Here is a 144,179-nt window from a genome sequence, read left to right as displayed (position 1 = left end):
AAAATTTTATTTATTTACATTTTATTTGCTTTCTTTCATAAAAATGTATATTTTTATAATTAAGAACAAAAACACAACGTATGTGTGATGTCACAGCCTTTATGCCAGCGACAGGGGTGGAGGAACTCAGAAAAAAATATACATACATCACAAGTAATAAATTTCCCATAAAGAAATATAAATCAAGTTTACACGAACAGAACCAATATGCTGCTTCTGTATAAGAATGAGAAAGCTGTATAAAATATCTTCTGTTTCTTTCATATTTTGTTTAGTTCCCCCTTAAGTTCCTTCATTCTAAGAATAAAATTAATGATGATTCGAACAATGAGTTTGCGGTTTAATGACCTTGCACAAAAAGTTGCACATTTTTTTTTAATTTTTCGTGTTTTTTTTCGATTGTGTGTATACAAAAAATATATATACATGTGTTTGGATTCGCTGCCAATGCGTGTCGAAATGATGTTAGGCAGGGTTGGGAAATATTTTTCAATATTTTGTCTTTCGAGCAACCTCCAGAACTAAACTAGAACTGAACTAGAACTGAACTTGACTGAACTAGAACTGAACTAGAACTGAACTAGAACTGAACTAGAACTGAACTAGAACTGAACTAGAACTGAACTAGAACTGAACTAGAACTGAACTAGAACTGAACTAGAACTAGAACTGAACTAGAACTGAACTAGAACTGAACTAGAACTGAACTAGAACTGAACTAGAACTGAACTAGAACTGAACTAGAACTGAACTAGAACTGAACTAGAACTGAACTAGAACTGAACTAGAACTGAACTAGAACTGAACTAGAACTGAACTAGAACTGAACTAGAACTGAACTAGAATTGAACAAGAACTGAACTAGAACTGAACTAGAATTGAACCAGAATTGAACTAGAACTGAACTAGAACTGAACTAGAACTGAACTAGAACTGAACTAGAACTGAACTAGAACTGAACTAGAACTGAACTAGAACTGAACTAGAACTGAACTAGAACTGAACTAGAACTGAACTAGAACTGAACTAGAACTGAACTAGAACTGAACTAGAACTGAACTAGAACTGAACTAGAACTGAACTAGAACTGAACTAGAACTGAACTAGAACTGAACTAGAACTGAACTAGAACTGAACTAGAACTGAACTAGAACTGAACTAGAACTGAACTAGAATTGAACAAGAACTGAACTAGAACTGAACTAGAATTGAACTAGTACTGAACTAAAACTGTACGAAAGTACATTTTACGTTTTCAATTATTTTTATTTTCTTAATTAAAATTCCCCAAATAAATTCCAAGAAAAATCTGTAAAATATTGCAATTTAATTGCAAGAAATTGTACAATTTGACAGGGCAATACAATTTGACAACTCTGACATTTTGTGTGTTGAAACTGAACATGCATTAAAAGTAAACACAGACACACACACACCCAAATCTAAACGCTACTCGGGTGGTGGTGCCCTGCAGATTTGGTTTTAATGACGAACTAGAGATTTATCTTAACAATTGAACTAAGCCCCGACTTCGGTATAAAGATAAAGTCTATTGACTCATACCGATTCCGCAAATACTACCTATACATATTTAAAGGGTCACTTCTTTAGATTACTTAGGGTTACTAAAGTGGTAATAGATTCTCTGCGTAACTTGAGGATACTTAAGTAATGATTAGCTTTTCTCTGAATTACATGGACCCGATATATTTATAAATTTAATTCTAGTGATTACAGACATTTGCAAAAAAAATTACTTTCTAAATATGGATCCCTCAAACCGATGGGAAAACTTCAGGGTGCTGAACGGAAAATAACAACAAAAATAACACATGTGCAAATTTTAAATAATGATCAACTAAAATATATTTGAAATACACACAAATTCATAGAAACTTTTATTAGTACGGTACGAGAGTTAATGTTAAAAAATTTGTGAATTTGTTTACGAGTAAATTGTGTGTTTTAACATTAATTAATAAAACAACAACAAAACACAAATTATTTATTAAGAAAAAAAAATTAAATAAAAATATATTTTTAGAAAAAAACCAACCATGTGGTCTAGCATGTTAAATTATTTCAAGTTTTTTCCCCCCTCCACAACAAAACACCCTACAGGGGTAGACTTCATATATAATTCACTAGACTGTCGGGAATATCTAAAAGTTAGAAATATGTATTTTCCTATATATCAGTTTAAAACAACTTTATTGACTGGGTTCTGTACCTAAACATATAGCAAATGAAAGCTCTTATACAAAGCTTTTCAAAAAGTTTCACGATTTCTTATGTGGTTCAGTCTAATAAATTTGTTCACTATGAAATGAACTGTAGGTTATTTTTAATTCGTTTAGTAATCCCATTAATTATCTGCAGGTACTATCTTGTGTATAAAATACGGCGCCTACTTTTTAGTATCTTTTAGTTAGATGCGTTTTTATTTATTTTTAAAAATTTTTATTTAAACAAAAAACATTTAAAATATAAACGAAATTTGTGTCAAGTGTAGAACTTTTCTTTCGCTAATTTTTTTGTGCGAAATGTGTCATCGCCACAATGTCTATAAAACAACAATGTCTTTGATGTATTTTTTTAATTTAAATTAAAAAAATGGGCGTGATTTTTAAATTGCAAAGAACATTTTCTTTAAATCAATTTTATTGTTTGGACTTTGTATATTAATTTAAAAGAAATTAATAAAAGTTTTTAAACTGAAATTAACAAAACAAAAGAAAAATTATTTATTAAAAAATTACTCACTTGAAACTTTTATTTGGATAGTAGATATTAATCATTTGACTCATAATATTTAAGAAAATAATATGTAATTATTTATAGTTTGTTGCTTACCTAAAATGAGAAAATTAAAAAAAATATATAAATTAGTAAGAAATTAAAATTATTAGAATTAAAATTGTTTATAAAATATTGAATTTAAAAACTTTACCTCTCTTCAGAGATCATGGGTTTGATAACGATTTGAAGAGCAACTAAAGTAAAACTGAACTATAACTAAACTGGAACTGAAGTAGATCAGAACTGGAACCAGAACTGAACTAGAACTGAACTAGAACTGAACTAGAACTGAACTAGAACTGAACTAGAACTGAACTAGAACTGAACTAGAACTGACTAAACGAAATAGAACTGAACTAGAACTGAACTAGAACTGAACTAGAAACTGAACTAGGAACTGAACTGAACTAGAACTGAACTAGAACTGAAACTAGAACTGAACTTACGAGAACTGAACTAGAACTGAACTAGAACTGAACTAGAACTGAAGCTAGAACTGAACTAGAACTGAAACTAAGAACTGAACCTAGAACTGAACTAAGAACTGAACTAGAACTGAACTAGAACTGAACGAGAAACTGAACTAAGAACTGAACTAAAGCTGAACTATGCTGAACTAGAAGCTGAACTAACTGAACTATAACTGAACGAAACTGAACTAGAGCTGACCTAGAACTGAACTAGAACTGAACTAGATCTGAACTAGAACTGAACTAGAACTGAACTAGAACGGTACGAACTAGAATTGAAACTAGAACTGAACTAGAACTGAACTAGAACTGAACTACAAACTGAACTAAGAACTGAACTAAAAACTGAAACTAGAACTGAACTAGAACTAACTATGAACTGAACTAGAGCTGAAACTAGAACTGAACTAGAACTGAACTAGACTGAACTAGAACTGAACTAACTGAGACTAGAACTAGAACTGAACTAGAACAAACTGAACAACTAGAACTAGACTGAACTAGAACTGAACTAGAACTGACTAGAACTGAACTAGAACTGAACTAGAAACTGAACTAGAACTGAACTAGAACTGAACTAGACTGAACTAAAGAACCTGAACTAGAACTGAAGCTAGAACTGAACTAGAAAACCTGAACTAGAACTGAACTAGATGAACTAAGAATGAACTAGAACTGACTAGAACTGAACTAGAACTGACTAAACTGAACTAGAACTGAAACTAGAACTGAACTAGAACTGAACTAGAAACTGAACTAGAACTGAACTAGAACTGAACTAGAACTGAACTAGACTGAACTAGAACTGAACTAGAACGGAACTAGAACTGAACTAGAACTGAACAGAACTGAACTAGAACTGAACTAGAACTGACTAGACTGAACTAGAACTGAACTTAGAACTGAACTAGAACTGAACTAGAACTGAACTAGAACTGACTAGAACTGAACTAGAACTGACTAAACTGAACTAGAACTGAAACTAGAACTGAACTAGAACTGAACTAGAACTGACTAGAACTGACGAAACTGACAGAACTGAACTAGAACTGAACTAGAACTGAACTAGAACTGAACTAGAACTGAACTAGACTGAACTAGAACTGACTAGAACTGAACTAGAACTGAACTAGAACTGAACTAGAACTGAACTAGAACTGAACTAGAACTGAACTAGAACTGAACTAGAACTGAACTAGAACTGAACTAGAACTGAACTAGAACTGAACTAGAACTGAACTAGAACTGAACTAGAACTGAACTAGAACTGAACTAGAACTGAACTAGAACTGAACTAGAACTGAACTAAACTGAACTAGAACTGAACTAGAACTGAACTAACTGAACTGAACTGAACTAGAACTGAACTAGAACTGAACTAGAACTGAACTAGAACTGAACTAGAACTGAACTAGAACTGAACTAGAACTGAACTAGAACTGAACTAGAACTGAACTAGAACTGAACTAGAACGGAACTAGAACTGAACTAGAACTGAACTAGAACTGAACTAGAACTGAACTAGAACTGAACTAGAACTTAACTAGAACTGAACTAGAACTGAACTAGAACTGAACTAGAACTGAACTAGAACTGAACTAGAACTGAACTAGAACTGAACTAGAACTGAACTAGAACTGAACTAGAACCGAACTAGAACTGAACTAGAACCGAACTAGAACTGAACTAGAACTGAACAGAACTGAACTAGAACTGAACTAGAACTGAACTAGAACTGAACTAAACTGAACTAGAACTGAACTAGAACTGAACTAGAACTGAACTAGAACTGAACTAGAACTGAACTAGAACTGAACTAGAACTGAACTAGAACTGAACTAGAACTGAACTAGAACTGAACTAGAACTGAACTAGAACTGAACTAGAACTGAACTAGAACTGAACTAGAACTGAACTAGAACTGATGAACTAGAACTGAACTAGAACTGAACTAGAACTGAACTAGAACTGAACTAGAACTGAACTAGAACTGAACTAGAACTGAACTAGAACTGAACTAGAACTGAACTAGAACTGAACTAGAACTGAACTAGAACTGAACTAGAACTGAACTAGAACTGAACTAGAACTGAACTAGAACTGAACTAGAACTGAACTGAACTGAACTGAACTGAACTAGAACTGAACTAGAACTGAACTAGAACTGAACTAGAACTGAACTAGACTGAACTAGAACTGAACTAGAACTGAACTAGAACTGAACTAGAACTGAACTAGAACTGACTAGACTGAACTAGAACTGAACTAGAACTGAACTGAACTGAACTGAACTAGAACTGAACTAGAACTGAACTAGAACTGACTAGAACTGAACTAGAACTGAACTAGAACCGAACTAGAACTGAACTAGAAACTGAACTAGAACTGAACTAGAACTGAACTAGAACTGAACTAGAACTGAACTAGAACTGAACTAGAACTGAACTAGAACTGAACTAGAACTGAACTAGAACTGAACTAGAACTGAACTAGAACTGAACTGAACTGAACTAGAACTGAACTAGAACTGAACTAGAACTGAACTAGAACTGAACTAGAACTGAACTAGAACCGAACTAGAACTGAACTAAAACTAAACTAGAACTGATTTAGAACTGAACTAGAACTGAACTGAAACTGAACTAAAACTAAACTAGAACTGAGTACACAATTTCATTAAATTTTATAATAAAGATTTAATTATAGGACTACTACTAAAGTTCAAAATATCATATTTCTTAACTTTAATAATCAAAATGTAAAATTCAAATTTCAATTTAAATTTTATGTTTATTTCTTTGTAAATTCCCCATCCAACACATCATTAATTTTAATTTTTTAGCAATTTATTTAATTGAGTGTTTTCTCATTCATAAATATCTCTTAGTTGGTTCTTTTTTATATAATCCACATATTTTTATTGTTTTATTGTATTTCGTTTAACTTTATGCAATTTAATGCACAAAATCAAATGCTTGTTTTTGTCAGTCCAGGTAACAAATTTACAGTAACTTAACAAAAATAATAATAATAAATTCACACAAAAAAAACACATGTATAATGTCACAGTACATACATACATATACAAATATTATGAATAAAAAATATAGTTGCCACAAAATTTATCTGACATTTTATACAATTTTATGACGTTTAATATGTAGATATATTGGGGGAATAACATGAAAAACTACAAGCAATTATTGCGATTATTCAAACTAATAGTCAATGTATTGGTTGGGTTAATTGTGAGGAAAGGGAAATTGGAATCAAAACAAGGGTTTGGGAAGGTATATTATAAAATAGACCCCTTAAAAATCTATATAATTTATTGATAATATACATATGTATGTATGTATACCTGAAATTCCCTAGTCTCCAAACTATTACTCATTCAAATTTCCTAATAATTTTTATTTCATTCCAACTACAAATTGTAATAATTGTTCGATAAATATGCATGACATTCCTAAACTTATTAATTGTGTGCGTATAATGAAATTGATTGAACATTTTGTTATTTGAAGGCAAATATTTATGTTGTATAAATGAACTACATATTATGTAGATCGATCAGTTGAGGGGGGTCTGACAAAACAGCATTTCATGCATATACATATGTATCAATATAAATAAATATACATATGTACGTATAAATATTTCCACTTGATAAATTCACTAAACAAATATTTGTGGTTAAAATGTAATCGCAAGGAAAACATCTTTAATTAAAAAATGTATTTCTAATCAATTAAAAACTAGGAAAACAAACATGTCAATTGAGGGTAAAAATTAAAAAAAAAAAATGTAAATTCGTTTAATTGCTACCACAGAAAATAGGTGCGTTAGTGGTGACTGTGTCACCGGTTAATGTTTTTAAAATTTAATTATAAAATGCAAAGAATTATGTTGGAAATAGTTGGGGGCAGCATTTCGCCAGTAAAACTTAAATGGTTTCTTGTTCGAACTGGGCCTAGTAATGTACGAGAACTGAACTAGAACTGAACTGGAAATGAAGTAGAACTGAAACTAGAACTGAACTAGAACTGAACTAGAACTGAACTAGAACTGAAACTAGAAACTGAACTAGAACTGAACTAGAACTGAACTAGAACTGAACTAGAACTGAACTAGAACTGAACTAGAACTGAACTAGAACTGAACTAAATGAAATAGAACTGAACTAGAACTGAACTAGACTGAACTAGAACTGAACTAGAACTGAACTAGAACTGAACTAGAACTGACTGAACTGAACTGAACTGAACTAGGAACTGAACTAGAACTGAACTAGAACTGACTAGAACTGAACTAGAACTGAACTAGAACTGAACTAGAACTGAACTAGAACTGAACTAGAACTGAACTAGAACTGAACTAGAACTGAACTAGAACTGAACTAGACTGAACTAGAACCGAACTAGAAACTGAACTAGAACTGAACTAGAGAACCGAACTAGAACTGAACTAGAACTGAACTAGAACTGAACTAGAACTGAACTAGAACTGAACTAGAACTGAACTAGAACTGAACTAGAACTGAACTAGAACTGAACTAGAACTGAACTAGAACTGAACAAGACTGAACTAGAACTGAACTAGAACCGAACTAGAACTGAACTAGAACTGAACTAGAACTAACTAGAACTAGAACTGAACTAGAACTGAACTAGAACTGAACTAGAACTGAACTAGAACTGTGAACTAGAACTGAACTAGATCTGAACTAGAACTGAACTAGAACTGAACTAGAACTGAACTAGAACTGAACTAGAATGTACTAGAGCTGAACTAGAACTGAACTAGAGCTGAACTAGAACTGAACTAGAACTGAACTAGAACCGAACTAGAACTGAACTAGAACTGAACTAGAACTGAACTAGAACTGAACTAGAACTGAACTAGAACTGAACTAGAACTGAACTAGAATTGAACTAGAACTGAACTAGAACTGTACTAGAGCTGAACTAGAACTGAACTAGAACCGAACTAGAACTGAACTAGAACTGAACTAAAACTTACTAGAACTGAACTGAACTAGAACTGAACTGGAACTGAACTAAAACTAAACTAGAACTGAACTAGGAAACTAGAACTGACAGAACTACTAGAACTGAACTAGAACTGAACTAGAACTGAACTAGAACTGAACTAGAACTGAACTAGAACTGAACTAGAACTGAACTAGAACTGAACTGAACTAGATCTGAACTAGAACTGAACTAGAACTGAACTAGAACTGAACTAGAACTGAACTAGAACTAGAACTGAACTAGAACTGAACTAAACTGAACTAGAACTGAACTAGAACTAGAACTGAACTAGAACTGAACTAGAACTGAACTAGAACTGAAGTAGAACTGAACTAGAACTGAACTAGAACTGAACTAGAACTGAACTAGAACTGAACTAGAACTGAACTAGAACTGAACTAGAACTGAACTAGAACTGAACTAGAACTGAACTAGAACTGAACTAGAACTGAACTAGAACTGAACTAGAACTGAACTAGAACTGAACTAGAACTGAACTAGAACTGAACTAGAACTGAACTAGAACTGAACTAGAACTGAACTAGAACTGAACTAGAACTGAACTAGAACTGAACTAGAACTGAACTAGAACTGAACTAGAACTGAACTAGAACTGAACTAGAACTGAACTAGAACTGAACTAGAACTGAACTAGAACTGAACTAGAACTGAACTAGAACTGAACTAGAACTGAACTAGAACTGAACTAGAACTGAACTAGAACTGAACTAGAACTGAACTAGAACTGAACTAGAACTGAACTAGAACTGAACTAGAACTGAACTAGAACTGAACTAGAACTGAACTAGAACTGAACTAGAACTGAACTAGAACTGAACTAGAACTGAACTAGAACTGAACTAGAACTGAACTAGAACTGAACTAGAACTGAACTAGAACTGAACTAGAACTGAACTAGAACTGAACTAGAACTGAACTAGAACTGAACTAGAACTGAACTAGAACTGAACTAGAACTGAACTAAAACTGAACTAGAACTGAACTAGAACTGAACAAGAACTGAACTAGAACTGAACTAGAACTGAACTAGAACTGAACTAGAACTGAACTAGAACTGAACTAGAACTGAACTAGAACTGAACTAGAACTGAACTAGAACTGAACTAGAACTGAACTAGAACTGAACTAGAACTGAACTAGAACTGAACTAGAACTGAACTAGAACTGAACTAGAACTGAACTAGAACTGAACTAGAACTGAACTAGAACTGAACTAGAACTGAACTAGAACTGAACTGGAACTGAACTAGAACTGAACTAGAACTGAACTAGAACTGAACTAGAACTGAACTAGAACTGAACTAGAACTGAACTAGAACTGAACTAGAACTGAACTAGAACTGAACTAGAACTGAACTAGAACTGAACTAGAACTGAACTAGAACTGAACTAGAACTGAACTAGAACTGAACTAGAACTGAACTAGAACTGAACTAGAACTGAACTAGAACTGAACTAGAACTGAACTAGAACTGAACTAGAACTGAACTAGAACTGAACTAGAACTGAACTAGAACTGAACTAGAAACTGAACTAGAACTGAACTAGAACTGAACTAGAACTGAACTAGAACTAGCACTGAACTAGAACTGAACTAGAACTAGCACTGAACTAGAACTGAACTAGAACTGAACTAGAACTAGAACTGAACTAGAACTGAGCTAGAACTGAACTAGAACTGAACTAGAACTGAACTAGAACTGAACTAGAACTGAACTAGAACTGAACTAGAACTGAACTAGAACTGAACTAGAACTGAACTAGAACTGAACTAGACCTGAACTAGAACTGAACTAGAACTGAACTAGAACTGAACTAGAACTGAACTAGAACTGAACTAGAACTGAACTAGAACTGAACTAGAACTAGAACTGAACTAGAACTGAACTAGAACTAGAACTGAACTAGAACTGAACTAGAACTGAACTAGAACTGAACTAGAACTGAACTAGAACTAGAACTGAACTAGAACTGAACTAGAACTGAACTAGAACTGAACTAGAACTGAACTAGAACTGAACTAGAACTGAACTAGAACTAGAACTGAACTAGAACTGAACTAGAACTGAATTAGAACTGAACTAGAACTAGAACTGAACTAGAATTGAACTATCGGCAGGAAAACAGCCAAAGTTTTTTGTAGAATCGTTTAAAGTACATATTTTTAAAAAATATGTATTATTTATACATGAATTATTCTCTTAATAATTTTTCCCATTTCATTGTTCTCACTCTCACATAGTATGACAATTGACACTAGTATTTAATTAATTAATTAATTTAATGTGCTTTCAACATCAATGAAAAGTGCAAATTGCAATACAACACCACAAATTGTTTGATTTTATGAAGTGTGTGTTGCCAGTAAAAATTGTCAATTGAAAACGCTGTATGCTATTAAATTTCTTTGTTTTATATTAATTTTTTCACACAGTCATTTTAAAGTGACTGAACAAAATAAAAAAACAACTTCTACTCACTTGAAAATAAATTAATCCCAACCATAGATTTCACACCATAATTGAAAAATCCTCAACACACATTTTAAATAAAAGCCCCCGCTATAAAACGGTAAAACAGTAGAAAAAAAATTACTGGATTATATCAACAAACAAAATATTTTCTCACTCTACCCACTTATATTTTTCTAAACTCTAATAATCGTCTATGAAATCAATAGAATTGAAATGAACCGAATGTTAACTGTTTGTTGACTTAGGTCATACATTAATTACCCTACAAATACAGACCAGAAAATAAAGGAAAAATTCACAAAAATTTTAATTTTTTTCAAATATAAACTACAAACGTGTAAATCTGTTAAAGGAAAGAAAGCTCTTTAAAACTCTTTTCCAAAGCCCATCCATATACGGCTCCCAACTTAAATTATTCTTTTTTCATTCAATTCTCGTTTGTATTTTGGAAAATCACTCAATTTACCTTCCATAGATACGAAGATAGATGAGCCTGTTATATAGAAAATGTGTGTGGTTCAGGCATTAGATGAAAGTGCATCTTTAGTGTGATAGAAATTGCAGATGCAGATACTGACACACACACACATTTACATGATACACACTCGTCTGCATACTTTACAGGCTTAGACAATCCAAGCGAACCAAATCACAAAAAACGTCAACAACAATATTATCTCGTTCATCATTGTCATTATCATAAACATCATAATCATCTTTACTGAGCAATAGCCCAGTTAAAAATTTTAAGGAGATTATTTATTGATTCGGTACTTTTTAGTTAAATGAGGTCAAATTTGAAATTCAGTTTAAGTTCAGTTATTGTGCCATTCTAGTTCAGTTCTAGTTCAGTTCTAGTTCAGTTCTAGTTCAGCTCTAGTTCAGTTCTAGTTCTAGTTCAGTTCTAGTTCAGTTCTAGTTCAGTTTTAGTTCAGTTCTAGTTTTAGTTCAGTTCTAGTTCAGTTCTAGTTCAGTCCTACTTCAGTTCTAGTTCAGTTTTAGTTTTAGTTCTAGTTCAGTTCTAGTTCAGTTCTAGTTCAGTTCTAGTTCAGTTCTAGTTCAGTTCTAGTTCAGTTCTAGTTCAGTTCTAGTTCAGTTCTAGTTCAGTTCAGTTCTAGTTCAGTTCTAGTTCAGTTCTAGTTCAGTTCTAGTTCAGTTCTAGTTCAGTTCTAGTTCAGTTCAGTTCTAGTTCAGTTCTAGTTCAGTTCTAGTTCAGTTCTAGTTCAGTTCTAGTTCAGTTCTAGTTCAGTTCTAGTTCAGTTCTAGTTCAGTTCTAGTTCAGTTCTAGTTCAGTTCTAGTTCAGTTCTAGTTCAGTTCTAGTTCAGTTCTAGTTCAGTTCTAGTTCAGTTCTAGTTCAGTTCTAGTTCAGTTCTAGTTCAGTTCTAGTTCAGTTCTAGTTCAGTTCTAGTTCAGTTCTAGTTCAGTTTTAGTTCAGTTCTAGTTCCATTCTAGTATACTTCGACATCAAAGATGTGGTCAACCTTAGGCTTTTTTGACAGTGATTTAACTTATTTCAAACTTTGTTTGTTGGGATATACTCTTATATTTTGTATGCTTAATATTTTCTATCATTAAAACGGCTCCCTAAAAATTTATATTTTCTTAACAAACAATTTATAAATATGTATGCGAATTTTTGCTCAATTTGTTATATTTTCCATAGCGAAATGTAGCATTCTGTTTTAGTTTCTTGAAAGCTTTCAAGCCTCCCTAATATTTATTCATATCCGTAGCTGTATACATCTTCTATTCATAAAACTATAATCATAAATACTTAAAAGCACATAAGTTTAAACGTATAAAATGTTCATGTAATATTTTTCAATCTCTCATTATTCAATAGATTGAAAATTGATTATTCAGGGCCATAGTGGGAGATAGAGAAACAAAGTAAAGGCAGAGAAAATGAAAAAGGTATGGATAACAATAATATCAATGGCAGCATTACAGTAATGAATTAAAAAGTCTTCAAACACATATTCTCATAAAAGCACTAGAGATTTTTCCAAAATATATACAATGCATATAGACATTAGGTTTAAAGGAATAGGGTTTTTAAAATTGAAGGTATTATCGATCATTGATAATAGTCGGTCATAGAATGGAACTCGAACAGAACTAGAAAAGAACTATAACAGAACTAGAACAGAAATAGAAAAGAACTAGAACAGAACTGGAACAGAACTAGAACAAAACTAGAAAAGAACTAAAACGGAACTAGAACTGAACTAGAACAGAACAAGAAAAGAACTAGAACAGAACTAGAACAAAACTAGAAAAGAACTAAAACGGAACTAGAACTAAACTAGAACAGAACTAGAACTAAACTAGAACAGAACTAGAACAGAACTAAAACAGAACTAGAACAGAACTAGAACAGAACTAGAACAGAACTAGAACAGAACTAGAACAGAACTAGAACAGAACTAGAACAGAACTAGAACAGAACTAGAACAGAACTAGAACAGAACTAGAACAGAACTAGAACAGAGCTAGAACAGAACTAGAACAGAACTAGAACAGAACTAGAACAGAACTAGAACAGAACTAGAACAGAACTAGAACAGAACTAGAACAGAACTAGAACAGAACTAGAACAGAACTAGAACAGAACTAGAACAGAACTAGAACAGAACTAGCACAGAACTAGCACAGAACTAGAACAGAACTAGAACAGAACTAGAACAGAACTAGAACAGAACTAGAACAGAACTAGAACAGAACTAGACAGAACTAGAACAGAACTAGAACAGAACTAGAACAGACCTAGAACAGAACTAGAACAGAACTAGAACAGAACTAGAACAGAACTAGAACAGAACTAGACAAGAACTAGAACAGAACTAGAACAGAACTAGAACAGAATAGAACAGAACTAGAAACAGAACTAGAACAACTAGAACAGAACTAGAACTATAAACTAGAAGACCTAGAACAGAACCTAGAACAGAACTAGAACAGAACTAGACAGAACTAGAACAGAACTAGAACAGAACTAGAACAGAACTAGAACGAACTAGAACAGAACTAGAACAGAACTAGAACAGAAACTAGAACAGAACTAGAAACAGAACAAGAACAGAACTAGAAAGAACTAGAACAGACTAACAGAACTAGAACAGAAAGAACAGAACTAGAACAGAACTAGAACAGAACTAGAACAAGAACTAGAACAGAACTAGAACAGAACTAGAACAGAACTAGAACAGAACTAGAACAGAACTAGAACAGACTAGAAAGAACTAGAACAGAACTAGAACAGAACTAGAACAGAACTAAACAGAACTAAACTAGAACAGAACTAGAACAGAACTAGAACAGAACTAGAACAGAACTAGAACAGAACTAGAACAGAACTAGAACAGAACTAGAACAGAACTAGAACAGAACTAGAACAGAACTAGAACAGAACTAGAACAGAACTAGAACAGAACTAGAACAGAACTAGAACAGAACTAGAACAGAACTAGAACAGAACTAGAACAGAACTAGAACAGAACTAGAACAGAACTAGAACAGAACTAGAACAGAACTAGAACAGAACTAGAACAGAACTAGAACAGAACTAGAACAGAACTAGAACAGAACTAGAACAGAACTAGAACAGAACTAGAACAGAACTAGAACAGAACTAGAACAGAACTAGAACAGAACTAGAACAGAACTAGAACAGAACTAGAACAGAACTAGAACTAGAACAGAACTAGAACAGAACTAGAACAGAACCAGAACAGAACTAGAATTGAACAAGAACTGAACTAGAACTAAAACTATTTAATTAAAAATTTTAATTTCCTTTAACTAACTGTAATAAAATAAATATTTGTGTATCTTTTATAACCAAAGTTTTCGAGAAACAATTTGTGTTATTAAGTTTTGTTAATGGGCTCTGAAAAATGTTCGAGAAGAAAATCCATATAAAATGAATGAAATGAACAAATTTTAGTGGTATGTAAGAATGTCTGATACAAAGAATTAAGCCTTAAATATTGGCGAAGGAAAAAAGTAAATTTCTTGCTGTAGGATTAATTGTAATTTCAGAACTAGTAATAACTCTGTGATATTTCCTTTGTAATTATAATTAGATATAATTGGTTGCTGTAGTTCATTTTCTACCACAACTATTAAGAAAAGACTACACTGAAGGAATCAAGCAGATAATAGCTTGATTTAAAAGAGAAAAGGACCTTTTCCCTCTGCTGCTGATTACAATATTTGTTTGAATGTTTTTGTGGAAGTGCATTGCCTTGCGTTCATTATACATTCTATATCATCATTTACTTTGTAGACATTTTAAGTATTTTCTATGTGTTTGGATTTAAAAGTTCATGAACCTTTTATTAAATCAATTTTTAATATTCTTGTGAAATTGAATATATAATAAAATTCCAAAAAAAAGGGGGAAATGTAATAGGAAAATTACTTTGTGTTTTGGGGTGTAATGAAATTATTATAGTGTTTACACAGAAACATACATACATATGTATGCACAATGTAGAAATTAGTAATAAAGGCTTATGAGGCATGTAAATAAACATTAGGGTGGCTAAGTTTTGAAGAAGATAAAACATTTTCACATTAGCAACTAGTTAAAACTTTATTTATTGCTTTATCTGTTCATTTTTTAAAAATTTTCCAACTAATTTTCGTTTAAAATTTCAATAATAGACATAAAAAACTATTAGACAGTTAATAAATACAAATTTCACTACATGTCAACAACATTTTCCCCTCTTTTACCAAAAAAGTACCTAATCAAACAACAAACAGTACATTTTCAAAATAACAACAACAACGACGGCGGTAATCCCCCTCTTAACAGTTACTTAAATATTTACCTTTTTAAGAAACAGAGAAAATGAACAACAAAAACATACAAGATACTTGAAACTACAACAAAAAGAAAAAAAAGAGGCACAAAGTAACTTATTAGCCAGTCAAAGGTACCAAACGACAACAAGTACAATGACCACTTAAATGAATGAAAAAGAAATATTATAAAGCACAGAAAACAACAACAAAATGAGAAAAATAAATATTTGAAAAAAAATGAAAGAAAACATATGATGATCACGACAATGATATTTGTTTAGCTTGTTGTTGTTGTTGTTCTCTTACAATTTCATAATGTAATGAATGATGATGACACATATACTAACTTAGGTACTATTTCAGTACACCTGAACATTAGGATGGGACGCAAAAAAAAGGAATCTCAAGTTTTCCAAAAATATGTAAATTTTTGCATAAAATAATAAAAACTAAGTTTTACAAAAAAGGTATTTTATTCCAAAAAGTTACTTTTTATAAAAAGATTTTGTTAAAATATTTCTCATTATTTCACTTTCGCCGAGCCTTACTAATCATTACCAAAATGGAGGAAAAGAAAACAATAACAAAGAAAATCCATTATAAAGGAGTTTAAAAAACATCCAGAGAAGAGACTCAGACAAACAAAAACTTTACGACGCCAACAAATATTAAAAAAAAAACACACACACAAACGTGGCGACGCATAGTAGATGAGTTTTAAAACTATAACACCAACATCTAAACAATTTTACAAATGTTATAAAGACAACCACATAATAATAGTTTTAAAAATAGTTGAAAAGAATAAAAATAATTTATTTTTCTTCAAATAAAGTTGCTTAAAAACAAAAATTAACTAGAGAGAAGAGATATTTTATAGTAACCACAACTACTAGACATTTAATACTTATTTAAAAGTTAAAAGGGAATTTGTTGGAAGTTATAACTTTGAGACATAATAAAGATAGTTTTAAAGGTGTAAACATGAAGTAGATAACAGTATTTTTAAGTGTAATTTGCCATAATACCTATCATATGCAAAAACTAATGAGGGCATACATTGATTCCTACTTTTCAAAATTAATTTTTGAAAATATAAAATATGAACTAGAACTGAACTGGAACTGAAGTAGAACTAAACTAGAACTAAACTAGAACTGAACTAGACCTGAACTAGAATTGAACTAGAATTGAACTAGAACTGAACTGGAACTGAACTAGAACTGAACTAAAACTGAACTAGAACTGAACTAGAACTGAACTAGAACTGAACTAAAACTGAACTAAAACTGAACTAGAACTGAACTAGAACTGAACTAGAACTGAACTAGAACTGAACTAGAACTGAACTAGAACTGAACTGAACTAGAACTAGAACTAGAACTAGAACTGAACTAGAACTGAACTAGAACTAGAACTGAACTGAACTAAAACTGAACTAGAACTGAACTAGAACAGAAAAACAACTGAAGTAGAACTGAACTAGAACTGAATTAGAACTGAACTAGAACTGAACTAGAACTGAACTAGAACTGAACTAGAATTGAACTAGAATTGAACTAGAACTGAACTAGAACTGAACTAGAACTGAACTAGAACTGAACTAGAACTGAACTAGAACTGAACTAGAACTGAACTAGAACTGAACTAGAACTGAACTAGAACTGAACTAGAACTGAACTAGAACTGAACTAGAACTGAACTAGAACTGAATTAGAACTGAACTAGAACTGAACTAGAACTGAACTAGAACTGAACTAGAACTGAACTAGAACTGAACTAGAACTGAACTAGAACTGAACTAGAACTGAACTAGAACTGAACTAGAACTGAACTAGAACTGAACTAGAACTGAACTAGAACTGAACTAGAACTAACTAGAACTGAACTAGAACTGAACTAGAACTGAACTAGAACTGAACTAGAACTGAACTAGAACTGAACTAGAACTGAACTAGAACTGAACTAGAACTGAACTAGAACTGAACTAGAACTGAACTAGAACTGAACTAGAACTGAACTAGAACTGAACTAGAACTGAACTAGAACTGAACTAGAACTGAACTAGAACTGAACTAGAACTGAACTAGAACTGAACTAGAACTGAACTAGAACTGAACTAGAACTGAACTAGAACTGAACTAGAACTGAACTAGAACTGAACTAGAACTGAACTAGAACTGAACTAGAACTGAACTAGAACTGAACTAGAACTGAACTAGAACTGAACTAGAACTGAACTAGAACTGAACTAGAACTGAACTAGAACTGACTAGAACTGAACTAGAACTGAACTAGAACTGAACTAGAACTGAACTAGAACTGAACTAGAACTGAACTAGAACTGAACTAGAACTGAACTAGAACTGAACTAGAACTGAACTAGAACTGAACTAGAACTGAACTAGAACTGAACTAGAACTGAACTAGAACTGAACTAGAACTGAACTAGAACTGAACTAGAACTGAACTAGAACTGAACTAGAACTGAACTAGAACTGAACTAGAACTGAACTAACTGAACTAGAACTGAACTAGAACTGAACTAGAACTGAACTAGAACTGAACTAGAACTGAACTAGAACTGAACTAGAACTGAACTAGAACTGAACTAGAACTGAACTAGAACTGAACTAGAACTGAACTAGAACTGAAAGAACTGAACTAGAACTGAACTAGAACTGAACTAGAACTGAACTAGAACTGAACTAGAACTGAACTAGAACTGAACTAGAACTGTACTAGAACTGTACTAGAACTGAACTAGAACTGAACTAGATCTGAACTAGAACTGAACTAGAACTGAACTAGAACTGAACTAGAACTGAACTAGAACTGAACTAGAACTGAACTAGAACTGAACTAGAACTGAACTAGAACTGAACTAGAACTGAACTAGAACTGAACTAGAACTGAACTAGAACTGAACTAGAACTGAACTAGAACTGAACTAGAACTGAACTAGAACTGAACTAGAACTGAACTAGAACTGAACTAGAACTGAACTAGAACTGAACTAGAACTGAACTAGAACTGAAATAGAACTGAACTAGAACTGAGCTAGAAATGAACTAGAAATATAAGTAGAAATCAAGTTATCACTTGTTTCTTAAAGTTTTTATCTTAAAATTTCTTTAAAATAATTTTGACTTATTCAAAATTCAATTATGTAAGTTGTGATTTTGGGAGATTGTTATATTAAGTGCGACTAGTTAATAATTATTAACTTATTAAAATAAACTTTCTTTCTAAATTAATTTCATGTTTTTTTTAATTAAAAAACTTAATTTCCATGTTTAATGTTTCGAATTAAGTTTGCAATTAAAACAGCTAAATACTACAGTAAACACTTTCCCCTGCCCACCAACCGCCCACTTGAGTAGAAAGTGTTGTAGTAAGAGTAAAAATAATAATAGAGAAAAAAAGTACTCTCACTCAAACAGACATTCATTTACAATTCATACTAGTTGTTGTTGTTGTTCTTGTCCATATATAAAAATAAAACATGTTTATATGGAACATCTTATGAATTGTTGTTGTTGTAGTTGTTGCTAATTTAGATGAGAATATGTAATAATATGGATTGTTGATGTAAATGTTGTTGTTGTTACAATTGCATTTGTTGCAATCAATTTACACTCATTTGTACATAAAGAAATACTATATCATTTGTAAGTGTTTTAATATAGTAAAAATCAACTGACGTTATTACATATATGAATATGAATCTATGTATGTATTTGTGTACGTATGTATGTGTATTTATGCACCGGACAAGTTGAGTTGATAACCTTGAGAGCATTTTATGCGAAAGTTCAATGAATTGTTTACTTCCATGTTTGTGCGAAATGAATTCTTGTTTGTTCTTTTAAAACAACAACAACAACAAAACAACGAATTATATATCAAGACCAACAAACTCATACATGCAGTCAAACATTTGGATACACACTAGAATGGTCCCCAAAAATCAGGAAGAAAAAAAAAACAATTTTAAAAGGAAAAAACTATAATTTTTTTAAATTTCATGCAAATTTCCAAAGGACTGATTTTAAAATCCAAATAACCATTTTAAAATGTTGGGGCCCCAATATTTTGCGGCACCCATCTAATTTAAATTGTATATAAACCCCACAGTTCTTTGGAAGAAACAAAGTAAATGTAAACAAACTCACAAAAACAGCATCAAAACAACAATAACAACAACAGGAAAAACTCCACAAATATTGTATGTAGAAAGAGGATGTGCAACCAAAAACCAGAATAAAACAAGAAAAACATTAAGAAGTAAAAACTTAAAGAAATGAAGTCAAAATGTGTTAACCGATGAGGGAGAGTAGAAGAAAAAAAAAGAGTTATTATTGTATTGGTACCGGAAGCGTATTTGAAATATCTTCCTTGCTCATTCCAAAATTAACCTGCCTTTTGTTGTTGTTACTTAATGTTCACACTTTTCAATTTTACTTATTATGGAAAAGAGCAGAAAGATGATTAGTGGATGTACAGGGAGATAACCAAATTCGAATCTAATAAGATTTTTTATTAAAATTAAATTTTTCATTCTAGTTCTGTTCTGTTCTAGTTCTGTTCTAGTTCTGTTCTAGTTCTGTTCTAGTTCTGTTCTAGTTCTGTTCTAGTTCTGTTCTAGTTCTGTTCTAGTTCTGTTCTAGTTCTGTTCTAGTTCTGTTCTAGTTCTGTTCTAGTTCTATTCTAGTTCTGTTCTAGTTCTGTTCTAGTTCTGTTCTAGTTCTGTTCTAGTTCTGTTCTAGTTCTGTTCTAGTTCTAGTTCTGTTCGTGTTCTAGTTCTGTTCTAGTTCTGTTCTAGTTCTGTTCTAGTTCTGTTCTAGTTCTGTTCTAGTTCTGTTCTAAGTTCTGTTCTAGTTCTGTTCTAGTTCTGTTCTAGTTCTGTTCTAGTTCTGTTCTAGTTCTGTTCTAGTTCTAGTTCTGTTCTAGTTCTGTTCTGTTCTGTTCTGTTCTGTTCTAGTTCTGTTCTAGTTCTGTTCTAGTTCTGTTCTAGTTCTGTTCTAGTTCTGTTCTAGTTCTGTTCTAGTTCTGTTCTAGTTCTGTTCTAGTTCTGTACTAGTTCTGTTCTAGTCTGTTCTAGTTCTGTTCTAGTTCTGTTCTAGTTCTGTTCTAGTTCTGTTCTGTTCTAGTTCTGTTCTAGTTCTGTTCTAGTTCTGTTCTAGTTCTGTTCTAGTTCTGTTCTAGTTCTGTTCTAGTTCTGTTCTAGTTCTGTTCTAGTTCTGTTCTAGTTCTGTTCTAGTTCTGTTCTAGTTCTGTTCTAGTTCTGTTCTAGTTCTGTTCTAGTTCTGTTCTAGTTCTGTCTAGTTCTGTTCAAGTTCTATTCTAGTTCTGTTCTAGTCTGTTCTCTTTCTGGGTCTAGAACAGTTCTGTTCTAGTTCTGTTCTAGTTCTGTTCTAGCTCTGTTCTAGTTCTGTTCTAGGTCTTTCTAGTTCTGTTCTAGTTCTGTTCTAGTTCTGTTCTAGTTCTGTTCTAGTTCTGTTCTAGTTCTGTTCTAGTTTTGTTCTAGTTCTGTTCTAGTTCTGTTCTAGTTCTGTTCTAGTTCTGTTCTAGTTCTGTTCTAGTTCTGTTCTAGTTCTGTTCTAGTTCTGTTCTAGTTCTGTTCTAGTTCTGTTCTAGTTCTGTTCTAGTTCTGTTCTAGTTCTGTTCTAATTCTGTTCTAGTTCTGTTCTAGTTCTGTTCTAGTTCTGTTCTAGTTCTGTTCTAGTTCTGTTCTAGTTCTGTTCTAGTTCTGTTCTAGTTCTGTTCTAGTTCTGTTCTAGTTCTGTTCTAGTTCTGTTCTAGTTCTGTTCTAGTTCTGTTCTAGTTCTGTTCTAGTTCTGTTCTAGTTCTGTTCTAGTTCTGTTCTAGTTCTGTTCTAGTTCTGTTCTAGTTCTGTTCTAGTTCTGTTCTACTTCTAGTTCTGTTCTAGTTCCGTTCTAGTTCTGTTCAAGTTCTGTTCTAGTTCTGTTCTGTTCTAGTTCTGTTCTAGCTCTGTTCTAGTTCTGTTCTAGTTCTGTTCTAGTTCTGTTCTAGTTCTGTTCTAGTTCTGTTCTAGTTCTGTTCTAGTTCTGTTCTAGTTCTGTTCTAGTTCTGTTCTAGTTCTGTTCTAGTTCTTTCTAGTTCTTTCTAGTTCTGTTCTAGTTCCGTTCTAGTTCTGTTCTAGTTCTGTTCTCTTTCTGGGTCTAGAAAAAGCATTATTTTAAATTTTTTACTATTAATCAGAAAATGTTTAAACGTACCTGTCCTATTCATTATTACCCCTTCTTCCCCTTAAACAAATTAAATATAAAGTATTGAACATCTTTCAAACAGTAATACTTCTATAGAAGCCCTCATGTATAGCAAGTAGGATCTATTAAAGTCACTTGAAATTTTTTTATATAGTTATGATGATTAAGAGAAGTAAAAGTACTGATATCGCCGCCACTGCATACTATTGTGTTTTTGTATTTCAAGTATTTTATTTTCTATTCTATTTCAAGACTAGAATTTCTAGTATGCCGTCGTTGTCGTCGTCGCCGCAAGCAGTAGAGGAGAAAATGATGATTTTCTTCTCAATAGATATTATTTAAGCCAAGATTTTTTTTTTCAATTTTCTTAACAAGAACAAACAAGCAGGCATTTCATTTTCAAATATTTTGTCTTGGACGTTTAAACTAACACAGGAAATCAATGATGTGGTTTCGATTACACGCCATTTCGCTTAACACCGTAACAGGGAGTGAAAAAAAAAAATAGCAAGAAGAAATATATACTTATAGATACTTACATTTAAAGTGGCCGGTTAAAGCCACTATAAAGTCAAGACATCTAGCAGACGTGCAGACAGAGAAGAAATTGAGAGACGGATGAAAGGACGGACGGATGGACAGACAGACTGTTAGACTGAGTCGTATTTAAAGCCACCACACACAAACATACACTCTACACAAACGTCTGATGACAAAAAACGATCATCATCAATATCACAACAACATCAATATCATTATCATCATCTGCATTATAATGATTATGGTGTTTGATGATGATGTTTAAGGCACAGTGGGGTTGAAAATGGTAAAAATATTTGAAGAATTTGTTCTAGTTCTGTCCTAGTTCTGTTCTAGTTCTGTTCTAGTTCTGTTCTAGTTCTGTTCTAGTTCTGTTCTAGTTCTGTTCTAGTTCTGTTCTAGTTCTGTTCTAGTTCTGTTCTAGTTCTAGTTCTGTTCTAGTTCTGTTCTAGTTCTGTTCTAGTTCTGTTCTAGTTCTGTTCTAGTTCTGTTCTAGTTCTGTTCTAGTTCTGTTTCTAGTTCTGTTCTAGTTCTGTTCTAGTTCGTTCTAGTTCTGTTCTAGTTCTTTCTGTTCTAGTTCTGTTCTAGTTCTGTTCTAGTTCTGTTCTAGTTCTGTTCTAGTTCTGTTCTAGTTCTGTTCTAGTTCTGTTCTAGTTCTGTTCTAGTTCTGTTCTAGTTCTGTTCTAGTTCTGTTCTAGTTCTGTTCTAGTTCTGTTCTAGTTCTGTTCTAGTTCTGTTCTAGTTCTTCTAGTTCTGTTCTAGTTCTGTTCTAGTTCTGTTCTAGTTCTGTTCTAGTTCTGTTCTAGTTCTGTTCTAGTTCTGTTCTAGTTCTGTTCTAGTTCTGTCTAGTTCTGTTCTAGTTCTGTTCTAGTTCTGTTCTAGTTCTGTTCTAGTTCTGTTCTAGTTCTGTTCTAGTTCTGTTCTAGTTCTGTTCTAGTTCTGTTCTAGTTCTGTTCTAGTTCTGTTCTAGTTCTGTTCTAGTTCTGTTCTAGTTCTGTTCTAGTTCTGTTCTAATTCTGTTCTAGTTCTGTTCTAGTTTCTGTTCTAGTTCTGTTCTAGTTCTGTTCTAGCTCTGTTCTCTTACTGGGTCTAGAACAGTTCTGTTCTAGTTCTGTTCTAGCTCTGTTCAGTTCTGTTCTAGTTCTGTTCTAGTTCTGTTCTAGTTCTGTTCTAGTTCTGTTCTAGTTCTGTTCTAGTTCTGTTCTAGTTCTGTTCTAGTTCTGTTCTAGTTCTGTTCTAGTTCTGTTCTAGTTCTGTTCTAGTTCTGTTCTAGTTCTGTTCTAGTTCTGTTCTAGTTCTGTTCTAGTTCTGTTCTAGTTCTGTTCTAGTTCTGTTCTAGTTCTGTTCTAGTTCTGTTCTAGTTCTGTTCTAGTTCTGTTCTAGTTCTGTTCTAGTTCTGTTCTAGTTCTGTTCTAGTTCTGTTCTAGTTCTGTTCTAGTTCTGTTCTAGTTCTGTTCTAGTTCTGTTCTAGTTCTGTTCTAGTTCTGTTCTAGTTCTGTTCTAGTTCTGTTCTAGTTCTGTTCTAGTTCTGTTCTAGTTCTGTTCTAGTTCTGTTCTAGTTCTGTTCTAGTTCTGTTCTAGTTCTGTTCTAGTTCTGTTCTAGTTCTGTTCTAGTTCTGTTCTAGTTCTGTTCTAGTTCTGTTCTAGTTCTGTTCTAGTTCTGTTCTAGTTCTGTTCTAGTTCTGTTCTAGTTCTGTTCTAGTTCTGTTCTAGTTCTGTTCTAGTTCTGTTCTAGTTCTGTTCTAGTTCTGTTCCAGTTCTGTTCTAGTTCTGTTCTAGTTCTGTTCTAGTTCTAGTTCTGTTCTAGTTCTGTTCTAGTTCTGTTCTAGTTCTGTTCTAGTTCTGTTCTAGTTCTGTTCTAGTTCTGTTCTAGTTCTGTTCTAGTTCTGTTCTGTTCTAATTCTGTTCTAGTTCTGTTTTAGTTCTGTTTTAGTTCTGTTCTAGTTCTGTTCTGTTCTAATTCTGTTCTAGTTTCGTTCTAGCTTTGTTCTAGTTCTGTTCAAGTTCCAGTTCTATTCTATTTCTGTTGTAGCTCTAACTAAGACCTAAAATATTTTCACAAGAATTTTCTGGCTTTCCGACCTACTGTGCCTCATCGTTTTGCTAAAGGCAACGATATCTTGGTTCAAACGATTTTCTCTTCTCTTGTTGTTGGCGTTTTATTTTAGTTTCTTTCCTGTTCATGTTTTCTTCGTACCTGTTTATCAATAAATGTGTCTGTTGTCTGATTTAAAACAAACACTACAAAAGCAATAACAACAACAAAAATTATAACACATGGTAGACCTAAACTGTTTGTTTAAACTCGTTAAGATATTTTTGTAAAAACGAAATAAATGCAGACTAAGTGGAAAAGGGCTTAAGATTTTCATTGAAATAATGTTTGAAGAGATTGTTCAATAAACTCACGACATATAACATATCTCTACTTCCTTTTATGCTTCCAATTCGTTAAATTGGAAGTTGTGTTGTTTATTATAAAATCTTTCAATGGAGTTTAAATAAAAAGTGCAAAACAATTGAATTTTATCTTGACATTATTTGAATCATGTTTATTGTAAGTTTTGGCTTATAACCCCTTTTTTCTTTCGCCTCAATTAGTTTTGAAAATGAAAAATGATAGTGCCCCTACAACAATGTATGGATGGATGGATGTATTTGAATGAACAAATCATGATTTTCGATGTTCATAAATATAACACGCAATGTTTGGAATAAATTATGGATTTGCAATGATTTCAATCAAAAACAGCCCTTTTTAACGGAAGAGAAATTTGTTGCAGAAAAACAAGCAAATTAATTTATCTATAATAAATTTAACTGTAAATTTAAAAGTAGAACAAATTAAATGTTGAGATTTAAAACAAATATAGTTCTGATAAAATATTGCCTTCTCATCCCATTAAGTTTTATTTCCCTTTTTGATAACAGATCTAATGTATTCATCAGGATGTCATGAAAATTTATACAAATTTAATTATTTTTGTAGATTTACTTACTGTTTTCGTTATTTTAAGTAAAAGTTTCATCATATGCGGACACTTACCTAAAAATAAAAGAAAAAATCATTAATTAGTATGTATTCAGAATATAAACTTTAAGTAAATGAAATATAATTATGGAACTTTAATGAAAATTTAGTTTTTTTCTTCAGTTATAGTTCAGTTCTAGTTCAGTTCAGTTCTAGTTCAGTTTCTAGTTCTAGTTCAGTTCTAGTTCAGTTCTAGTTTCAGTTCTAGTTCAGTTCTAGTTCAGTTCTAGTTCAGTTCTAGTTCATTCTAGTTCAATTCTAGTTCAGTTCTAGTTCAGTTCTAGTTCAGTTCTAGTTCAGTTCTAGTTCAGTTCTAGTTCAGTTCTAGTTCAGTTCTAGTTCAGTTCTAGTTCAGTTCTAGTTTCAGTTCTAGTTCAGTTCTAGTTCAGTTCTAGTTCAGTTCTAGTTCAGTTCTAGTTCAGTTCTAGTTCAGTTCTAGTTCAGATCTAGTTCAGTTCTAGTTCAGTTCTAGTTCAGTTCTAGTTCAGTTCTAGCTTCAGTTCTAGTTCAGTTCTAGTTCAGTTCTAGTTCAGTTCTAATTCAGTTTCTAGTTCAGTTCTAGTTCAGTTCTAGTTCAGTTCTAGTTCAGTTCTAGTTCAGTTCTAGTTCAGTTCTAGTTCAGTTCTAGTTCAGTTCTAGTTCAGTTCAGTTCTAGTTCAGTTCTAGTTCAGTTCTAGTTCAGTTCTAGTTCAGTTCTAGTTCAGTTCTAGTTCAGTTCTAGTTCAGTTCTAGTTCAGTTCTAGTTCAGTTCTAGTTCAGTTCTAGTTCAGTTCTAGTTCAGTTCTAGTTCAGTTCTAGTTCAGTTCTAGTTCAGTTCTAGTTCAGTTCTAGTTCAGTTCTAGTTCAGTTCTAGTTCAGTTCTAGTTCAGTTCTAGTTCAGTTCTAGTTCAGTTCTAGTTCAGTTCTAGTTCAGTTCTAGTTCAGTTCTAGTTCTAGTTCAGTTCTAGTTCAGTTCTAGTTCAGTTCTAGTTCAGTTCTAGTTCAGTTCTAGTTCAGTTCTAGTTCAGTTCTAGTTCAGTTCTAGTTCAGTTCTAGTTCAGTTCTTGTTCAGTTCTAGTTCAGTTCTAGTTCAGTTCTAGTTCAGTTCTAGTTCAGTTCTAGTTCAGTTCTAGTTCAGTTCTAGTCCAGTTCTAGTTCAGTTCTAGTTCAGTTCTAGTTCAGTTCAAGTTCAGTTCTAGTTCAGTTCTAGTTCAGTTCTAGTTCAGTTCTAGTTCAGTTCTAGTTCAGTTCTAGTTCAGTTCTAGTTCAGTTCTAGTTCAGTTCTAGTTCAGTTCTACTTCAGTTCTAGTTCAGTTCTAGTTCAGTTTTAGTTCAGTTCTAGTTCAGTTCTACTTCAGTTCTAGTTCAGTTCTAGTTCAGTTCTACTTCAGTTCTAGTTCTGACCAACAAAGAGAGCAATTTAAATGAATTAAACCTAATTTATAAACGGCTTGTAATTTGTATACATTAATACAAACATAAATTATTATCTCTGTATTTAAAATAATAATAAAAAATCAAATTACATCAAGCTTTAGCAGTTGAGTTTTTTTAATATCTTAATGTTATTATTATTGCAAATGTTGTTTTTGTGGTTTACATCATATTTCTGTAACAGACACATCACTAGGTTCATCAATATTTTTTCACAGGCAGATAATATTAAAAATGATGGCACTTGCATGAGTTTGAATAAAAAATATGGAAAAAAGTGTTCAAATGTGTTTAAGACAACAACAAAATTTTGAGTTAAAAAAAAAACTGTAATAAGATTGTGCAATCCATTTTGCCACTTGAGAACAACCAGCGGACGAAGGGACAGACAGACGATGTGTAAATGCATCTTTTATAGTTTAGGGTGCAAACAACAACAAAAATGAATTACAATTCATACTTACACGTGTATGAACGACAAACGTGTTTGTTACAGTTTCGAAAAGGAATTAGATCAATTTGTATTTAAGATTAAACTAGATTTCATTACAAACTATGTATATTCATGAAGATTAGATACTATTTTAAAAATATCTTTTGGTTACTAATTCTGCACTTTAAATATGCAATGTTATTGCTGCAAATGTTTATGATTTCATACCTTTAAATACCCTTTTGAATTTTCACATTTGTTTGATGGATGCATGGACGAATGGATGGATGAGTTAATGGTTGAGACCAGAAGCATTAAAAGTCATTATCATATAAATTCATATATTCATTCAGACGTATATAATAAATAAATGCATACATGCATGCATCCATTAGTGTACATCGTAGAAGTTATGTATGTAATGCAAGTACATGGTGTACGATGGAACCTTCACTCTAAGTGCACATTTATGGTGACCACAAGAAAACATGCAATCAGAGAAGAAGAAAAAAACTACAAAAACTTATTATAGTAACAGCAGCAATGACAACAAAAACATCAACAACAGTAGTGCTATTATCGACAACATATGACATGTTTCAACACCTGCATTCAACTTTAATTTCCCTGAAATTTAGATCAAACGAACTTTGAAAAGAAGACAATACAAACAGCAACAGCTGGTTGATGGTTTTCAAAGTTTAAGTTGAGAAAATGTTTTTATTAAAACCCTTTTTCTAGTTCAACTTATAGTGTGTGAGCAAATTTTATTATGTTTTTTGCAAGATGTTTTCCGTGCAAATAAAATAGAATTGTAAAAGAACTCATCTCGAATTGAACTAGAGCTGAACTAGAGCTGAACTAGAGCCGAACTAGAGCTGAACTAGAGCTGAACTAGAACTGAACTAGAAATGGACTGGAACTGGACTAGAACTGAACTAGAACTGAACTAGAACTGAACTAGAACTGAACTAGAACTGAACTAGAACTAGAACTAGAACTGAACTAGAACTGAACTAGAACTGAACTAGAACTGAACTAGAACTGAACTAGAACTGAACTAGAACTGAACTAGAACTGAACTAGAACTGAACTAGAACTGAACTAGAACTGAACTAGAACTGAACTAGAACTGAACTAGAACTGAACTAGAACTGAACTAGAACTGAACTAGAACTGAACTAGAACTGAACTAGAACTGAACTAGAACTGAACTAGAACTGAACTAGAACTGAACTAGAACTGAACTAGAACTGAACTAGAACTGAACTAGAACTCAACTAGAACTGAACTAGAACTCAACTAGAATTGAACTAGAACTGAACTAGAACTGAACTAGAACTGAACTAGAACTGAAGTAGAACTGAAGTAGAACTGAACTAGAACTGAACTAGAACTGAACTAGAACTGAACTAGAACTGAACTAGAACTGAACTAGAACTGAACTAGAACTGAACTAGAACTGAACTAGAACTGAACTAGAACTGAACTAGAACTGAACTAGAACTGAACTAGAACTGAACTAGAACTGAACTAGAACTGAACTAGAACTGAACTAGAACTGAACTAGAACTGAACTAGAACTGAACTAGAACTGAACTAGAACTGAACTAGAACTGAACTAGAACTGAACTAGAACTGAACTAGAACTGAACTAGAACTGAACTAGAACTGAACTAGAACTGAACTAGAACTGAACTAGAACTGAACTAGAACTGAACTAGAACTGAACTAGAACTGAACTAGAACTGAACTAGAACTGAACTAGAACTGAACTAGAACTGAACTAGAACTGAACTAGAACTGAACTAGAACTGAACTAGAACTGAACTACTAGAACTGAACTAGAACTGAACCAGAACTGAACCAGAACTGAACCAGAACTGAACCAGAACTGAACCAGAACTGAACTAGAACTGAACTAGAACTAGAACTGAACTAGAACTGAACTAGAACTGAACTAGAACTGAACTAGAACTGAACTAGAACTGAACTAGAACTGAACTAGAACTGAACTAGAACTGAACTAGAACTGAACTAGAACTGAACTAGAAACTGAACTAGAACTGAACAGAACTGAACTAGAACTGAACTAGAACTGACTAGAACTGAACTAGAACTGACTAGAACTGAACTAGAAACTGAACTAGAACTGAACTAGAACTGAACTAGAACTGAACTAGAACTGAACTAGAACTGAACTAGAACTGAACTAGAACTGAAGTAGAACTGAACTAGAACTGAACTAGAACTGAACTAGAACTGAACTAGAACTGAACTAGAACTGAACTAGAACTGAACTAGAACTGAACTAGAACTGAACTAGAACTAAACTAACTGAACTAGAACTGAACTAGAACTGAACTAGAACTGAACTAGAACTGAACTAGAACTGAACTAGAACTGAACTAGAACTGAACTAGAACTGAACTAGAACTGAACTAGAACTGAACTAGAACTGAACTAGAACTGAACTAGAACTGAACTAGAACTGAACTAGAACTGAACTAGAACTGAACTAGAACTGAACTAGAACTGAACTAGAACTGAACTAGAACTGAACTAGAACTGAACTAGAACTGAACTAGAACTGAACTAGAACTGAACTAGAACTGAACTAGAACTGAACTAGAACTGAACTAGAACTGAACTAGAACTGAACTAGAACTGAACTAGAACTGAACTAGAACTGAACTAGAACTGAACTAGAACTGAACTAGAACTGAAACTAGAACTGAACTAGAACTGAACTAGAACTGAACTAGAACTGAACTAGAACTGAACTAACTGAACTAGAACTGAACTAGAACTGAACTAGAACTGAACTAGAACTGAACTAGAACTGAACTAGAACTGAACTAGAACTGAACTAGAACTGAACTAGAACTGAACTAGAACTGAACTAGAACTGAACTAGAACTGAACTAGAACTGAACTAGAACTGAACTAGAACTGAACTAGAACTGAACTAGAACTGAACTAGAACTGAACTAGAACTGAACTAGAACTGAACTAGAACTGAACTAGAACTGAACTAGAACTGAACTAGAACTGAACTAGAACTGAACTAGAACTGAACTAGAGCTGAACTAGAACTGAACTAGAACTGAACTAGAACTGAACTAGAACTGAACTAGAACTGAACTAGAACTGAACTAGAACAGAACTAGAACTGAACTAGAACTGAACTAGAACTGAACTAGAACTGAACTAGAACTGAACTAGAACTGAACTAGAACTAGAACTGAACTAGAACTGAACCAGAACTGAACCAGAACTGAACCAGAACTGAACTAGAACTGAACTAGAACTGAACTGGAACTGAAACTGGAACTGAACTGGAACTGAACTAGAACTGAACTAGAACTGAACTAGAACTGAACTAGAACTGAACTAGAACTGAACTGGAACTGAACTGGAACTGAACTAGAACTGAACTAGAACTGAACTAGAATTGAACTAGAACAGAACTGTTCCAGCATAGTGCCAGCAATTAAAAACGCAATAATTTTTCACCTCTTGAAATTATTGATTGCAGTTTAAAGAGCAGCCAACCATTAATTGTGGAGTGCAAACATTTCTTAATATTTTTCTTTTTGTACTTTTTGAAGAATGCAGATGTCCTTATAAAGATTTTCAGCTATAATTCTTAGAGATTTTTTGTTCATTTTCATCTTCTTGCATGACATTGTTGACTTAAATAGTGAAGTGAAGTCATTTAAATAAATCGGCAAATAGTGGTTCTATACAACACCAGCATAGTATTGTTTTTGTTCTGCAGTTTTATCAACTCATCTGTTTTATTCAACTTTTAAATAGTCAGTCATTGTCAGAGTATACAATTCAAGCTTTTTGATAAGTTGCAGCAGTAATGACACTTTAGCGTTTTCCTTTGCTTCATAGAGGATTTAAATAATATTGTTTAATGCTAAGAGTAAAATATAAAAATTTAGGTTTTCTGAATTGTTAATTATAATTGAAAAATATTATACTTTTATCTAGTACAAGTTACTTTGAACGCCGCACAGTGGTATAGGAGATTCTATATACGAAATTTTTTTTAAATCGGAACTCAAATGAAGAAATAGGATCGTTTTAAAAATTTAACATAGCCGAGGTGTCCTAATTTGAGGACCCCCCGCCGGGCCCCTGGTTGGCCTATAAGGTCCAAATTCAAAACCTAAACTCGACAACACCTCCTCTTTGTGCACACCAAATTTCATTAAAATCGGATTAACCGTTTAGAAGTTACCGAATTATTTCCCTCTTTTTTTTTTCCTATACCACTGTGCGCCGATTGATTACTTTTAAAATGTTTGCTTTTAGCATTTACTAGGAACTTTATAATTGACAACATTGTTCTTAAGTATTTAGAACAATGGTGCCCAAAATCACTATTCCCTATCACGCGAGATAGGGCAAGAATATTCTGCTGACGTTGCGTTGACTCACCTACACTATAAGCTTACTTGTGTATTTTCTTATTTGAGCATGTGCTAGTTGATTATCTCTCAACTTGCAAAACAAAATCAACTCAGTTGCTGATCAGCATTTGTCGAAGTAAGATCTGTACGCAACTTTTTTAAAATCCACACAGAAATACAACAACAAAATTTTGAGAAAGTCGAATTTATGTAGGTGAATGAGAGAGCACAGCTGATAGTTTTTTATATATGAACTTTAATGTACGCTGTCTGTCAAAATCCATAATATCAATTTGACAGTTAGAATATACTTTTTAGTATGCAGTCATTTTATTAGTACAGTTTTATTTTGGGTTACATTTTGTTCTCTGCTGCTTTACCAATACAAATGAATGTGTAACAGTGTGTGTATGGGCAACACTGATTTAGAAAAACGAAAGGGGGTTGAGGGTTGTACAAAATTTTTAGCACTAGCGCAAATAATCTTTAGTCCAAGTGTCAGCACAGCAGCAATTATTTTTTTGTTTTTCGCTTTTGAGTTTTCTACTTTGTTTGCACTTTTTTATTGCTCTCTTTTTGTGCCATTTTACCAAAGATTTAGAATCATAAATGTTTGGTTGTTCGGTGGCTGGCTGGCGCTGTTTGGCTGTTGGCATGATTTGCAGGGTTGGGTATTTTTATTGTAGTACAGCATTATGTTCTTACTTTAACGAGTGTTACTGCCAGAGTACGAGTACTACTGCTGCTATAAACATTTACCAGCATTTACCATCATAATATGAACTTGAAAGTCATCAAGAGAGTTTTTGTTGTTTCCATAAACTTTTCCTTTGTTGTTGTTTTTGTAGGTTTAGCTGATGTGTTTGAACAGCAAAAAATGAAAATATATTTCGAGTAGCAGGGAAAAATACTAAAAACTCAAATAGCTGCATTTAGTACTTTGATACTGGGATTATTGCTTAAACATTGTTCTATTTTTTTTTCTTGATTTTGAGTTCTAAAAGTGCTCTTAAGTCATAAACCCTGTTTTGCTCGTACGTTCTTCGTTAGCAAATATACTTAAAAACTTAAAAAAGTGGTATTAAAAATGCTTATTTTTATAGCAATTTTAGTTAAATACTTAACTTAATTCTCAGTTTAAAAAAAGAACGTAGTTACTTAAATGAATACATAATTATTTAGTTAGTAACACGAACACACAAAGCAGTAATAGAAATAGCACAGGCTAAAAGCTTCTAAAATTGAACTAGAACTGATCTAGAACTGAACTAGAACTGAACTAGAACTGAACTAGAACTGAACTAGAACTGAACTAGAACTGAACTAGAAGTGAACTAGAACTGAACTAGAACTGAACTAGAACTGAACTAGAACTGAACTAGAAGTGAACTAGAACTGAACTAGAACTGAACTAGAACTGAACTAGAACTAGAACTGAACTAGAACTGAACTAGAACTGAATGAACTAGAACTGAACTAGAACTGAACTAGAACTGAACTAGAAACTGAACTACTAGAACTGAACTAGAACTGAACTAGAACTGAACTAGAACTGAACTAGAATTGAACTAGAATTGAACTAGAACTGAACTAGAACTGAACTAGAACTGAACTAGAACTGAACTAGAACTGAACTAGAACTAGAACTGAACTAGAATTGAACTAGAATTGAACTAGAACTGAACTAGAACTGAACTAGAACTGAACTAGAACTGAACTAAAACTGAACTAGAACTGAACTAGAACTGAACTAGAACTGAACTAGAACTGAACTAGAATCTAGAACTGAACTAGAACTGAACTAGAACTATAACTGAACTAGAACTGAACTAGAACTGAACTAGAACTGAACTAGAACTGAACTAGAACTGAACTAGAACTGAACTAGAATGAACTAGAACTGAACTAGAACTGAACTAGAACTGAACTAGAACTAACTAGAACTGAACTAGAACTGAACTAGAACTAGAACTGAACTAGAACTGAACTAGAACTGAACTAGAACTGAACTAGAACTGAACTAGAACTGAACTAGAACTGAACTAGAACTGAACTAGAACTGAACTAGAACTGAACTAGAACTGAACTAGAACTGAACTAGAACTGAACTAGAACTGAACTAGAACTGAACTAGAACTGAACTAGAACTGAACTAGAACTGAACTAGAACTGAACTAGAACTGAACTAGAACTGAACTAGAACTGAACTAGAACTGAACTAGAACTGAACTAGAACTGAACTAGAACTGAACTAGAACTGAACTAGAACTGAACTAGAACTGAACTAGAACTGAACTAGAACTGAACTAGAACTGAACTAGAACTGAACTAGAACTGAACTAGAACTGAACTAGAACTGAACTAGAACTGAACTAGAACTGAACTAGAACTGAACTAGAACTGAACTAGAACTGAACTAGACTGAACTAGAATAGAACTGAACTAGAACTGAACTAGAACTGAACTGAACTAGAACGGAACTAGAACTGAACTAGAACTGAACTAGAACTAAACTAGAACTGAACTAGAACTGAACTAGAACTGAACTAGAACTGAACTAGAACTGAACTAGAACTGAACTAGAACTGAACTAGAACTGAACTAGAACTGAACTAGAACTGACCTAGAACTGAACTGGAACTGAACTAGACTGAACTAGAACTAGAATTGAACTAAAGGACTACAACGAACAGTATATTTAATATACTGAGAAACAAACAACTAAAATCTTTTTCACATTATAACCAAAAATATGACCATTTCAAGAGCCCATTAAACGAAATCTGAAGGTAATTTTATAAAATTCTTTGGAAAATTTATTTGGCCAATAATCCACTTTCAATTCCAATTCAAGCAATAAAATTAAGAAGTTGATTGCACTAAGCAACAAAATAAATTATAAATGATAGTTGCAGCACTATAAACTCCCCCATAATTTAAGAAACTACTTACATACATACTTATGTAAATTTGCATCTATATGCAACATATAAATAATTTACTATACCGCGTTGAAATAAAGTATCAAGTATTTACATGCGGCATTCATTGCATAAAAAATATTAAAAAAAAACTTAAAAACACATTAATTATTTTTATTTGCAATTTAAATATTGAACGGTAGTAAAGTTTTACAACAAACACAAAACAAAAGATTTTTACTAAAAGATAAAACTCTACACTTTTTTGTGGAAAAAAAAAATATGAAAATAAATTTTAATTTTCTTATAAAGCAAAACATGTTTAAATACAAAAGATATAATTAATTGCGAGTCATTAATCAAAACCTATTTAACAGTAAATTACAAAAATGAAATACAAAATACAACAACAACAAAAAATTCACTTATTTGGTAATTTTTCAAAAATTTAATACGACGACCGCACACACATAAACAAATATTTGAAACGTTTTACTCTCTTACAACAAATAACAACTGCCACATGCAACATACGACGAGTGTAGTCAAAGTTGTGTGCAGAAGGCAACACAGAAAACTTAATTCCATATTCATAGTCAGAATCCGACTACGAGATGTCTGTCCGTTTGTATGAACGAACATCGCTAACAACGATTAACGCAATATATGATGTTGATTGCTTTTTTCTGCTGGTATCAGTGCTACAGTGAGGTTTAATCAAATAATATATTTGGAATATTTTACTAGGTAGTGGACTAAGGCTGTAGAAGAGTTTAGAAAGATAAAGATAAATTTCAAAGAAACTTTTAGGAGTCCATATAGAATATTAAAGCAAAACTCGATTACAACCAAAGACTTCATATGGAACTTGAACTGAATTAGAACTGAACCATAACTTGACTACAACTTAACTAGAACTGAACTAGCACTAAACTAGAACTGAACTAGAACTGAACTAGAACTGAACTAGAACTGAACTAGAACTGAACTAGAACTGAACTAGAACTGAACTGATCCAGAACTATTGTGCAGTCCTTCAATGTATTAAGAAAGGTCCCGTTTTAAATATGTGGGACAACAACCGGAATTCAAACTTCTTTAACTAGAACTGAACTAGAACTGAACTAGAACTGAACTAGAACTGAACTAGAACTGAACTAGAACTGAACTAGAACTGAACTAGAACTGAACTAGAACTGAACTAGAACTGAACTAGAACTGAACTAGAACTGAACTAGAACTGAACTAGAACTGAACTAGAACTGAACTAGAACTGAACTATAACTGAACTAGAACTGAACTAGAACTGAACTGAACTAGAACTGAACTAGAACTGAACTAGAACTGAACTAGAACTACAACTACTACAACTGAACTAGAACTTAACTAGAACTGAACTAGAACTGAACTAGAACTGAACTAGAACTGAACTAGAACTGAACTAGAACTGAACTAGAACTGAACTAGAACTGAACTAGAACTGAACTAGAACTGAACTAGAACTGAACTAGAACTGAACTAGAACTGAACTAGAACTGAACTAGAACAGAAATAGAACAGAACTAGAACTTAACTAGAATTGAACTAGAACTAGAACTGAACTAGAACTGAACTAGAACTGAACTAGAACTGAACTAGAACTGAACTAGAACTGAACTAGAACTGAACTAGAACTGAACTAGAACTGAACTAGAACTGAACTAGAACTGAACTAGAACTGAACTAGAACTGAACTAGAACTGAACTAGAACTGAACTAGAACTGAACTAGAACTGAACTAGAACTGAACTAGAACTGAACTAGAACTGAACTAGAACTGAACTGGAACTAGATCTGAACTAGAACTGAACTAGAACTAGAACTGAACTAGAACTGAACTAGAACTGAACTAGAACTGAACTAGAACTGAACTAGAAGTGAACTAGAAGTGAACTAGAAGTGAACTAGAACTGAACTAGAACTGAACTAGAACTGAACTAGAACTGAACTAGAACTGAACTAGAACTGAACTAAACTAGAACTAGAACTGAAGTAGAACTGAACTAGAACTGAACTAGAACTGAACTAGAACTGAACTAGAACTGAACTAGAACTGAATTAGAACTGAACTAGAACTGAACTAGAACTGAACTAGAACTGAACTAGAGCTGAACTAGAACTGAACTAGAACTGAACTAGAACTGAACTAGAACTGAACTAGAACTGAACTAGAACTGAACTAGAACTGAACTAGAACTGAACTAGAACTGAACTAGAACTGAACTAGAACTGAACTAGAACTGAACTAGAACTGAACTAGAACTGAACTAGAACTGAACTAGAACTGAACTAGAACTGAACTAGAACTGAACTAGAACTGAACTAGAACTGAACTAGAACTGAACTAGAACTGAACTAGAACTGAACTAGAACTGAACTAGAACTGAACTAGAACTGAACTAGAACTGAACTAGAACTGAACTAGAACTGAACTAGAACTGAACTAGAACTGAACTAGAACTGAACTAGAACTGAACTAGAACTGAACTAGAACTGAACTAGAACTGAACTAGAACTGAACTAGGAGTGAACTAGAACTAGAACTGAACTAGAACTGAACTAGAACTTAACTAGAATTGAACTAGAACTGAAGTAGAACTGAACTGAACTGAACTAGAATTGAACATGAACTGAACTAGAACTGAACTAGAACTGAACTAGAACTGAACTAGAACTGAACTAGAACTGAACTAGAACTGAACTACAACTGAACTACAACTGAACTACAACTGAACTACAACTGAACTAGAACTGAACTAGAACTGAACTAGAACTGGACTAGAACTGAACTAGAACTGAAGTGAACTAGAACTATTGTGCAGTCCTTAATGTATTAAGAAAGGTCCCGTTTTAAATATGTGGGACAACAACCGGAATGCAAACTTCTTTAACTGACAAACTTCTTTAACTAGAACTGAACTAGAACTGAACTAGAACTGAACTAGAACTTAACTAGAACTGAACTAAACTAGAACTGAACTAGAACTGAACTAGAACTGAACTAGAACTGAACTAGAACTGAACTAGAACTGAACTAGAACTGAACTAGAACTGAACTAGAACTGAACTAGAACTGAACTAGAACTGAACTAGAACTGAACTAGAACTGAACTAGAACTGAACTGAACTAGAACTGAACTAGAACTGAACTAGAACTGAACTAGAACTGAACTAGAACTGAACTAGAACTGAACTAGAACTGAACTAGAACTGAACTAGAACTGAACTAGAACTGAACTAGAACCGAACTAGAACTGAACTAGAACTGAACTAGAACTGAACTAGAACTTAACTAGAACTGAACTAGAACTATTGTGCTGTCCTTCAATGTATTAAGAAAGGTCCCGTTTTAAATATGTGGGACAACAACGGGAATGAAAACTTCTTTAACTGACAGAAACGGCAATATGCACTTCAAATATTTATTGATTTAATATTTTCAGTTATTTTTTTTTTTTTTTTTGCATATAAAAGTGACAATTATAATTTTTATTTAAAGCATTTTTTCCAATCATTTGCTCATGCAACACACGATAGACGGACATAACGACATCAAAGAAATCCCTGACAAAAGCAACAAAATGTGCAGGAACTATTAAAAATATTAAACATACAATAACAAAAAAAAATTATATGAAAAAAGAAATCAAGTTTGTGTTTTTAACAAAAAAAAAATATGAAAAAATATATATATAAATGCAACCCACTATCATCAGTAGACACCATCATACTACAGTATTGCAAATTTATACAAAAAAAGCTCCAGGTTGCAAACATTCTATGGAACAACATCAGCAACGACCACAGTAGTAACAACGAATGATGACGTTAAACCATCAACCTACACACAATAGCCAAACAGCAACAACAACAACAAAATATTGCAGCTACAAAATTATAATACTCTCTTCTGATACATGCTGTTGTTGATGCAGCAAAAATCGCAATAATACAAACATTCACAAACAACAGCAAAAAAAACAAAAAAAGTAAATTTACAGAAAAAATAAAACGTGTAGTAAGATGAACAGCAACAACAACGAGACAAAAAATTGGTTTGTTTTAATATGGAAATGAATATGGAAACAAGAGCAGCAGCAGTGATATTTGTTGGATGGATACAATACATGGATTGGTGCATGTGTAAGGTGCAAACACCTACATGCAACATTGGTGTTTATTGTCAGTCAGTTATACATATATTAATATTTATACATAATTCAGCCCTATGCTGGAAAAACGAATGTACTTTTAACTAGTTTTGAATAAAATATCTTTCCCATTTGACTTAAAACATATTGCAATTTTATACTGAAAAAAGTCTCCAAGTTGTCTCGTTTTTTCCCCAATAGCTCAGTTATTTGTAAAACTTGACGTTTTGATTTTTCTATGGAAAATATTAAATAATAAAAATTTCTTTCCACAGAAGCATTTTATTTTCAGTACAATTTTCTATGAATATGTTTTAATTTTTTACTTTTTTTGAAATTTCAAAACGAGACAACAGGTTTATAAAATGTTAATTATATTAAATCTTAATCTAACACATGTAATGTGGACAGATAAATCGTAGTTTTAGATGGTTTACATTCATATAAAATTAAAAAAAAAAATAATCATTTATAAAAATGTTTAAACTTTTAAGAAAACGAAAACAAGTTAAAGTTGCGGTATACGCTTACAAGTAATCTTATATAACCTTCACCTTAGTTTAAAAGAGAAATGGAGGAGCAGTCTTTATTTCGGTCAAGATTCGAAATTTAAATAAATATTTTAATTGTTACTTTTCACAGACAATTTTAATGTTCAATAAACTAGCTCAGTTTTAGTTCGGTTCTAGTTTAGTTCTATTCTATTTTTATTTCAGTTGTAGTTCAGTTGCAGTGCAGTTCTAGTTCAGTCTAGTTTAGTTGTAATTTAGTTGTAATTCAGTTCTAGTTCAGTTTTAGTTCAGTTGTAGTTCAGTTATAGTTCAAATCTAGTTTAGTTGTCGTTCAGTTGTAGTTCAGTTGCAGTGCAGTTCTAGTTCAGTTGTAATTTCTTTGCAGTTCAGTCGTAGTACAGTTCTAGTTCGGTTATAGTTCAGTTCTAATTCAGTTATAGTTCATTTCTAGTTTAGTTGTAGTTCAATTGTAGTTCAGTCGTTGTTCAATTGTTGTAGTTCAGTTCTAGTTAAGCTATAGTTTAAATCTAGTTTAGTTCTACTTCAGTCGCAGTTCAGTTTTAGTTAAGTTTTAGTTTAGTTCTAGTTCAGTTCTAGTTCAGTTCTAGTTCAGTTCTAGTTCAGTTCTAGTTCAGTTCTAGTTCAGTTCTAGTTCAGTTCTAGTTCAGTTCTAGTTCAGTTCTAGTTCTAGTTCAGTTCTAGTTCAGTTCTAGTTCAGTTCTAGTTCAGTTCTAGTTCAGTTCTAGTTTAGTTCTAGTTCAGTTCTAGTTCAATTCTAGTTCAGTTCTACTTCAGTTCTAGTTCAGTTCTAGTTCAGTTCTAGTTCAGTTCTAGTTCAGTTCTAGTTGAGTTCTAGTTCAGTTCTAGTTCAGTTTTAGTTCAGTTCTAGTTCAGTTCTAGTTCAGTTCTAGTTCAGTTCTAGTTCAGTTCTAGTTCAGTTCTAGTTCAGTTCTAGTTCAGTTCTAGTTCAGTTCTAGTTCAGTTCTAGTTCAGTTCTAGTTCAGTTCTAGTTCAGTTCTAGTTCAGTTCTAGTTCAGTTCTAGTTCAGTTCTAGTTCAGTTCTAGTTCAGTTCTAGTTCAGTTCCAGTAAATTTCAGGGGTTTCTACATTGTAACATCTTTTATTACTACTCTTTTATTTAAATTAATTTTTTTACAATTTTAATTATTTTATTAAACTAGCAAAGTTTATTATACAGTTTTATTTGAAAATTAAATTAAATGATATGATATGCTTTTATAATGAATTCAAATAAAATCATTTATCTTTTTGTGTTTTTTTAATTTTTTTTTTAAACTAGCAAAAAAAAAACAATTAGTAAAATCATAAAAATATCAAAATTCTGGTTATTTTTATTATTGACCCTTTTGGCTATGTTGCAAAATAATTAATTATATTATAAAAATTTTTAAACAAAAATAATACTTTTTTGACAAATGCCCTTGAGAGGTTTTTGAAAAAAAAAAAAAATACCAATAAAACATTTAAATTAAAAGGGCATCATGAAAGGAAAAGGGTTTTAGCAAAACACATGGTTTTATAACAAAATACTATCATTAATAGATAGTTAAACATTACTTATAGAGAAACCATTACTTAATAGCTTACAAAGAAGTTATTGTTGTATACATATCTAGCTAATCAATTTTATTTTATATTTTTCCCTATAACTGTGTGTTAATTTGTGTGGCGCAAATGTTAATTAATGTTTACAAATGAATGAATTTGAATTGAAAATAAAAACTTTGCAACTAAATGTGCGAATGAGTTTTTTCAAAAGATTCTATTACAAAATTTATAACACAAACACAATGAAAAAGGCTTTTGGCAAAAAAAGCTAAAACTAAAAACTAAAATCAAATCGACAAATAATCATTCATATAAAAACTTCTGCATAAAATCCCAAACAAACACAACCCATTTTAACTCCAGCCTCTATAGAAAAAACAACAATCATATTTTCCTAAACTGGGTCAAATCTGTAAATTTGTTGCTGCTGTTGCCTTCCTCTCTAGTCTTAGGAACAGAAAAAAATATTAAAAATAAACTCCAGTAAATGAATAAAAAACTATACAACTAAAGATATTTTTGCATTTTATGATTTGACTTTATGCAGATTTATTTATTTTGTAGCCTATTTGCCCCCATCCTCTCCCCAACCAACCTCGTCACTAAGGTTCACAGTAAAACTTTATTTTTGTTTATCTAATGGAAACAGTTGCCATATCAATTCAATTCTAAGTTCCTTACATTTTATTTTATTTTTCAGTTTTTTCTTTCTTAAAAAATTTTCCAAAGCACTTAAAAATTGCAGACGATGAAAAACATACAAAATGTAGTAGAGCGGGGGATAAAATAAAACAAACAAATGTTCTTAGAATTTAATAAAGAAAATATTTTCTATATAACGAAAAGGAAACAGCAATATAAAAATTGGAACACTCTTTTAAGGAAAGAGGAGGGGGCAGACAGACGTTCACCTACATATATTTTGAAAATAAATCTTTACAAAATTGCTTAACATTTAGTATGAAAATGTTAGGAATTATGTCCTTAAGCTATTAAATTATAATTGTTAAGGTAAGATGAAAAATTAGGCTTACTCGCACTCATTTCATTGAAATTTGTTTGCAGAACAAGAACTGAACTAGAACTGAACTAGAACTGAACTAGAACTGAACTAGAACTGAACTAGAACTGAACTAGAACTGAACTAGAACTGAACTAGAACTGAACTAGAACTGAACTAGAACTGAACTAGAACTGAACTAGAACTGAACTAGAACTGAACTAGAACTGAACTAGAACTGAACTAGAACTGAACTAGAACTGAACTAGAACTGAACTAGAAACTGAACTAGAACTGAACTAGAACTGAACTAGAACTGACTAGAACTGAACTAGAACTAGAACTGAACTAGAACTGAACTAGAAACTGAACTAAATGAACTAGAACTGAACTAGAACTGAACTAGAACTGAACTAGAACTGAACTAGAACTGAACTAGAAACTGAACTAGACAACTGAACTAGAACTGAACTAGAACTGAACTAGAACTGAACTAGAACTGAACTAGAACTGAACTAGAACTGAACTAGAACTGACTAGAACTGAACTAGAACTGAACTAGAACTGAACTAGAACTGAACTAGAACTGAACTAGAACTGAACTAGAACTGAACTAGAACTGAACTAGAACAGGGGTGAACTAGAACTGAACTAGAACTGAACTAGAACTGAACTAGAACTGAACTAGAACTGAACTAGAACTGAACTAGAACTGAACTAGAACTGAACTAGAACTGAACTAGAACTGAACTAGAACTGAACTAGAACTGAACTAGAACTGAACTAGAACTGAACTAGAACTGAACTAGAACTGAACTAGAATTGAACTAGAACTGAACTAGAACTGAACTAGAACTGAACTAGAACTGAACTAGAACTGAACTAGAACTGAACTAGAACTGAACTAGAACTGAACTAGAACTGAACTAGACTGAACTAGAACTGAACTAGAACTGAACTAGAACTGAACTAGAACTGAACTAGAACTGAACTAGAACTGAACTAGAACTGAACTAGAACTGAACTAGAACTGAACTAGAACTGAACTAGAACTGAACTAGAACTGAACTAGAACTGAACTAGAACTGAACTAGAACTGAACTAGAACTGAACTAGAACTGAACTAGAACCTAGAACTGAACTAGAACTGACTAGAACTGACTAGAACTGAACTAGAACTGAACTAGAACTGAACTAGAACTGAACTAGAACTGAACTAGAACTGAACTAGAACTAGAACTGAACTAGAACTAGAACTGAACTAGAACTGAACTAGAACTGAACTAGAACTGAACTAGAACTGAACTAGAACTGAACTAGAACTGAACTAGAACTGAACTAGAACTGAACTAGAACTGAACTAGAACTGAACTAGAACTGAACTAGAACTGAACTAGAACTGAACTAGAACTGAACTAGAACTGAACTAGAACTGAACTAGACTGAACTAGAACTGAACTAGAACTGAACTAGAACTAGAACTGAACTAGAACTGAACTAGAACTGAACTAGAACTGAACTAGAACTGAACTAGAACTGAACTAGAACTGAACTAGAACTGAACTAGAACTGAACTAGAACTGAACTAGAACTGAACTAGAACTGAACTAGAACTGAACTAGAACTGAACTAGAACTGAACTAGAACTGAACTAGAACTGAACTAGAACTGAACTAGAACTGAACTAGAACTGAACTAGAACTGAACTAGAACTGAACTAGAACTGAACTAGAACTGAACTAGAACTGAACTAGAACTGAACTAGAACTGAACTAGAACTGAACTAGAACTGAACTAGAACTGAACTAGAACTGAACTAGAACTGAACTAGAACTGAACTAGAACTGAACTAGAACTGAACTAGAACTGAACTGAAACTGAACTAGAACTTACTATTAATTAAAGCAAAAATATTTTACCTTTTTTATGTAACAATTAAGAAAAACTATAACTGAACTTTTTACAAGAATTTCGCAAGTTTCTTAAAGTTTAAACTGCTATTGTTATTGCTAAAACTATAGCTGTTTGCTAAAAAGTTTTTTTGTTATAGCTAAAACTGCAACTGACAATGGAAAATGTTACAAAGAAACAAAAAAAAACTAATAAACGCAGTTAAAAACTAATGAAAATCAACAACAAAATACGAAATGTATGATTATTAGAAGAAAAAAAAACTAAGTAGCATTCAACAAATGTTGACGCAGTCAGCAGCATTAACGTCATCAACAGTCAGAGCCCTGTTTAGTGTACAATAGAAGCAACAGCAGCAATGGCATTAGTAAATTGCAACAGCAACAATGACATACAACTCTCAACCTCAAAACTAAATTTTTAAACATTAAGAACAGCAGCAGCCCATAATAATGCAACAATATTTTGTTGTTTTTCTTTGTAAGTTTTTCATTACAATGTTGTTGCTTGGTTAAGAATATAAATTGAAAAATGTTGCATGTTTTTTTTTTTTTTTTTTTTTTTTTGCTTTTTGCAAAGTCAACGAAAACTTTGTAAAATTCAACCTAAATTTAACAATTCAATAGAAAAAACACAAATACAGCAAAACTATGAAAAATTGAGAGAAACACAAAAAAAATACTTAATATTGGCAAAAACAAAAATACAAAATGTGCACGTTTTTATGTCATGTGCTGGTTTTTAGAAAACAACAACAATAATAACAAAAACAAATAAAAACGACGTTAACTGCACAAAAAGTTCAATTATTGAATAACTAAACTGAACAAAAAAAAACAGCAACAAAACAATAACTAACTAAGAAAAACAAACAAATCATTTCAAAACCCATAACAAGCAAAATAACTTAAATAACAATATTTTCAATTTTGATTTTTTTAAAAGTCTCTTTCTTTTTCTGCAATTAAAATTTTATAAAAAAAATTTTTCAAAACTTAAATTTTTCTCAATTTTGATAAAACTAATTTTTGCTAACGTCATTGATTTTGTTTTTCCATGTTCAACTCATAAAAGGTGTTATTGAGTTTGCTGTTGCTACTGCCGGTGGTAGTTAGCTGTTGTGTATTAGTTGTTTACAATTTTATACGATTTTGTCAATTTTTTTGTGTAGTTTTTTTCTAAGCGCCATGACATGTAATCCAATCGAAAGATTTTTTTACTCTGATAATATTTTGACGTTGTCAATAACCACTGGCAAGAGATACAACTAAACATAATGTGGGTTACAAATTACACGTTTAAGTAGTGGTTTTGTGAAAAGTAAGAACTTTACTTAATCGACTAAATCAAGGAACCTTGAGATACATACATATGTATGTGTGTCCTAAATGAAAAGACAACATTAATTTAAGAACTGTTATGAAACTGACATAGAATTGAAATACAACTGATCTAGTCTAGAATAGAATTAGAAATGATATCGAACCGCTCTAGAACTCAAGTGAATCTGCAAGAGCCTGCTACTGATCTAGAATATATCTAGAACTGAACTGCAAATGGTTTAGAATTGAACCTAAACCTATATAAAACGAATCTAAAACTGATCAAGATTGAATCTAGAACAGATCTAAAATTTAACTAGAACAGATCTAGAAAAAATCTAAAACTGAACTAGAACTATTCTTAAACTGACCTAGTACTAATTAAAAATCAAATTAGAAAAGATCTAGAACTGATCTAGTACTAATCTAGAACAAAACGATAATAATAATCTAGAACTTATCGGGGACTAATCAAGAACTGAATAAATATTTATCTATAATTAATTTAGAACTAATCTAGAACTGATCTAGTACTAATTCAGAATCGAATTAGATCAAATCAAGAATTAATTTATAACTGAAATTTAACTGAATAAGAATTGATCTCGAGCTGTAGAATTGATCACAAGGTAATCTGGAACTGATTTGGATGTAAGCCAGAACTGATCTAATATTATTACTAGAACATTTAGAACTGAAGTTTAATTGAACTAGAATTGATGTCGAACTCTAGAACTGATCAAACGGTAATCTAGAACTGATCTGGATCTAAACTAGAACATATCTAGAATAGAACTAGAACTGATCTAGATTTGAACCAGAAATATAACAGATTCAGAACTAATCTAGAACTGATCTTGTACTAATCTGGAATCGAATTAGAATAGATCTAAAACTAATCTTGAATTAATTTGGAATTGAAGTTGTCGAGCTCTAGAATTGATCAAAAGGTAATCTAGAACTGATCTGCATACAAACTAGAATATATCTAGAAGAGAACTAGAACTGATCAAAATTTGAACTAGAACAGATTCAGAACTAATTTAGAACTGATCTTGTACTAATCTAGAATCGAATTAGAATAGATCTAAAACTAATAGAACTAGAACTGATCTGGATTTGAACTAGAACTGAAGTAGAGCTGATTTGATGTGGATATAGAACTAATCTGGAACTGAACTAGAATTGATCTCGAGCTCTAGAATTGCTCAAAAGATAATCTGTAACTGATTTGGATTTAAACTAGAACATATCTAGAATAGAATTAGAAGTGATCTAGATTTGAACCGGAACTAATCTAGAACTGATCTAATGCTAATCTAGAATCGAATTAGAATAGATCTAAAACTAAACCAAAATTAATTTAGAACTTACATTTAACGGAACTAGAATTGATCTCGAGCTCCAGAAGTGACCAAAAGGTAATCTATGACTTATCTGGATCTAAACTAGAACATATCTAGAATTGAACTAGGACTGATCTGGATTTGAACTACAACTGAAATAGAGCTGATTTGATATTGATCTAGAACTAATCTAGAATTAATCTAGTATAAAGAATCAATCTGAAACTGATCTAGAATTGAACTAGAGCTGATTTAAAATTGATCTAGAATTGATCAAAAATTAAATTAAAACAAATCTAGAAATAATCTTTCATTAATTTAAAACTAATCTAGGACTGATCTTAACTTGATGTAGAACTGATCTAAAATTGAACTGGAATTGATCTAGAATTAATCTAGTATGTAGAACTAATCTGGAACTGATCTAGAACTGACCTAAAATTTATCAAATGCTAACTGGAAGTGCTCAAGAACTTATATAAAATTGATCTACAATTGAAGAAAAAATAACCTGGAATTGATTTAAAATTGAACTAGAACAAATCTAGAATTAATCACGAACTAAACTGGAGCTAATCTTTAGCTAATATTGAACTAATCTAGAACTTATCTTATCATAAACTTTAACTAATCTATAATTGAATGCAACTAGAACTGATCTAGAACAAATCAAAAATTGATCTTGAATTGAACTGGAATTGATCAAATGCTATTTGGAAATGCTTTAGAGTATGTATAAAATCGATTTAGAATTGAACAAGAACTGATCTATAATTGATTCAAAATTGCACTAGAACAAATATAAAACTCATTTGGGACTAACTTAGAACAGATCTAGAACCAATTTAAAACTAATTTAAAATTGTAATGAGAATTTAATTGGAACTAATCTGGAAGTAATCTAGAAGTAATCTAGAATTAATCTAGTGCCAAACTTGAACTAATCTAGAACCAATGTAGAGTAGAATTGAATTAGAATTTAACAAGAACTAACCTAGATTTAGTCTGGTACTAATTTAAAGCTAATCTAGCATTGATCTAGAACAAATCTAGAATTAAACTAGAACTAAGCTAAAACTATTTTGGAACCTATCAAGAACTAATTTAGAACTAATATAGAATTGAATTAGATATGATCTAGAACTGAACTCCGATTGAATTAGAATTCAACTAAAACTGATCTAGATCTAATCTAGAACTAATTTGGAACTGATCAATAACTTATCTAGACTTGAATTGGAACTTTTCTAGAACTAAAGCAAAATGTTTCTAGAACTAATCTAGATCTGATGTAAAACAGAACTAGAACTAATCTAGTATTGATCTAGAATGGAACTAGAATGGAAGTAGAACTGATTAGGATCTGAACTATAACTGATCTAGAATTGATCTAGATCTTATATAGAATCGATATTGAATTAAACATCAACTTATATTGAACTATGACTGTTCTGGAATTAAACTACAATTGATCTAGAGTAAAACTAGATCAGATAAAAAAAAACTGATCTAAACTGAAGTGAATGTGAACTAAATTAAAATTTAGCAATTAGTCAATATAAATTTTCTAAACATTTGTTTGATCTCCATAAATATTATGGGTCTTTTTATTTTCCATATTTTTTTCAATATTCAATACAATACTATTTATTACTTTTATGCTGCTGTATTTTTTTTTTTAACTAAAATGTCAATGACTAAATGTTTTTGTCATTAGAAGAATAAATGGTTTCATATACAATGTATCTTGTATTACTGCTAACAACAACAACAACAATAACAATTTGTCCGTCTGTCTGTCCATTTATCCGTTTAGCTAAGCTGTGGGGTCTTTGTTTACCTTTAAGCTCACTTGCATATGGGCATTATTCTTTGTTTTTTTTTTTCTTTTTTTAAAGGAATTTTCTTATATCAAATTACCTTGAAAAACCAAATAAATTAAATTATTGTGGTTGCTTGCAACATTAAGAAAAAAAAAACAAGAAAAAACTGAAAAAAAAAATATCAACATAACTCCTTGTATAACAATGTTGAAATACAAAACCCCAAAAAGAGGGTGTAACTGAATTTTTTTTCTACTAAAAATTACATCAATGTGTGGTTGTTGTTTGGCCTTACAAAGTATTAAATAATAATTATTATTTTTAGAAATTTCTACTAATTACTACAATGTAATCAACAGCATTTGTTAAGTAAGTAAGTTTGAGTTTTTAAGTTCCTGATGGTTTATCAACTGACTTGGCTTTCTTTCTACTTACTATATCGCTTCTTAGGAAGCTGTTATTTCAGTTTTCCATTCCTGTCTCACAAAAATTTTTTTTTTTAATTTTTTTGTAATTTTCTTTATTTAAAAGTTCAAGTTGAATTATTTTCATCTCTTGAAAAATGAAAAGAATTGTTACATTACAAACTATATTATTGTTATTATAACTAGTATTATTATTGTTGTTTTCTATTATTATTGTTATTTTTTTATCTAATAATAAATAATACAAGAGTATCTGTGTGTGTGTGTAAAGCTAAAATTTGTTGCTGTAGCAGTATGAGTTGTAGACCTCATTTTAAGCCAGTTGTGTTGTAATAAGACCTACTTTTCATTTTTTTTTTTCTGCTGCTACAAAATGTGTCTGTTTTGTTGCAGTTGCAATGCAGCAACTGTTGTTGTTGTTGCTATAGTTGCTGTTAGAGAGGCATGCGAATGATGGCGCTGATGGATGCACTTAAATGCAACTCAACGAAATACAAAAATGAAAAAAAAAATCATAGAAAATAGTTGAATGTTATGAATGAAATGAAACACACATCGAAAAGTGGGGCATGAAAGAATGCTAAAGGAAAAAAATTTAAAAAAAAAAATTTAGAAAAAAAATTTATGATTGCTTGAGTAAAAAGTAAAAAAATATTTTACTTTTACAATCATAAAGCATTCGAAAAATTAAAAAAAAAAAACTAAATTTAGATACATGATTAATAAATAAAATTGTGTAAACAAACTGTTAGTTTGACTAAGCTGAAAGCATACAAATTTATAATTTGATTTTCAAAAACAAACGATGGGAACTGAAATCAGTCAGACAAACCAATTAGTATGATAAATATACACTAGTTATTAACAGCTTTTATTAGAACAAAACTACATCTATATCAGGTGTAGTATAGTTACAGATCAGTTCTATATCAATTATAGATCACTTCTACATCTATACTATAAATATGCTTTAGATAAATTCTAGATTAACTCCAGTTCTAGTTCAATTCTAGTTCAGTTCTGGATGAATTGAGTTTCATATGAATTCTATTTCTGTTCTAGTTCTGCTCTAGTTCTGTTCTAGTTCTGTGCTAGTTCTGTTCTAGTTCTGTTCTAGTTCTGTTCTAGTTCTGTTCTAGTTCTGTTCTAGTTCTGTTCTAGTTCTGTTCTAGTTCTGTTCTAGTTCTGTTCTAGTTTTGTTCTAGTTCTGTTCTAGTTCTGTTCTAGTTCTGTTCTAGTTCTGTTCTAGTTCTGTTCTAGTTCTGTTCTAGTTCTGTTCTAGTTCTGTTCTAGTTCTGTTCTAGTTCTGTTCTAGTTCTGTTCTAGTTCTGTTCTAGTTCTGTTCTAGTTCTGTTCTAGTTCTGTTCTAGTTCTGTTCTAGTTCTGTTCTAGTTCTGTTCTAGTTCTGTTCTAGTTCTGTTCTAGTTCTGTTCTAGTTATGTTCTAGTTATGTTCTAGTTCTTTTCTAGTTCTTTTCTAGTTCTGTTCTAGTTCTGTTCTAGTTCTGTTCTAGTTCTGTTCTAGTTCTGTTCTAGTTCTGTTCTAGTTCTGTTCTAGTTCTGTTCTAGTTCTGTTCTAGTTCTGTTCTAGTTCTGTTCTAGTTCTGTTCTAGTTCTGTTCTAGTTCTGTTCTAGTTCTGTTCTAGTTCTGTTCTAGTTCTGTTCTAGTTCTGTTCTAGTTCTGTTCTAGTTCAGTTCTAGTTCTGTTCTAGTTTCTGTTCTAGTTCTAGTTCTGTTCTAGTTCTGTTCTAGTTCTGTTCTAGTTCTGTTCTAGTTCTGTTCTAGTTCTGTTCTAGTTCAGTTCTAGTTCTGTTCCAGTTCTAGTTCTGTTCTAGTTCTGTTCTAGTTCTATTCTAGTTCTGTTCCAGTTCTGTTCTAGTTCTATTCTAGTTCTGTTCTTTTCTGTTCTAGTTCTGTTCTAGTTCTGTTCTAGTTCTGTTCTAGTTCTGTTCTAGTTCTGTTCTAGTTCTGTTCTAGTTCTGTTCTAGTTCTGTTCTAGTTCTGTTCTAGTTCTGTTCTAGTTCTGTTCTAGTTCTGTTCTAGTTCTGTTGTACTTCTGTTCTAGCTATATTCTTGTTTCTTTATAGCTGTGTTCTACTTAAATTGTAATCTTAGAAATCTGTTCACTCTATTAAATGCCATACATTCTTAAAAAACAATGCATTTTTTTTGCAATTCAAAATTAACATTGAACAAATGTCTGCAAATGATTTTTTTCTTAACATTTTAATATAATGAGTATGTTAAATACATAAGGTTTTTAGTTTGAATTTAAAATTTTGTTCATAAACATTAAAAAATCATTAACAAAAGTTAATTTAAAATTGAATTAGCAAAACCTAAGTAAGAGCACTCCTCTTTTACTTAATGTTTTTATTTGTAGATATCGAACTACCATCAACAGCTCATCAATGTCATCATCAAAATCATCATCATCATCATCTTGATGATAAACTCGTCATCATCATTGTCTACAACAACTATCTGACGATGTCATGAGTATAAATAAAACATTATTTCACACCTTTAGGCAACATGCGACGCGACATTGGATTTCGTTGGTTGCATGATCATGAGCAATAGCAACAAATCAAATTGTAATAGAATTAAATACTTAGAATTAAATTTGAAAATTACACTTTAATAATACACAAGCAACAACACCAACAACTATTTACCAACCAGCACCTCTAAACATTTATTTAAGCTTTAGTGATTGTCAAGGTGGGAGTTGTTTTTTTTTTTTTTTTTTTGCTTTTTGACTTTAATGTTGTTTTAATGCAACATTTTAAAAACCACAATTATTAAACCAAAGTGCAGTTGAAATTACACAAATAGTAGATATTACAACACTAATTATTGTTATTTTTAAAAATGTAATGGCTAATGAACAAATTCCACATAAAAAACTAACAACCTTGTCAAAGTTGTTGATTAATTAAAAACTAAGAATTTGAAACGTCAGCTGTAATAACTAAAACAACTTGCAACAAATATAGATTTTTACCGAGAAATAAATCTTCAAATTGGTGTGTTTCAACTAAAACTAAAATGGAAATGATTTAGAACTAACATTAAACAGAACTAGAACAAATCTAGAACAGATCTAGAACAGAACTAGAACAGAACTAGAACAGAACTAGAACAGAACTAGAACAGAACTAGAACAGAACTAGAACAGAACTAGAACAGAACTAGAACAGAACTAGAACAGATCTAGAACAGAACTAGAACAGAACTAGAACAGAACTAGAAAAGGACTAGAACAGAACTAGAACTAACATTAAACAGAACTAGAACAGATCTAGAACAGATCTAGAACAGAACTAGAACAGAACTAGAACAGAACTAGAACAGAACTAGAACAGAACTAGAACAGAACTAGAACAGAACTAGAACAGAACTAGAACAGAACTAGAACAGAACTAGAACAGAACTAGAACAGATCTAGAACAGAACTAGAACAGAACTAGAACAGAACTAGAAAAGGACTAGAACAGAACTAGAACAGAACTAGAACAGAACTAGAACAGAACTAGAACAGAACTAGAACGAACTAGAACAGAACTAGAACAGAACTAGAACAGAACTAGAACAGAACTAGAACAGAACTAGAACAGAACTAGAACAGAACTAGAACAGAACTAGAACAGAACTAGAACAGAACTAGAACAGAACTAGAACAGAACTAGAACAGAACTAGAACAGAACTAGAACTGAACTAGAACTGAACTAGAACTGAACTAGAACAGAACTAGAACTGAACTAGAACTGAACTAGAACAGAACTTGAACAGAACAGATTTAGAACTGAACTAGAACTGAACTAGAACTGAGCTAGAACTGAACTAGAACTGAACTAGAACTGAACTAGAACTGAACTAGAACTGAACTAGAACTGAACTAGAACTGAATTAGAACTGAACTAGAACTGAACTAGAACTGAACTAGAACTGAACTAGAACTGAACTAGAACTGAACTAGAACTGAACTAGAACTGAACTAGAACTGAACTAGAACTGAACTAGAACAGAACAGAACTAGAACAGAACTAGAACAGAACTAGAACAGAACTAGAACAGAACTAGAACATAACTAGAACTGAACTAGAACAGAACTAGAACAGAACTAGAACTGAACTAGAACAGAACTAGAACAGAACTAGAACAGAACTAGAACAGAACTAGAACAGAACTAGAACAGAACTAGAACAGAACTAGAACAGAACTAGAACTGAAGTTATCATGAACTGAAATAGAATTAATTTAGAAGTGATCTAAGAACTGATCTAGAACCTATCTAAAACTTATCTAGAAGTGAACGAGAATTGATCTTGAATTAATCTAAAACTGAACTAAAGCGATCTAAAACATTAACATTATTTCCATAAATATCATTACTTTTCAAATTAATAATTCGGCTAAAATCTTAATTTATGTTGAAAAAAAAATTAATTAATTCATGTTACAACAATGAACAAATAATCCATAAAGTTGTAACAAATGAAAATTTATTAAAAGTTTAAGACATGTATGTAGCAAGTATCGTTAATAAAAAATTCAGGAAATTTAGCAATATAAACTTATTTTTTTTTTTCATTAAAATTAATAATGAAATAAAAAGAAAACAAAAAGCTTAAGTTAAGGAAGTGAATAATTAAAAATTTCACTAAAGTGGAACAAAATGTATTTCTATTAATAACAAACTGTCATAAATATGTTGTAAAATGAAACTAAAGTCAAGAGGATTTACAAACTTAACTAACTGTGTTTATAAATAAATTTTACAATTTTTCTTTTTCTACTTTTATCAACATTCTATTTATCTTATAAATTTTTTTTCCTCTCCAGAAAATAAAGATCATAAATATTTTGTAATTACCTGTACGCATTTGGAATTATTTATTCCTTTAAAAATTACTGTGGAATTCCTTTTTTCCCTCATTAAATTATTAAGAATGGAAAAAAATGCGAAAAATTAACATAAAAATTAATTAAAAGTTTTCTACACATGTAAACACATTGCTTAAACTCCCGACTAAACAACAACAACAACAGCAACAACACCTGGGCTTTTTCTATTAATTCTCCCATTACAGTTTAGTTTGTTTTTTTTTTCTTTGAATTTTTATTTGCAATTAAATACAAAGAAATAAAATATTTTTTACAATTATTCAAGTCATGTATCTGCTGCTGCTGCTGCTGTCGTTGCTGCTGCTCTATACAAACTGATTCGTTCCCTCACAATACACGTGCATCATGTGTTTTTTAAAAAAATATATAAGAAAAATTAAAGAAAAGTTGATAAAAAGGAGAAAAAAACTTTATTTACTACATGAAAAATGCATTCAAAACTTAAGGCAATCAGAAGAGTTTTTTAGTTGAAGGGAAAATGGTGAAGACTTTGGAAAAGTGTTGTTAGTTTCCCACAACCAGGTGATGAATTTTTCTTTGTTACTTTAAGTTAATGTACGAATAATTGCAATTTTAAGTTTTTTTTTAATACGTCCATAGATAACTAGGATGAAGGGGAAAGGTGGTTGGAAAATCAACTTAACTCAGCTTCTTATAAAACATTATTCTGTAAATCATCTAAATCGGTCTACAAATGGCTCTGATATTGTGGAAAAGAATAAAGTCAATAAAATACTGGTTTTATTATAAATCAAAAATTGTTTGGAAACACAAAAATTTTCACAAAAACCTGTTTATTACTGTTGCCAATTTTCGTTATTTTTTGCCAAAATATTGATTTTTAAGAAAATTATTAATTTATAAATAATTTTATGTAAAACCAGTATTCTATCAGAAATGCTGTTTTTTTGTAAAAAAAAAATATTGTTTTTTTGAGACCAACTTTCAATAAAAAATTTAAAAAATTTTTTTGGCCAAAATACTGGTTTTTAAGAAAATTACTAATTTATATATAAAAAAAACAGTATTCTTTCAAAAATACTGTTTTTGTAACAAAAAATATATTTTTTTTAGAAAAATATTTATTTGTGGAAAATGCGAAATTAAAACCATCTTTCAAAAAAAAAAAAATTTTTTGGCCAAAATACTGGTTTTTAAGAAAATTACTAATTTATATATTTTTTTATAAAAAAACCAGTATTCTTTCAAAAATACTGTTTTTTTTAACAAAAAATATTTTTTTAGAACAATATTTATTTGTGGAAAATGCGACAAATTTAAAAACAAAAAAAAAATTATGAAAAAAATCAAATTTTCAAAAATATTGTTTATAAAAATTTTTTACTTCAACATAAGTTCAATTTTGTAAAAAGAGGAGGTTAATCATTGAAAAATACTGGTGTCAGGGGAAAATTTGTTAAAAAAAATGCGACAAAGTTTATGAAAAAAAAAAAAAAAAAAAAAAAAATTTTAAAAAATTTTCCAGTATTTTTTTTTCATATTTTTTACTTCAACATAAGTTTAATCTTGTAAAAAGAGGAGGTTAATTATTGAAAAATACTGGTGTTAGGCAAAAATTGTTTAAAAAAAATGCGACAAATTTTATGAAAAAAAAAAATCAAATTTTAAAAAATTTCCCAGTATTTTTATACATATTTTTTACTTTAACATAATTTTGTAAAAAGAGGAGGTTAATTATTCAAATATACTGGTTTCAGGGGAAAGTTTGTTTAAGAAAAATACTGGTTTTATGAAAAAATATGTCTATAAATGTAAAAAAAACTGTTTAAACGAAAAAACGCTTTAAAAAAAAAAGAAAGTTTTTCAAAATACTGGGTTTTTTGCTAAAAAAAATTGCTGAAAAACTGTTATTTCCAGAAAATACCAGTTTTTTACAAAAAAAAAAATAAAATAATGCAATTTTTATCAAAAATATAATTTTTTGAATTTTTTTCTAAAAAATAAGTTTTTATAACTTTTAAGTAAAATACTGGCTTTTAAACGGTTGTTATAAAAAATTAAGTTTTTTTCCAAAATACCTGGTTCTTGTAAAAAAAAACCTGTTTTGCTGATAAATATTATTTTTTATAAAAACTATTTGCTTTTGTACAAAAATACAGTTTTTTATAGAAAATACCAGTTTTTGTAAAAAAAATATTAGATAAAAAATTTTAATTAACATCCACATTTTTTTATGATTTTCTGATAAATTTATTTTTACAACATTTTTAGTAAAATATTGTCTAAAGATTTTTATAAAAAAATAATTTTTTTTCCAAAATACAAAGTTTTTATTTTCCTGCAAAATATTGCTTTTTAAGAAACTACTATTTATTTTTTTATGAATGAATTTGGTAGAAAAAATTTAATTTTTATTAAAAATAAAATTTTTGTTAAATTAAAAAAAATTTCTACTTTTTAGTAAAATACAGTTTTTTAAAAAGGAATAATTGCAAATAGAAAAGTTTTAAATTTAATAAAAAAAAACTATTAGTATTGATACAAAAACTCTATATTTTGTGAAAAATATTGGATTTTTATAAAAATACTGGTTATTATTCAAAATACTGGTTTTTGTTTTAAACAGTTAAAATAGAAAATTTTATTTTTTGATTGAAAAAATTAAAAAAAGTAATTTGGATGTATAATGAAAAATACTGGTTTTCGGCAAAATACTGATTTCATATAAATAAAAACATTTTTGGGAAAAAAATTTATTTTTTAAAATACTGGTTTTATAAAATCCATGAGAAAAATAGATTTTATGAAATATACAAAGGGTTTTGATACAAACAAACTGATATTTTATAGAGAATATCAGTTTTTGTTAAAGTGTGAGAAAATTTATCAAAATTTATCTAATGTTGACAGTTCAGTAACCAATTATTGCATATTTATTAACAATTGTAATTTAAGCTATTCATGTCAATTAACCTCTTAGCTAAGCATGAAATTATTGGGAAACAAAATTTCTTAAAGAAAAATTGGGTCAAGTACTCAAAAAGTTAAGTATGTTAAGGCATATAACATGAATATTTTCCTCTACTAGTCAAAATTTCTAAGCATCATTTAAAGTTAAAAAGCAACATTTTTATTAAACATTTTTTTTGGAAGCTTAAATTAACATTTAAAAAGTGGTCAGTTAAAAGTTGAACATTGAAAGACAAGTAGAAATTATCTTGAGCAAACCGTGAAATTAAATAGAAAAACTATTTTTATGCAAAATGTTTTACACAATTAAAATAAGTATTCTTAACAAAGTAATAGAAAGTAATTTAATAGAATATGTAAAAATTACATTAATTTTTATTTAGAAGCAACTGCGTAGTTCAGGAAACAAATCCAAAGTTTAAAACACTTTAAATTTTACCCTCATGATAATGATAACATTTTTCTGTGATTTTCTTCCTTACATTTTCCCTAATATTACAATTTTTAAAATAAAACAAGTGATTGACCTCTAAACCAAAATAAAATAAAACTTAAAAAAAAATAGTTAGAATACTACAGAGTTAGTGGTAATAACTAAAGTACCACAAGTCTAAATTCAAACAAAAAAATCTAAATAAAAAATAGCAGGTTCACCAAAAACCAAAATAAAAAAAAAAAACGTTCAACATACGTGAAAAGTTTAATGTTGTCTAAGGCGCTCACTACTCTATTCACTCACATGCTAAAATGTTGATCGGGCCCAACAACAGCAATTTCGTCATGACAACATAAAAAGTAACTAACCCCACGACCATAATCATCTAAAATACAACAGCTACAACAATAATAATAATATTACAAGAGAAAAGTTATATGAAGAGGAAAACAACATGAGAACTGCAAGAACAAGAATCAGACATCTAGAAAGTGGGTTGCCAGAAGAAACAAAATCGTTTTTAAGAGAACCAATTGTGGAGAGACCTCGGAACTATAGTCTAGCCTATTGTCTAGTCTATAGCATAGTCTAGCCTATAGCCAAGTCTAGAGTCTAGTCGATAGTCTAGTCTATAGTCTAGTCTATAGTCTAGTCTATAGTCTAGTCTATAGTCTAGTCTATAGTCTAGTCTATAGTCTAGTCTATAGTCTAGTCTATAGTCTAGTCTATAGTCTAATCTATAGTCTAGTCTATAGTCTAGTCTATAGTCTAGTCTATAGTCTAGTCTATAGTCTAGTCTATAGTCTAGTCTATAGTCTAGTCTATAGTCTAGTCTATAGTCTAGTCTATAGTCTAGTCTATAGTCTAGTCTATAGTCTAGTCTATAGTCTAGTCTATAGTCTAGTCTATAGTCTAGTCTATAGTCTAGTCTATAGTCTAGTCTATAGTCTAGTCTATAGTCTAGTCTATAGTCTAGTCTATAGTCTAGTCTATAGTCTAGTCTATAGTCTAGTCTATAGTCTAGTCTATAGTCTAGTCTATAGTCTAGTCTATAGTCTAGTCTATAGTCTAGTCTATAGTCTAGTCTATAGTCTAGTCTATAGTCTAGTCTATAGTCTAGTCTATAGTCTAGTCTATAGTCTAGTCTATAGTCTAGTCTATAGTCTAGTCTATAGTCTAGTCTATAGTCTAGTCTATAGTCTAGTCTATAGTCTAGTCTATAGTCTAGTCTATAGTCTAGTCTATAGTCTAGTCTATAGTCTAGTCTATAGTCTAGTCTATAGTCTAGTCTATAGTCTAGTCTATAGTCTAGTCTATAGTCTAGTCTATAGTCTAGTCTATAGTCTAGTCTATAGTCTAGTCTATAGTCTAGTCAATAGTCTAGTCTAGTCTATAGTCTAGTCTATAGTCTAGTCTATAGTCTAGTCTATAGTCTAGTCTATAGTCTAGTCTATAGTCTAGTCTATAGTCTAGTCTATAGTCTAGTCTATAGTCTAGTCTATAGTCTAGTCTATAGTCTAGTCTATAGTCTAGTCTATAGTCTAGTCAATAGTCTAGTCTAGTCTATAGTCTAGTCTATAGTCTAGTCAATAGTCTAGTCTAGTCTATAGTCTAGTCTATAGTCTAGTCAATAGTCTAGTCTAGTCTATAGTCTAGTCTATAGTCTAGTCTATAGTCTACTCTATAGTCTACTCTATAGTCTACTCTATAGTCTACTCTATAGTCTACTCTATAGTCTAGTCTATAGTCTTGTCTATAGTCTAGTCTATAGTCTAGTCTATAGTCTACTCTATAGTCTACTCTATAGTCTACTCTATAGTCTAGTCTATAGTCTAGTCTATAGTCTAGTCTATAGTCTACTCTATAGTCTACTCTATAGTCTACTCTATAGTCTACTCTATAGTCTACTCTATAGTCTATAGGTCTGGAGCTCGACATTTTCCTAACCATCTGGCATCACTTTAACTGTATTTACAAAAAAACCTCTAACTATAAACTTAAAAATCATGGAGTTTTACGGTGAATAACTATAAGTTTAATGAGTTTTTTTTGTTCATTTCATCCAACATATTTATAAATTTCTTTTTAAACAAAAACTAAGAATCAAGCAGAGGATCTTCATTAGCTGCATGGCTGGCTGGCTGACTGGGTTGGTTGGTTGGCTCCCCTCCTCCTTTTTTATGGTTCAATTAAACATTTAAAAAGACACTACCACGACACATTCTGAAGACAGTGCGGAACTTGCAAAAAAAAAAAAACTTCCACGCAATAATCAACGATTTTACTCATGATTTTAACGATGATAATAAAACCAACACTAGATACATATGAAAATTTTTTGTTTAAACACAAAACCAGCAAAACTTTTCCAGAAAACGTTTTTTCTGTTGTGTGTTTTTCCTATAATTTTACCCCCTAAGAGGGTCATCTAGAATGGTCGTCGGACTATGTGTCTTAAAACTCTTGAAAATAAAAACACTTGAAACTTGTACGCAAAAATATAAAATTGCGCTGAACCATAAAGTTTGTTAAACTTTTTATTGTTTAACAAAAAAATAAAAACAAATTAAAAAAATATACAAACAAAAAAATGTAATGTAATAAAAAATAGATGTATGCGGCATTTGGCTGTTTAAATAATTATGTATTATATTGTTTTATTTTTAAGTGTATTTAAACAAAATTTTAATGTTTTCTTTTGTTAACATTTTTGCTATTTTGCAAAAAAAAAAAAAGAAAACAAAAAACCCCAAAACAATAAAAAAATCTTTAAAATGTTTTAACGACAATTTAAAAGATCTCTGTTGCTGTTTCAGGTTTTAATTTAAAGATTTTGTGTAACAAAGCGTTAATGTCATTAACATTTTTGAAATATAAATAATAATAATAAAAATAATAATTTGTAATTTAAATTGTTTATTTTTTCAAGATCAGTTTGATCTTAGCGATCAATCGAATAGAATTCTACTAAAGATCATTGTAATAGAGTTTTACTAGAGTTCGTGGTTATTACGTTTTATCAGAGATTTATCTAGTAGATTTGTGCTTAAGATCACTTCAGTAGAGTTCTACTAGGGATCACTCCAGTAAAGTTTTACTAGAGATCTTTACTTGATCTTTTAGATTTCCACTAGAGATCATTCTTATCAAGTTGTACTAGAAATCTCTAGTAGATCAAGCTCTAATAGATATCACTATAGCAAACTTCTACTTAAGATCACTCTAGCAAACTTTTACTAAAGATCACTCTAGCACTCAATCTATTGGAGGTAACTCAAGAAGAGTTCTACTAGAGATCATGTTCGCCTAAAGATCATTCTAGAAGAGCATTACTAGAGATCATTCTAGTAAAATTTTACTGGAGATCACTCTAGTAAAATACTACTAGAGATCTTTCTAATAGAGATCACTTTACTAAAATTATACTAGATATCGCTCTAGAAAGTTTGTGCTACAGATCACACCAGAAGAGTAGAGATCACAATAGTAGAGTTCTACTAGAGATCAATCTAGTAGTTCAACTAGAGATCTTTCTAGTAGATCTTTACTACAGATCACTCTATAATTCTATTGGAGGTAATTCGAGAAGTGTTCTACTAGAGATCATACTAGTAAAGTTCGTCTAAAGATCTTTCTAGTAAAGCTTCACTCTAGAAGATTTGTGCTACAGATCACCAGAAAATAGAGATCGCTATAATAAACTTCTACTAGATATCAATACAGTAGTTCTACTAGAGATCTTTCTAGTAGATCTTTACTTGAGATCACTCTAGTAAAATTCTACTAAAGATTACTCTAAAATAAAGTTCTACTAGATATCTTTCTAATAGAGCTTTACTAGATCTACTAGATTTCATTTAGAGATTAGTCCAGTAGAATTCTACTAGAGGTATTGGAGGTAACTCAAGTAGAGTACTATTAGAGATCTGGTAGTGTACAATCTAGTAGTGTTCTAGCCCAGATCATTCTAGTAGATTTGTACTAAAGATCTACTGGAGGGATCTACTAAAACTTGCTCTATTGGAGTTCTACTAGAGATCACTTCAGTAGTGTTCTACTACAAATCACCTAGTGAAATTCAATCTAGCAGAGTTCAATTAGAGAGAACTCTATATTCTATATAGGAGGTCAGTCTAATAAATTTGTGCAAGATCACTATAGTAGAGTTGTACTGGAGATCATGCTAGTAGAATTTTTCTAGAGATCTCTTTAGTAGAGCTTTACTAAAGATTACTCCATTAAAATTCTACTAGGAATCACTATTGGAGGTAACACAAGTTGATTTGTGCTAGAGATCACTCCAATAGAGTTATACTTGTTAACTTTCTACTAGAGATTTACTAAAGATCACTCTCATAAAGTTGTACTAGGGATCACTATAGTAAAATTCTTTTAGAGGTAACTCAAGTAAATTTAGGCTGAGATCTGTAGAGTTCTACTAGAGATCACTCTATTACCGTTTAACTAGAGATCATTCTAGTAGAGTTTTTCTAAAGATCATTCTAAAAGAATTCTAATAGAGATCTCTCTGCTAGAGTTAGTATTAGAGCTTACCCTGGTAGATTTTTATTAACGATCTTATTTAGTAAATTTCTATTAGAGATCATTCTAGTACTACGATTTAAAGATCACACTAGTAGATTTCAACTAAAGAACACTTTGTTAACTTCATTATGTATGTTGTTGTTACCAAGGATTAAAAGAAAATCTATAAAATTCTTACCAATTTCCAGATTAAATAAAATTTCATATATTTTATGTGAAAACTTACCTAAAAAGAGATTAAAAAGAAGAGAAAAAATTTATTAATATAATTTCTTTGAAAATATAAATTAAAGAATAATCATTGAAAATATGTCTATAAAAAAGCAAGTTGATTAAAAAATTCTGAAAAAATATATTTTTAAGGTTTCCCAGGAATTTCCATAATCTTTGACTCTTAGCAGTCAAAGAGCTTTAATAAGGATTTTATGTATTTTATATTTTCCAAAGAAAAAATTTATATTGAAATTACAGCTGCTTAAATATTATTAAAACATCAGCCAATCCTATTATAGAAAAAACCCCTCATTAATGAATAAAAGTCATATTTTCTGGGAATTTTTTGTTTTACTGATTATCACAACATATAACTGCATTTAATCGATTTGTGTTAGGAGCGTGCAAAGAGAGACATTTCAACAAATTAATAAATATTGCATACATATGTATGTATCTAAATGTATTTGTATACATTTAGATATAGGGTTCTTAGCTTATGAATTCCAGATAGAAATTTTCCCCAAAATTCTACGAAATTATCGCCAATTTATACTCCCATGGATTTGGTCTATAGCTTGGTCTATATCGAACTCAATGTCTCTGTCTAGGTTTACTATTTATCTTGGTATATGTCTTGCCCTATATCTAAGTTTATGCCTTTGTCTTAGACTAGGTCCTGTAATATTCCGAAAAATATTAAATTAAAAGTCGCGAAATGTTAAAACCCTACTCATAACCTTAAATTTTGTATACAAATATGCTAAATACAAAAAAAGTAAAACCTTAGAGCCTGAGTATGAAGACACATTTCCTATAATTTTATCCGATAAAAAAAATATCCAAGTTAGTTAATGTTTGCACGTAATAATACCATACTACAAACAAACAACTGGCAACATATTGGTGGTTGTTTAGTTTGGTCGTTTCTGCCTGTTCATATTAGGATTTATAAATTTTTTTGTTTGTTGTACTAAACTCGTTGCTAGTAAATTCTGGATTTCATTACAAATGCATATAGCAGCAGCTTCAGCATCATCATTATGAACAGCAGCCAACATCAACTAAATGCGTAAATGTTTGAAATAAAAATTTACTGCAGTTTTGCATCTTTGTTGAAGCATTCGTTCGTTCGTAGGTAAAGTACGTGTAACTATAAAATTTTCCCTGGGTAGTCCTCTGTCTTTGTATAATATATTGGGTGTGAGAGAAAAAAAGCGCAGAAATTAGTTAAGTTGTGAAATGTTAAGGTTTGGGGGAATAGGAAACGAACAGAATATCACTTATAGATTGAAGCAGGTCCTGTAGTGATATTTGTTTGAAGTTGACTTAACATTCAATGTCAACTAACTAACTAACTAACTAACTAACTAACTAACTAACTAACTAACTAACTAACTACTACTAACTAACTAACTAACTAACTAACTAACTAACTAACTAACTAACTAACTACTAACTAACTAACTAACTACAACTAACTAACTAACTAACTAACTAACTACTACTAACTAACTAACTACTAACTAACTAACTACTACTAACTAACTAACTAACTAACTAACTAACTACTAACTAACTAACTAACTAACTACTACTACTAACTAACTACTACTACTAACTAACTAACTAACTAACTAACTAACTAACTAACTAACTAACTACTAACTAACTAACTAACTAACTAACTAACTAACTAACTAACTAACTAACTAACTACTAACTAACTAACTAACTACTAACTAACTAACTAACTAACTACTAACTAACTAACTACTAACTAACTAACTAACTAACTAACTACTAACTAACTAACTAACTAACTAACTAACTAACTAACTACTAACTAACTACTAACTAACTAACTAACTAACTAACTAACTAACTAACTAACTAACTACTAACTAACTAACTAACTAACTAACTAACTAACTACTCTAACTAACTAACTAACTAACTAACTAACTAACTAACTACTAACTAACTAACTAACTAACTAACTAACTAACTACTAACTAACTAACTAACTAACTAACTACTAACTAACTAACTAACTAACTAACTAACTAACTAACTAACTAACTAACTAACTAACTAACTAACTAACTACTAACTAACTAACTAACTAAAAAACTAACTAACTAACTACTACTAACTACTAACTAACTAACTAACTACTACTAACTAACTAACTAACTAACTAACTAACTAACTAACTAACTACTAACTAACTAACTAACTAACAACTATAACTACTAACTAACTAACTAACTAACTAACTAACTAACTAACTAACTAACTAACTAACTAACTAACTAACTAACTAACTAACTAACTAACTAACTAACTAACTAACTAACTACTAACTAACTAACTAACTAACTAACTAACTAACTAACTAACTCTAACTAACTAACTAACTACTACTAACTACTAACTACCACTAACTACTAACTAACTAACTAACTAACTAACTAACTAACTACTAACTAACTAACTAACTAACTAACTAACTAACTAACTAACTAACTACCTAACTAACTACCTAACTAACTAATAACTAACTAACTACTAACTAACTAACTAACTAACTAACTAACTAACTAACTACTACTAACTAACTAATTAACTAACTAATTAACTAACTAATTAACTAACTAACTAACTTACTAACTAACTAACTAACTAACTAACTAACTAATTAACTAACTACTAACTAACTAACTAACTAACTAAGTAACTAAACTAACTAACTAACTAACTAACTAACTAACTAACTACTAACTAACTAACTAACTACTACTAACTACTAACTAACTAACTAACTAACTCTAACTAACCTAACTAACTAACTAACTAACTAACTAATACTATAACTAACTAACTAACTAACTAACTAACTAAGTAACTAACTAACTAACTAACTAAACTAACTAACTAACTAACTAACTAACTAACTAACTACCTAACTAACTAACTAACTAACTAACTAACTAACTAACTACTAACTAACTAACTAACTAACTACTAACTACTAACTAACTAACTAACTACTAACTAACTAACTAACTAACTAACTAAGTAACTAACTAACTAACTAACTAACTAACTAACTAACTAACTAACTAACTAACTAACTAACTAACTAACTACTAACTAACTAACTAACACTAACTAACTAACTAACTAACTAACTAACTAACTCTAACTAACTAACTAACTAACTAACTAAGTAACTACTAACTAACTAAGTAACTAAGTAACTAACTAACTATCTAACTAACTAACTAACTAACTAACTAACTAACTAACTACTAACTAACTAACTAACTAACTAACTAACTAACTAACTATAACTAACTAACTAACTAACTAACTAACTAACTAACTAACTAACTAACTAACTAACTAACTAACTAACTAACTAACTACCTACCTAACTAACTAACTAACTAACTAACTAAGTAGATGTCTTCGGTTTATTTCTTAGTCTATATCTTAGTCTATATCTTAGTGTATGTCTTAGTCAACGTCTTAGTTTATGTCTTAGTATACGTCTTAGTCTATGTCTTTGTGTATGTTTTAGTCTATGTCTTAGTCTATGTCTTAGTCTATGTCTTAGTCTATGTCTTAGTCTTTGTCTATGCCTTAGTCTATGTGTTAGTCTATGTCTTAGTATATATCTTAGTCTATGTCTTAGTCTATATCTTAGTCTATGTCTTAGTCTATGTCTTAGTCTATGTCTTAGTCTAGTTCTTAGTCTATGCCTTAGTGTATGTGTTAGTCTTATTGCCTTTTTAATCTTGTACTGTGTATTGACCTATACATTGTTATGTCTTAGACCAAGTCGTGGTCTATGTCATGTCTTCATCTATATCTTGCTCTATATCTTGGATTATGTCTTGGATTATGTCTTGGTTTATGTCCTTTCTAAGTTTTCGATCTGAAATATATTTTGGTGTACAATATATTTCTTTTGTATTGGACTATATTTAGTCTATTAAGTAAGTGTAGGGTGTATTAATACATAAAAGTAATATAGTCTACTTAAGTATTGTGCACGTAGCACAACAAGTAGCAAAAATTATAATCATACTAAATGCAACACTCAAAGCCACATGCAAATCTTTACAATATATACACAATAAAAACCCTGCAGTTCAGGGTGGCTGGCCCGAATACATATACACCAACTATCAGAGTTAATCAAGTAATTCAAACATTTAATTTTGTTAATAATTAACTCTACAATTGATTACTTTCTAAGCTAACGTAGACCAAAAAAGTTTCAACTGTCTTCTCTTTAAATTACTTAGAGACACTAAGGTAACTACTGTCTGCCACCTAGTATATTACTTGGGAACATTAAAGTTATTAGTTCTTAAGAGACAAATCAGAAAAATTACACATTTATATAATTTAATCCAGTCAATAGTAAATACAACTGAAAAAGGGTATTACGGGAAAAAGGATACTTAAACTCCTTGCAAAACTACAGAGCGATTTAAATATGTGTTTAACTTAACTATGACTGCATATGAATATAATTACAATGTGTTTTAGCCTCAACATCCCAGGAACAATAAGGTACCACACTTTACTAAAATATGTATATAAAGTTAAATCAAATGAGGGCTGATTATTGGGTAAGTGAAACGAATATTTCCTTAAAAACAATTTAAATTTCAAAAACAAAATTTAAATGAAACATTAACTTTTTCGCTTCACCTATACATAGTTAATTTTTTTATAGAAGTAGAGAAAAATTCTTGTAAAGAATGATGATGACGATGTTGTCGATGGCGGTGGTGACTTTTATTTAAACTTTTTTTTGTTGGTTGGTGGTTCATTAAATATTGTCGTAGGTAGGAAGGATACAAACACAATAGCAACGAGTAGGATGAAAAAGAAAGTAAACCATTTTATTTCGTGTTCTTTTTTCATTTCCTGTTTCTTTCGCCTACTCCTCCCTTTAATTTTTTATTATACCTTTTTTAAGAAAAAGTACACAACTTGAAGGGAGAACTTTTTTGATTTTTTTCTTCATATATTTTTAAGTATATTTCTTTTGTAAGAAGTAAAAAATGGGTTGTATAATAGTAACAAAAAAAAAACAACTTTAACAAATGGCAAAAACTTAAGCAAAAAAAGCTAGAATAATTGAGGATTGTAAAAAATTTAGTTTTTATATGAAATTGACATTATTAGAAATTGAGGTTTGGAAGAAGAATTGAGCATAGAAATTTTGAGTTGAAACAATTTTAAAATAAGGATTTTTGTTGTAATTTTAAGAAAGATTTTAAATAATTTAACAAAATTAAGAAATTTCAATACGTTTAGTTTAAATTTTCACTAAATATTTTATATTGTTAAAGGACACATTTTTATCATTTGAAGCATACTTTAAGGAGTCGGATGAAATTATGTCATCATTATGTCTACGTCTTGCTAGTTAGTTAGTTAGTTAGTTAGTTAGTTAGTTAGTTAGTTAGTAGTTAGTTAGTTAGTTAGTTAGTTAGGTTAGTTAGTTAGTTAGTTAGTTAGTTAGTTAGTTAGTTAGTTAGTTAGTTAGTTAGTTAGTTAGTTAGTTAGTTAGTTAGTTAGTTAGTTAGTTAGTTAGTTAGTTAGTTAGTTAGTTAGTAGTTAGTTAGTTAGTTAGTTAGTTAGTTAGTTAGTTAGTAGTTAGTTAGTTAGTTAGTTAGTTAGTAGTTAGTTAGTTAGTTAGTTAGTTAGTAGTTAGTTAGGTTAGTTAGTAGTTAGTTAGTTAGTAGTTAGTTAGTTAGTTAGTTAGTTAGTTAGTTAGTTAGTTAGTTAGTTAGTTAGTTAGTTAGTTAGTTAGTTAGTTAGTTAGTTAGTTAGTTAGTTAGTTAGTTAGTTAGTAGTTAGTTAGTTAGTTAGTTAGTTAGTTAGTTAGTTAGTTAGTAGTTAGTTAGTTAGTTAGTTAGTTAGTTAGTTAGTTAGTTAGTTAGTTAGTTAGTTAGTTAGTAGTTAGTTAGTTAGTTAGTTAGTTAGTTAGTTAGTTAGTTAGTTAGTTAGTTAGTTAGTTAGTTAGTTAGTTAGTTAGTAGTTAGTTAGTTAGTTAGTTAGTTAGTTAGTTAGTTAGTTAGTTAGTTAGTTAGTTAGTTAGTTAGTTAGTTAGTTAGTTAGTTAGTTAGTTAGTTAGTAGTTAGTTAGTTAGTTAGTTAGTTAGTTAGTAGTTAGTTAGTTAGTTAGTTAGTTAGTTAGTTAGTTAGTTAGTTAGTTAGTTAGTTAGTTAGTTAGTTAGTAGTTAGTTAGTTAGTTAGTTAGTTAGTTAGTTAGTTAGTTAGTTAGTAGTTAGTTAGTTAGTTAGTTAGTTAGTTAGTTAGTTAGTAGTTAGTTAGTTAGTTAGTTAGTTAGTTAGTTAGTTAGTTAGTTAGTTAGTTAGTTAGTTAGTAGTTACTTTTCGTTCATTTCTTAGTCGATGTCCACATCTTGTTCTACTATTTGCAAGCATACTTCTAGGCCTGAAGCTTTTAACGAAAAATGTTGCCTACTTTAAGGTGTTTCATTTCAGTTTTCATTCAAAATTTTCCTCATATTACAATATTACAAAATAAAACCAAATTAAATAGAAATAAAATTCAACTTTTTCTTCCATTTTTCCTAAAAATACACAGTATAAATCTACTTCTAATACAAAATATTTTACATACATTTACCACCCCACAATAAGAACTGTGGGTGACCAAAAGTGGTCACGATAACTATATATTTGCATAGAATTTTTTCGTATATTTTATGGAACATGGTAAAAGTAAATATTTACACAAAACTAAAAGAAACAAAAAAACAATTAACAACAATACTAGCAACTAAAGTTTACAAAAATATGCTAAAATGCTAAAATACTTTTACATTTTTGAACAATTAATGCAAATCGAAAACAATGAATTGAGTTAAATGGAAAAAAAACTCATATTTGAACTTTTGATCTCTAGTTGGGAAAAAATGTATTTTGGGAGTTTGTGGGTTTTTTTTTCAAAAGCCATAAATAAACATTTTTGTGCCAAACATGAAATACTTAATAACCAAAAATAGTAGTGGAAGTAGTAGTAATGAAAAAAGGTTTCATTTTAAATAGAAGGTTAAATTAAGATTTCAGTATGCAAATTAATACAAATAATTTTTTTGGGAAATTGAGAACTAGAAACAAAAACTAATTACCAAGCCACAATAAATTTGTTAGAAACCATGAAATGTTTAAAAAATTGTTTAATGGGAATTTTTTCTCTTTTTTGAACAAGGGACTTTAATTTACAAATACATAATTTTATATTTACAAATTGTTTAAGTTTTATTAATTGTCGTAGTTTGAAAGTTATTGCAACAATAGTATTTTCAGATGTTTACAAGTTATAATATGTTTTTATTGTAACAAAGTGATTTGAATCGAATTGTTTAATGAAACTCCAAAATAAGATTCAAAATAATATTTGAAAGATTACTTCGATTTTAATGAAGTATTGTCGAGTTTAAGTTTAGAATTTTGACATCAGACGCACTTCAGGGGCATAGCTAGAAGTATGTTCCTTTCTAGTTCAGTTCTAGTTCAGTTCTAGTTCAGTTCTAGTTCAGTTCTAGTTCAGTTCTAGTTCAGTTCTAGTTCAGTTATAGTTCAGTTCTAGTTCAGTTCTAGTTCAGTTCTAGTTCAGTTCTAGTTCAGTTCTAGTTCAGTTCTAGTTCAGTTCTAGTTCAGTTCTAGTTCAGTTCTAGTTCAGTTCTAGTTCAGTTCTAGTTCAGTTCTAGTTCAGTTCTAGTTCAGTTCTAGTTCAGTTCTAGTTCAGTTCTAGTTCAGTTCTAGTTCAGTTCTAGTTCAGTTCTAGTTCAGTTCTAGTTCAGTTCTAGTTCAGTTCTAGTTCAGTTCCTAGTTCAGTTCTAGTTCAGTTCTAGTTCAGTTCTAGTTCAGTTCTAGTTCAATTCTAGTTCAGGTCTAGTTCAGTTCTCGTTTAGTTCTAGTTCAGTTCTCGTTTAGTTCTAGTTCAGTTCTAGTTCAGTTCTAGTTCAGTTCTAGTTCAGTTCTAGTTCAGTTCTAGTTCAGTTCTAGTTCAGTTCTAGTTCAGTTCTAGTTCAGTTTAGTTCAGTTCTAGTTCAGTTCTAGTTCAGTTCTAGTTCAGTTCTAGTTCAGTTCTAGTTCAGTTCTAGTTCAGTTCTAGTTCAGTTCAGTTCTAGTTCAGTTCTAGTTCAGTTCTAGTTCAGTTCCAGTTCAGTTCTAGTTCAGTTCTAGTTCAGTTCTAGTTCAATTCTAGTTCAGGTCTAGTTCAGTTCTCGTTTAGTTCTAGTTCAGTTCTAGTTCTAGTTCAGTTCTAGTTCAGTTCTAGTTCAGTTCTAGTTCAGTTCTAGTTCAGTTCTAGTTCAGTTCTAGTTCAGTTCTAGTTCAGTTCTAGTTCAGTTCTGGTTCAGTTCTAGTTCAGTTCTAGTTCAGTTCTAGTTCAGTTTAAAACGTATTTGGCAATGTAAGATAATACTTATTCAGTTATTCTATTTTCAAACTTTTCAATTTTCATTTTAATAACAGTTTTATTAAAGTAAAATCCTTTTTAATCCTGCAAGTGTTGAACATTTTGTACAATTATATAAAGTGTACTTAAAATAATCCCAAAAGATTTAGAACTGATAAATAGTGAATAATAATTCTAACTAAATAAATAATTCATTGAAATGTATTTATTCACTAAAAATCTTGCTAAGTTAATAATTGTAAGTGACGTTAGTTTTGCCACCAAATAAATAATTATAATTACAACGTCATTGGTGTTGATAAGTGGTAAAGGGAAGTTGGTTTGTTGGTATATTAAAACCATGATTTGTTAAATTTATTTATTATAATAATGGTTGGGTTCTAGAAATATGTTTGTTATGTTTTTTTATGGTAAACAAATGTTATTAATTTTTCTCTCAAAGGAAATTCAAAGGGAAAAATTCAAACAAACACGTAATGTTCTCAATTAATTTTCATGTTAAAAGGCTATTTATAAAACGCCTAAATATAGGCTTTAATAAATAAACAAGGAAAAGAAATTATTGGCTACTACAACTACTACTAAAGACATATACACACAAGTACTTTAGTACGAAAGCAATTCGTGCGTAATAAAACTTAATTTTTGGTCATAAAATATGTTTTTGTTTTTTCAGAAAACCCAATTTTTAAACTGAAAGTAGAACTGCAGAGGCACATACATATATAGAGTAATTTAGACATATTGGCAAAAATAAGGAAAAGTTATAACAAAAGAAAATCCACAACAATAATAGTTTTTACAATCCGGCCAAAACTTATTGTGAAATTTTTTCACGTTATCAAAATCCTCATCATCATCGTCATCATCATTCTCATCCCTACAGTTCTTGTTTTCCTTTCCTTGTTTGTTTTATTCATTCCTGTTTTATAAGTTTGTATGGGAATATTGTCGTCATTTGCCGTGTATAAAATCCATAAAATGAGCTAAAGTACGACGCATTACCCGGGTAAACAAATTCAAGCGAAAATAACGAACAAAATAAAGCGAAAAACCAACACAGCAATAAATAGCCCAGATACATACATATATTGCCCAAAAATACGTACGTTTTTAAACTGTTTTATACAGTTAAACAAACATACTTATATTTCAGACACAGATCCCTACATACATACAAATACATGATGTCAAAGAAGCCTTTTTTAGCCAGGAGGTTCCTTCTTTTTTAGGCCAAAAGTTTTATTAACATAAAATACGATGTAGGGGATGTAGAATAGGCAGATGAAGCAAAATGCCAGGTCACTTTGGTACAATATAATTTAGGTTTGAATACAAAAAGTCGATAGGTAAATTTCTAAAGACAATTCAAAAGGTATTACTCGAATAGGAAAAGTATGATTAGGACTTTATAAAGAATTGATAACTGAACTAAAAGTGAACTAGAACTGAACTAGAATTGAACTAGAACAGAACTAGAACAGGACTAGAACAGAACTAGAACAGAACTAGAACAGAATTAGAACAGAACTAGAACAGAACTAGAACAGAACTAGAACAGAACTAGAACAGAACTAGAACAGAACTAGAACTGAACTAGAACAGAACTAGAACAGAACTAGAACTGAACTAGAACTGAACTAGAACTGAACTAGAACTGAACTAGAACTGAACTAGAACTGAACTAGAACTGAACTAGAACAGAACTAGAACAGAACTAGAACAGAAATAGAACTGAACTAGAACAGAACTAGAACAGAACTAGAAAAGAACTAGAACTAGAACTGAACTAGAACTGAACTAGAACTGAACTAGAACTGAACTAGAACTGAACTAGAACTGAACTAGAACTGAACTAGAACTGAACTAGAACTGAACTAGAACTGAACTAGAACTGAACTAGAACTAGAACTGAACTAGAACTGAACTAGAACTGAACTAGAACTGAACTAGAACTGAACTAGAACTGAACTAGAACTGAACTAGAACTGAACTGGAACTGAACTAGAACTGAATTAGAACTGAACTAGAACTGAACTAGAACTGAACTATAAATTATACCTAAAATGTTTTAAATATAAAAATATATAATTCTAAGTTTAGTTTTCCAGTCCCTCATGAGCTTTACCCCAAAATTAATAAAACTATTTAAATATTTTCTTTAAATCCTCAATACCTCATATTATTAACAACTCTCGTAATTCTTTGGTTGACAGTCAGTTTCACTATTTTCCTATTTCGCACAAAAAGGAAAAAATATTTTTAGCCGCTTTTTTCTTCGATGTCTCAACAAACATCATTATCAGTGTCAATCTCTGGGGTATGTAGAACACACTTATGCACACACCCCAATACATAATAGTCTTCCTTGGAGTATAAACAGGATAAACATTTATCAAAATCTTCTAATACCAGGCGCTTGGCAAAAAAATAAACTTCAGACAAAAAAAATGCTTGAAAATTTCTTGTGTTTTTTTCTTTCATCCGGACTTTTGTTAGATAATTTTTGGTTGCATAAGGGAATATTAGATAAGATTTGTGGGATTTTGGCAAAAATTTTCATTTATAAGAAGAAAGGAATTATATAAAACATAATCAGACATAAAAAGACAGACAGAAAACTCTAGATTTCATTGTTAAGAATCTATCACAGCAATTTCTCTTATTTCAATACAATTTATTATAATTTCCTTTTTGGTTTTTAAACTAATAAGATTTGACTGTTTGTTTCCTTATTTTCCTTCTTTTATATTCAAATATTAAAATGTTTTTAAGTTTCTTTTTAATAACAATATTTTAAACTTAATCTCAACATTTATTGGCATTTTCTTTTTGACAATTTTAATAAAATTTGTAAAAAAATCTCTTCTCTCTACATTTTGTTTAATATTAAACACAAATTACTTTCAACATTTAACATATAAGAAAATAATAAAAAGCAAAAAACGAAACTACAAACAAATAAAAATGTGAATTTTTCTAATCAAAAGAGAAAAAATAGAAACTTTGCCTCACAAAAGCTTAACTAAAAATTGTAAGTTTGTGTTTATCTCTAATAAAAACTCAGCTAAAGCAAAATGTGTGTGTGTATATGTGTATTTAAGTTTTAATATTATCCTAGATATTAGACAAACACGCCTAAAAGCATGCTATGTTATTTTTATATATGCACCATAAAAGAAAACACAAAATCTACTCTAACACAAACACATACACACACACATCTAACATTCAAACATATACTTAAACAAAGATTTTTAAACCTCCTACGGGAATTACTACGTATTATTTTTATTCCTATGCACTCTGACTCATTCATTCTCTTACATTTCTTACTCTCTCTCTCTCGCCCCCTTACACCTACAAATATACTTAGCAAAATGGCAAACATTTCAGCTCTCTATCTCTCTGTCCCCCATTTATCCTTGCTCTTATATAAATATTTATAAACAAAGACAAAATTCTTTTAAAGGACACTAAAATAATGATAAAAAGAAACTGTATGTATGTATATGGAAAATAAAATATAACAAAAATTTTAAATGTAACTGAACAAATCTGAGAGATACAAAAAAAAAATGTTTTTGTGGTTTTAGTGACTTGATAAACTCAGAAAAATTAAACTGTTGTTGTTTACATTTAATGAAAGTAAAAAATTGACTAAATAATCAAGACTTTGTCCATAAAAGTATGCTTCACTAATTTGCTAACAAAGATTTGAATACAGAAAAAAGCTATACTTAAATAAATATTTAAAACAAAATCTATTAAAAATTGCTATATGGATCAGAGCAACTTTATGTATGAAAAACGTAAACTATACTAGAACTGAACTAGAACTAAACTTGCACTAGAACTGAATTAGAACTGAATTAGAACTGAATTAGAACTGAATTAGAACTGAACTGAACTAGAACTGAACTAGAACTGAACTAGAACAGAACTAGAACTGAACTAGAACTGAACTAGAACTGTACTAGAACTGAACTAGAACTGAACTAGAACTGAACTAGAACTTAACTAGAACTGAACTAGAACTGAACTAGAACTGAACTAGAACTGAACTAGAACTGAACTAGAACTGAACTAGAACTGAACTAGAACTGAACTAGAACTGAACTAGAACTGAACTAGAACTGAACTAGAACTGAACTAGAACTGAACTAGAACTGAACTAGAACTGAACTAGAACTGAACTAGAACTGAACTAGAACTGAACTAGAACTGAACTAGAACTGAACTAGAACTGAACTAGAACTGAACTAGAACTGAACTAGAACTGAACTAGAACTGAACTAGAACTGAACTAGAACTGAACTAGAACTGAACTAGAACTGAACTAGAACTGAACTAGAACTGAACTAGAACTGAACTAGAACTGAACTAGAACTGAACTAGAACTGAACTAGAACTGAATTAGAACTGAACTAGAACTGAACTAGAACTGAACTAGAACTGAACTAGAACTGAACTAGAACTGAACTAGAACTGAACTAGAACTGAACTAGAACTGAACTAGAACTGAACTAGAACTGAACTAGAACTGAACTGAATTAGAAACTTGCTATAGACTAGAGTAACTGTTTGTATGAAAACTTGCTCTAAACTAGAATAACTTTTTCTATAAAAACATTGTCTAAACAAGAATAACTTTTTCTATAAAAACATTGTCTAAACAAGAACAACTTTTCCTATAAAAACTGATCTAAACAAGACCAACTTTTTCTATAAAATCTTGTACATTTCCTTTTAATAAACATTCATACTTTGTTCAAGCCGGCTCTCTCAAAGTACATAAAGGGAGTTAGTGAGTACAAACGCCCAATAGAGAGAGAGACCCCCCCTAAAACACTTTATAACAACAAACAAGTAAGAAAGTATAGTCGGGCGTGGCCGACCATATGATACCCTACACCAGTTATGAATATTAAATGTGAATTATTTTTCATAATAAAGCATTTATCTTCAATATTGCCTTGTTCCGATACATTTAAGCAATTTATGGATGAAAAACTAATTTTCTGAAAGAGGCTTTATATGGGGGCTAGGGGCAAATATGGAACAAGCCCGATAAAATTTTGTGAATATATTTATATTTACATAATATTTTATTGTGCCGAATTTCATCGCGATATTTGTGTTTATAAGTTAATTTGGGACATTCAAGTAATTTTCTGAAGGGGAATTTGTATGGGAGCTAGGGTCAAATGGGGCCCGATCTTAATGAAATTTGGCAGGGTCATCAAGACTTCTATAAAACTTAGTTGTGCCGTATTTTATCGATATATCTGTATACAGTAGTTTTCCGATTTAACGAACCCATATGTTGTCAGGCCTGTTCGTAAAATTGAAAAGTTCGTTATATGCAGTACTAACTAAAACATGGGTTTTTGGTAGGAAAATAATTAAAAATAGGTGCATAAAATATTTTTTATATGTATTTTATAAAAATTAATTCTTTTTTTATAAAAATAGCACAAAACACAAAATTCCGAATCTTATATACCCACCTTCAAACCATATTTGTGTCGAATTTCATCGCTGTATTTTTAATTCAGTCATGAGCGTTAAAGTTATTTCTCGAAGTTCATCGCTATACTCGTATTTTTAAGCGAGTAATGAGCGTTGAAGTAATTTTCTTAAGGGGGCCTGATATGGAGGGTAAGGTCAATTATGGACCGATTCCCATAAAATTTGTTAGAGATTTCGGTTAGTATAGAACATGTTTGAATCGAATTTCATCGGCGTACTCGTATTGTTAAGCGAGTAATGAGCGTTAAAGGCATTATCTGAAGGACGGACGGACATAGCTACATCGAACTAAAATTTAATAAGAACCCAGAATGTGTCACAGTTTTGGGTATAAAAGCACCGCTACAACTTAGGTTATTTGTTATTTTTGATAAATGTCATTTTATCTTCATTTAAATAATAATATTTTTATTAGTTCGTTAAACAGAGTACAAAAAACAAGTTTTGTTCGTTATTTAAGGTAGTCAATAGGAAAAATTAGCTTGTTCGTTAAATGCGATGTTCGTAGAATTGAATGGTCGTTAAATCGGAAAACTACTGTATTTAACATAATTATGAGCTCAGAAGAATAATGGACCGTTTTTAACCATTTTCAATAGGCTTCGTCCTTGGGTCAAATAAAAATTGCGTGCCAAATTTCATCCAATTATCTTGAAAATTGCGACCTGTACCACAAGGTTTACATGGACAGCCAGCCAGACGGACGGACGGACGGACATAGCTTAATCGACTCAGAAAACGATTCTAAGCCGATTGGTATACTTTTAGGTGGGTCTAGGACGAATATTTTTGTATGTTACAAACATCAGCACAAATCCAATATACCCTCCCCACTAAAGTGGTGTAGGGTATAAAAACAAATGTATGTACTTATACCAGAGTAGTATGGGTGTGCTAAAAATAGCCGAACCATATATAAAGTAAAGAAATAAAAACAAAACAAATACAGCAAAAACAAAATAAAAACAAACCTACTATATATACAAACAATGTTTGTTAAAGACTAAGATCGATGACCTTCAATTTAATATTTGTTTGTGTTTGTTTTATTTGCAGGGGTTGCTAGATTTAAGGCTGGATTTTATACCAATTATTTATGTGTGTATAAGTGTTTATATTGGCAACTCTATAAAATGGATAAAAAAACATAAGAGGCTGTGTCACATAATTTGTTATAGAAGAAAATACTTTTAAGACAGGGTTGGTCTATGTTAGTAGTATTAAAATTTGATTTTAAGCGAGCGAGCGAGCGAGCGAGCGAGCGAGCGAGCGAGCGAGAGCGAGCGAGCGAGCGAGCGAGCGAGCGAGCGAGCGAGCGAGCGAGCGAGCGAGAGCGAGCGAGCGAGCGAGCGGCGAGCGAGCGAGCGAGCGAGCGAGCGAGCGAGCGAGCGAGCAGCGAGCGAGCGAGCGAGCGAGCGAGCGAGCGAGCGAGCGAGCGAGCGAGCGAGCGAGCGAGCGAGCGAGCGAGCGAGCGAGCGAGCGGCGAGCGAGCGAGCGAGCGAGCGAGCGAGCGAGCGAGCGAGCGAGCGAGCGAGCGAGCGAGCGAGCGAGCGAGCGAGCGAGCGAGCGAGCGAGCGAGCGAGCGAGCGAGCGAGCGAGCGAGCGAGCGAGCGAGCGAGCGAGCGAGCGAGCGAGCAGGAGCGAGCGAGCGAGCGAGACGAGCGAGCGAGCGAGCGAGCGAGCGAGCGAGCGAGCGAGCGAGCGAGCGAGCGAGCGAGCGAGCGAGCGAGCGAGCGAGCGAGCGAGCGAGCGAGCGAGCGAGCGAGCGAGCGAGCGAGCGAGCGAGCGAGAGAGCGAGCGAGCGAGCGAGCGAGCGAGCGAGGCGAGCGAGCGAGCGAGCGAGCGAGCGAGCGAGCGAGAGCGAGCGAGCGAGCGAGAGCGAGCGAGCGAGCGAGCGAGCGAGCGAGCGAGAGCGAGCGACGAGAGAGCGAGCGAGCGAGCGAGCGAGCGAGCGAGCGAGCGAGGAGCGAGGAGCGAGCGAGCGCGAGCGAGCGAGCGAGCGAGCGAGCGAGCGAGCGAGCGAGCGAGCGAGCGAGCGAGCGAGCGAGCGAGCGAGCGAGCGAGCGAGCGAGCGAGCGAGCGAGCGAGCGAGCGAGCGAGCGAGCGAGCGAGCGAGCGAGCGAGCGAGCGAGACGAGCGAGCGAGCGAGCGAGCGAGCGAGCGAGCGAGAGCGAGCGAGCGAGCGAGCGAGAGCGAGCGAGCGAGCGAGCGAGCGAGCGAGCGAGCGAGCGAGCGAGCGAGCGAGCGAGCGAGCGAGCGAGCGAGCGAGCGAGCGAGCGAGCGAGCAGCGAGCGAGCGAGCGAGCGCGAGCGAGCGAGCGAGCGAGCGAGCGAGCGAGCGAGCGAGCGAGCGAGAGCGAGCGAGCGAGCGAGCGAGCGAGCGAGCGAGCGAGCGAGCGAGCGAGCGAGCGAGCGAGCGAGAGAGCGAGCGAGCGAGCGAGCGAGCGAGCGAGCGAGCGAGCGAGCGAGCGAGCGAGCGAGCGAGCGAGCGAGCGAGCGAGCGAGCGAGCAGCGAGCGAGCGAGCGAGCGAGCGAGCGAGCGAGCGAGCGAGCGAGCGAGCGAGCGAGAGAGCGAGCGAGCGAGCGAGCGAGCGAGCGAGCGAGCGAGCGAGCGAGCGAGCGAGCGAGCGAGGAGCGAAGCGAGCGAGCGAGCGAGCGAGCGAGCGAGCGAGCGAGGAGCGAGCGAGCGAGCGAGCGAGCGAGCGAGCGAGCGAGCGAGCGAGCGAGCGAGCGAGCGATCTATCTATCTATCTATCTATCTATCGATCTATCTATCTATCTATCTATCTATCTATCTATCGATCTATCCTATCTATCTATCTATCTATCTTATCTATCTATCTATCTATCTATCTATCTAATCTATCTATCTATCTATCTATCTATCTATTCTATCTATCTATCTATCTATCTTCTATCTATCTATCTATCTATCTATCTATCTATCTATCTATCTATCTATCTATCTATCTAATCTATCTATCTATCTATCTATCTATCTATCTATCTATCTATCTATCTATCTATCTATCTATCTATCTATCTATCTATCTATATATATATCTATCAAAGTTATGTTATATATTAGTAACTGATTCGATATTTTTTTTGCGATTTTTTTATGTAAAACTTTAATAAATTGCTTAAAAATCATTGGAGAATTGACATTTTCAAATGGAGAATTCTAAAATAAAGCGAAAAATACCAATTGCCAAAAGGCAAAAAAAAAACATACAAAAAAGTAACACAACAATAGGAATAATAATAAGAAAACAACCCTTATTTTTTGTTGTTGTTTTTTGTCTCCATTCACTATTTTAGGTCGTTGTTCTCATTTGGTTGGATGGTTTTAGTAGTCGGTTTGTTAGTTAGTAAGGTATGTTGGATGGTTGATTACATTTTGCCCTGAATGGATGGATTTAAATCTTCCTTTTTTGCTAGAATAGTGGATATTTTCGGTAGAGTGTATGAGTGTGTGTGTGTGGGTGTTGGGAATATCGATTGTTAACTTCGATGGTTTTGTGTTTTATTGTAGTTTTTATAGTTTAAATTTTGAAAATACCGATTTCTATAAGTGGATTTTTTTTACACACTAGTCTATATCAATGTTGATGTGTGTAAAGTGTATGAGGAAATGGGTTTTTCTGTTAATTTTTTTTTTTCGGTTTTTATTTACTGATATAGCAGACTATTTTTAGTTGGCAGTGCAGCAACCAACACCTACAGCTATACAGAGAAAATTAGTTCAATTTATGTTTGGGTAATATGAAACCATTAGTTAACAGTCAGCTTGTTTTTTTGTAGTATGATTGGGATATATATATTGATTTTATAGGTTTTTAAATATAAAACACTCATATGATGTGTGTTTTCAGTAAATTTAAATATTTACTATGATTTTTTTTTTTGTTGGAAAATATTTAAATTTACTTTTATTTCTTGTGAAATTTCAATGAATAATATTATTGATTAACAAGATTAAACTAGTAAATTTGTATTAATTAGATTTACATTTACCTCTTAATTTTCAGTATCATTTCACTTACATTTCTTTCGAAATATGTTTTAAATTGTCATTTATTTTGTAAAACTTACCTAAAAAGAAATAAAATAGAACATAATTAATTAAATTAATTAAAAAAAAATAAAAATAAATAAGAAAATTTGAAAATTTTCATTATAACCCTAAGTTTGAGCAAATATATAGAAAATATATATAAATATATTTTATTAGATTTTCTATTTTCTAATAGCTTATGGTCTCAGCCATCAATAACTGAAAAAATATTTTGCGATTTGTAACTAAAACTTAAGTTATGAAAAAATCAAGTTTATTTGAAAATAAATGTATATTGAAACTTTGAGGTGATATATAAGAGATAGATATCAAAATATTGGAACCAATTATTTATATTTTAATAGCTTATGTTGTCAGCTATCAAATACTCACAAAACATTTTACGATTTATAACTAAAACTTTAAACATAAAGAAATTTATTTTAATAAGTTTAGTTGAAACTTTAAGGCGTCATATAGAAAATACATATTAAAATTTTTGAACCGATTTTGTATTATTTAATAGCTTATGGTTTGATCTATCAAATACTAAAAAAAGATTTTGCTATTTATTATTTAAACTTTAGTTAAAAAACATTTCTCACCTCAATACGTTTTTTTCGAAAGTTTCTACTAAAGTAGAAAATTTGAGACTTTATATAAAACATATATATTGAAATATTTGATTCGATTTTGTTTTTATTAATAGTTAATGATTATATCTATCAGTTAAAGACAAAATATTTTGCTATTTTGAACTAAAACTTTAATAACGTAGAAAATTTTATGGAATTTTATTATTTGACAAATTTTACTAAAATAAAAAGTTTGAGGAGATATATGAAAAATATATATTGAAATATTTGATTCGATTTCGAAGTTTTTAATAGTTTATGATGTCATCTATCAAATAATGAAAAAAATTTGCGATTTGTATTTAAAACTTTAAAAATTAAACAAAAATTAATTTTAATGGCTTTACTGGGGGAAAATTCAAAAATTGGAAAGTTTGAGGAGATATATAAAATATATATATGAATATATAGAAACCGGTTTTATATTTTTGAAAAGTTTTTGTTCTCATCTATTAATACTGAACAAATATTCTGCGATTTTTAACCGCAACTTGAATAATCAAAAAAAGTTAAAGAAATACAGTTATTTGAACAAATTCCCAAGATTAAAAGGTTCAAGAAGTTATATAACAGATATATTGAAATATTTGATCTCTTATCTATTTTATCAATAGTTTATGATGTTATCTCTTGATTAATGGAAAAAAATTGTCCATTTTTTAACTAAAACTTAAATAATGAGAAATGTTAAAATTGTATAATATTTTAAAAAATTTTTTAATGGACCAAAGTTTGAACAGTTATATAAGATATATATATTGAAATATTTGTTTCGATTATCTAGTTTTTCATAGTTTAAGGTATAATCTAGCTATTACTAAAAAAATATTTAGTGCTTTATAAGTAAAACTTTTTTTATTTAAAAAATAACTTTTATTAAGCTTTGCCTTTAGTGCTTTTATAACATTTAACTACCATTTCTAATTTTATTGCTTAATTACAACCAAAATCACTAAATTGTTTATGTTTAAGTATAAAAATTCCTCCATTTATAAGAAAATTGCCATAAAATGTAATAAAAAATTTTGTCTATAGAAAGTTATAAAAATTCTCTTAAAAAAATTGTTCAAACTAAAACTCCTTTTCCTTAATATTAAGCCTCACATAGTAGAAAAATCTTGAAAAAAAGACAATAAAAATGTTCTAAGCAGCCATAAATTAAACAATTTAAGTTAGAATTAATTAAAAGGAATAAAAGCATAAAATATTAAAAACATTAAAGATGAATATTTTAAAAGCTTTTTTTTAACTCTAAGACATAAACAAGAAAAATAAATATAGAAAAAATGCCTTTAATATTATTAAAATAACCACATAATTCCTTTTAATCGCTTTGTCTCTCTCACTCTCTCTTAATCGCTCTCTTTTAACAAGTACTTTTTCTTAGAACAATTTAAGTCCTTAACCCTTTTTGGTGGTAAATGAGAGGATTTTTTTTTATTTTATTCTTCTTTTTTTAAGAAGTTTTTTCTTTCTTAATTCAAGTACAAAAATATTTTTATTTCTTGTAAAGGATTCCTTTGAGATAATGAAAAACAACAAGAACAATAAAAACCGCCTGCTGAGGAGTTGTTTTTCCTCAAGAAACTCTTTGTTTTTTAAGTTGTCTTATTTGTAGCAGTTTAAAGCAGGAGTAGAATGTTGTATAATCAAGAAATTTTTCTCGGTTTTAACTTAAATCCTATTTTGAATAATTTATATTTAAGCGACAAAACAGTTTGTCACAAAAATTATGTAACAGTTTTCTATTTTTTCGATCATATAAATCTAATTATGGTCGGATATATACCGATCTATAGTTTCGACTATAAACTGATAAACTGACTACACACTGGTCTATAGTATTGACTACAAACAGATCTTAGTGCTCCACTATAAACCGATTTAAGTAATCAAGTATAGCCCGATCAATAGTCTTAACCATAGACTGATCTATGGTCTCGACTATATACTGATCTACTGTATTGATTATAAAATATATAGTGCTTAATTATAGACTGATCTATAGTATCGAATATAGACTGATCTACTGTCTCGACTATAGAATGATCTATAGTACAGATTATAGACTGATCAGTAGACTCGACAATAAAATTATCTATATTTTTGACTACACTTTGATCTATAGTATCGATTATAGACTGATCTATAGTTTCGACTATAGACTGATTCATAGACTCGACTATAGAATGATCTATAGTATCGATACAGACTGATCTATAGGAACGACCATATACTGATCTATAGTATCGATTATAGACTGATATATAGTCTCGACTATAGACTGATCTATAATTTCGACTATAAACTGATCTATAAACTGGTCTCGACTATAGAATGATCTATAGTCTCTATAGACTGATCTAGACTATAGACTACTCTATAGTCTGGACTATAAACTGATCTGTAATCTCGACTATAGACTGATCTCTAGTCTCGACTAGAGACTGATATATAGTCCAGACTATAGGCTGATTCATAGACTCGACTATAGAATGACCTATAGTTTCGATTATAGACTGATTCATAGACTCGGCTATAGAATGATCTATAGTATCGATTATAGACTGATTCATAGACTCGGCTATAGAATGATCTATAGTATCGATTATAGACTGATCTATAGTCTCGACTATATACTGATCTATAGTCTAGACTATAGACCGATTTATAGTCTAGACTATATACTGATTCATAGACTGATCTATAGTCTAGACTATAGACTGATAGTCTAGACTATAGACTGATTCATACACTCGACTATCGAATACAGAATGATATATGGTCTCAACTATAGACTGATCTATAGTTTCGATTTCAAACTGATCTATTTATAGTATCGACTACAGACTAATTCATTGACTCGACTATATACTGATCTATAGTTTCGACTATAGACTGATCTATAGTATCGTTTATAGATTGATCTATAGTCTCGACTATAGATTGATCTATAGTCTCGACTATAGATTGATCTATAGTCTCGACTATAGATTGATCTATAGTCTCGACTATAGACTGATCTATAGTCTCGACTATAGACTGATCTATAGTCTCGACTATAGACTGATCTATAGTCTCGACTATAGACTGATCTATAGTCTCGACTATAGACTGATCTATAGTCTCTACTATAGACTGATCTATAGTCTCGACTATAGACTATAGTATCGATTATGGACTGATCTATAGTCTCGACTATAGACTGATCTATTGTATCAAATATAGATTAATCTATAGTTTTGACTATATATTGATCTATGTTCGAATTTTCGAAAATACAAAAAATGTAACAAAAACCACTCAAATTTTAATTGAAAACTAATTTTTATCTAAAAACCCAACTAATTTAAGTTTAAAAGTCAAGAACATCATTTAATTTGCCATAAAATTAAGTTTAACTGTTCTCTCTTCCAAAAATAAAAAACATCCTTCCTCTCCCCTTTTCTTTCTTCAAAAAAAATATAAAGCCATAATAACAATAAATAAGTAAATAAATAAAGAATAATAACATTATTGACCTATGGCGAACCAGCGCAAATTAACCTTTTAAAAATAATGTTTTATTAAATACGAAAACGTTGAAGAGAGAAGACGCCGTCGTTGTTGTTGTAGATGTCGGCCAAGAATTGAAAAAGAAAACTTATTTAAGTGCAAAAAGACTATTTAAAAGTCATGCTAAAGTTTTTTTTTTCCTTTATTATAAAGAACTCAGAGAATGAATGGACAAATTTTGAAAAAAAAAATTATAAATAAACAAACAAAAATTGTATTACAAGAAAAATAGCGACAATCAGACTTTAATTCGCGCAGTTTAATAGTATTGTAGACGACGACAAGTTGAAGTATAAAAACTTATTAAAACATATTTTGTAGTTGGGTTTTTTTTTCTACAATAAATGTGACAATGATGAACATGATTTTGATGACAAAAGTTAAATGAACAAGAAATAAATATCATAAAAAACATCACAGCGAAATAATGATTCAAATCAGAGAAGGTTAATTGCATAAATGCGCTACTCTTTATGCTAGTTTTTTTAGGTCAAGTTTAAAATTGAGGATTTTATGTTCGAAAAATTTTAACTTTGAATAAAATTTATAAAATTATTACCAAAAACATTAGAAATTATTAAAAAATCTTTATTTTCTGAAATTTTGTTAGTGTTCGAAAAATTCGAACTTAATTTCGAAAATTCGAATATAGAAATTTTTCGTAGAAAATATTGAAATTTCATAAACTTATAATAAAAGTAACTAAACTTACTTAAAAATAACAATTTTAGTCAAATTTGTTTATGTTCGAAAAATTCGAAATTTCAAATTCGATTTTACTTTAAATTTTATAAAGCTGGAATAAAGTAGGGCTTCTACAAACCCGCTTTAACTCCAATCAAAACTTATGAAAACTATAAATAGAAATATTTTAACCAAAAAGGTCCAAACAGTCTTCAAAAAACAGCCGCATCATGCTCATTATCAACCACATCATTGTCAGTCATAATGTTGACTGTTGTCAACACTAAACACTATTTTATAACTCCTATCCAAACATCATGTTAGAAACTAAAATCATGTCCCTCCCTCCCTTCTTGTACACTTATTACTTACAACTTTTTGTAAATATTTCAAACATTTTAAAAATTATGGCCTTAACAAAGCCCATCAACGACGAGTCAACCATATATTCAATATACCGGATTGAAAACTTTAATATAAAAGACTCAAGAGAGGTAGAGAGAGAGCGAGAAAAGAATAAAGTTGTTAAAATAACAAAATTATATTTTAATTTCACAATTTTCTAGGAAATCCTTAATATTTGTTTTTTCTTTTAATTTTTATATTTTTTTCCTTTTCTCATGTATCGCAGTTAATCCGAAAAAAAAGAAAACCAAATAAAAATTTATTATACACAACGAATAACATAGAATAAAAGGAATAAAAGGAAAATCGATGAATACATATTAATAAATGATAAAGAAGAGTAATATCAATGAATAGAAAAATAAAAATTGTAAAGGAATAAGTATGTATAATGAAAATTTTATGAAAATTATTGAGAAAATTACAGCAGTTAGGAAAACTATGTCAATTACTTAAAGAGAATTAAATTAGCCTTTTGTCTGGTTCGAAATATTTGCTCCTTGATTATGGAGTAATCTATAGTTTGGATTAAAGTCTAAACTGCAGTCTAGAGTATATGTTGGACTATAGTCTAGACTTTAGATTAGTCTGTAGCATAGACTGATCAATAGTCTCGACTATAGATTGATCTATAGCCCCGACTATAGACTGATCAATAGTCTTGACTATAGATTGATTTTTAATCTTGACTATAAATTGATCTGTAGTCTTGACTATAGATTGATCTATAGTTTCAACTATATACTGCTGAATAGTATCGACTATAGACTAATCTATAGTCTCGACAATAGATTGACTTATAGTCTTGATCATAGACTGATCTATAGCTTCTATCTATTGTCTGTAGTCTCTATTATAGACTGATCTATAATCATCGACGAAGTACTGATCTATAGTACTGATATAATGTCTTAACAACAGTCTGATCTCTCGACTACAGACTAATCTACAGTTTCAACTACAGTGTCAACTAAATACTGAATAATAGTTTGGACTCCCTATATACATATAGTCTTGACTATAGACCATAGTCTATAGTATAGACTGATTTATATTCTAAACTATAAACTGATCCATAGTCTCAACTATAGAATGATCCATAGTCTAGACTATAGATCAATCTATAGTCGAGACTATATATCAGTCTATAGACGAGACTATAGATCATTCTATAGTTGAGACTATAGATCAGTTTATAGTTAAGAATTTAGATGAGTCTATTGTCAAGACTATAGATCACTCTATAGTCAAGACTATAGATCAGTCTATAGTCTAGACTAGAGAATATAGATCAGTCTATAGACGAGACTATAAATCAGTTTACAGTCTCGACTAAAGACTGATTTATAGTCTACTATAGACTGATCTATATTCTCGACTATAGACTGATCTATAGTATTGACTATAGAGTGATCTATAGACTTGACTATAGAGTGATCTATAGTCTTGACTATAGACTGATCTATATTCTTAACTATAAACTGATCTATGGTCTCAAGTATAGAATGATCTATAGTTTCGACTATAGGCTGATATATAGTCTCGACTATAGACTGATATATAGTCTCGACTATAGACTGATATATAGTCTCGACTATAGACTGATCTATAGTCTCGACTACAGACTGATCTATAGTCGAGACCATAGATCAGTCTATCGTTAAGAATATAGATCAGTCTATAGACAAGACTATAGATCACTCTATAGTCTATAGTAAAGAATATAGATCAGTCTATAGTCAAGACTATAGATCATTCTATAACCAAGACTATAGATCACTCTATAGTCAAGACTATAGATCACACTGATCTATAGTCTTGAGTATAGACTGATAAATAGTTTCGGCTATAGACTGATCTATATATAGTCCACTATAGACTGATCTATAGTCTCGACTGTAGACTAATCTATAGTCTCATCTATAGAATGGAATGTAATCTGGATAATCTGGACTATAGACTTATCTTTAGTCTTATCTATAGACTGATCTATAGTATCGAATATAGACTGATTTATTGTCTCGACTATAGACTGATCTACAGTCTCGACTAAAGACTGATCAATAGTCTCGACTGTATACTGATCAATAGTCTCGACTATAGACTGATTTATAGTATCGACTATAGACATTCTATAGTTTCGACTATAGACTAAACTATAGTCTCGACTACAGACCAAGCTATAGTCTCGACTGTAGACTGATCTATAGTCCCGACTCTAGACTGATAAATAGCCTCGACTGTATACTGATCTATAGTTTATAGACTGATCTATATTATCGAATATTTGATCTATGGTGATCAACTACAGACTGATCTATCGTCTCGAATTAAAAGTGATATTTAGTAATCCACTACAGACCGATGTATAGTCTAGACTATAGACCGACTACAGACTTATCTGCAGTCACAACTTTTTCGTTTTCAGTTGAAAGGTTAGAATACAAAAAAGACAAAAAGTATTCAGAAAATAATTTTAAAGAAATCTAAAGAAACCTTTAAAAATCCACAAAAAAAGATTTTAGCAAAATACAAATAAAGTTAAAAAAACAGGAAACTAATTACAGCAAAAATACAATAGAACCTTAAAAAATATTTACAAAACTCTCACTAAATCCTTTAAAACACAATTATTTCAAAAAGAGAGCACACACACAATCTTTCACTTTTCGTTTCAATCAAGTAGCAGGATCAGTTGACAAAAGAAACCCTATAAGGGATCACTGTAAACATAAAGTAAATCTAATTGAAGTATAAATCCTGATCCTGGCAGGTATAAAACGAAGCCTTAATAACTAGTAAAATACCGAAATGTTTTGAAATATAAACAGGTATACAAGAGCAAAGAAAAAAAAGTTGAATGCACCTGGTGTTGGTTTTTAATAATTACATGCGTGTGTTAGTGTCTTTCTTTGTACTTTTTTTTTTTTGGAGTTTGGAGCCTTTTGAAAGACATGTTTAAAACAGCAGCTCTTTTACTTTTAATCTTGGCAAAGTAAATTCAGATATTAAGCAAAAAAACACATACAACTCATAAATTGTTGCAAAACAGGGTGTCAAAGTAGGAAATGTATTGTAGATCAAGTGAAATCTCTCGGCATGTTTTTTAGTTAAATAACACTTATTATATAGTTCCCCTTTAACAGACAATTCAGTGTTTTTGAAAAAAAGCCCAAGCGCTAAGGATCACAACATGTCTGAGACAATGAGGACAATCATAATTTATCTTTTTAACATACATACACTTAACAAAAATTGTTAAGAAACAATTCAGTTTTTTTTAAACAAAATTGAAAAAAAAAAACAAAACCTAACAACAGTTTAAAGGCATGACACGCATGTTGCAGCAACAGTCATCCAGCCAACAACAACAACAATTCATACTTAAAAACCAATCATTGTTGCCAGCCATATTTACGTTCATTGCACTCTTTGGTTAAACAATAAAAACAAAAACGTTCAAACCAACAAAATATATAAAGAACATAGGAATTAGCAAAAGAATCTTCCTGCCAAAGCAACAACTCCAGCAGCAGCCTTTAAAACAGACAGAGAGAGAGAGAAAGAGAACGAGAAAGAAGTAACAGCAACAGGAACAATGCATAAAATTGAAAGAATGGAAAAAACCTAAAACTCTGGTTATACAACCTTAACACACGTATGTTGCAGCACCAGCATCAAATATATTAAGGTTGCAGCAGCAGCAACAGCAGCAGCAGCAGTTTTGCTTATATTTGTTGTTTGCTTAAATAATTTCCTTTTGTAAGCCTTGCGGGTGCTCCAACCTATCCCAAGTTTAAGTTTTGACACGCACCCATAGCAGACATGCATGACCAATAATATACCAAATACAAAAGCAACAAAAAAAACTACAACAAAGAACTTCTTCCATCATTGATACATAACCAACAACAACAGCAACAAAACGGACTAAAACTGTAAACAATAACAACAACAGACAGTTGAACATTTTTGTTAGACTTATATGAACTGCTGCAGCAATAATGTCGGCACCAGGCTGGTTACTGGTCAAGCCACATGGCTTATTCCTTCATTCATTCCAACAACAACAACAACAAAAAACAAAGAAAATGTAAAAATCCATTGGATTTTGAATGTATGAAACTTTAAACCCTTCTTCCATTGACTTCTTTTTGTTCTGGTTAAACTCTGGCTTAAGTTTAAACTGTAGTGCCGTTATACTTACATTAAACCGTTAGAATTAGTAAATATGGAGAGATGAGTATTCTCTTTTACGGAGAAAGGAATTTTAAATCCTTTGGCTAAACATTGAAGTAAACAACAGTTAATTGTCTCTATGGCTTTAACTATAGACTAATCCAGAGTTTCGACTATATAGTTTTGGCATGTCTGATCTCTACACTCGATTATAGACTGATCTATAGTATTGACTATATACTGACCTAAAGTCTTGTCTATAGACTGCCCTATAGTCTTGCCTATAGACTAATATATAGTCTTGACTATAGACTGACCTATAGTCTTGACTATAAACTGACCTATGGTCTTGACTATAGACTGCCCTATAGTCTTGACTATAGACTAATCTATAGTATACACTATAGACTGATCTGTAGCCTCGACTATAGACTGATCTATAGTATACAGTATAGACTGATCTATGGTATACACTATAGACTGATCTATGTCTCGACTATAGACTGATCTATTGTCTCGACTATAGACTGATCTATAGTATAAACTATAGACTGATCTATAGTATACACTATAGACTAATCTATAGTTTCGACTATAGACTGATCTATAGTCACGACTATAGACTGATCTATAGTCTCGACTATAGACTGATCTACAGTATAAACTATAGACTGATCTATAGTATACACTATAGACTGATCTATAGTATACACTATAGACTGATCTATAGTATACACTATAGACTGATTTATAGTTTCGACTATAGTCTGATCTGTAGTCTCATCTATAGACTGATCTATAGTCTCGACTATATACTGATCTATAGTCTCGACTATAGACTGATCTATTGTCTCGACTATAGAATGATCTATAGTCTCGACTATTGGTCATAGACTGATCTGTAGTCTTGACTATAGACTGACCTATAGCCTTGACTATAGACTGACCTATGGTCTTGACTATAGACTGCCCTATAGTCTTGACTATAGACTAATCTATAGTATACACTATAGACTGATCTGTAGCCTCTACTATATACTGATCTATAGTCTCGACTATAGAATGATCTATAGTCTCGACTATAGACCGATCAAAAGTCTCGACTATAGACTGATATATAGTATACACTATAGACTGATCTGTAGTATCGACTATAGACTGATCTATAGTCTCGATTGTATACTGATCTATAGAGTCGATTATAAACTTAAACTAAATTGAACAGAAAACATTTAAAGACTTTTGCAAAACTTTTACTTAAACATTTCAAAGAAAGTAAATTGCTAATTTATATAAATTAATTGTTTACATAGAACCCATGACATACGCTTAAATTGATTACCCCACTGACTTCCCTTCTTCCAAAAAAAAAAACTATCAACATTTTGAAAGTCAAACATAACTGGAGACATAACTAATTACGGCCTTGTGGTCAAATAGAATGTAAAATTTATACATTCACAAACAACAATTTGTCGTTTTAGTTTGCGTGTGTGTGTGTGTAGTATGTCAAAATTTTAATACAATAAACTACAAGTAATCAAAAAAAAAAACTTCAAGCTTCTGTTTTGTACTCTGATCTAAAGATATTTCCTTCCAAAAATACCAAACAACAACAAAAATATGCAAGACTAAAAAGAAAAGAATATTAAGAAGAAAAGGGTAAAAAAACGATTTAAAATTTTGCTTAATGTTGCATCATACGATTTTTTTTTTCTTCAACGTGGTCCAATATATATATACACAATTGGGCTATAAGGCATTACAAGACGTAGTCAGTCGTCATTGCTTTGTTAAATTTACATGCATGTTAAAGTGCACGTATGTTTGTTAGCATGAAAAACTGTGCCTAAGGCCTGTAGTTCTAGTGGTGGTATAGATCCTATTTAAGTTACAGGGCTTTTTTTCAATCATATTAAGTCCATCAAAAAGCCAAGATAATATAATATTTACTTTACTCATTCTAGATAACTAGTTTTGTATATTTTTTCACTTTAAATAATGTAGTTAGTAGCTAGTTACAAATTTTTCTAGCAGAAGTCATATAATGCAAAATCGATTTTCCCTTTTAGATCTTTGTACTCTGGTTATATTTCAGTTTTATTTTAGTAAGGAACGTTCATCAGATCTGCTGGGTAGAATACATTCGACCATCAATTTTATATAGATGAAATAAAAATGACAGCAACAAGAAGAACAACAATCTTAGCTGGCAAACAAAGCAACAAAGACTTCATATCCCAGCAAACCTACATCATCAGGCTATAATCGGGTTTGTATACCAGACTCTAGGCGAAACTATAAACCAAATAACTAGGCTATAGTTGAGGCTATACACCAGAAAACAGTCGATACTATAGACTGTAGCTCAGACTATAGTCTATAGACCAGACTATAGTCGAGTTTATATACCAGACTATAGTCGAGTCTACAGACCATCAATATAGTCGAGTCTATAGATCACACTATAGTCGAGTCTATAGACCAGACTATAGCTGAGTCTATAGACCAGACTATAGTCGAGTCTATGGACCAGACATAGTCGAGTCTATGGACCAGACTATAATCGAGTCTATAGACCAGACTATAATCGAGTCTATAGACCAGACTATAGTCGACTTTATAGACCAGACTATAGTCGAGTCTATCGACTCTATAGACTACAGATCAGACTATTGTCGAGTCCATAGACCAGACTATAGTCGAATCTATAAAACAGGCTTTGGTCCAGTCTATAGACCAGACAATAGTCAAGCCTATAGACCAGACTATAGTCGAGCCTATAGACCAGACTATAGTCGAGTCAATAGACCAGACTATAATTGACCCTATAGACCAGACTATAGTTGACCCTATAGACCAGACTATAGTCGAGCCTATAGACCAGACTATAATTGAGTTTATGGACTAGACTATAGTCGAGTGTATAGACCATCACTATAGTGGAGTCTATAGACCATCACTATAGTCGAGTCTATAGATCATCACTATAGTCGAGTCTATAAACCATCACTACAGTCGAGTCAATAGACCAGACTATAGTCCAGTATATAGAACAGACTATAGTCCAGTCTATAGACCAGACTATAGTCGAGTCCAGGCTATAGTCCAGTCCATAGAACAGACTATGTCTTTTCTATAGACTCGAATATAGTTTGGTCTATAGACCAGACTATTATTGAGTTTATGGACTAGACTATAGTCGAGTGTATAGACCATCACTATAGTGGAGTCTATAGACCATCACTATAGTCTAGTCTATAGATCATCACTATAGTCGAGTCTATAGACCATCACTATAGTCGAGTCTATAGTCCAGTCCATAGACCAGACTATAGTCCACTCTATAGACCAAAAAAAACAGGCTTTTGCCGAGTCTATAGACCAGACTATATTCGAGTCTATAGACCAGACTAGAGTCGAGTCTATAGACCAGACTATAGTCGAGTCTATAGACCAGACTATAGTCGAGTCTATAGACCAGACTATAGTCGAGTCTATTGACCAGACTATAGTCGAGTCCATAGACCAGGCTAGAGATGATTCTATAATTCAAACTATAGTCGAGGCTATAAACCAGATTAAAGTAAAACCATAGACTATACTATATGTGAGCCTATTGCGGGTTGTTTTAAAATCGTTTAATCTTTTTTTGCTTCCATTAATTAAATCGTGTTTATTTTTAAATTTTATAAATTTAAAATGTGTGTCAAAATAGATTTACTGATAACCCCAGGGTCGTAGTAAATAATATTTTTTCTGAATAACTTTCTAATAGTTCCATTGGGACTAGCTTTTAATTTTACGTAACCTAGTCCTACAAAACAGACTATCTTATAAAAATATATTTTGCTGGGTTACATTACACTACAGCGTAATGTAAACAAAATGTTTAAATAACAACTGTGAACAAAACAAAAAAAAAACGGAGTAAAAAACCGAGAGTAGAGAATTAAAAGTTTTTGTAAGAGAGTGACTTCAATTACTTGAGTAATTTACAAAACAAAAATGTAAACAAAACATGACGTAGTAAAATGTACATTTACATACATGAAAATGTTTGTAAAATGATTACACTTATATTATTACTTTCAAGCAAGTAGTATCTGATATCTGTCTACATCGTCATCTTTAACTTGCAACCGAATGGTGCATGGTGCACAATAAAACTGTGTATGTAAATGAAATAGACACAAAAAAAAAACAACACCATTATAAGCTGTCTTGTCTATACAAAATACGAATATTTCTTTCTGGGTGACATAAATACAATCATCAGAAAATATTAACATACACTCGAGAAAAAAACGGATGAGTAAACATTATTTTTCGGAAATAAATACAGAAGTAATTTCTAAACAATTTTCGAATGAAATGAGAGTAAATTGAAGATAAATAAATTTTTCTTTTTATTGCAATTTCTCTGAGTGTATGAACCAAGTACATAGTTTGTCAATTTTACATTGGCTGTGTATGTGTCACATTTGTTTTTAGTTCAATGCAGATTTTTTGTTTATCTTTTTTGTTGATCTTCGTGTGAGAACTTCTACTATATAGACAACAATCATCGTAGTTCTTCCCCCCTTATCAGTAGATTAAGATGTAGATGAGATGAGTAGTTGCATGTATCTGGAGATATTGTCGTTATTGTTCTTGATGGGAGTAGAAAACAAAAACTATAGGAAGTTTTTAATGTGTATAATTACTTGTAAAAACTTGGCAAGTGACAAAATGTTTATGTTCAAATCATTGCGCATAATTTTTTATTCCTCTGAAATATGTCATTTTGCTTGTAGTTTTTTGTTTGTTTGTTTACTTGCTCTGCCTCATAACATTTTTACGCACTTCATTGATGGCTGGGGCCAAAAATGTGCAACAAAAACAGACTTTAACAACTTTAAGTCCAGCAGTTTGCAGTTTGTTGGGTCGGTCTAACTAATGCGATTATATGAGTTTTGTTGTTTTTGGAGAGCAAGTGAATGTTGTTGTTGTTTTTTTCGACTAATGCCACCAAAGAGTTGATTTCGTCTGTCAGTCCAATGTTCTAGTTTGTTGTTTGTCTAATAGTGAAAAAGTAGCACAACATACTCAAACACAAGAAAAACTTTACAAAATAGACGTTTTATAGAAATATTTGAACAGACATTCAATGAAGTCTATGAGACAACAAATATTTGCAAGATTTAGGTTTTTTTTGTTTTGTATATTTCATGTAACAAGTGCAATAAATAATCATTTTTGAGAAAAAATCTTGTAAACTAATTTTTCGAAAAGTCATGGAATCAATAATTTAAATTTTGAATTAAAAATTTGCAAATCTCTATACTCTATAGTCGAGACTGTACAGTCGAGTCTGTAGAACATCCTTTTTCGAGTCTATAGACCAGACTATAGTCGAGTCTATAGACCATACTATAGTCGAGTCTATAGACCAGATTATAGTCGAGTCTATGGACCAGACTATAGTCGAGTCTATGGACCAGACTATAGTCGAGTCTATAGACCAGACTATAGTCGAGTCTATAGACCAGACTATAGTCGAGTCTATAGACCAGACTATAGTCGAGTCTATAGACCAGACTATAGTCGAGTCTATAGACCAGACTACAGTCGAGTCTATAGACCATACTATAGTCGAGTCTATAGACCAGATTATAGTCGAGTCTATGGACCAGACTATAGTCGAGTATATAGACCGGACTATCTTCGAGTCTATAAACCAGACAATAGTGGAGTCTATTGACTAGACTATATTCGAGTCTATAGACCAGACTATAGTCGAGTGTATAGACCAGACTATAGTCGAGTGTATAGACCAGACTATAGTCGAGTGTATAGACCAGACTATAGTCGAGTGTATAGACCAGACTATAGTCTAGTGTATAGACCAGACTATAGTCGAGTCTATAGACCAGACTATAATCGAGTCTATAGACCAGACTATAGTCGAGTCAATATACCAGACTATAATCGAGCCTGTGGACCAGACTATATTCCAGTCTGTAGACGACGAGTCTATAGACCAGATTATAGTCGAATCTATAGACCAGACTATAGTCTATAGACCAGTCTACAGTCGAGTCTACAGACCAGACTATATTCTACACCTGAAGTCTGATTCGACTAAAGTCTGGTCTGGTCGAGACTGTCAACCAGACTATAGTTGAGTGTACAGAGCAAACTATAGTCAAGTCTTTAGACCAGACTACAATTTTGTCTTTTAACTAAACACTAGACGAGGGGGTGGACCATATCATAGACGAGCATATAGAAAGGACTATAGACAAGTCTGTATAGTCTATGTTCAAAAATATACAATCATTTTAACCATTAGTAAGATTTTAAAACTGATTTCAGCAGAAAAACTAGATTCCTTAAACTAAAAAAAATATGTCCTTAACAAAATTCTTCTTAAGATGCAATTTAAATTAAATGTTTTCAAAACGTTCCTGAGTTTGTCATTGTTACTAAAGTTCTACCATATCACTGATATTAAACAACTGCTGTTAAATCAGTTGTCAATTAAAATTCCTATATATAAAACTCATATATAGAAATGTCCATTTTAAATAGTTAATGAAATTGTAAAGTAGAAAGACAATTAAGTATAGTTATTGCATAGAACAAAACAGATGCGGATCCAGCATAAAACTTTAAAGGGAGAATGAAAAACCAAATGTAAAGCAAATTTTTATTAAAATCAAACTATAACTGATGTTTCTTTGTTAAAATTAACATTTCAACCGTCCAAGATATAACAGAAGACCTATTTTTTCAACCTTTTTCATTGCCCTTCTCTGACTGCATTACAATGATTCTACCACCACCTTTGGTGGCCCAATAAGGTGATGATATAAAAATTCAAAGAGATTTCCTTTTCGTTTTCAACATCATGTCATGCAAACATATCAAACAATATTAAAAAAACTAAACTCAACACACATTTATTGTGTAAGGTGTTCGCTCATATAATAAGGACATGACATCATTACAACCCGGACCACACTTGCACTCATACGTATACTCGCACTTCACTTCACATCTTCACTACTTCTATTCAAATACAATTTACTATACATATCAGACGTACAAAAACAATTATGAGTTCTGGTTACGTCTCCTCACAACTCCTCTCTATACTTAAACTAAACTAAACGAAAACCCTCAATACATTTACACGTTTCTGTATTATATTACAGACCAACAACAACAACAGCAACAAAAACTATATAAAAATTCTAGAAAACTTATACATTTTTTTTTCTCAGCCATAAACATTTGCTGACCAGGCTGTGGCACATCATCACATGGCAGAAGTATTATAGGAATAGGAAAAAATATATAACATACAACTTGTCATTTTATTGAGTATTGGTTACGGAAAATAGGGGTTTTTTTCCAATATAGTTTTATTTGAATATTTAATAGGGAGCTTCAAGGGGGGGAAAGGTAGTATAGAGAATTATATTAAATATATTGATGAGGTTACTTAAGAGTAACATGTGTACAAAATGAAATGATATGCTCGTTTTCAAAGTATCGTATTTAGTTTCCTTGTCTTGTCTTCTTCCCTGTCATCTGACATCTTCCAAAATTGTTGTTGGTTCTTCTTTTATTTTCATTATTTCTATTTGAATCGGTTATTGTGTGTGTTTTTTTTCGATTTAAAAGGAACCATGTTATATTGTGAATAGATCTTTATAGGAATAATATTCAGCAAAAGTAAAAGAAGAAAGAATTAAGGAAAAAATTTATAGAATAGTATATGCCACTATTGTTACATGTAGACAGAGTTTTAAAATGATACTATACTAAAGGCAGTCATATATTTATCTCCTTCCTATAAGGATCATGAGTTGTGAGCTTTATTGAAGTCTAATCAAACTTTTTCTACGAAAAACGTTTGTAGTGCCTCGAGGGTGTTTAGTCAGTCGACCAAACTACAGCTGACTATAGATCAGCTAGTATACTCGAAGATATCCAAGTTTATAGATCAGACTAAGCACGACTTTACAATCAATCTGAGAACGGCAATATGGAATCTTTCTGACTATAGTCTGGTCTATAGACTCGACTGTAGTCTTATCTGTAGACTCGACTGTAGTCTGATTTATAGACTCGACTGTAGTCTGATCTATAGACTCGACTGCAGTCTGATCTATAGACTCGACTGTAGTCTGATCTATAGACTCGACTATTGTCTGGACTATATACTCGACTATAGTCTGATGTATAGACTCGACTATAATCTGGTCTATAGACTCGACTATAGTCTGGTCTATAGACTCGACTATAGTCTGGTCTATACACTCGACTATAGTCTGGGCTATAGACTCGACTTTAGTCTGGTCTATAGACTCGACTATAGTCTGGTCTATAGACTGGACTATAGTCTGGTCTGTAGACTCGACTATAGTCTGGTCTGTAGACTCGACTATAGTCTGGTCTATCGACTCGACTATAGTTTGGTCTATAGACTCGGCTCGACAATAGTCTGTTCTATAGACTCGACAGTAGTCTTATCTATAGACTCCACTGTAGTCTGATCTATAGACTCGACTATTGCCTGGTCTATATACTCGAGTATAGTCTGGTGTATAGACTCGACTATAGTCTGATCTATAGACTGGACTATAGTCTAGTCTATAGACTCGACTATAGTCTGGTCTATAGACTCTACTACAGCCTGGTCTATAGACTCGAATATCGTCTGGTCTATAGACTCGAATATTGTCTGGTCTATAGAATCGAATATAGTCTGGTCTATAGACTCGACTATAGTCTGGTCTATAGACTCGACTATAGTTTGGTCTATAGACTCGGCTCGACAATAGTCTGTTCTATAGACTCGACTATAGTCTGGTCTATAGACTCGACTATAGCCTGGTCTAGAGACTCGTCTATAGTCTAGTCTATAGACTCGACTATAGTCTGGTCTATAGACTCTACTACAGCCTGGTCTATAGACTCGACTATAGTCTGGTCTATAGACTCGTCAATAGTCTGGTCTATAGACTCGTCAATAGTCTGGTCTATAGAATCCACTATAGTCTGATCAGTAGACTCGACTATAATCTGGTCGATAGACTCGACTATAGTCTGGTCTATACACTCGACTATAGTCTGGGCTATAGACTCGACTTTAGTCTGGTCTATAGACTCGACTATAGTCTGGTCTATAGACTGGACTATAGTCTGGTCTGTAGACTGGACTATAGTCTGGTCTGTAGACTGGACTATAGTCTGGTCTATAGAATCGACTGTAGTCTGGTCTATAGACTGGACTATAGTCTGGTCTGTAGACTGGACTATAGTCTGGTCTATTGACCCGACTATAGTCTGGTCTAAAGATTCGACTATAGTCATGTCTATAGACTCGATTATAGTCTGGTCTATAGACTCGATTATAGTCTTCTCCATAGACTCGAGTATAGCCATGTATATCCAAAAACTGGCAGAAATGTTCTGAATAAGGAGGACGATGTGTATCCACTGCTGTCATTGACCAACCCAAGCTATTCGAAAATTTATGGTGAATCTGTTAAAACTAGATGTCAGGAGAATAAATATGATTCAACTACACCTTCCCTTAAGTCTAAGGTATATTTCCATGTATCCCAATGATCCCAATGGTACTCTTAGACATGGATGTATCTCTGTTCTCCACAACTACCAAATTACAACTTCTAAAACTTTTGACGTCTCCTTGAAGGTTCCTTTTTCGCTAAAACTTTCATAAGACGCATTCAAATCCATTATATTGCTTTCACACTTCATAATCTTTACAATTCACATCAAATTTATCAAATTTACGACACTTAACTTTAACTCCAGCATCTAAACAGGATCTTTAAAACAAACAATTCCGAAATCGATCCCACTTAAGAAATACTTAAATAACTCTTTCAAAAATCTGATGTCCGGGTACAATAGCAGGGCAAGTAAATATCTAAATATGTGCTACACATGTGTATATATCTACAACTTATTTTTTTTTTCTTCCGACTAAAAAGTGTTGTACGACGTATTAAGTATAAATGCATGTATCGCTTAAAATGAATGCATGTTTGTATGTATGTATGTAACTGGTAGAATGTGTGAGAGTCTGAGTTTTGTGATTCTGCCAGCAGATGAATTGTATCATGTAACATGTTTCAAAGTGCTACAAAACTCAAACTAACAATTTATTTTGTTGCTGTTGCTGCTTCTACTTCATTCATAGGAATACAACAATAAAAACAACAAGAAGAACAAAAATGCTATTGAAATGAAGCAAACTATACAAAAACCTTGAATAGTAAAGGGTATCTACCAACATCCTCATCATCAACAACAACAAGATTTTCTTTCTTATAGAATGTTTTTTTTTTTTGTACAAAAAGTAGAAGAATACGTTTAAGAATCTTGGGTTACGTGCGGGTTGGACATTTGTAATCATTTTCTTTGCTCATGCTTTTAAATACATTTAACACACACGTACCCTTTTATTCTAGAAAGGAATATGAAAGAAGTTTTATTACTAAATGGTAGGGACTGAAGAAAATCGACAGACATGTACAAAATAGGGTATTACGAGGGTATAAAGAAGACTAAAGAAATAAAGAAGAGAACCATTATAAAAGTTATAGCTAAAGTATAAATTGTTAGATGAAATACCTATTTAGAAAAAGAACATCCTTTCTTTGAATTTAATCTTGACATGTTGTGATATTTCAATTTAGTTGAAATCCTATTAGTATTGAGTCAAATTGGAATCTGGGGCTGAAATAAATGAAAATCCTTAGATTCGTATTTCAAGGATTGTAAAGCCACTTGTTTTGATTTCGTCAAAAATTGCACTGAATACTTGTAAACATTGATTCGAAGGACCAAAATGTTTATAACTAACAAATTTGATTTAAAATGTATATAATAACAAGTTACATTTAATTCCTTATAAATCTAAATGACTTTGAATTTAATTTTTCCTTCGAAGTTGCCTTCAAATTCTATGGAATTGTAATGAATGAAATGTAATACAATATAACTGGATACGAAGGACCAACACTGTATAAAACTATTTTTATGTATAATGTCTGTAATAAATGAAATATGGTGTTGACTTGATTCAAATCAATTTGAATTGTTCCTACAAAGTTTCTCTTAGGAGTTTGAAGGCAAATTTAACAAAACTCTGATCCGAAGGACCATAAAGTTGTTGGACATTTTTAAATTTTAAGCATTTTCTCTTAGGAGTTTGAAGTTGTTAGAGGTAAATTTAAATTAACAACTATCTGATTCGAAGGACCATAAAGTTGTTAATCAAAGACGTTTAAGAAAGACTAAAAAAACCTGTTTAGGTTAGTTTGATAGGACGATGTATACTCCTAGATGTATGTTGGGCTTGTTGTACGCTCCTTTTAATGGTAAAAACCTTATATAGTATTCACTGAATTATCATCCGATGTTCTTGGACGTTATTTCCAAGAATTTTCCAATCAGTGTTCATGAGGGATGTTATATATGGATAACACTCCCAAGATATTAGAATCTAATTTCGATGAAAGCCTGACAATGGCAAAAAAAGATCTCCTTTCTACTTGCTCCACATTCGTCTGAATCCACATGAGCAATTTTATATAGCTGTACCCGTAATCCTGTGTGTCCACTCAGATTACGTATCATCATACCAACCTCAGACTTCATCGTGGTTCTATTCCAAGAGTCCATAAGGCATTCTCTCACCTATATTTTTAATTCAGCTCTCGTAGCCTCAAATGGTTTTGCATTCGTCAGTTTAACTACCTCGAGCTCCCTTTTCCTTCAACTAGTACATTCGCTCTTTCGTTGCTAACTACCCCCGAGAGGCCTGGTACCCATATTATGTGAACCTTACCTCTGGTATAGTATTCGGTAAAAGAAGAAAGCAATTTAATTTCTTAATTTATTGTTCAAATTTTCTTTGTTAATTCAATTCATCCTATTGCTAGAAATATACCTTTAGCTACTGCCACATTAAATTATTCACTTAGTATTAAAGGCTTCCGGAATTATGAATAATAATACGGTAAGCAGGTGCAGTTAAATATTATCCAAAGAAATTTTGTTGGTACTAATCAGACATTTTACTTGGTTGCCCCAAAAATCGGGGGCCTGGGATTTAAGGAATTCTAAAACACAAGTTTACACTGTAAATTGATCATTTCCAGTAAACTATATCGATAAAAAACTTATTCAGTTCAAAGAAGACTTTTGTTTATAAATTTGATCAGAAATATAGAGCCGGCTTTGGAGCGAGTGGGAAATAATATCGTTATATGTAAAAGAAAGAAACCAGTGAACCTATGACTAATGAGAATGCCGTTTACTGATAAGAGTTTAGAGTCCCGATTGTTTAGAACTCATGAGAGAGCTCTTTGCAATTATGAGATTATAATGAAGGGGATCAATGCACTGCGACCTAGGTGTGGATCTTTTGTATAGCCCATTGATTCACCATAATAGCTTTCGTTCACGCATGAAGGGTAACTGGTTTAGTTGGTGAGAGAAGCACCCAAGATCTTAGCTCTGCGGGACCCTATTAATGAGCAGTTAAATAGCATATGTGCTGAGATTTCCTCTTGTAGGCCATAGAATCTGCAGAGATTCGTTATAGTGAATTGATGATATCTAAGATCACAACGTCTAGTAAGTAATCCCGTTAGTACTCTGAGATCGCTTTTATTAAGCGCTAGTATCTTTTGAGATTTTCCCTTTGACAGTGTTATAAATCGTTTTGCCTTTCTGAGCCCTGGTATTGCTTCCCAATGACGAACAAATTCAGATTTCACCTAAGAATCACATTTAGCTTAGGCGTATCTTTGGGAAAGAAGGGCAGACAGTCTGCTCTTTCATTACCAGAGTGACCCACATGACCAGATATACAAACAACGCCTACATAAGTCATATACATATTTCAGCTTGAAAGGTTGAAGGATAGAATCCCAGATAGATGGCCTTTTGTAAGTTGGGACCGCAAATGACCGCTCCCGTTTCACCATTTATTTCTTTGGGACCATTTGTGAAACAAACTTGATCTGCAATTTCTTGGCATCAAGTTCGATCAGTTCATGTGTCCCTGTTCGGTATAATAACCTCAAATAATCTATCGAAAACTATAGTTGGTGACCCTAAGTCGGGATTTCGAATGTATGGGTCATTTATGAATAATTTGAGTGCAACCAAGTCAGCAATTCTCAAACTGGCAATACCCGGTAGGCGAATTGCAGATCTGCAAGCTATATAGCGGCCATGTTACAGGTTTTCTGTTTAAACCAGTATAAACGAAATATTGTTTGAATTTCAGAAAGTTTCGGAGTCCACCTATGTATATAGTGAGTGTTACAAAACCAATAAGAACTAAACAAACAGCACATATATTAGAGTCAAGTCATACTCCCTTGAAGATTGTCAACACAGCCGCTCCCAAGAAAATAGCTTTCATGTGATAGTAAACATTCTCAAAGATCCGCTTATGGATCAAACAATCTCCCATTTTCACGACTAATAGCTGTAGGAAAGGATTTTACAGGTTTCATTTCGGTAAAAAGCAAGTGTTGCAGAATCATGAAGAACTAAACAAAGAGATCGTGCCCACAATTCAAGGATCTGCTTTTGAATCATATAACCTTGTACGAAAGATTATACAGGCTTTTGAAAGCTTTTTTTGGCCGAATAACTCGCAGACAATTGCAGTTAAGAAATGATTACAGAAGTGAGATATTTTATTTGGACGATTAGCAGTGACTAGCAAAATCGTACGATTGATTCCATTTCTTCTTGGTTAAAATTTCTCACAATTTGGCAACTCTTTTACAGCATTACCACTTAACAGGGTGCAACACAAATATCCTGAGGATATTTACTGTTGTACATGTATAAATAAGAAATCATAAAATGTTTGTTGTTGCACAAACACATTACAAATTACAGCTGTTGCAAAGTAATTGTATGTGTGTGTGTGTATGTTGTAAATGAAGTTTAAATGTGTTTCTTTACAAATATGTATGTAATTCATTACATTAAAATGACCACAAAGTTGCTGTTTTTGTTTAAATTTATTTTATTTATTATTATTTTGTTTTTTTCTTTCTATTTTAGTCTTAATTATTTTATTACCTTCAAAAGTGTACAACAACAATCTCTGTTACTTAATTAAGTTGTTGTACTTGAGTGTGGGGATTTGAAATAAAATAAATTTGATTTCTTTATAAAATCTAGTTGTATAGTGTTTGTTGTACAACACAATTTTTGAAATGTGGTTGTTTTAAGTGTAAGACAAATTTGTACAAAATTTTTGTTTTAATGGACATGTGTTAAATTGAAAATTGTAATAACCTTATGGGGCAAATTATTGAGATTTCGTAGAGAGAAAAGTTGTTATCAAACAAATGTTGTTTGCTTTGATAATATTGTTTAAAAAAAGATTTCTTTTTATTAAAGATTAACTATTACTATATTAAAGATTGGATGATATTTTGATGATCACTTCAATCTTCTTCCCCACCAGTATCCTAGAATTTTTCATTAAAAGTTTTTATTTAGAATATTACTACAAAACTTAAAGCCATAATATCCTTAAATTTTGTTTTTTTTTTTTCAAAAATTTATTTGTGAAATAAATAAATTTAACAACATCTGAAATTATTCGTAGACACTTTTTATAACTTCTATGAAAAATATCATAATGTATATACAGAAAATAAACTCAAAATTTGTGCAGCTGTTGTCTGTTCATTCGTTTGTTTGTACAACTTATTGAACGTCCTGTTTTTAGTTTCACATCTTCTCTTCCCAACCAGACTACAGGATAAACTTGTTGTTTTTTTGTTCGTTATTTCATTCAGAGCATCAAAAAAAAGGTTTCCTTTCACATTTCAAAACGTTTGTATAGAAGAGAGAAGGAGTAATAAAGAGAAAGAGAGAAAAGTTGTTACAGGACAAGTCATTGAGTAGTAAATGTGTTTGTGTGTTTTAAGGGACGAATTTACACAATATGTTTACAATGTTATATGTACCCAGTAGTTTGGTAAGGACAGTTCCCCTATTTAAACTATCACTTACAGTTACATCTAGTCACCTAGAAAGAAGTCATTCGTCACACCATAGATTACAAAGATACAGTGAGAAAGCTAAACAAAAACTTGTATCGAAACAAGTTATTTTTAAATGACGACTGTCTCCGCTCTTTTGTAAAAAAGGAACACTCAAGAGGAGACTCTCTTCACATTTGTGACGAAAAACAATTAGAGCCAGCCAAGTGTTTCCGCGTTAGAGCAAATGATTGTAATACTCTTTGAAGAACTGCTGGGTAGTTCTAGATAGAGGACTTGAATTAATAACTTGTTTTTTTTTTAACTTTAGAAGAAAGTTAGAAAAAAAAAAGTAAATTAATTTGAAACTTGTTTCCGGTTATGTACAAAGTAGAACTAATGTGTTTATATTGACTTTTACTTTTTTTCGACATTATTTAATGGAGTAATAAGGAAACATTTGTTTCAGTTTTTGTCAAGCTTATATTTATGTAAATTTCGAAAGTTAACATTGATACACAATTTTTTGCTGCTCAATATGAATCACTTTTCGAGCTCTGCATAAAGATGCATTGTAGCCACTCAATTGAGCAGCTCATTTGGCTCCATCCATTGTGATCCCATAGTGATGCCCTAGTAATCGTTAGAGTCCTTTATATTACTACTAACTACTTCCAGTGTTTAACCAAGCGGTACAATTTACGAAGTTTAGAATGATCTAGAGATTTATTCCAGATAGCACCTCCATATCTCCTCCATAGAGAATAGCAGAACAGTAGCAAAGAAGATGAGATACAGTCACCTCATCCTCCTCGTTAGGACAACTGTTGTATTCGATACCCATCGTTCTGGCATGATTACAGTGTGTCCTTAATACCGATTCATTACCCTATAGATTAATCGGATCGTATAGTTAATAATGGACCATAAAATATCATTATTTGCAAACCCCATAAGCCGTATGATTCACTCTTTCTTTTATGGCTTCTGATCGGCGATTGTATTGCAGAATTATGTTCAATTAAGTTTAAGCCTTATGTACATGACCCATGACTTCCATATCTTTAAATCAAGAAGTATAGAGTGGATTTAAGGAAATCTTTCTATTTCAACTGGAATCGCTTTGACGAAAACTTCCTACGTTAAGTCTTGGCACTTTTTCAAAAATCTCTAAAGAAGTCTTGGCAATCAAATCAGACGATCTTGTTCTTGTTCAATCAAGATCCGTGATTTTCAAATCTTTAAATTATTTAAGAAGTATAGAGTGGTCTAATTATGATCATCTTCCTATTTCAACTGGAATCGCTTTGACGAAAACTTTCTACGTTAAGTATGTATTCGCACTCTTTCAAAAATCTCTGAAGACAAAGTCATGGTAATCAGGTTAGATCTTGTATTCTTCCAAAACTTTTCAAAGATAGTGATTTATACATGTCAAATCTTTCCGTCAAAACTGAAAATGATTCGACACGTGAACGGATCGTTGAAAGTTCCTATTATTAACAGTTCCAACAGTTGCCTAGAGTTCGTTTCTGGAAAAAAATCTTTGGCCGAGTACAAAACGGATCTTTCCCACAAGAGGTCTGTATTAAACCGATCTGCAAAAGTCACTAAAACGGGAAATTATTTGAACCGAAAACGAATCCTTGGGAGTGTTTATTATGACTAGTGGTCTTTATGTAGTTGTTGTTGTAACAACTGAGATTTTTTATCTCTCAGTGGACAATAACCTGACTCGATATAGAGCGAAGAATGAATTGAAAAACGTATTTTGTGTAGATGCTTTGGTTATGACTATTTGTAGAGGATGAAGAAAGGAAGGAGAACACTCTGTTTCCTCTAATAACTAAGTCATGCATATATTACCAGAACAATTGGCACTTTGTTTCAATCAACAGATCATTGATAAAACAATTAAAGCACGATATATAAAGATGTTATTCCTCAGTGATCCTCCACACAGCGATCATTGCGGATCTCAACTGGGAAGTTAAAGAGATACCATTTCATCGAGTATCAACTAGTTCCAAAACTTTATCCTCTTGAAGTATAATTCAGTAATGCTAAGGACCTCTTTTAATAGAGAGTTTGAGATCGAAATAGCATACCATGCAGCATATTACAATTCCCACAAAACTCATAAATCTAGATCGGACAATCACTTCATACATATCTCTGAAAATATGATCGAAATTATTTTTAACCTTCAGAGTCATTACCAGATTTTACTATTCAAATCAAACTAGAGTATATAACATCTCGAAGGATGTCAGCTGGTTCCTAAACTTAATCTCTCGCTTTCAATAACACACACTCGCAATGATCTGGCAGACTTTACGGTAGTATTTAAGATTTATTAACATTTTATTTAAAAATTTCTTTATTTAAAAAGTTATAAAGCATTTAAACTTCTTTATAGTTGCAGTTGGTGAAAACGACCCTAAAGATTTACAGTTTTAACTGGCTTCAATACGATTGGAATGGCCTGACATCCACTATTTAAACGATTACGAAATTTTCATATGCGGGCTATGTTTGCAACCCAATATACTCTGCAAATGTTTATGATGCAAACAACAACAACAACAACGAAAAAACACCACTAAAAATTCTCATATAGCAAAAAAAAGAAAAAAGTCGACAACCAGGATGAAAATGTTTCTATGAATCATGCAATTTTACAGACTCCAGTTTTAACCCTTAAAATGCCGACTGTTGTTATTATAAATAAAAATTAGCAAAATTAAAAAAAAAAAAACTTTTTATAAACATTTTGTATGAGAATAATATTCTTTCTAATATTAATTAATATACAATTTTCGGGAATCACTTTTATTGCTGTAGAAGGCAAAGGGTTAAGGGGTAAAAAGTGGTTGGAATTAATATAATGAATTTATGTATGTATATTTGCCCATAAAAAAACTCAACGGTTAACTTGCCATTTATCGTTTAAGGGTGTTGATATATTATTGGAATATTTTTTCAAACAAATATGATTTGTAACAGTTGTTTAAATTTAAAAATCTTTCTTTGAAAACATTCTTTATTTTTTCATTTAATAAACTAGCCAATTGCTTAATACGATTATGTATTTCCAAATAGAATTGTTTTCATTTTTCATTTCATTTACTTCTTGACACTTTTCTTTAAGAAAACATTTCCATTAGTAGGACATACTCAGACACAAGTGTTTCCACTAAAATGGGTCTTCTTCAATTTTGTGTTTGATAAAAAGGAAACAGAAAAAATTGAAAATGAACACACAACTGAGATATAAAAAAAATACAGAGTTTATAATAAAAGGTAGAAAAACGAACCAGAAATAAAAACAAACAAACGAAGAATTGGAAAAAAATAACATCATTCACATTAAAATGTCTTTGAAATAAACAAACTTACTGTCTCACCGGCTCGACACACATATTAATGCAATGATAACCCAGCGAACATATTGGCGGAAGTTTAAAAAATGTGTAGACTATAGTGAGGAGCAGATTGTAGTTTATAGACCAGACTTTAGTTTAGTTTATATCTAGACACTAGTCAAGTCTATAGGTCATACTATAGAATAGACTATAGCCCATACTATAGTCCAGTCTATAGCCCTGCCTACAGTCCATATTATAAGTCTACCCCATAGTTTACAGTGCAGACTATTGTCTAATCTATAGTCCAGACTATTGTCTAGTCAATAGGCCAGACTATAGTCGAGCCTATACACCAGACTAATATATAGTCCAGGTTTATGTATAACCTCAAGTTCAGTCTATAGGCCCGACTATAGTAGAGTAATAGACCAGACTAATATATAGTCCTGACTAAAGTCTAATCTCTAGTTCAGAATATTGTCTGGTCTAAAGTTTTGTGTACAGTCCAGACTGTACTCTAGTCTATAGTACAGTTTAGTCAATAGTTCAGACTAAAGCTTAGTCTACAGTCCAGACTTTAGTGTAGTCCAATCTATACTACAGACTTTAGGTTATTCTATAGCCCAGACTAAAGTCTACTCCATATTCCAGACTATAGTCTACTTTATAGTCCAGATTATAGTCTACTCTATAGTCCAGACTATAATCTATTTTATAGTCCAAACTATAGTCTACTCTATAGTCCAGACTATAGTCTACTCTATAGTCCAGATTACAGTCTACTCTATAGTCCAGACTATAGTCTACTCTATAGTCCAGACTATAGTCTACTCTATAGTCCAGACTATAGTCTACTCTATAGTCCAGACTATAGTCTACTCTATAGTCCAGACTATAGTCTACTCTATAGTCCAGACTATAGTCTACTCTATAGTCCAGACTATAGTCTACTCTAGTCCAGACTATAGTCTACTCTATGGTCCAAACTATAGTCTCCTCTATAGTTTCCAGACTACAGTCTACTCTATAGTCCAGACTGCAGTCTACTCAATAATCCAGACTACGGTCTACTCTATAGTCCAGACTATATTCTACTCTATAGTCCAGACTATATTCTACTCTATAGTCCAGACTATATTCTACTCTATAGTCCAGACTATATTCTACTCTATAGTCCAGACTATAGTCTACTCTATAGTCCAGACTATAGTATACTCCATAGTCCAGACTATAGTTTAGTCTATAGTCCAGACTATAGTATACTATATAGTCTAGACTATATTCTACAGCTATAGTCCGGACTATAGTCTACTCTATAGTCCAGACTGTATTCTACTCTATAGTCCAGACTATAGTCTACTCTATAGTCCAGACTATAGTCTACTCTATAGTCCAGACTATAGTCTACTCTATAGTCCAGACTATAGTCTACTGTATAGTCCAGACTATAGTCTACTCTATAGTCCAGACTATAGTCTACTTTATAGTCCAGACTATAGTATACTCTATAGTCCAGACTATAGTATACTCTATAGTTCAGACTATAGTATACTCTATAGTCCAGACTATAGTATACTCTATAGTCTAGACTAAAGTATACTCTATAGTCCAGACTATAGTATACTCTATAGTTCAGACTATAGTATACTCTACAGTCCCGACTATAGTATACTTTATAGTCCAGACTATAGTCTATTGTCCAGACTACAGTGTATTCTACAGTCCTGACTATAGTCTATAGTCCAGACTATAGTTTAGTATATGGTCCAGAGTCCAGATTTTACTTTTGTCTAAATTTTGATCACATTTGACTTGGGTTTAACAAAAATAATCGAGATTAATCGAGATTATTCATCAACTCCCAAATGTTCACTGGTTCCGCAACTTCAGAATTATAAAAAGAAAAATAAAGAAAATGCAAAACCAGTTGCAGGTAGTTTGTTTATAATAAATGTTTAAGTTTTTTTTTTTTCAACGTCTTCTTATTAAAACTCTTTAAGTGGTTGTTGGTTGATTCTTTATTTTATTTATTTTAAGCTGATTTTCTTTTGGGTATGAGCCCTGAACCGAGAACACGGTGTCATGATAAAACTAAAGAATACAATAAAGAATAAGAAAAAAAAGAAGCAGTAGCAGTATGGGGAAGCGAAAAGTAGAGAAGAGGAAACAAAAATAAAAATACAATGAAACTGCAGAGTAAGTGGAAGAAGCAGCAGTGTATTGTTTAAGGTAGTGGTGTAGTAGCAGTATGGAACGGCTGTAGTATGACAATGATGATCTTAAAATTTATTTCATTATTGCAACATAAAACATGATTTTAGTGTTTTTATATTTTGCTGCGTTTAACACCAAAGCAATTCTGAAAACAGAAGTTTAAAGGTATGGTAAGGTTAAGGATTATAGCCCAAGGCAAGATCTAGCAAAAGCTCAAGAAAATTTATTTTCCTTTAGACTTTGGCTCATACTCAAGACAATTGTAAGAAATTAAAATATAGCTAAGAACGTTCTAAAGTTCAGTGTTGCGCGCTTGACGATCGAAGAGTATAGATTTGTATATTACACAATCAAATTATATTCTGAAAGCTCAAAATCAACTAAATTGAAATGTCCCTCACGTAATATTGTTTTTGCACTGTTTTTCTGTTTTTGCTTTATTTTTTGGATTTTAAGGTTCATTGTATTTTCATTGGAGTACGAGTAAGTTTATACGTTTTGTTTTGGGGGGCTTTAGTTTATTTGAGCTTTTGTTTCTGTTTTTAACTTGCCTGCACAAAATCAACGTAACTTTTTTTTGCAGTTGCTGTTTTTTTTTTTTTGCCTTAAGGTTTTCGATACTTTTAGCTTAGTTTTGTTGTTTTGCTCACCTTAAAGTTTTTTTTTACAGCTTTATTGCAATGATGCCTTTTAGCTTCTTGTTTGGTAGGGTCTTTAACACTTACTTACTCAATGGTTAGAAGAGGCAGGTGAGTTAAGGTATGAAATGATTTGTTTTGAAAAACTCTGTTAAAATTATATTTCGGCATATTTTCACTTATTTGGGCAATAATGCTTCTCTACCTCCTATTGTTCAGCAGACGACTGCCACAAACCCTAACCAAAGCCTAGAAAATAACCGCCTGTCCTTCCTACAGCCTTTTTAATCAATCTTTATTCGCAACGTCAATCAAGTAAACATCGTCCGGAAGCCTACCATCGTTACCACACGTTTGAATATTGTCCCCAAAACCCAACAGCTCTTTTAGTTTCACATTAAACTTCATCCACCAATAGTTCCTCAAGTGTCTAAAGAAGCGTTTATGTGCCACGAATCTTCTGAATCAACACATGCCCTGAAGATAATGGTTTTTTCATGATTTTTTCCAAGAATATAAGACTTATCAAACCATTGACACTACCCTAATGAATAGTATTTGTAAAACTTGCTAAACTATTGATCGCCACCTTCATAGATGGCATTTGCAGGAGAGAGAATTCAGTTATATTGGTGGAATAGGTTACGCATTACTGCAAGATATAGACTTATTACAACTAAAGACATGAGGTCTAGGAACCTCCGAACTGCTAAGAACTTGATGTTCGGTTTTGCTAAATAGGACTGACGCATTCCTACCACATTCTTAACACATCTGGTAACAAGAGGCCTAGGAGTTTACGGCCTTAATCTAAGGAAACACCCCCGAGGACTAAAGGACTTTCAACCAAGAGAGCATTTGCAGGAGAGTAAATTCAGTTAGATTGGTACAATAGGTTACCCATTACCGGAAGATATGGACTTTGAAGTTACAGACTTAACACATTGGAGTCTAGGAACCTCCGAACTGCTAAGAACTTGATGTTCGGTTTTGCAAAATAGTACTAACGAATTCCTACTACAGCATTCTGGTAGCAAAAGGTCTAGGAGTCTCAGTTTCAGCCGGACGTTTACGGTCTCAATCTAAGAAAAACCCCCAGAGGACTGAATGACTTTCAACCCAGAGAAAGTTTAAACTTAATCCACCTATTGATCCTCTAGTGTCAAAAGAAGCATTTATGTGCCATGGATCTGGTGAATCAACACATGACATGTAGATAATAGTTCCTCCAAGATGTCATCCAATAATATAAGAAGTGGTTCAAGTCACTACTCTGTAAAACTTGCTAAACAATTAATCTTCCAAATAATCTTTTTGTTGAACTATTCCACCTTGATAGATGGCGTTTGTAGGAGAGAGAATTCAGTTAAATTGGTAGAATAGCTTACCGAACACTGGAAGATATGGAGTTTGAAGTCAAAGACTTATTACAACTAAAGTCATGAGATCTAGGAATCACCGCTGAGAACTTGATGTTCGGACTGACGAATCATCCTTAACACATCTGGTAACAAGAGGCCTAGAAGTCTCAGTTTCAATCAAGAGTTTACTGTCTCAATCTAAGGAAACACCCCCAAAGAGTGAATCACCCCTATCGCCAATCAACATTTCACGTGAAATATGTTCCCTTTTCACCTTTTTTTGGTTCACTAACTTTTTTCTCGTGAAAAAAAAATTCCCCTGTTGATGGAATTTTTTAAACATCGAACAGCTGTTGCATACAAAATCAAACTATTGTGAATGAATTGTTCACAATAAGTTCACGATAGTAATTTTCCCTTCTAGGGGAATGAAAATTTCACTTCTATTAGCGATAGCGGTGAATGACTTTTAGCGCAGAGGCTTTTAAGGAGAATGTAGGTTTCCGCTCATTCAATAGTTAACACATTGCACTCTCCATAGCGAAGATAGAAACTTATGATTGGGCATTACAATCGAATATTAAGGTAGGAGTCAGCATAGAGAAGTTTCGGACGGATATCAACACGTTTTCGAAACATTTTCGTGATATATATATATAAAATCAAGACAAGTCCTATATTTCATTGATATATCAAGGGTTCCACTTGTTCACTTTGAATATTTGTCAGTTTCGTAGTTTTGGATATTGGATTCGAAGTTTTGAAGTTTTGTAGTTTTAATATTGATTTTAAAGCTGATCCTTTTGTAAAGGATCATTTGGGGATTCAAAAAAGAAGTTCGTTCGGAAATAAGTGAAGCTCTTCGCCCAATTTGGAGACATTAAAGACAACGAGTGTGACTTCTATTAAGATATCATAGGGAATTATCTAAAAAAGCAATCCGATTTCGATCAAGAACTAAAAGACTCATGATCATTTGAGGTGTAAGCAAGTGCAAATTACATAGATCGTTCGAACTTGGAAAGTCCTTAGCATCTTTTAAAAACCTTTAAATCTAAATCTAGGCAATCTTTGAAAATTGTTTTTATACACATGATAATCGGTCAACAGCTCATCAGGAAAGCTTTGCCAAAGTTTTAGGAAAAATATTAACTTGTATAATTTATCTAAGATTTAGGTAAACTTTTTACACTTATCCGATGGTTTTTCTTAAACTCCTTAATGGTTTTATGTTAATATTGAATATATTTTGTTGTAAGTCGAACGTTTTGATTTTCCAAATCAAAAAAAAAAACTTTTTAAGCAGACATTGACTAAAAACTACAAAAATGTTACATTTGATTACATCCGGAAATTGTGTTTAACACGTGAATGGAAATTTGAGTTAAACAGTAAAACAGTATCGATGGATGGTTTAAATTTTTTAATTACCTACTTAAAATCGACAGGTTTTTGTTAAACTAAAAGTATTTAAAAAAACATTATTTTGCAACTTACCATACTACACCAAATGCTCCATAACCAATGGGACGATCTGGTTGAACATCTTGTGGTACTGCTGGTGGCTGATAATATGGGGCAGCAGCCGCTAGTATAGCACCTTGTGGCGCACCGCCTGCAGCTCCACCTTGTACGAGTGACATCGAAACGCTCATTGAAGTTTAACGACAACAATAAATAAATATTTTTCTGTTTGTTGCAGTTGGGTTTTTTTGTTTGCTGCTTTTTAATATTTTGTAGCAATTGCAGTTGTTGCTGTTGTTGCTGTTGGTGATGATGATATTGTTGTTGTCGTTAATGCAACACCACCACCCGTGTTTGGGCTTTTTCGTCGTAGTCGTTATCAAAATAACCAAAATCAAATTCCAGCAACAGCAAAAACAAATAAATGAATAAATAAAATGCCCACTTGCTAGTTTAACACACACTCACTCTGGCTGTCTGTCTGGTTATTTTACAACACATTTAGTTGCTGCAATGCAAGTGTCTTCAAATGTTGTTGCATGTGTATTTAATATGCAGACACTTGCCTCAAATAAACAAATTTGTTTTCTTCTTTCCTACTATTAGTAGAAGAGTAATTTTTTTCGGGTGTGTGAGGGGTTTGTTGATAGAATGAATATTTATTTATTATTTTTTGGGGGAATTTTTTTTTTTAAGGAAATCAACTCGTTGTAATGTAATTTTTGAGTTATTTCCTAAACACAAAAATTTAAATGGAAATTATTTAAATTTCTTTTGTATTTTTTGTTTAATTTGTAGTTTAGTTTATTTGTACATTTTATTTTTAAATTTTTTTTATTAATTTTGGGTGGGTGTGCTACTAGTATAATGATGATTAAATTTAATAATTTATATTTTTATATTGATTTTTTTAGAATTTCTTAAGCCAATTAATTATTTATTAACACTTGTTAAGGAGTAAAAGCTGAAAATAAAGCAGAAAATAGAAAAAATTATTGATTTATTTAAAATTACGTGTAATAATAGTTAGCAAAGTTTTCTTTAAGAAACAGAAAGTAATAATCCTTATTATTAAAAAAACTCTGTCTCTTCAATTGCCCATACCTGCCCGACGAAGTAAATCTACTTAAAATTACTTTAAAAATCGAATAATTTTAAATCACTAGCCACAATACCGAAAAAGCTAGAGAATTGTAAAGCTTCCATAAAAACGGGTTTTCATTAAACAGAATACTGAGCTATCAGATCTCTTGTCATAGTAGCCCCAGGCCCCATGAACAACAATTACAATATAGGCGCCGACAAAGTAGGGGAAATATCGCCGAATCAACACATTTTAAACCTGCAACCACAGCCACAAACAGGTACCTTGAAGAGATCTAACCAATAGCCGAGGCACCAGATATGAGTAGAAACACTTGTCAAAACACGAAATCAACTGACCCTACAAGTTGAGATCCGGGCTGACTCTACTTCCGGTACATTGTTCAATTAGTTTGTAATTTTGGTATAATTATTAACAGTTCTAGCGTGCCTCCGTGGGATATGCACTAACTAACCTAAGTAAAGCTAAGTAACTAACTAACTAACTAACTAACTAACGAACTAACTAACTAAACTAACTAACTACTACTAACTAACTAACTAACTAACTAACTACTACTAACTAACTAACTAAGCTAACTAACTAACTAACTAACTAACTAACTACTAACTACTAACTAACTAACTAACTAACTAACTAACTAACTACTAACTAACTAACTAACTAACTAACTACTAACTAACTAACTAACTACTAACTAACTAACTAACTAACTAACTAACTACTAACTAACTAACTAACTAACTAACTAACTAACTAACTAACTAACTAACTAACTAACTAACTAACTAACTAACTAACTAACTAACTAACTAACTAACTAACTAACTAACTAACTAACTAACTAACTAACTAACTAACTAACTAACTAACTAACTAACTAACTAACTAACTAACTAACTAACTAACTAACTAACTAACTAACTAACTAACTAACTAACTAACTAACTAACTAACTACTAACTAACTAACTAACTAACTAACTAACTAACTAACTAACTAACTAACTAACTACTAACTAACTAACTAACTAACTAACTAACTAACTAACTAACTAACTAACTAACTAACTAACTAACTAACTAACTACTAACTAACTAACTAACTAACTACTAACTAACTAACTAACTAACTAACTAACTAACTAACTAACTAACTAACTAACTAACTAACTAACTAACTACTAACTAACTAACTAACTAACTAACTAACTAACTAACTAACTAACTAACTAACTAACTAACTAACTAACTAACTACTAACTAACTAACTAACTAACTAACTAACTAACTAACTAACTAACTAACTAACTAACTAACTAACTAACTAACTAACTAACTGACTAACTAACTAACTAACTAACTAACTAACTAACTAACTAACTAACTAACTAACTAACCAACTAACTAACTAATATTCGAGAAACATTCCATCCCTCAACTCCTTCTCTTTGAATTTAAACGAAAGACAGAGAGACGTATACATGTATCTGTATTTGATCAGTTGATACGATATCCCTTACTTTTAATTAGCAACCAATACTAAGTTATTATTTTTACAAGATCAAGGCCCCTAGCTGTCAATGTTTATACCTTGTAATTATTCTAACGGACAAATGGACATACCTAGAACGTCTTAAACCTTTGATGGGATACCGATTCGATAATGTTCATATAGATAAAGTCTGAAATTACGCTATCCACGAGATAATTTTTTCTTAAACATACACACACAAAAATATAATATCTTGTAATTTGCCGAACTATTGCTGTCACCTGTTTAACTTTACAAATTTGTAACCCTATTACTAATAGATAGACACTAGGCAAAGCTCACAAATTGCTTAACAAATGTGCAATGGGAAATTCCCATTGGCAGGTACCTGGGAAAAAGGTATCAAGTGTTACACACTAACATTAAATTGTACAAAAATTTTCGTAAATTCACTATATTTTTTTTTTACCCAGTCACCATTTAGAAGATTTTTTGGTGACTAACCTCAAAATTAAGTATTTATCGAGTACTTTTGATTTTCATGAGATCAGGGTGATATTTTTGTCAGTACATGTATTATTTATAAATCGAATATTAACGTTTCTTTAGCTAATTAAATAGTATTGGAAGGTAAATTCTAATTGGAAGGAGATAACACAATATTTTAGATTTCAAAGGAAACAGACTTCTAAAAAACCTAAAGAAATAAAGAATATCCCTGATGGAAACAAAAATTGCATCAAATTTTTATTGCTGGTTCCTTAGAATGTCTTTCGAATCATGCCAGATTATTTTCCCTCGAAATGCAACTCTGTAATATAATAGACTTCAACAGAAGTAGAGCTCTAAAGAACCCGGACAGACAAAGCTTAGCCCGGATAGAAATAAAAAAAACTTTATCAGGCAATCACTGGTTCTTAGGAAGCTCTTTAAAAGTGCATACTTAAGAATTATATTATTGTGCCAGAGAACGGGCTTTAGAAGTAAAAACGATATCATTAGTTCTAAGAATTCCAAATTTCACGAAGTGGTTTATTAAGAGGTTCGTTCTTAAGGCAAAAGTATGATGATTACAAGGTTTACATAGACAAACGGACAGACATGATGTAATTGACTCAGAAAATTATTCTAAACCGATTGGTATACTTTAAGGTGGGCGTATGACCAATAAAAATTTCCTATAATTCAATTATAAAATCAAACAAATAAATGTTAACATTACTGTAACTTTACATTACATTTTGCCATCGCAAAAGGGACCATGTAAATGAAAATACCGAAAAAAAACAACAATAAATACACAAAGAGACAAAAACGCAAAAAAATCTACTCAGAAAATTTTGCCGAATTTACAAGTACAAAAGGGGTAGTAAAATTACAACAAAAAACGAAAATAAAATACTAACAACAAAAATGAAAAAGAAAAAAAAAACACACACACTCTTATACTTGACAAAATTTTAGGCAGACAACAAAAAAAAAACTTATTTTTTTTAGAAAACAAAACTTACCTTTATTTATATTTAATAATTTTTGCTGGCAAATTTATGAATTTATTTAATTATATATTTATTTTAACACTTGTTTAAGGCAAAAAAAAAGAAATGCATAAAATAAAATGGAAAAGAAGAAAACGAAAACATTAAGGTAAACAAACTTATTTGCTTTGCTAACTTTCTTACTCTCTTGGTTTTTTTGTAGAGGTTTTTTTTTTAGCAATTAATTGATTTGTGATATTAATTAGCAATTTTTATTAACAATTATTTTGATTAGGTTGTTTTTTTTAATATTTATTTTGTTTACTTTAGCGTTTTTGTAAGTTACTTTATAAAAGAAAAACACAAAAAAATGCCGGTTGGGGAAGCACTCGCTCTCGCTTACTCACTCTCACTACAAATGGACAAAGACTCGTTGTTAAATGTTGTTTAGCAGCTGAGTGTTGTTGTAAAATATATGTGCTCTTTGTTTTTTTCTTTTTTAATTGAGTGCTATTGTAATAAGGCTGTGTGTTGTTGTTATTATTATTAGGGAGTAAAAGAGACAAACACACACGCACACACACTGTGGGAGAATTTGAGTTAAATAAATGATAAAGAAAACCAAACTAGACGCTATTTAGTGTAACACTAAATATTTTTTTCTCTTGTTTTTTTTATGAAGTTAAAACTTTTTTTCTTTTTATTGTTATTATTTATTTAATATTTTAGCAATTTTATTTTAAAATTTATTTACAGTGATGTTTTGTTGCTAGATTTTGTTTTGTTGTTGTTGTTGTTAATACTGTAAAAATCTTATAACAGTAAATTTGTTTTTCTTGTTTTCTTAAAAATAACAACAAAATTTCTTTAATTTGCTGAATTTATTACTTTTATTGTAATAATTTCCCCATAAAAATTTGTTAAAAGAAGCTTAAAGTGCTGCTGCTGATTTGAGAGAACGAAAAAAAAAAACACTTTTTTTTAAGAAATTTTCTACACTTAGAAGACACACACACACACAAATTACACAGAGAAGAAGATTTACTTTTAATTAAATTTTTTAATATTTTAATAAACTCTATTATTTTATTAAATTTTTTTCTTAATTTTTACAACTAAACAAACACAAACACTTTTTTCATACTTTTTTTTGCTTTTGCTAAATTTAATAACTTTTTTGTTGTTGTTTTTGTAAACGCGTACTACGGATTCTTTTTTTATTGTGTTTAAAATGACGACGACTGATTTGCTTGTTGTTGTTGTTTAATAAATATGGTTGAATTAAAGTTTAGTTTTAACACTAAACATTTTATTTACTTTTTAATTTGTGAAATTAACTTTTCTTTGCTTTTTGTTATATTCTTTCTTGTTGTTGTTGTTTGTTAATGAACTTCTTTTTTGTGTAATAGTTCTGTTTAAAATATAATTTGTAACAAAGATTCTTTTTTTTTTTTGTATTTCTATTCTTTCCGTTTATAACAAATCAGCCATACGTTCGTCAATCACGTACGAAACTCAAACGCAAACTAAATTGAGTGAAAATTTAGTAACACAAAAAACAGCATGTTTTCTACAAACAGTGTGGTCAACTTTAAAATGTAAGAAAAACACCAATTACAATTTTTAAAGAAAATATTTTTGTTTATCCAAGAAGTAGAAAATAGAATTTGTTATAAATTAAGTAGCAATATAAACGTTGGTAATAGTTACACTTTACATTATGGAAAAGTAATTTTGGAACTTTTAATAACACCCTTGGTCGATTCTATAATATGTCTCATGGCTAATTTAGAACATAAAGAAAATAAGGTGTTATTGAAAATAGTATAAACGACTAATAATCGGACACTTTTTTAATCAATATTAAATTTTGCTATAAAAACAGAAATCCAAAATTTCCAAATCACGAAAAAACTGAAAGTTTTGACACTATTGACACTAACGAAATAGAATTGGCATATGAAATTCCCTACATTTATTTTGGTATACCACAGTTTAATTGGTTTTACACCAAACTGGAATGTGTGAGTACAGCTTGGAGTAATTTATGTTATTCGGATTAAGATAATTATTTGAAAATAATTCACAATCTTTACGTTTTGAAAAACACTAAAAACAATGCCAAAAGCACTAAGTTGATAACGCTGAGCAATTTCAATGCAGTTAATGTGCAGAGTTGTATAAATTAGTAGTATTTTAGTTAATGCCCACGGTAGTATAAAGAAGGTTAAGGGTTGAAAAAAGCACTAGTTTAAAATAAAAACTCGCTTATTTTTGGTTATTGGTAAAAAGTTGAATTAATTTAAGTAAATTCAGGTCGGTCATGGTATATGATATCCTACAACTGTAATTATGTTACAAATGTTGATTATTATTTTTTTTATAATAAAGTATTTAATTTAATTTTTACCTTAATTCAGAAATTTTTTGTTGACAAAAAAGGGATTTTCTAAATGAGGGTTTATTTAGGGGCAGGGGGTTAATATGGTCCCATCCTGATACATTTTGGTAGAGGGATTAGATTAGGTTAGATTAGTTATTTATGCAGAATATCATCATGACATTAGTGTTTATAAGTGAATTTTGACCATCAAGTCATTTTCTGATGGGGACTTTGTATGGGAAATAGGATCAAATGAGGCCCGATCATTACGAAAATCAGCAGTATTATTAAGACTTATATTTATAACACTAAGTTTTGCCGATTTTTGAAGTGATACAAAAACATTTAACATATTTATGAGCTCAAAAGCCCTCTTCGGGGGGAACGGTTGAATGGGTGCTATACGAAATAATGGACCAATTTTAGTGATTCTGAGCCGATTGGTATACTTTAAGGTGGGTGTAGGGCCAATATTTTTGGGTGTTTTAAACATCAGCACAAACGCATAATACCCTCCCCCACTTTAGGGTATAGGTTTAGGGTATAAAAAATACAGGATTTTGATAAGAAATGCTGAGAATTTTTGATGAAATTTCTGGTTGTATTGAACATTTTTTCAAGAAAATACTGGTTTTATTCAAAAAATTATTTCTGAAAACAAACAATAAATTTTGTTGAAAATTTGAGAGAAAGAAATACTACTTTTTTACAGAAAATTTTTGATGTATATTTTTTAAATAATGCTGTTTTGTTAAAAATACTGTTTTTGGTGAAAATATTAAATTTCCATAAAAGTTAGTTTTTGAAAAAAAATAACAGTTTTTATTCGCTAAAATACTGTTTTGGATGGATCAAAATACTGGTTTTTGGTGGAAATACCGGTTTTTGTAAAAATACTAGTTTTTGGAGGAAATACAGGTTTTTATAAAAATATTGTTTTGGTGGTAATACCAATTATGATAAAAAATAGAGTTTTTTGTAAAAAAAAAAATGTTTTTTAATGAAAATTCTGATGTTTGTTATTTTTGGAAAAAACGGGTTTCTGGTTAAAACATTGGTTATTCGCTAAAATATTGTTTTGGATCAAAATACTGTTTTTTGTGAAAATACAGGTTTTTGTAAAAATATTGGTTTTTGGTGGAAATACCGGTTTTTGATAAAAGATAGTGTTTTTTGTAAAAAAATGTTTTGGAAAAACAGTTTTTGGTTAAATCATTGGTTATTCGCTAAAACAGTGTTTTGGATCTAAATAATGGTTTTTGGTGGTTTTTGTAAAAATATTGGTTTTTGGTGAAAATACAGATTTTTGGTGCAAATACCGTTTTTTGTAAAAATACTGGTTTTAGTGAAAATATAGGTTTTTATAAAAATACAGTTTTTTGGTGGAAATACCGGTTTTTGATAAAAGATAGTGTTTTTTGTAAAAAAAAATGTTTTTTTGGTTATATTGCTGTTAAAGGTAGAAAAAGCTGCATTCGTTTAAAATGCTGTTATTTTATAAAAATACATACTGCTTATACGCCTTTTTTTTATAAAAGTATTAGTTTTTGTTAAATGCTGGTTGTTGGCAAAAATTTTGTTTTTTTAAACTGGTTTTTAAAATATGGTTTTTGGAAAAATACCGTTTTTTAATCAAATATTGTAAAATAATGTTTTTTTGATAGATCCTTTTTGTAAAAAACTAGTTTCTAGCAAAAAACTTATTTTTATACATGATACTGGTTTTGGCAAAAAAAATACTGGTTTTTGGTAAAATTATGTTTTTGATGGAAATATCGGAAAAAAACTTGATTTTTGTGGAAATACCACTTTTGTCGAATTAGTTGTTTTTTTTTTTTGTTAAGATTGATAAGAAGTGGCCTCCGGTATGTTAGTGCTCTAGTCTGGTAGACCGGAGTTGGTAGGTTCGATTACGGTTTTTGTAAAAATATTAGTTTTAAGTAAAATGGTGTTTAAATAAATTTTAAAAAAATATTTAAAATTTTTTGCTACAAAAAATAAACTTCCATTTTTTTAACAGTTTTCGATTTTATATATTTTTATTACTAATTTTTATTATTCTCATTGTATTGTATGTTAGTTATACTTTACAAATTAAAAGATGTTCTTATTAAAATATACATTTTAATTTTTAAACCCATTTTAACATAAATTAAAAAATAACAAAATTTCACATTCAATTTTAAAGAGAGAAATTATTAAAAAAAAATATTTAGAATAAATGAAATACATACATACATTCATATATAAGACTGTTTTATTAATATACTAAGAAATATACCTACGAAAACCACAAGAACTCTGTTCTTTCCTTCAATGACAATTAAAAGGCAATATAGTTTTATTGTTGCTGTGTGGAATTGCCATTCCAGGTGGCATTCTCATCATCGGAATCTTTGCGATTATCCGATAGACGATGAATGTTCGAGCCACCAACATAACGACGATAAGCACCCCCTTGGCTAGTGCTAGGTGATGAATCACCTCCCTGTTCCTGATTGCTACTACCGGTGGTGTTGCCTGAACCGCCTCCCGCTAAAAATCTATCTAGATTACGACGTTTGGAGCTGTGTATTAAAATGAAATTATCATTTAATATTTCTACAATTTCTTTTTGCTACTTACACATCATTTTGCTCCTCACCGGCCCTTTTTTGTGCTCCTGTTTGTGCTGTTGTTGTACTGTCATTACGCTTGCCGGTTAGCCAATTTTTGGCTGAGGTGAATATTGAAAATATAGGATTCAATATGGCCATAATCATAACCGACATCATATTCAATAAACCACCATTTCGTGATATAATGGCCGTGGGGCCAGTGGCTTCTTTGCCTATTATTAAAATGACGGCACTGGGAAAGAGTTCAAGTTCCATGAGAGTTTTAGTATTATGTTCATTAGTCAATTCCCGCTTAGGATAGGTGGTGGCCAAAGTGAATTCTTTAATACCGGTTCCCGGTAATAGTTCACGTGTGACATAATCACGTATTTCGGCCAAAGTAGTGGCACATTTAAAATTATGACTATTGCTGACACCACTGGACAAGCGGAACTGTAAACGTGACTCATCCGTTGCTGAGGCGGTCGAAGAGTTAGTAGTTTTAGTTGTGGAATTAGTTGACGCTTGTTGAGATGTCGAGGCTTGATTTTCAGCAGCAAATTTATGTGCTCTTTCAGCTTTATCGGCAGCAATTTGTGCTCTTATACGTTCTCTTGCTGCCTGTTCTTCTAGTTTTTCACGTTTTATATTTTCTTTTAATTCCTTAAGTTCTTGATCCTTTTGCCAGGCTCTTAAGTTTTGCATTTCTTTACCTTCCTTGCGGCGTCGTAATTCACGTTCTTTTTCCAATCTCTTTTCCTCTTCTATACGTTCACGTCTTTTTTGTTCCAAATATTTGCGTGTTTCAGCCAATTTATCTTCTTCCAAGGTATTTGTTTGCGCTTTCTCTTCCTCCACTACTACAGCTTCTTTTTCTTCGTCTTTATGTTCCATTTCCTTGGATTTCTTATAGCAGACGCCATCCTTGCAAACAATTTCCTCAGAGGATTCTTTGCTTTCTTTAGTTTCATCTTGTTTTACTTCTTCCTTAGTTACCTGAACCTTTGAACTAGTAGAAGCTTTGGCCTCTTCCTGTATAAAATCATTTAAAGCAGCATTTGCTGGTGTTTTACCAGCCAATTGCAAGACTTTAGCTATTTTACCTTCCAACTCCTCTATACTGGCTACCACACCAGTAGCTATATCCAAAGGTGTTCCGGCTTTACCAATAAAGAATATTGAGGGCACGGGAACAATTTGAAATATACTGGCAAACTGCATGTAAGATTCACTTTCGCTTTCAATTTTGATGCACACAAAATCATCACTTTCCAATTTTTCGCGTATGCGTTTGTCATTGATAAAGTTACCCAATTTAATGGTGGCCTCATCTTTGCCTGAAGAAATTACAAATTTTTAATTTGTTTAATTTATTAACATAAATGACGTGTTCCCTGCACTCGGTATCAAAACACCAATAAACACACACACTAATACATACCTTCTACATAAACAACAAAAATTGCATTTTTGCTTTTAGATTGGGCTACGGCCTCTGCAATATTACCCTTGTACCAATTCATTGTTTTAAACTTTTTATTATTTTTTATGTTATTTGTTTGTATTTATTTGTATAACTAATAATTTTACCAATTTCTTTTTTGTGTTTTCTAAGAAAAAAACTTTTTTTCTTTTCCTCTTTATTGACAGCTGTTTGTCAGCTAATTAGAAAAGTTTTTAAAGTTGGCAACTCAGTTAAGTAGACAGAGAGAGAAAAAAGGCAGAGTTGCAAAATATTGGTATCAAATACAATTATCGTCTTGTTTGAAATTTTCTCGAGAATTTTCAAAAAAATAAATTACAAATTTCCATTATTATATTAACGCTCCATTATTATATTAACATTTACACCAAACATGATCTATAACTCACTGAAAATAATTTCTATTTATTTTTACTTGCAAACAATCGAAAATAGAAAAAGTCGAAGTAGACTGTCTAATGTCATAAAATCGTATTAACTCAATAAAGTTGCTAAAAGTCGAAACATGTAAAATAAAAAATAGTAATTTTGACTGTGTATAACAGAATGAAACAATTCAAAATGAATAGCATAATTTTGAACATTTATTTTTCAGTTAATATTTTTTTCTTCGCTAAAAAATATTTAGGTTTATGAAATTGTTTATATTTGTTTTTCAGAAGAAAATTGTTTATATTTTTCTCAAAAGAAAATTGTACTTTGTATTATTAAAGAAAATTGTATTTTATGTCATTAAAGTAAATATAGTCAAATTATCGTTGTGCTGGTGACAGGCGGTTTATTCTATAGAAATTCTATAACAGGTTTTCCTATAGAAAATTACGTGTACAACAATTTCTTTTTATAATCAATCTTACAGTAGTATAACATTTATTTTTATAAAGATTTTTTCTATGAAAAACTTTTTTACAAAAGAAATATATAACAAAATTTCGTTTATAAAATTGTGTGTGTAACGGTTTTTTTACAATAGTATCTTTAATAGGAAATAGCTTTGTGTATAACAGTTTCATATATAGAACAATCTGTAGACTGTTTTTTGCACACTTCTTTAAGAAGATTTTGTATAAAACTATTTTGTCTATATTATGTTGTGTATAGACATTTTGTCTAATATAGTTATTTTTATTAAAAAAAACTGTATAATTACAGTTTTTTTGTTCATATTTTTGTGTATAACAGTATTTTGAACGTAAAATTCTAATACAATTCTAATAAAATTCTTTTTCTATAAAAATTTGTGTATAACAGTTTTTTATTCAAAATTTGCAATAGTTTTCTCTTTATGCTATTTTCTGATAAATGACTTTTTTTATAGGAGATTATTCATAAAATTATTTTATGTAAAATTGTGCATATTTAGGTGTATAACAGTGAACATTTAAATATATAACGGATCGCACATTGTTTTACGTATGTATATTATATTTTTGGGTGTAACAGTTCTATCTAAAGACAACTTGTTTGTATAAGACTTTCTATAGAAGATTTGGTTTATAACAGTATAACAAATTTTTTTCATAAAAGTTTTTCTACAGAGATTGTACATTTTTTTTAGAACATTTTGTATAACACATTTTTATGAATTTTTTATGTAATCATTTTAATAGTTTTGTATACCAAATCTGTGTATAACAGTTTCATCTATGAAAATATGAATTCTAATTTGTATGCTAAAAATGTTAAAAGGTACTATTTTTTATTCCATTCATTACCATCCCTGTTAGCAGCCATCTGGCAATACTAATTTCTTGCTCTCTTTAATTTTCGGAGAAAATAAACAAAATAGAATTGTCAAAATTTTTATCGAATTAATAATTTTTTGCAAAAGAAAGAAAAAACTGCAATTAGAAATATAGTTATTGTTTTTTTCTACTAATTTAGTAAAGAAAATACATTTAAATATTAAGCTTTTTAGAAAAGACACCACAAAACAATAAAAGGCAAGAAAAACTGATAATAAAAAGTCTAAAAAATAAAAATTTATTTGTTATGAAGAAAACAACAATAATTAACAATTGAAAATACAAATCATTGTCAATTTTGCAGTTCTAGAAACATACAAGAAAAAAACACAACAACACAAAACACAAAATCAAAGCAGACGTATACGAATGTGTGGAAAACCTAGAGTGTGTAAAGGAATTAATAACAATATCACATTACAACGTAGAAAGAAGAATACCTGCAGCATAATTGGACAAAGATAATACTAATAAGAAGAATTTAAAAGCAACAAAAAATGGCCATATATTGCTGGGGCAATACCGCCCATGGAGAATTGGGTTTGGGTGGTATTGAAGAAGAACAGGTAGTATTGAAAATGTGTTATTATTGTTGATTATTTTATGCCTACATTCCAACAATTAGATTTTAATGCCCAGAAAAATGAACTGGACGCCACCAGATGCATCTGTGATACAGGTCAGCTGTGGCCGTTGGCATACATTATTTTTGACTTCAGATGGCAAGATATTTTCATGTGGCAGCAATGACAATGGCCAGCTGGGGCATGAATTACCAACGAAAAGGCCACGTATGTCACCATTTAGTATGTACTGATAATCTCATCACAAAAAATGCTTTTATAACTCATTTTAATTAACCGTATATGTACACTATTTTGTTATCCTTCACCATGGTATTAAAGATTAGAACATATTAAGGGATTTCCCTAATTGCAAACTAGGGTGAAGGTTAATTAATTTAAATTATTTTTGTTTATACAGTAGGTTCCTATTAATATTGTAGTTCCTACCCCGGCTGTTTGTATATTTTTGTTCACTTTTTTATTATGTTTTTAGAACTAACAACAATTGCTGAATCCCACATTTGCCAAATTAAAAAAAAAACACACACACACTTTTTAACCTTTACTTACTTTTCATAAATAATCTTTCCTAAATCCATAGAATTAATAACCGAATTGGAAAATTATGTTATAACACGTATAAGCTGTGGTGCACGCCATTCAATGGCCCTTAATGAATGGGGTCAAATTTTTACTTGGGGTCATAACGACTATGGTCAATTGGGTATAACGAATAGTCATGATGTGGTCATACAACCGAAGATCGTGCGAAATTTAATTTCAAAACATATAGTACAAATTGCTTGTGGCAATAACCATAGTTTGGTCTTAACAAATTGTAAGTGTTTAAATAATAAAATACACATTTTCCAATTTTCGGAACAAATCAAACTTGTTTTTAATCTTATTTCAGGTGGTGAATTATATTCTTGGGGTTCCAATATCTATGGGCAATTGGGTGTGGCTTCCACTAGCGATTTAGTCCACTCAAATGTTCCTCGTTTGATAACCGCTTTACATGGTATACCCATTGCCTATATCGTTTGCGGAGGCAATCATTCATTTGTTATCTCTAAGTCTGGTGCTGTTTTCGGCTGGGGTCGTAATAATTGCGGCCAATTGGGCCTTAATGATTATGTCAATCGTTGTTATCCCACCCAGTTGAAAACTATGCGCAGTTTAGGTGTACGTTATATTGCCTGTGGTGATGAATTCTCTGTGTTCCTTACAAATGATGGTGGTGTTTTTACATGTGGCTCTGGCCGTTATGGTCAATTGGGTCATGGTGGTAATTCGAATGAAGTTTTACCACGTATGGTGGTTGAATTGATGGGCAGTACAGTAACACAAATAGCCTGTGGTACAAAACATACTCTAGCATTAGTGCCTTCTCGTGGTCGTGTTTATGGTTTTGGTTTAGGCTGTGCCGGTCAGCTGGGTACGAGAGTAACGAATAGCTCACCATTGCCGCAAGTTGTATTGGGGCCTTGGGTAAGTGAATAAGAAAAGAAGACAACTTTTTCTATAGAAAAGATGCTCGAGTGACAACTTTTTTGATATAAAAGTTGCTCTTAATAAGACAACTTTTTCTACAGAAAAGTTCCTCTTTTAAAAGTAAAATTTGTTTCTAAATTATGTTATAAAACATAACTTTTGTATTCCTAAAGGTTTCCCCCAGCGGTCAAGCCTTAATAGAATCCGAAATACCCGAAGATGTAGAATCGTCCTACATAATAAAACAAATATATTCGGGTGGGGATCATTCACTAGTCACTTGTACCTATTATGAGGATAAAATACCTGCCAACGATTGTCGTATCTATGAGTAAGTTTTATTTTAAAATGCATTTTTTTAAGTTTGTCTAAATTATTTTTATGATTCTAGCATGAAAACTCAGGTGCTGTTTTTAACCGAAGAATCTACGGAACAAATCTCTTTAGTTGAAAGTGATAGCACCGTCGATATGGATCTTTTAACATTGGTTGAATTAGTATTTAAAAGTCAAGCCTGTATCAACGGCTCATTTCTATTGCCCGACTATGGTCACTTTTGTTGCACCTCCAAACATCATGGTATTGATTTAAAATCAGCCGAAAAAGCTTTTGATTATTTGCGTAAAGTGGAAAATGAAAGTCTTAAGTCTGTGGTAAGTTATTTGAGATTTTATATTAAATAAATTTACATTTTTATTTGAATTTTAGATTTGGGATAAAATTACTAATGAATTGTTAAGCTCATTACAACCCTCACCCGCTGATGTTGAGACTTTAAGAGTTTATTTGCTGTTGCCTTTCTATCATGAATTTGTTAATTCGAAAAATTATGAAAAATTGCATATACCGTTTAGTAAAGCTATGTTGAGTTTAAATGATATACCTTTAAAAATTGTGGGCAAATGGTGGGGTCAAGTGCCTAACGAGGGATTTGAACATTTTGTATCGTGCTATAGAGATGTGGTGGCCTATATAATAAGTTTTAAAATACCACCCATAGTGGGTTGTAATTCTCAGAAAAGGGTAAGTTATTACATATATTTTTTAAACTTTTGTAAGTATTTAATAGCTTTCTATGTTTTAGCTTGTTAGATATAACTCTCATTTGGTGGCAGCTTTAAATATGTTAAAATTCCTTTGTAAAGTAAATAAAGCAGAACGTAAAGATGGCATAGGCCGTAAGGTATTCATCTGGCCGGAATTAACCGAGTTTGTGGATATACAACAGGAGTATTTGCACTGGTTATTGGATAAAAATGTAGGTTTTGCTAGGAAATTTAAGAAACTTTTCTATATTTGTAATAACTTTTCAAATTTTTAGAGGGATTCCTTTAATATTTGCAATTATGGTTTCTTATTCGATGCTGCTGCCAAAACTACTCTCTTGCAAACTGATCAAACCATACAAATGTATCAGGCCATGCAAAATGCCACCAATGATGTAAGTTTATTTTATAAAATCTCACAGTTCTTAATAAATTTCATTGAAAATTTCTTCTATTTAGAATTTCTTTAATATGATAGCATTTGGCACACCCGTCTCCCAGTTTATTGTGTTAAATGTTACACGTGAGAATCTGGTACAAGACACTATTCGGGAAATTGCCCGTTACAATCAAAGTGATTTGAAAAAACCACTCAAAGTTAAGTTTAGCGGTGAAGAAGCCGAAGATGCTGGTGGTGTACGCAAAGAGTTCTTTATGTTGCTTTTAAAAGATATCATTGATCCCAAATATGGCATGTTTAAGGAATACGATGATTCTCGGGTTGTTTGGTTTGCCGATGTTACCTTCGAAACTGAAACTATGTACTTTTTAATTGGTGTAATTTGTGGTCTGGCCATTTATAATTTTACCATCATTAACTTGCCTTTCCCTTTGGCTTTGTATAAGAAACTGTTAGATTTTGAAGTGGATTTAAGTGATCTTAGGGAACTCTCACCCACTTTGGCTAATTCTATGCAACAAATATTAGATTATGATGGTGATGATTTTGAGGAAATATTTGATTTACGTTTTGAAATATCAAGAGATATTTTTGGTGAATCAAAAACTGAACCTTTAAAGACGAATGGTGAAAATATTGTAGTGACTAAGGAGAATAGGTAAGAGGACTGTAGGGGGAAACTACTATTACAAATATTTTTAACTATCTTTTTTTCAGGCAAGAATTTGTTGATCTATATGTAGATTTCATTTTCAATAAGGCGGTGGCAGAACAATATACTGCTTTTAAAAGCGGTTTCATGAAGGTTAGTTGTTAAATAAACAGTTTCTATAAAAACTTTCTTTAAAAGGAAAAAATATAAATGTTATAGAGCAACTTTTCTATAGAACATGTTATCTTATTGAAAGCAATTTTTGCATAGAAAAAGTTGTCTTATTAAGAGCAACTCTTCTATAGAAAAGGCTGTCTTTTCTATAGAAAAAGTTGTCTTATTAAGAACAACTTTTCTATAGAAAAAGTTGTCTTATTAAGAACAACATTTTTACAGAAAAATATGTCTTATTAAGAGCAACTTTTCTATAGAAAAAGTTGTCTTATTTAGAGCAACTTTCTATAGAAAAACAACTTTTCTATAGAAAAAGTTCTCTTATTTAGACCAACTTTTCTATAGAAGAAGTTGTCTTATTAAGAGCAGCTTTTCTATAGAAAAATTTGTCACAATCGAGAAATTGTTTTTAATTATTTTTGTAAAATTCTATTTGTTCTTAAAGGTTTGCTCTGGAAGAGTATTAAAAATATTCAGACCAGAAGAATTAATGGCTATGGTAGTGGGCAATGAGGAGTACGATTGGAAAGCTTTAGAACTTAATTGTGAATATAAAAATGGTTATACATCCAGTGATGACACGGTATGTGAAAAAGATTTTTGGGAAAAACTTGAAGTGAATATCAAATTGTACTTAACAAAATATTTCTTTTTAGATTAAATGGTTTTGGGAGGTTTTCCAAGATTTACCTTTAAAAGAGAAAAAGAAATTTTTGTTATATTTGACAGGTAGTGATCGTATACCTATACAGGGTATGAAAGCTATTAAAGTAAGTGAAAGCTATTTTAATTTAATAAAATTTTAATTCAACTTGTTAAAATTTTTCTTTATTTTCAACAGATTTGCATACAACCCACAAATGATGATAAATTTTTACCAGTGGCTCATACTTGTTTCAATCTCTTGGATTTGCCACGTTACAAAACCAAGGAACGTCTGAAATATAAACTATTACAAGCAATACAACAAACTCAGGGTTTTAGTTTAGTATAACACTACACACACATACCATGTTTAACACATAAATACCGAGCTTGCTCTAATATCTTTTTATACTATGGCTTGGATGTTTTTGTTATGCTTTTTTGTCACACATTTTTTTTTTTAGCTCCACACTGTTCATCCTCATCAGCTCATATTAATAATTTAGTTTGATTAATTTAAGACAATTGAATTTTTGAATGACAATATTGTTATACTATACACATTCACACATTGTGGTTTATTTGAAAAATATTACGTTTTGTTTTTGGAATCTTAATTACTGCTGCCACTTTTAGTTGCAAATGGTTAGCATATTAAAATTTAACTCATCTATATTTATTTATGTTATGGAATTACCAGAAAACAAGACAAGGAGGTCTTTTGGTTAAAAAAAATAATAATTTGGCTTTTACGACTGATAATAATTTATAAAAGAGAAATCAACGGAAATATTTAATAAAAAATTTATATGCATTTTAAATGAAATGAAAATTATGAAGTTTTATTTAACGACCTATAACTAAAAAGTTTAAAATTTTATAAACAGTAAAAAAACTACTTCTCTATAGAACGAGTTTTCTTAATAAGAGCTACTTTTTTATAGAATAAGTTATTTTTTTAAGAACAACTTATCTATGGAAAATGATATTTGTTTAAAAGCATATTTTCTGTAGAAAAGTTGTCTGTTTAAAAACAACTTTTCTATGGGAAAAAGTTTGATCTTTGGAAATAGATGTTTGATTTAGAGCAACTTTTCTATAGAAATAGATATTTGATTAAGAGTTAAGTTTTCTATAGAAAAAGTTGTCTGATTAAAGCAAAAAAATAGAAAAAGAACATTTTTTTTATGTAGAAAAAGTTGTCTTATTAGAGCAACTTTTCTATAGAAAAAGTTGACTTATTAAGAGCAACTCTTCTATAGAAAAAGTTGTCTTATTAAGAGCAACTCTTCTATAGAAAAAGTTGTCTTATTAAGAGCAACTTTTCTATAGAAAAAGTTGTCTTATTAAGAGCAACTTTTCTATAGAAAAAGTTGTCTTATTAAGAGCAACTTTTCTATAGAAAAAGTTGTCTTATTAAGAGCAACTTTTCTATAGAAAAAGTTGTCTTATTAAGAGCAACTTTTCTATAGAAAAAGTTGTCTTATTAAGAGCAACTTTTCTATAGAAAAAGTTGTCTTATTAAGAGCAACTTTTCTATAGAAAAAGTTGTCTTATTAAGAGCAACTTTTCTATAGAAAAAGTTGTCTTATTAAGAGCAACTTTTCTATAGAAAAAGTTGTCTTATTAAGAGCAAATTTTCTATAGAAAAAGTTGTCTTATTAAGAGCAACTTTTCTATAGAAAAAGTTGTCTTATTAAGAGCAACTTTTCTATAGAAAAAGTTGTCTTATTAAGAGCAACTTTTCTATAGAAAAAGTTGTCTTATTAAGAGCAACTTTTCTATAGAAAAAGTTGTCTTATTAAGAGCAACTTTTCTATAGAAAAAGTTGTATTATTAAGAGCAACTTTTCTATAGAAAAAGTTGTTTTATTAAGAGCAACTTTTCTATAGAAAAAGTTGTCTTATTAAGAACAACTTTTCTATAGAAAAAGTTGTCTTATTAAGAACAACTTTTCTATAGAAAAAGTTGTCTTATTAAGAGCAACTTTTCTATAGAAAAAGTTGTCTTATTAAGAGCAACTTTTCTATAGAAAAAGTTGTCTTATTAAGAACAACTTTTCTATAGAAAAAGTTGTCTTATTAAGAACAACTTTTCTATAGAAAAAGTTGTCTTATTAAGAGCAACTTTTCTATAGAAAAAGTTGTCTTATTAAAAGCAACTTTTCTATAGAAAAAGTTGTCTTATTAAGAGCAACTTTTCTATAGAAAAAGTTGTCTTATTAAGAGCAACTTTTCTATAGAAAAAGATGTCTTATTAAGACAACTTTTTCTATAGAAAAAGTTGTCTTATTAAGAGCAACTTTTCTATAGAAAAAGTTGTCTTATTAAGAGCAACTTTTCTATAGAAAAAGTTGTCTTATTAAGAGCAACTTTTCTATAGAAAAAGTTGTCTTATTAAGAGCAACTTTCCTATAGAAAAAGTTGTCTTATTAAGAGCAACTTTCCTATAGAAAAAGTTGTCTTATTAAGAGCAACTTTCCTATAGAAAAAGTTGTCTTATTAAGAGCAACTTTTCTATAGAAAAAGTTATCTTATTAAGAGCAATTTTTCTATAGAAAAAGTTGTCTTATTAAGAGCAACTTTTCTATAGAAAAAGTTGTCTTATTAAGAGCAACTTTTCTATAGAAAAAGTTGTCTTATTAGGAGCAACTTTTCTAAAGAAAAAGTTGTCTTATTAGGAGCAACTTTTCTAAAGAAAAAGTTGTCTTATTAGGAGCAACTTTTCTAAAGAAAAAGTTGTCTTATTAAGAGCAACTTTCCTATATTGTTGTTGTCTTATTAAGAGCAACTTTTCTATAGAAAAAGTTGTCTTATTAGGAGCAACTTTTCTAAAGAAAAAGTTGTCTTATTAAGAGTTGTCTTATTAAAAGCAACTTTTCTAATGAAAAATTGTCTTATTAAGAGCATCTTTTCTATAGTAAAAGTCGTCTTAATAAGAGCAATTTTTCTATATTTAAAGTTTTCTTATAAAGAGGAAACCTACATTTTTATAGAAAAAGTCGTGTGTTTAAGAGTAACTGTTCTGTAGGAAAAGTTGTCTGTTCAAGAGCAACTTTTCTATAGAAGAGTTTGGATATTGTTTTAGTCCCTATAATAAAAACTATTTACAATTTTTGACATTAAGTGCCACACAAAAATTTATTTACGTTTTTCTTTTTTTGTTTTTTAGAAAGTATTACAATTTTTTAGTTTTTTTTTTTTTTTTTAATTTACGTTTACGATTTTGTTTTTTGTTTTAATACATATATAATTATTAAATAGTAGTAGTAAGTTTTTTTTTTGTTTTTTCCTTTAATTTTTCTGAAAATTTTATTAGCACAAATATACTAAATTGTTTTTTTTTTTTTTTTTTGTTGTTTTTTCTCATAGGCTTATCAATAAAATGCCCAGTTAGTGGTTTTATTTAAATGTTATATGTTATAATTGATTTCTTTATTCTTATGATTTTTTTTATATTTCTCAATAATTCTTTTGTTGTAGTTTTCAAAACAATTACAATTACATACTGAACTGAGTCATTATTTGTATTATGTAGGGGAAAGAAGTGGTTGGTTGGTTGTTTGGTTTAGTTGGTTATTTTGGGGTATGATGTGGTTGCTTGATTTATGTGTTTTTTCTATACTATTTGTTTGTTACTGTAATTCGTTTATATATTAATTTATTATGAGTATGAGTGAGTTTTTTAAGTATTTGGTTTTTTTTTATAGCAAAAAGGTTGCAAACTTTAATGTTGTTGTACTTATTGTACGAGTAACAGCAAAAAACTACTATAAAAATTGAATTTTTTGGGCTTTTTGTTTTGTTTTTTTTTAAGGAGAGCTACTAATTGTTTTTAATTTTTGTAAATTTTTTTGTTTGTTTTTAGTTTTAACTTAAGAACAATAAAACTTGATTATTTATTTTTGATAAATTTGGTTTATAAGCATTTTGTTTGGTAAAAAAACTTAATTTTTAGTCAAAATATATAAAAAAAAAAATAAAGTGTTAAAGTTTTTTTTTAGTTTGTTTTGTGTATCTTTATTATTAATTAATATAATTACAAAAACAATTATAAATTTAAATTAATTAATGCACATTGATAGAGAGAGAGAATGAGTGAGTGTAGTATAAAGAGAAAAGAAGCTAAATAATAACAAACTTATTAAATTTAGTGAGGAATTTGTTTTAAATGTTTGAAAGCAAGTATTGTTAAAGGAATTACTAAATTCCTTTAAAAAATAAGTTTCAAAGAAAAAAAAAAACTTAAAAAAACTTTTTATTTCTTGTTTTTGTTATGATAAAACTATAAACAAAACTTTTTTGCAAAATTTGCCATGCATTGGCATTATCTTATCAGCAATCTTATATATAAAAAAATTTTAATTGATTAGAATTTAGGGTTTTGGGTAAAAGAAAGCAAAATTCTAAATTTGTAACAGGAATGAATAAACATGAAAAAATCATAAATATTAAGCAAAAGAAAGCTTAAAAAGAAGTATTTTTTGTAAGGAAAACAAAGACTCCTAAACTAAAACCCTTACACTTTTTAATTTCTAGCAGTTTAAACCTAGAGTGTTTATTCTGTATCATGATTCGAAAGAGAAATTTTTTAAGTTTTTCAAAACTTTGCCTTTGAATTGTTGCAATCTTTCTTTTGTAAATAGTATAATACTTTATATAATTGTGTTTTTTTAATAAAAAGAATAAATTTAAAAGACGTTAAACATCGTTAATACTAAAACTAATATGGCTATAAATGTTTTGTTAACAGAATTTCACAAATAAAAAGTAACTAATTATATTCGGCTAGGACGAATCTTTTATACCTTTCACCATGGTATATTTTAATAAAAATATTAATTAATGCGTAAACCTCAAAAAAATTTGCGGGTTACTGAGAAATTCGAATCGATAGCTAACAATTTCGATTATGTCTTTTAAAAACATTGAGTTTAGTAAACTTTTTCTTTTGAAAATACAGAGTAACCCCTTGATGATAATATGTCGTTGTCGTTGATCTTTAGAAACTCGATTTCAACAATTAAACTGAATTAAGGTCAGATGGACAGACAGACATTACAAATGGTTGGACAAACTTATCTATATGTATTCTTCTCAACAAGGTGAAAGCTATAAACGATTTTGTTTACTTTAAACTGTTAGAAAATAAAATAAAAAATATATAAAATTAACATTAAACTTTCAAACATTTAAACTTAAACTTTAAAATCCAGTTCTTAACAGATTATCTAGATGTTAATTAAAATCTTATTAAAATTCCAATTAGAATCTCCAAAAAATATGTTAAGAACTAGAAAATAATTCCCCAAACTTTGAAATATTATAAAATAAATAAATGTTTATGTTTCAGACTAATAAAGAACATTATAAAGTATTTAAAAAAGAAGTCATTAAGGAGCTCTTATTACTCCAACTGCAGTTGTGCAGTTATGTTATTGATATACTCACAGTTAAGCAAAATTTTATAATAAAACTGCTGATAGGTATATCTTTAAAATAACATATAAACAGTAATTAAATCAACTGGAGGTTAAACAATTTAATATCAAAAATCTATAATTAAAGGTTTTGGTTTTACGAAAAATCAGCCATTAACTTAATTTGAAAGCAAATACTTTTTAAAATAATACCTTTAATAAACAAATATTATAGATTATTCATATAAGGGAACTGAAACTATTTTATATAAAAAACAAAATAAGAAATTAATAAGCAAATTTTAAGCTGCAAATACACCTACAAACATTCTACAAGAAAAATAAGGTTAGTCATAGTTCTCAATAGAAAAAGTCTGAAGAAAATTATCCTTTTTTTTCATAAAATTAGAGTTTTAGTAAATGTTGTGAAAAACTTTTGTGGAAATAGAAAATATGGATTTTTATATTGAATCTGGTGATTTGTTGTTTTGTTAAACGTTAAAACACGTTGACCTGGTGACAATATTTTTTTGTTTTATCAAGGTCTGGAAGACCATATTGACTTCATACTTTATTGACTATTGCTACAATTAGTGTACAAAAAAATTGGTATTGTTTTTGTTTTGTTTTTATATATATATAAATATTGGCTGGCGGTTTACAATTACTCCTTTACTTGTCTGTCTATCTATCCTTGTTACAGCTAGTGCTGCAGAACGCTTCCTTTTTTCTTCCTATCCTTTCTATATTAGTGTGTATGTGTGTTTTTGCAAATTTTCTTTGTTTCAATGTAAGTTTGTTGTTATTATTATTATTTTTGCGTTAAAGTGTGTGCTTTTGTTTTTTCTTAAGAATTTCCAGATTTTTTGTGAAATTATAGTAACGTACATTTGCGTTTGGACTTGGGCTGCAAAACTGGACACAATACTGAACGTATAGCTTCATCGAAAACAGTCTTTAGGCCTTTTTGTGTCAAAGCTGAACACTCTAAATACTTAACAGCTCCAATCTCCTTGGCCATAGCCAATCCCTGGGGATAGGTGATGGGCGCCAGTTTCTTATCGCGCAACTTTTCAATGGTGTTCTTGTCATCTCGTAAATCCAATTTAGTACCCACTAATATAATGGGTGTGTTGGGGCAGTGATGGCGTACCTCCGGATACCATTTGGCTCGTACATTCTCAAATGAAGCCGGATTCACCAAAGAGAAACAGATCAAAAACACATCAGTCTGTGGATACGACAGTGGACGCAAACGATCATAATCCTCCTGGCCAGCTGTATCCCAAAGGCCCAGATTAATGGGCTTGGCGTCTACCATAACATTGGCCGAGTAGTTGTCGAATACGGTGGGTATATATTCTCCCGGAAAAGCATTTGTCGTATAACTGATGAGTAGACAGGTCTTACCGACTGCACCGTCACCCACCACGACGCACTTGATTGCTTGCATTTTTTTCTTTTTTTATATTTTCTTTATACTTGTCGTTTTTTATTTTCTATCTTCTCAAAACTGTTGAGCTTTTTATTAAGCAAAAAATTTGTGTTTAAAGTAGTGTGCTGTGGTTTTTATCAAAATTAATAATAAAATTTGTAGTTTTTAAATATAAAATATCTAAATATTTCTTTTTTCTATTTTTTGCACAGTAGAGAAAAACAATTTTTCACTTTACTAATAGAAGTCCCAAGTCACTTGAAAATACCGACGTTAAACAACAGGCGATGGCTGAATATGAGCCGAGTTGCCACTTGCTAAAAAATAACCAGTGTTAATATGATAACCAAATAACTGTGGACGTTTCAGGTTCTAATATGAATTTATCAGAGTTGTCAGAGTTTTTGTTATGGATTTTATGAATTAGGAGGGTAATTGGAAAAATTGATTAACGGGATTGTGATATTTAATTAAATCAGAAGTATTAATAATGTTAGTTGTTCTACTTGACATTTATAAATACATAAAATTTTTGAATTCGTTTGTACTGATCGCTTCGCTACCCTAATAAATTAAATACAATTTATATATTACATTAATGTGAAAAAATAAAATAAATGAAAGTATAAATTTTATGATTTTAAGATGAAATTTCAAAAGTACCATTTGAGGAGTGAAATAATAAAAACGAGTTCACTCTTATAAATTCTCAATCAACGTTAAATATTAATCCACTTATTCACAAACAAAATTATTTTATAAAAGGTTTATAAAACAAAATATCCATGCAAAATCTTTTTTATAAAGCGTTTATAAAATAAATATTGTGTTTGTAAATAAGTGGATAAATATATTAACCCCCTCCTTTTATAAAACGAAACGACAAACGTTCAAAAAAATGTGTATGGAAAAAATTCAAATTTTTAGTATTCAGTATTCTTTATACAAATTTTTTACGTTAACGAAAGTTTCGTTTTATAAAAAGAGGGAATTAAAAATAGTGGAATAAATTCTTCCTTGTGAAAAATGCAATTTAAATTTCGTTTAATTACTCTAAATAAATATGTTTTAAAAAAAGTTTCAAACTATTTACCCGAATTTGGTCCTATATTTTCCTTAGTACCCGAACTTCAAGTAGCATATTTTGTGTATGTAAATTAACAAATTTTTCAAGTTTTATGAAAATTGGTTTAATAAATTTGAATAAAACTAAGCTGTATTTCCCTTTTTTGGTACTCAAAATAGCAAGCACTTGATATAAAAAATAAATAAATAACAACAAAATGCTTATCTATCTATCTATCTATCTATCTATCTATCTATCTATCTATCTATCTATCTATCTATCTATCTATATATCTATATATCTATATATCTATATATCTATATATCTATATATCTATATATATATCTATCTATCTATCTATCTATCTATCTATCTATCTATCTATCTATCTATCTATCTATCTATCTATCTATCTATCTATCTATCTATCTATCTATCTATCTATCTATCTATCTATCTATCTATCTATCTATCTATCTATCTATCTATCTATCTATCTATCTATCTATCTATCTATCTATCTATCTATCTATCAATTTATCTCTACACCTGTCTACATATAATAGATCACGATTTCATTAGTTTCAATTGAATCAAGTTGATAGGAGAGTTTGTAATAAATTTTCATCAGAATGAAACTAAAGTATGTTCATATCGCTAAAATTCAATTACATCAAGAGTAACTGTTATCATATTTTAAAAATGCACGTTCGGTAAAACGTGACTTTGATTAGAGCATTAATTCTGTGTTGCCACATATTCACTAAAAAATGGGGCTAAAAAACAAGGCATTGACAGTTTTTTCTTATGCGAAATTTGAAAATTTTCCTCTCAAAAATATTCAAATTTAAATTAAAAAAATCGAAATAGTGTTAATAAGACTGAAATCTTTATTCGAAAAAAGCCGAATTCAAAAATATAAAATTAAGAATTTCAATTGAAATTGAGAAAATACTAAATAATATTGAGAAAATTCGTATTGAAATTGGGAATTCAATTTGATTTTGGAAAAATATCAGTTGAAATTAAGAAAAATTCAACTGGAATTTGAAAATTTAAATTGATATTGAGAAAATTTAAATGTTTAAATAAATATATTAGTACAAGCCTAAATTTTTAAATTTTTTACACCCATTTGGAAAAAACTGTGAAATATTTTTAGAAAATTCCTTTATCATTAGACAATTTAATTTCCCCTCTTTGAATTCCACTGAAAGATACATACATATATCTGGCAACCTTTCGTATTGTTTATGTTATTGCAATAGTTTCAAAAAGAATTTTTAGTTGATGCCAGGGAATTGTGAGTGTAAGATAATTTTTTAGTTTTATTAAAGAAAATGACCAGCAACGAAGTATATATTGTGGCCGCAGCTAGAACACCTATTGGTAAGTTGGAATTTCTAATTGTTTATTTGTTCGTCATTTACTATAAGTGAGAATTTTTATCAAAAATTTATCGTACCAAAGGCATGTATAATATTATTACGTGTCTTTTTGTTGGAAATTTTGTACAAAATATTTGGAACAAAGTGCGTATTGTTTAAGCAGAAATTGTATGTAATTAGATAACTTTCTCTTTTTTGTTTGTTTTTTGTTTTTTTTTTTTTTTTTGGTTAACACGTTTTCATCTAAAACTTTCTTTTGGCACTTTGTTTACACTTTTCATTTAAAGGTTCTTTCAATGGTGCATTGTCAAAGTTAAAAGCCTCCGATTTGGGAGCTGTAGTCATTAAGGATGTTTTGAAAAGATCCAACGTGGAAGCTAAAGATGTGCAAGAAGTTATTATGGGACAGGTGGGTGTTAAAAAGAAAGTTATTGTTTATAAAACATAAAATAACTAATATTTACTTTCAAGGCTCTTACTGCGGGCCAAGGACAAAATCCTGCCAGACAAGCCTCCCTGGCGGCTGGTTTACCCATAGAAGTACCCGCCTATAACCTAAATATGTTGTGCGGTTCTGGTTTAAAGTTAGTATTTGATATTTTTTTAATATATTTCAAAAATTATTTAAATTTCAATAATTTTAGGACCGTGGCTTTAGGTTATCAATCTATACGCTGTGGAGATTCTAATATAGTTATCTGTGGTGGCCAAGAGAATATGAGTTTGTCACCTCACGTTATGCATTTGCGTCAGGGCATTAAAATGGGTCCCGGCACTATGGTTGATACCATGTTACATGATGGTCTTACCGATGCCATGCACAACATTCATATGGGTATAACTGCTGAAAATTTGGCCAAGGAATTTAATATTACTAGAGAGGAACAAGATATTTCTGCTGTAAAGTCACAAAATCTAGCAGAAGAGGCTCAAAAGAATGGCTATTTTGTTAAAGAAATTACACCGGTAGAGATTGTCGATCGTAAGGGTACCACCGTCATCGATAAGGATGAATATATTAAATATGGTACTAAATTGGAGAGTTTACAAAAGTTAAAACCCTGTTTTATACCAGTAAGTTAAGGAGAAGTACTAAAAGTATAATAGACTAATAATGTATATTATTGTAGCAATCGGGCACAGTTACCGCCGGCAATGCTTCCGGTATTAATGATTCTGCGGCCGCTGTATTACTTATGTCTCAGCAGGAAGTTGAGAAGCGTAATATTAAGCCTTTAGCTAAAATTGTGGCCTGGTCTCAGACCGGCATTAAACCCGAAGTTATGGGTCTTGGCCCCGTAACAGCAGTTGAAAGTGTGGTAAGTTTTTTTTAGGTTTTCTTATTTTATGAACTAAAAATCATTACATTTCTTTTAATTAAAGTTGTCCAAGGCAAACTGGTCTAAAGATGAAGTTGATTTGTTTGAATTGAATGAAGCTTTTGCTGCCCAATCTTTGGCCGTACTAAAAAACCTGCAAATTGATGCTGCTAAAGTTAATATTCATGGTGGTGCTATAGCTTTGGGTCATCCTATTGGAGCCTCTGGTTGTCGTGTTTTAGTTACTTTATTATATGCTTTAGAACGTACTGGTGGCCGTAAAGGTGTTGCTAGTTTGTGTATTGGCGGTGGCATGGGTATTGCCATGGCTGTGGAACGTCTTTAAATATTTTTGTATTTTACATACTTTGTTAAAAATTAATTAATTTATTCCTTATCTTGTATATTTATTGAAAAAGTGCTTTAACAATAAATTGTAGAATTTATTAAACAAAATTTTTGCGAAAATTGAAACGATTTTTTATAAATGTTTTATAAAAGTTAAGTTAAACAAAGAATTGTGAAATTTTTAATAAAATATTTGTCGGCAGAGATATTAACATTTTTGTAAAAAATTAAATACTTGTGAATTTTATTAAAAGTTCCTAATTCTTAGCGAACGGAAAAGGGTAAATACCCAATAGTTATATACCTTTCCCAGGAAGATCAATAGAGAATATAAAATAGGAATGTGTCTGTAGAGTTGCTATATAGACACAACAAAATAGATAAAAAAAATTAAAAATTTTTACAAAACTCATTAATACCTTTCGTTTGAATTGTATATCGAGGGACTATATTCAATAGTCCCTATCTAAAATAATACAAGTTTTCAGGAGAGCAAAAAAACTGTTTATTTCGCTAGTTAGTGAAGATTTTTAAATTTTTTCTTCTACAATATATTTCTACGACCATATACTAAACCCTTATATAAAAAGAATTTTAAATTTTGCATTATTTGCAAAATTATTCACAAATTTATATCAGATAGAGCTTATTTTTCTACGAAAATATTCATTCAACCAACAGATAGAGAGTTTTTCATGGAATATACAATTTTTATTTGAATTAAAATCAATAAATATTATATTTTATACAATTTAATGGAGGAAAATAAACCAAATTGTTGAAAAAGCAACAGATTATAATGTTTTGGTCCAAAATCAAAGTTATATGGTTAAACACGACAATAAAATCGATTTAATTAGTATCATAATGAGCGATATCTCAAAAACTATTAGACCGATTTTAAATATTTTGACGGATTTGTGTTCAGCATGTCCAAATTATTAAGAAGACTTGTTTTGCAACAGAAAATCATCCAAAGGGATAGATTTTGAAGCAATTTTTGGATAAGATAGAGAGTTTTGCATTCAGATTTTTTCTTTTTTTAAGATAGAGCAATTTAAAAAAAGCTATAAAATTGCCAAAAATATTTTTTTTCTTTGAAATTTATATCACTGATGCGGGATAGTTTGCTGAATATTTTGCCATCAAAATCTCATTTTCATGAAAATGGCAGATAGCGACTATTGAATATAGTCCCTCGATATTCTCTTTTCCTTTACAAAAACTTTTATAAGATTTTCTTAAGAAAACTGATCATAATCTTAAATATGCATTTTTTTAAAAAATTACCATTATAAAAAGTTTTTATAAATAAAAAACACATTTTTCTCGTATTATTACCTGAGGGTTTATTTTCGTTTTAAAATCTTTATACATAACTTTGAATTTATTTAAGATTTAAAATTACCAAGGAAAAAAAAAACAAAAAATTTCGTTTTAACAATTGAATGCATATATTTGCATATTTGAAAGAAATAAAACAGCATTAAAATTCGTTTAGGTATTTAAAAAAGCGACTACTTTAAATAACTGATTAATATTTTTGATAAAAAATTTGTTAAAAATTAAAAAAGTTCTTTTTACTTAAAAGAAGTCAAACTAAAGGGAAATTAACATTTATATTTAAAATACGTTATTTTATAAACATAATAGACTACATATTTAATAAAAATCTATATAGTTAGCATCTTTGTACGTTCAACACAGTCAATATTGTATTTTAATATTAAGCATAAGTTGGTAAAAAATATATTAATTTAACATAAAATCTTTAAATGTAATTTTAATTTTCTAAAAGTCCCTCAGGTTGTTGGGGAAAATAACCCTCCTTATTAGCACAATGTATTTTTTCTTCTATCGGAACTTCGGTCATTACATCCATGTGTGATACACACAATTGAGAATATTTTGCTATAATGCTGGACCATAAAGTAGGCGTGGCATTAACACAGAAGTAAGAACCCCAGAGAGGAGATTGTACTATTGTTTTAAATTCATAGTTATGATCATATTCTAATAGTTCTTCACTCAAGGCTAAGGTGTCTATGGAGGCCTCGGCTTTGGGTGTATAAACATCTTGTATAAGATTATCACCCACATACAGAGATCTAATTTCTTGGGGATCTTTGTGTAATACTTGCTTACATAGAGATTCTTTTAATTGCTGCCAATTGCCCTGGCTATAGCAAGTATTAGGTTTTAGGTGTTCCGTTAAAGTCAATTCACTGCCTTCCAGTTCATTTAAATTAGCAATCTGTAAAAAGGGTCTTTGGGCAAAGAAAAATCCTGGTTTTTTGGCAAAACCTATGGTACAATCGAAAAGATCACGCCACTGAGGACCCAAAGCATAAGAGGCAGTGAAGTTGGCAAAATCTATATTAGAACCCGTGAGCAGATATAAAGCTTTACCCGAGGCTTTAAGTTGTTTTAATAGCTCAATAACTTTCCTATCAGTTTTTAATAAATACTTTTCCGGATTCCCCTTTAAGGCCTCAAAATAAGCACTTGCTCCCGAGGCAAAATGTTCACGACTATAGATCTGTATCAAACCAGCCAACATATCCGGCCAGATTTTATAATCA

At 31.0% G+C, this 144,179-nt stretch overlaps 5 protein-coding genes and 1 long non-coding RNA gene across 15 annotated transcripts in view; 2 read left to right on the top strand and 4 right to left on the bottom strand.

The window, feature by feature from the left end:
• Window positions 1–25,407: 25,407 nt before the first annotated feature.
• On the bottom strand, window positions 25,408–118,520 carry LOC119608261. Its single transcript, XR_005231808.1, has 3 exons — window positions 117,471–118,520; window positions 113,394–114,324; window positions 25,408–25,429 (listed from the first exon to the last, which is right to left on the bottom strand). It is a non-coding gene; the product is annotated as an uncharacterized LOC119608261 (long non-coding RNA).
• Window positions 118,521–121,841: 3,321 nt separating this feature from the next.
• Window positions 121,842–124,112, bottom strand: LOC119608256 (UBX domain-containing protein 4). The gene is made up of 3 exons (XM_037962595.1): window positions 123,859–124,112; window positions 122,446–123,754; window positions 121,842–122,387 (listed from the first exon to the last, which is right to left on the bottom strand). Exons 1-3 carry the CDS (start codon window positions 123,938–123,940, stop codon window positions 122,162–122,164), a joined length of 1,617 nt encoding a protein of 538 aa, XP_037818523.1. The 5' UTR covers window positions 123,941–124,112; the 3' UTR covers window positions 121,842–122,161.
• A 1,520-nt stretch (window positions 124,113–125,632) lies between these two features.
• LOC119608255 (probable E3 ubiquitin-protein ligase HERC4) lies at window positions 125,633–131,212 on the top strand. Of its 3 annotated transcripts, none has more exons than XM_037962594.1 (15): window positions 125,633–125,843; window positions 125,950–126,211; window positions 126,271–126,436; window positions 126,813–127,049; window positions 127,125–127,702; window positions 127,879–128,036; window positions 128,097–128,358; window positions 128,414–128,728; window positions 128,790–128,963; window positions 129,027–129,146; window positions 129,211–129,809; window positions 129,869–129,956; window positions 130,423–130,560; window positions 130,634–130,747; window positions 130,819–131,212. In XM_037962594.1, the coding sequence occupies exons 2-15, from the start codon at window positions 126,143–126,145 to the stop codon at window positions 130,969–130,971; spliced, it is 3,171 nt and encodes a 1,056-aa protein (XP_037818522.1). In that variant the 5' UTR covers window positions 125,633–125,843; window positions 125,950–126,142; the 3' UTR covers window positions 130,972–131,212. The 3 variants fall into 3 exon arrangements, with proteins under 3 accessions (XP_037818522.1, XP_037818520.1, XP_037818521.1); XM_037962592.1 differs by having other exon boundaries at window positions 126,271–126,451; XM_037962593.1 differs by lacking the exon at window positions 125,633–125,843 and having other exon boundaries at window positions 125,870–126,211; window positions 126,271–126,451.
• Window positions 131,213–135,289: 4,077 nt separating this feature from the next.
• On the bottom strand, window positions 135,290–137,775 carry LOC119608259 (ras-related protein Rac1). Its single transcript, XM_037962606.1, has one exon. It carries the CDS (start codon window positions 137,492–137,494, stop codon window positions 136,916–136,918), a length of 579 nt encoding a protein of 192 aa, XP_037818534.1. The 5' UTR covers window positions 137,495–137,775; the 3' UTR covers window positions 135,290–136,915.
• A 1,998-nt stretch (window positions 137,776–139,773) lies between these two features.
• Window positions 139,774–141,705, top strand: LOC119608258 (acetyl-CoA acetyltransferase, cytosolic). The gene is made up of 6 exons (XM_037962605.1): window positions 139,774–139,931; window positions 140,218–140,339; window positions 140,402–140,514; window positions 140,575–141,004; window positions 141,061–141,249; window positions 141,314–141,705. Exons 1-6 carry the CDS (start codon window positions 139,883–139,885, stop codon window positions 141,593–141,595), a joined length of 1,185 nt encoding a protein of 394 aa, XP_037818533.1. The 5' UTR covers window positions 139,774–139,882; the 3' UTR covers window positions 141,596–141,705.
• A 1,322-nt stretch (window positions 141,706–143,027) lies between these two features.
• The window catches only part of LOC119608257 (5'-nucleotidase domain-containing protein 1), an 11,830-nt gene continuing 10,678 nt past the window's right edge, over window positions 143,028–144,179 (bottom strand). For all 8 annotated transcript variants that reach the window (XM_037962601.1, XM_037962602.1, XM_037962600.1 and 5 more), the window contains one exon: window positions 143,028–144,179. This exon is cut by the window's right edge and continues 2,649 nt beyond it. In XM_037962601.1, coding sequence (XP_037818529.1) covers window positions 143,381–144,179 — 799 coding nt within the window. In that variant the 3' untranslated portion in view covers window positions 143,028–143,380.

This window comes from Lucilia sericata, unplaced genomic scaffold, assembly GCF_015586225.1.
Source record: "Lucilia sericata isolate MDLA Ls3-8-SP2 unplaced genomic scaffold, ASM1558622v1 Contig000815F_arrow, whole genome shotgun sequence".
NCBI lineage: Eukaryota > Metazoa > Arthropoda > Insecta > Diptera > Calliphoridae > Lucilia > Lucilia sericata.
Note: the sequence above shows the minus strand (reverse complement) of the source record. Positions and strands in the feature narration are given on the sequence as shown.

Excerpts from the sequence above, each read along its gene's own strand:
- LOC119608256 (XM_037962595.1), bottom strand. The coding sequence starts at position 123,940 with ATGAATTGGTACAAGGGTAATATTGCAGAGGCCGTAGCCCAATCTAAA. Across the intron at positions 123,755-123,858 it reads TTTTGTTGTTTATGTAGAAG|GCAAAGATGAGGCCACCATT; the intron begins GTATGTATTAGT and ends TAATTTCTTCAG. Across the intron at positions 122,388-122,445 it reads GGTGAGGAGCAAAATGATGT|CTCCAAACGTCGTAATCTAG; the intron begins GTAAGTAGCAAA and ends TTTAATACACAG.
- LOC119608259 (XM_037962606.1), bottom strand. The coding sequence starts at position 137,494 with ATGCAAGCAATCAAGTGCGTCGTGGTGGGTGACGGTGCAGTCGGTAAG.
- LOC119608255 (XM_037962592.1), top strand. The coding sequence starts at position 126,143 with ATGGCCATATATTGCTGGGGCAATACCGCCCATGGAGAATTGGGTTTG. Across the intron at positions 127,050-127,124 it reads TAGTTTGGTCTTAACAAATT|GTGGTGAATTATATTCTTGG; the intron begins GTAAGTGTTTAA and ends ATCTTATTTCAG. Across the intron at positions 128,729-128,789 it reads GTTGTAATTCTCAGAAAAGG|CTTGTTAGATATAACTCTCA; the intron begins GTAAGTTATTAC and ends TCTATGTTTTAG.
- LOC119608258 (XM_037962605.1), top strand. The coding sequence starts at position 139,883 with ATGACCAGCAACGAAGTATATATTGTGGCCGCAGCTAGAACACCTATT. Across the intron at positions 141,005-141,060 it reads TAAAACCCTGTTTTATACCA|CAATCGGGCACAGTTACCGC; the intron begins GTAAGTTAAGGA and ends ATATTATTGTAG. Across the intron at positions 141,250-141,313 it reads TAACAGCAGTTGAAAGTGTG|TTGTCCAAGGCAAACTGGTC; the intron begins GTAAGTTTTTTT and ends TTTTAATTAAAG.